The following is a 144,179-nucleotide window of genomic DNA, read 5'->3' on the forward strand; positions in this document are numbered from 1 at the left end:
AGCTAAATATAATAGTGTAGGCTTTAGAGCTATACATATTGATCTTTTTTAAATATCATGCTTATTATCTTTTTTACTTTAGTAGGTCTCTTAACTTTTATGAAGTTCAGTTACATAAGAAACTGAGAGCACTTATCAGAACATTGCTTATCTCACATAATTTTTAAAAGGTAATAAAAGCAACAAATATGTGTGTGTGTGCGTGTGTGAAACTACTTTCCTTTCCTTCTCCTAAGAATTATTACTGTATTAGGAAATATGCAGTACGACTTTCTATGAAAATACAGCTACTATAAATCCAGAATTGCTTGCAAACAATCACCTACTTTATTTCCATTATGCAAGTAGGTCTCACAATAAAATGGCATCAATTAGAAAGATTACAGCTACTCTGTGTAATATGTGGGTATTAGCAATTACGGGGAGGTGTTATAAAAACAGTGATTTGAAGTCAGTTCCATCAGCAATGGCTAAAAACCTAAAGTGTACTTCAATAATGTCTGGGACTCAAGGGGTTTGTAGAAAAAAGAGATAAAATGACAGAAGATAACATGAAAGGGTGAAAGAGGCACTGTCGTTAGAGCCCTGGAACAGCATGAGAAATAGTGGAGTTGTCCAATCAGCAACTCACATCCTATTATCACACAGTAACTCTGGTGTGCAGAACAAGTTCCATGATCAGAACTGTACTAGTTCAAACTCTAGGCCTATCACTTATCAGTTGTATGTGAAGTTAATTAATCTGTTTTTCATCTGCAAATATGACCAGTGAGAGTCAGCATCACACAGGATGGTAATGGACATGCAGTGAGTATATTATGCAAAATTTAGTTTAGAGCAGCACTAGGATACAGTAAGTGCCAATTTATTTCCACCTGGCTTCCAGAATACCCTTTCTTGCTTTTCTGTTTCTCTGATTACTCCTTACTCTCCTCTGCTGATGCTTCTTCCCTTGTGGATCCCTAAATGCTGGATAGTCTCAAATCCCAGTTCTTAGTCATTTCTACTGATAATAGCTCTCTTAGATTGTCTTTAAATGTGGCTTTAAATATCATCAAGGTGAGCGTGTTGTGTTATATCAGGTTAAGCTGGTGTTTGGGACACCTGTATCCCATACAGGAGTACCAGTTTGAGTCCCAGCTACTCTGTTGCCAATCCAGCTTTCTGCTAATGCACCTAGAAAGGCTGCAAATAATGGCTCAAGTACTTGGGTCTGTGCCATCCATGTGCGAGACCCCGATGGAGTTTGACTCCTGGTTTTGACCTAGCACAGCTCTGGCTTTTGCAGAGGTTAGGGGAGTGAACCAGCAGATGAAAGATCTCTCTCGGGGCCAGCTCTGCTGTGGCATAGTGAGTTAAGCCACTGCCTATAGTGCAGCATTCTGATTCAGCTCCCTGCTACTACGGCTGAGAAAGCAGTAGAAGATGGCCCAAGTGCGTGGGAACCTGCTATCTACATGGGAGACCTGGAAGAAACTCTTGGCTCCTGGGTTCAGCCTGCCCCAGCCCCAGCCATTGTGGCCCTTTGGGAAGTGAATGAGCAGATAGAAGAATTCTCAGTCTCTTCCGCTTTCTCTCTATATTTCCGACCCTCAAATAAATATTTAAAAACAAAATAAAAAAATCCTCTCTCTCTGGCTTTCAAGTAAGTCAGTAAGTAAATAAACAAAACTTTAAAAAATATCTTCCAGGAGTAGCTAGTATACTTTGGTAAATAACTATAAAAGCTGGTATGTGTACACACACATAGACATATAACCACACAGTTTTGCCTGAACTGGACAGTAAACAGGGGACGCTATAACCTTTGAAAGAAGGCAAGCAAATGAAGAGAGCCTGGATTTTATGTGATGACCCTTTCCAAATTTTGGCATAGGGAAACGAAGCCCAAGCAGAGAGTTGGGGGCTACTAAGACATAACAGCTTCAGAGAAGAGCTCTAAAATCATAATGCTGGAGTGAAGCTGGAGACTGGCTCAGCCAGAGTGGAGATACTTTATCACCCTTGGCATTAAGCTTCCAGAAAAAACAAAAAACAAAACAAAAAAAACCATGTTAGGAATAACAACAACACTCTAGGATTAAGAGACAGGCATAAAAAGCCTCTAGGAATAACAACAAAACTGAAATAGATCATCTCTAACAAAGCCTAGACCCAAGTCTTGACAAGATCAAGGTAATTTTCAGCTATTTAAACTTTAGAGAATGCTTTGATAACATATTTCTAGAATGTAATTAAAATTATTAGATGTGCAAAGAATTATTAGATGTGCAAAGAAGGAGATAGTGATCAATAATCAAGAGTTAAAATAGTGAATAAAAGAAAACAAAAGTGAGTAAGTATTTCAAAACAAGTATGAATGGCCAAGATGGAATATTTTGAGTTATCATCTGAAAAAGGAAACAGACATTTTGGAATTGCAAAATTCAATGTCTTAAATCTAGAATTATCAAATGGTTTTAAAGCAGACCAAACATGTTAATCCTGTATCTCTATCAGATAGGATTAGTAAATGCAAAAAAAGGCTAATAGGTAATACATGAGTTGAAGCACAAAGAGGAGAAAATAAATGGACAAAAAAAAGAAGGGCTGAAGAAAGATATGAGACACAGCTTTAGGTCTAACAGTATGTGTAATTGCAGTGACAGAAGATGATGGGAGAAAAGGAAATACCAGTATTTGAAGAAATGGTTGACAACTTTCCAACTATATTTAGACACTGACCAACATTTCAGGAACTCAGAAAAGCTTACATAGGATAAGAGATTCATACCTTAAAAATCACAGGCCTACGGGGGCAGCTATTTGGCACAGCAGTTAAGCTGCCCATTTGGATACCCAAATTGTAGTATCTGGGTTTGAGTCCCAGCTCCACTCTGGATTCCAGCTTCCAGCTAATGCACACCCTGGAAGCTAGCAGGTGACAGCTCCAAGAAGCTGGGTCCCTGACCCCAGTGTGCAAGACCAAGATTGAGTTTTGAGCTCCTGGGCTCAGACTGGCCCAGCCCCAGCCATCACAGGCATTTGAGGAATGAACCAGCAGATAGGAAAGCTGCCTGTCTCTCTTTGCCTTTCGCATAAACAAAAAGGCCTGTAAAGAAATTATAGGCAAATGGCTAAAAACCAAAGATAAACATCTTAAAAGTAGGTTTCACATGATCCAACCTTCCATTACCTCCCTGACCTAATCTCTTACAACTCTAACTTAACCACTCCTACAGCCTTGCTTTGGAGGCCTCACAATAGCTGTTTCCTCTATCTGGAACATTCTTTTCCATTTTCAACCTTCTGGGTTTTGTGTAAATGCCATTTTCTCACTAGACACCTTCTTCAAAAGCCATGTCCTTTTCCCCACCCTTTTGTTCCCCCCTACCCCAGCCTATACATGCCTTCAGACTCTCAATCATCCCACCATGCCTTAATCATCCCATAGTACTTTTCATCTTTTAACTAGATAGCTCTTTTTGGGTTTATTGCCTACTGTCTGCCTCCATCCATAAAAAGTGGTTTCTTGTGGCCATAGACCTTCATTTTGTTCATTGTTGTACCCCAAGTATTTTGAATAGTGCAGTACACACAAAGATGGCTCAGTGATTATTTCTTGGATGAGTAAATACTGTTATCATGACTCTTAACTTTTCCAGCCTTTTTTTTTTTTATTTTTTTGACAGGCAGATTGGACAGTGAGAGAGAGAGTGACAGAGAGAAAGGTCTTCCTTTTACTGTTGGTTCACCCTCCAATGGCCGCTGCAGCTGGCGCGCTGCAGCCGGCGCACCGCGCTGATCCAAAGCCAGGAGCCAGGTGCTTCTGCTGGTCTCCCATGCGGGTGCAAGGCCCAAGCACTTGGGCCATCCTCCTCTGCACTCCCAGGCCACAGCAGAGAGCTGGCCTGGAAGAGGGGCAACCGGGACACAATCCGGCGCCCCGACCAGGACTAGAACCTGGTGTGCCGGTGCCGCTAGGCGGAGCATTAGCCTATTGAGCCGCAGCACCGGCCTCCAGCCTTTTTAGTCACCAAATAAACAGCCATGCAATGCCCTCCATCTTACAGCTTTTTCAATTTACCTTTACAAAGGCCTTTGACATGGGATGCAGTGATAGCATAATATATCATGAATCTAAACCCTGGTTCTGTCACTAACCAGCTTTATAGGTACTCGTTAATCTCTGTGGTTTCCACTTCCATAAGGCTGACAAAGGTTGCAGTATGTTAACATGCAAAATGCTTAGAATCTACAAGAGCACAACACAACTGATATTACTGCTACCATGTGATTGATAGTGATTTAACATCTAGCTAGCTAACCTTAATTCTTTTGCAGAATGCACACAAACAGCCTTTAAAACGGTAAGTCTTATCACAACCATATTCAGGCAGGACTTTCTACTTGTCAGTGAAGTAAATCTTTCCAAAAATCTCTCTGCAGGTTCCCCTCAGATTATTGCTACTCCGGGTTGCAAGAAAAGCTGTAAGAGGAAATTATAAAGGGATTCTCTATTCTGGAGACTAGCAAGAGCAGATGGGAATGGGAATGGCTCTGTACCATATGCAACTAATTGTAGTTGTTGCAGTTGATGATTAAAATCACCTGAGAAGTTGGGGAAAAAATTTCTGGGCTACAATCCAGAACAAATGATTCACAAGATCCCAGAAATAAATATTCTGAGGAGCTCCACATATGATTTTTATAGTCAGAATTTTGGAACTTCCATAATATAGTAATATTTAAGATTAGGTGATGCATGGCCAGCGCCACGGCTCACTAGGCTAATCCTCCACCTGTGGCGCCAGCACCCTGGGTTCTAGTCCCGGTTGCTCCTCTTCCAGTCCAGCTCTCTATTGTGGACCGGGAAGGCAGTGGAGGATGGCCTAAGTGCTTGAGGCCTCCACCCGCTTGGGAGACCAGGAGGAAGCACATGGCTCCCGGCTTCGGATCAGCGCAGCGCACTGGCCATGGCGGCCCTTTGAGGGGTGAACCAACGGAAGGAAGACCTTTCTCTCTGTCTCTCTCTCTCTCACTAACTCTGCCTGTCAAAAAAATAAATAAATAAATAAAAGATTAGGTGATGCAGTTCTGAAATCCTACCAAATATCAAGATGCAACAAACATTACATTAAGCTAATTAGTATAAATATATATTTATACTAAAAAACAAAACTTCATCTCATTGATATGACTTTAAAAAAAAAAGTTAAAGGTGGGCATTGTGGCTCAGTGGCTTAAGCCACCACTTGGGACACCCATATCCCATATCAGAGTCCCTAGTTCAAGTTCCAGGTACTCAATACTTCTGATTCAGTTTCCTGTTAACGTGCACACGGGAAGCAGCCAATAATTTGGGTCTCTATCACCCATGTGAGAGACCTAGGTGGAGTTCCTGGCTCCTGGTTTTGGATAGACACAACCCTAACTGGTGCATGCATTTGAGGAGTGAACCAGTGGGTGGAAGATGTCTCTCTCTTTTTCTCTTGACCTTCAAACAAATGAAAATAAATAAGTGAATATTACAAAAATAGTTTATAAATAAAAAAGGGCAATTCCTAAAGAAATATATAGGAACTAAGCAATCAAGTCTGTTTATAAAACAACCTTTCTTAACACTAAAGAAGGAAATAAAGCTATTAGTATACTTGTAAGTCATGAGGTGATACTCTTTGTTAAAATTTTCTCTTGGTAATCTGAAGAACTGTAACAACACATTCACATGGGAAACAAATTTATATTAGATTTCTTTTTAACCAGAGAGAGAGAGAGATTAAAAGAGAGCTCCCATTCCCAAACACCCACTGCAATGGCCAGGACTGGGCTAGGTTGAAGCTGGAAGCTGGGAAGTTATTCTAGGTTTCATGTGAGTGGCAGAGACGGAACCACTTGAAATATCACTAAGTGTCTCCTAAAGTATGCATTAGCAAGAAGCTGGGATTGGAAGCACAGCCAAGACTCAAACCTAGGCACTCTAATATGGAATGTGAGTAATCTTAACTGCAAGGCCAAATGCCAAGTTGGCTTCTTAATCACAAAATTAAACAGTCCAGAAAATAAATTTACATGCAAAAAGAGGCCACATAAATTTATGTAGGAAATTTCCTTTCAGATTATAAGCTTAGAATATTGAGATTTCTATATCACTAACATGGTATCTCTCCGCATTTATGTTAGTCTCCATTTTCATTAACACCTTGAATAAAATTTCATATATTTGTAAACAGTTCTTAGATACTTTTATTAAAAAGACTTATTTAAAGACAAAGTGAGAGAGAAAAAGGGAGAGGGAGGGAGAAGGGACAGGCAGGCAGAAAGCTTCTATCCTTGGGTTCACTCCCCAAATGGCCTCAACAGCCAGGGCTAGGCCAGGCTGAAGCTGGGAGCCAGGAACTCCTTTCTGGTTTCCCACATAGATGGCAGGAACCCAAGTACTTGGACTACCATCCATCATCTCCCAAGTGCATTAGCAGGAAACTGGATCAAATCCAGGCTTCTCCAATATGGGATGTGCAGGCAGCGTATCCTGCTGCACCACAGCCCCTCCCCCCCTTTTTCTTTTATTTGAAAGCAGAATAACAGAGAGGAGATAGAAATCTTCCATCCACTGGTTCACTCCCCAAATGGCCACAACAGCCAAGGCTGAGCCAGGCCAAAGTCAGGAGTCAGGAGCTTCCTCCAGGTCTTCCATGTGGTTGCAGGTGTCCAAGTATGCTGGACATCCTCCACTGCCTGTCCAGGCCATTAGCAGGGAGCTGGATAAATCCAGGAAGTAGAGCGGCAAGGACTTGAACCAGCACCCATATGGGATATGCTAAGCCATGATGCCTGTCCTACTTTGCGTACGTTTTGATTATTCCTAGGCAACATATTTTTATGTTAATAAAATGTTTTGTATATCATCACTTTTTATGTTGAATTATTTTAAAGTAAACTGACATTACACCCACAAATAATTCAGTATGGGGTCTGGTTGTTGTGGCACAGCAGGTACCTACCAGCTGCAATGTTGGCAAAGAATATAACTGCTGGTTGGAGTCCCAACTGCTCCACTTCCAATCCAGTTCCCTACTAATTAACCTAGGAAAGCACCAGAAGATGGCCCAAGTACTTAGCCCCTGCCACCCACGTAGGAGAACCGGATAGAGTTTCAGACTTCTAGCTTCAACCTTGTCCATCCCCAGTGGTTGCAGACATTTGGGGGAGTAAACTAAAAAACAAAAAATCTCTCTCTGTCCCTGTATATCTGTAAATGTTTCAAATAAATAAATAAATCCTTTAAAAATAATTCAGTATACATTTCTAAAGTAACATTACTAGAGCTAATAAAAATCATTTCCTAGTATTATCTATTAACCAATTTATGTTTCTCTGATTACTAATACACTAAAGCCAAATACAAAAAGGGGCTTTAGTGTATTAGTAATCAGAGAAACATAAATTAGTAAGAGATCATTGCACAAACTCAAATTGTAAAAATCTAGAAGTCTGTTGTCAAGTGTTAGAAAGGATGCAGAGCACGGAAACTGGAATATATTGTTGTGGGAAAGGGGATAACGGCCTCTCTGGAAAAACAGTTCCACATTAGATAGTAAAACTGAAGATGCATGTACATGATTCCTTCTACCACTGCTAGAAAAACTCACAACAGAAATGTGTATATGTAACAATGTTTACACCACTATTGTTTGTTACAGAAAAACTTGAAACAACTCAAATATCTTTTTTTTTTTTTTTTTTTTTGACAGGCAGAGTGGATAGTGAGAGAGAGAGAGAAAAAGGTCTTTCTTTGCCGTTGGTTCACCCTCCAATGGCTGCCGCGGCCGGCGTGTTGCAGCTGGCGCACCGCGCTGATCCAATGGCAGGAGCCAGGTACTTCTCCTGGTCTCCCATGGGGTGCAGGGCCCAAGCACTTGGGCCATCCTCCACTGCACTCCCTGGCCACAGCAGAGAGCTGGCCTGGAAGAGGGGCAACCGGGACAGAATCCGGCGCCCCGACCGGGACTAGAACTCGGTGTGCCGGCGCTGCAAGGTGGAGGATTAGCCTAGTGAGCCGCGGCGCCAGCCACAACTCAAATATCTTTGAACATTACAAAAGATAAACAAACTATAATATATTAATGCACAGAATAATACACAGCAGGGAAAAATCAATTGTAGCTCTTTTAACAACATGGATCCATCTCAAAAATTCTGTAACAATGAAAACAAGAACAGATACAAAATAATTTACACGGTTTAAGTGTTCAAAATTATTGCTGTTTATTTTCAAGTGATTCAGTAAATTAAATCACACACACCCATATAAGCCGAAATATAAAGAAAATGCGGTAAAATGTTATACTGTTTAGGTATAAACACAGGGAGTAGAGTAGATAAAGGAAACAGAAACAAAGTTCAGGATAGTGCCCAGCATGGGAATCAGATGAACCTGACACAGAAAGAGCTTCCCAGGGGGCTGCTGGTCCTGGTAGTTTCCTCATCTGAGTGTAAAGATATGAACTTTCCTTTACAAATATTCATTAAACGATACATACAAACTCTAGGGATCTTTTTCTGTATGTATCTTTCACAAGAGGTAAAGATAACAAATAATATGGTAAAATATATAAAAATACTTTACCGGAAAAATTTGGATACATTTGTTAAACAACGTTTTTAAAGATTTATTTATTTATTTGAAAGGCAGAGGAGTTAGAGAGAGAGGGACAGAAAGAGAGAGAGGGGGAGAGAGAGAGATCTTCCATCTGTTCATTCACTCCCCAGATAGCCACAACTTTGGGTCAGGGTTGGGATAAGCCAAAGCCAGGAGTCAAGCACTTCATCCGCATCTCCCACATGGTGGCCAGGGCCCAAACACTTGGGCCATCTTCCACTGCTTTTCCCAGGTCATTAGCACGGAGATGAATTGGAAGTGCAGCAGCCGGGACACAAACTGGCACCCATATGGGATGTTGGTGTTGCAGGTGACAGCTTCACCCATTATGCCACAAGGCTGTCCCTGTTAGACACTTTTATGGAAACATAAAATGCTTAGCTTTGTAACAAGCAAATGTCATGGGTTTTTGCTATGTGGGCCATTTACATGAGATCAGTCTATCAACAGGTACTTAGCCCAGAACCATTTTTGAGGCCAATAATATAATGTCATCTCATTTTTCATAATAGTTCTTATACAGTCATCAATTCTAAATATTGTTTAATTCTTTATTAGGAAATATATTCTCCAAAATAATTCCCATGAATTGCATCATGATACTCCAATTCTTACTGCAGTAGATATTGTAGTATATTCAATTTAATAATTTATTATGAGAAAACTCTCAAAGTTTTACAATTATTCAAATATCATATACAACTTACACTGTTCATGTACAAATTCTATTTCCTACAACTTTTTCTGACTTACTCATTAAGACTTCAAAGCATCTTTTGTGAAACTAACAAAGTCAAAAGCTAGTCAGAATCTCATGTTCTCAAAGACTAACTTTTAATGTAGTTCCATTAATCAACTGGGTTGTTAATCTTCTGTGTCATCTAAATCAAGATCAAAATCTAAATCATCATCGCTTTCTTCATTTCTTCTGCAGTTTCCTCTACAGTTGGAACTTAGATTACTGTCAATATTTTCAGACTTTTCAGGTTCTTTGTTAAACCTAAAGATAGAAGAAAAAAATAATTATTTCCCAGGCATTCATTATCTATACAGATTCAAAAGACATTTATCACTACATTTCATTATTAATAGAAGCCTCATGAAAGTCAGCATAGACAAAAAGATCCCTGAAGACTAACTTAACTCAAGATCCAACCAACTATAACATTATTTTAACTGAAGTAGATGCAAAGAAATTAATACATGATACATGTTGCTGAAATGCTGTTATAATCCCTTTGTAATGAATGTGAATCTCCTAGAAAATATTTTATCACCTTAAAATATACTTTTATTTTTATTGCAATGATAGAAACTTTTTGAATAATTATGATGTTTTTTCCTTTCAAGTGGAAAAAAGTCAACATTAGTGTGATATAATGCTACTTAAGACTAGGAATTGTTGAATGTCTCATTAAAAGAAAATTCATCTATCAATTATTAAGAGTAAAATTGAAATATGAGTGGAAATACTCACGGAATAACAATGTCTTCTTTCTTTCCACATTTTGCACAAACTTCAAGTTCATAGGCACAAAGTCTACACATTATGTGATAAGAATCTTTCACTGTCTTTTGTAAACACTTAACACTAAAAGTGAAAAAGAAAACCAATTATTAATTTTTACCAATTACTTAAGATTAACTTGATGAAAACAGGAGTTTGGCTAAATGCACAGGTTGAAAAACCTAAAATCAAAACTCATAGATTTCAATCTCAGATATTTTATCTTATCTCACTTTAAATTCATCATATAGCACAATGAAGTGCAAAATAATAATATCTGATAATTATCTTCTTAGAATTAAAAAATCATTAAAACACATGAAAATAAGATCAATATACAAAAATCAACTGTATTTCTATATACTTATCAACAAGCCAAACAAGAATAAAATACTTGGGAATATATTCAACAAAAGAAGTACAAGACCAATACACTAAAAACTATAAAACGTGGTTGAAAGAAACTAGATATAATGCATGGAAAAACATCCTATGTGAATGAAGACAGTATGGATAAGATGGCAATATTCCTCAAATTGATCTACAGATCATTGCAACTTCTACTAAAATTACAATGAACTTTTTTCTGCAAAAACTGGCAAGTTAACCCTAAAGTTTATACAGAAATTCCAGCAACAAGGATAGACAAAACAGTCTTAAGAATGAGAGGATGAAATGAGATGACGAAAATGCTCAAAACTCATTTGCTGTGATGGCTGCACACCTGCATAACACGCTAAAAACCACTGAATTGTTCATTGATATGTATTAGCTATAGCTTCCAACTTTTCTCCATTCAAAAGGATGCTGGTCATGGGTTTGTCATAAATTACATTCATTATGTTGAGCAATGTTCCTTCTATACCCAATTCGCTTAAGGTTTTCATCATGAAAGGATGCTGTATTCTTTTTTTTTTTTTTTTTTAAAGATTTATTTATTTGAAAGAGTTACACAGAGAGAGGAGAGGCAGAGAGAAAGAGAGAGAGGTCCTCCCCCGCTGGTTCACTCCCCAATTGACCACAATGGCTGTTCCAAAGCCAGGAGTGTCTTCCGGGTTTCCCATGAGGGTGCAGGGGCCCAAGAACTTGAGCCATCTTCCACTGCTTTCCCAGGCCATAGTAGACAGTTGGATCAGAAGTGGAGCAGCCAGGACTGGAACCAGCACCCTCATGTGATGCCGGAACTGCAAGTGGCAGCTTTACAAGCTACGCCGCAGCGCCTGTCCCAGAATGCTGAATTCTATCAAATGCTTTCTCTGCATCTATTGAGATAATCATATGATTTTTGTTCTTAAGTTTGTTAATGTGATGTATCACATCAACTGATTTGCAAATGTTGAAACATCCCTGTATACCAGGGATAAATCCTACTTGGTCCAGGTGAATGATCTTTCTGAGGTGTTGTTAGATTCAATGAGCTAATATTTAGTTGAGGATTTTTGCATCTATGCTCATCAGAGAAATTGGTCTGTAGTTCTCTTTCTCTGCTGTATCTTTTTCAGGTTTAGGAATTAAGGTCATGCTGGCCTCATAAAAGGAATTTGGGAGGATTCTTTCCCTTTCAAATGTTTTCAATAGCTTGAAAAGAATTGGAGCTCTTCTTTAGAAGTTTGGCAATATTCAGCAGTGAAACTGGCCCTGGACTTTTCTTTCTTAGGAAGTCTTAGTACTGATTCAACTTCCATCTTGGTTATTAGTCTATGTCTTCATAGCTCAATTTAGGTAGGTTGTATGTGTCCAGGAATCTATCCAGTTCTTCTAGGTTTCCGGATTTGTTGGCATACAACTCTTTGCAGTAATTCCTGATGATTCTTTTTATTTCCATGGTATCTATCATTATGTTCCCTTTTTCTTCTCTAATTTTATTGATTTGGGTCTTCTCCCTCTTTTATTTGTTAGTTGTGAAAATGGTGCATCAGTTTTGTTTATTTTTTTTGAAAAACCAGCTGTTAATTTCACTTATCTTTTGTATTGTTCTTTTGGTTTCAATTTTGTTTATTTATTCTCTAATTTTAATTATTTCTTTTCTCTTACTAGTTTTGGGTTTGGTTTGCTGTTTTTTTCTAGGTCCTTGTGATATACTGATAGCTCATTTATTTGGTGCCTTTCCAATTTCTTGATGTAGGCACCAACTAATAAAAACTTTTCTCTTAACACTGCTTTTGCTGTATCCCTTAAGTTGATATGTCATATTGTCATCTTCATTTGTTTCCAGAAATTTTTTGACTTCTTCTAATGTTGCTCAATCTGCGTATATTTGCATATGTTCTAGAGATCAAATTCTATATTCCAAAAGGTTCTGAGCACCCACGAAGGGAAAAATGCCACAGCAAAATAAACATAAATCACTCAAAGATACATCACATTTGATTTGCTAACGAAGAAAGAAAAAAGAAAAAATCTTGAAGGCAGCCAGAGAAAAGAGACACTTTTTATAAGAGGAACAAAGGTAAGAACTACAAGAAGCCTGAAGCTAGAGACATGGCAAAGGTGGTTAGGCCACCACCTGTGAGGTAACTCCCATGGGTGCTGGTTCACATCCTGGCTGCTCCACTTCTGACCCAGCTCACTGCTGATGGCCTTGGAAGGGTGGCAGAAGATGGCTCAAGTGTTTGGACCCTTGCTACCCATAGGGGAGACCCAGAAGATGTTCCTGGCTTCTGGCTTCAGCCTGGCCATCGCAGCCATTTGGGAAGTGACTAGCAGATGAAAATCTCTCTTTCTCCCTCTGTCTCTCCCTCTCCTTGTCTAGTTGACACTTAGAGAACACTCCACTGTTGCAGGTCAGAAAACAATATCCCCAGCCAGCGCCGAGGCTCACTTGGTTAATACTCCACCTGCGGCTCCAGAATCCCATGTGGGCACCAGTTCTAGTCCCGGTTGCTCCTCTTCCAGTCCAGCTCTCTGCTGTGGCCCGGGAGGGCAGTGGAGGATGGCCCAAATGCTTGGGCCCTGCACCCTCATAGGAGACCAGGGAGAAGCACCTGGCTCCTGGCTTCAGATCAGCACAGTGCTGATCGTAGTGGCCATTTGGGGAGTGAACCTTCGGAAGGAAGACTTTCTCTCTCTCTCTCTCTCTCTCTCTCTCTCTATATATATATAACTCTAACCCTACCTGTCAAATAAATAATAATAATAATAAAAAAGAAAACAATATCCCAAACTGTGCTTTAGTATGTTGAGTACTTTGAACTAAAAGAGACTGGAAGGACTCTCACTGATCTTCTGTTCCAGGCTGTGTTTCTTCATCAAAAGTAACTAACATAAACTCGAATTCCTCTTCCTCAAGCAAGTCATAGAAACTACTAGCATTACTGTGAGCTTTCCCATATTTCTGCATTAAAGCTAGCCATACAGAACTTCTTTGACCTACTCTGTCATTCCAGAGGAGTCTTGCTCCATACTTTGGAGGAAGAAAAACACAGAGATGCCAAGAACAATCTGAACAGATGGGTGTTAATCCCCTTCGTCCATTCTATCAGTCTGTTACCATTAGATCATATTCTTTTGTCCATTCACATTTCTACATGGCTTCCATTCTGTATTGAACCTAAGCATAAAACAGTTTTCCCTGGGTCTTGAGCCTTGATTTCTCATGTCACTAAAACTTGGAATAAACATGTTTTCCTCTTATTAACCTGTTTTTTTTTTTTAACAGCAAAGTTGGTCTTAACCTTTATGATAAGCAGAAAAGATGCCCCACCTTTCTGTCCCCCACAGTACACAAGAGCAATACATCCTCTTCAAGTACACATGGAACATACTCCAAGTCAGAGCATACTCTATGTCATAAAAACAAGCTCAACAAAATTTTAAAAACCTGAAATGTATGTGAGTATATACCCTTGGTGCAATAAGATCAACCAGAAATCAATAACAGAAGGATATCTGAGAAAAGCCCAACTATTTAGAAATTCAACAAAATATTTTTTTTTTTTTTTTTTGACAGGCAGAGTGGACAGAGAGAGAGAGACAGAGAGAAAGGTCTTCCTTTTTGCCGTTGGTTCACCCTCCAATGGCTGCTGCAGCTGGCGCACCACGCTAATCCGAAGGCAGGAGCCAGGTGCTTTTCCTGGTCTCCCATGGGGTACAGGGCCCAAGTACTTGGGCCATCCTCCACTGCACTCCTGGGCCACAGCAGAGAGCTGGCCTGGAAGAGGGGCAACCAGGACAGAATCCGGCGCCCCAACCGGGACTAGAACCCAGTGTGCCGGCGCCACTAGGCGGAGGATTAGCCTAGTGAGCCGCGGCGCCACCCCTCAACAAAAGATTTCTAAATAACCCATAGGTAAAAGAGAAGTCAGAAGGAAAAATGAGAACATATTTCAACTGAATGACAATAAAAATGACATCAAAATTTAAGAAATGGAGCTAAAGAAGTTCTTGCAAATTTATATAATCAAATATTATGTTAACATGATCAAGAATTACCCAAACTTTTACCATAAGCAGCAGGAATAAGTTAAACTCAAAATTAACAAAAATGAATAACCAACAATAATATGAGGACAGAAACCAATGATACTGAAAACAGAAAAATAGAGAAAAATCAGTGAAATCAAAAGCAGGCACTTTGAAAAGATCAATATAATTCAAAAACATGTAGCCAGGCTGATCAAAATAAAAGGAGCAGGTATAGGGGCCGGCACTGTGGTGTCATAGGCTAAGCCTCCACCTGTGGTGCCAGCATCCCATACAGGCACTGATTCAAGTCCTGGCTGCTCCACTTCTGATCCAGCTCCCTGGAAAAGCATTAGAAGGTGGCCCAAGCGCTTGGGCCCCTGCACCCGCGTGGTAGACTCAGAAGAAGCTCCCGGCTCCTGGCTTCAGATTGGCCCAGATCCATTTGGATGTGAACCAGCAGATGAAAGATCTTTCTCTCTGTCTCTCTCTCTCTCTCTGTCTATAACTACTTCTCAAATACACGAATAAATATTTTAAAAAAAAGAAGATATAAATTAACACTATCAAGAATGAAGGGGCAGGGGCCAGGGCTGTGGCACAGTGGGTTAACGCCCTGGCCTAAAGCACCGGCATCCCATATGGACGCCAGTTCGAGACCCGTCTACTCCACTTCCAATCCAGCTCTCTGCTATGGCTTGGGAAAGCAGTACAAGATGGCCCAAGTCCCTGGGCCCCTGCACCCAAGTGGGAGACCTGAAAGAAGCTCTGGGCTCCTGGCTTCAGATCAGCACAGCTCCGGCCGTTGCAGCCAATTGGAGAGTGAACCATCGGATGGAAGACCTCTCTCTCTCTCTCTCTGCCTCTCCTCTCTCTGTGTAACTGACTTTCAAATAAATAAATAAATCTTTAAAAAAAAAGAAAAAATGAATGAAGGGGCAGGCATTGTAGAGCTGTGGATTAAGATGCAGTTTAGGATGCCCGTTTCCAGTATCTGCCTAATTTGAGTCCTAGATACTGAACTTCTGATTCAGCTTCCTGCTAATGGGTCTAAGAAGGCAGCAAATAATGGTTGAAGTACCTGAGTCTCTGCCACTCATGTAAGAGACCTGGATGGGGTTCCTGGCTCCTGACTTTGGCATGGCCCAGCCCCAGCTGTTATAAGCATTTGAGAGTGAACCACTGGATGGAAGCTCTCTGTCTACTCTCTCAAATTAATATACTTAAAAATTCTTATGGTACACAAATTCTTTCAGGAAACAAAATAGGGAAGAACACTTTTAAAATGGTATTTATTTACTTACTTGAGAAGCAGAAAGAGTGAGTTCCATCTGCTGGTTCACTTCCCAATGTCTACAATGATTGGGGCTAGGACAGGTGGGAGCCAGAAATTGGAAATTCAATCTAAGTCTCTCATGTGGGTGGCAGGAAGTCAATTGCTTAAGCTTCCTTGGGTCTGCCTGAGCTGGAAGCTGAAGTCAGGGGTCAGAATCAGGTATCAAGCCAAGGCAGTTCTATTTGGGAAGCAGGTATCTTAACCAGCATCTTAACTTTTAGGTTAACTGCCCACCACAGGAATCCTTTCCGACTCATTTGATGAGACCCTCTAATATTAAGATATGAAAACTGCAGTCCAATATTTCAAATGAACACATGTAAAAATCTATGACAAAGTGTTAGCAAGTCAGTAACATAAACATCTCAGCCAAGTGGGCTTTATCTTGGGAATACAAAGCTGATTTAATATTCTAACCCCCCAACCTCCACAAAGTAGTTCATCAAAGCAGGAAAAGAAAAGAAAAACCATATTCAGATCTTAATGGATGAAGACAAAGCTCACTTAACAAAATTTAACAACTATTTATAATAACACCTCTCAGCAAACTATAAATCGAAGGAACCATCTTGATCTTGATAAAAAGGTATCTACAAAGAACACACAGTTAACACTACACTTAATGACAAGAGACTGAATACCTTCCCCAAATGATCTGGGACATGACAAGAAAACTCGTTCCTACCACTCCCTTTCAGCATCATATTGAAGGTCCCAGACAGTACAATAAAGCCAGAAAAAGAAATAGAGGTCATACAGATGAGAAAGAAAAAATAAAACTCTATTTAGAAAAAAACACAATGAGGGCGGGTGCTATGGCATAGAAGGTTAAGCCCCAGCATACCATGTAGGCTCTGGTTTGAGTCCTGATTGCTCCAATTTTAATCCAGCTCCCTGCTTGTGGCCTAGGAAAGCGGCAGAAGACGGCCCAAGTGCTTGGGCCCCTGCACTCACTGGCTTCAATATGGTGCAGCTCTGACCATTGTGGTCATCTGAGGAGTGAACCAGTGGATGGAAGATCTCTCTCTCCCTGCCTCTGCCTCTCCCTCAGTAACTCTTTCAAATAAATGAATAAGCCGGCGCCGCGGCTCAATAGGCTAATCCTCCGCCTTGCAGCACCGGCACACCGGGTTCTAGTCCTGGTCGGGGCGCCAGATTGTGTCCCGGTTGCCCCTCTTCCAGGCCAGCCCTCTGCTGTGGCCAGGGAGTGCAGTGGAGGATGGCCCAAGTACTTGGGCCCTGCACCCCATGGCAGACCAGGATAAGTACTTGGCTCCTGCCATCGGATCAGCGCGGTGTGCCGGCCGCAGCACGCCAGCCGCGGCGGCCATTGGAGAGTGAACCAACGGCAAAGGAAGGCCTTTCTCTCTCTCTCTTCACTGTCCACTCTGTCAAAAAAAAAAAAAAAATAAATGAATAAACTTTTACAACACACACACACACAATCCTCTGTCTACATAGAAAATCCTAAAGAACCTACAAAAAAGGTACTAGAAATTAAGATAGTTTAGTAGTAAACTCACAAAATAAAGAGCCATTAAACAGAAATAAGCTTTATTTCTTTGCTGGCAATGTCTAATGACATTTCTGAAGAAACTTGCAAGCTGATTCTCTATAAGAAAAAGCAAAGAAATGGTAATAGCCAGAATGATTTTGAAAAAGGAAAACAAGGTTATAGGACTCTTGATATGTTCTTTTGTTTTTCCTTTAAGATTTATTTATTTATTTACTTATTTGAAAGGCAGAGGGAGAGGAAGAGAGAGAGATCTTTCATCCACCTGTTCACTTTCCATTAAATGGACACAACAGCTGGAGCTGAAACGATCCACGTGGGTGCCAGGACCCAAGTACTTGGGCCATTTTCCTCTGCTTTTCCAGGCTATAGCAGAGAGCTGGATTGGAAGTAGACCAGCCAGGACTCAAACCAGTGCCTATCCCACAGCACCAGCCCCTCATTATGCACTTTCAAGCCTTACCATAAAACTGCAAGAATCAAGGTAGTACGGTACCAATGAAAGGACAGATATACGGATAAATGGAACAAAATACAATCAAGAAACAGACTCACATACATGGACCCAAATAACGTGAAACACAGTAGAAAGGCAAGTGAATGAAGAAAGGACAATGTTTTTAACAAATGATGTTGAAAAACTGAATAGCCCTTGGGGCCAGGACTGCAGGTAAAGCCACTGTCTTCAGTGCCAGCATCCTATATGGGCACCGGTTCATGTCCCTGGCTGCTCTTCTTCTGATCCAGCTCTCTGCTATGGCCTGGGAAAGCAGTAGAAGATGGCCCAAGTCCTTGGACCCCTACACCTGTGTAGGAGACCTTGCAGAAGCTCCTGGCTCCTGGCTCCAGCCATTGCAGCCAACTGGGGAGTGAACCAGTGGATGGAAGACCTCTCTCTCTCTCTCTCTCTCTGTCTCTCCTTCTCTCTGTGTAACTCTAACTTTCAAGTAAATAAATAAAACTTTAAAAAAAAACCTGAATAGCCTTAAAATCATGAAAAGGATCATAAACTCAAATATAAAATCAAAAATCATACAAATTTCAAGAAGAAAACATAGTTTAACACAAAGTCATGATCCATAAATCATGATTTACTAGATGCATCTTCCTCAAAATAAAAGTTTTTTCTCTTCAGCAAACACTACTAGAAGAATGAAAAAAAAAAGCCAAATGCTGATTTAAAAAAAATCTGTAAAACACAGACCTCCTTTGTAGTATACAATATAAAGAACTTCCAACATTCAGTTATAAGAAAACAAAGCACAAAAGCATGAGCTAAAGATCTGAAAAGATCTCTCCATCTCACTAAAAAAGAAAGCTGCAAAATGAGCAAATGAAAATGGTATTAGTAGCACCACTGGTCATCAGAAAAATACAAATTAAAATCATGAGATACAGGTACTGATGTATTCCTAAAACAGAACAAAACTTGAAAATAAAAACCAAAACTTGACAATCCTGAATGTTGAGGAGGCCGACATCTAGAATTTCCATACACTGCTGGTGCAAAGGGCAGAAAGTTCAGCTACTTTGGAAAATAGCTTGGAAGTTTCCTTTAAAAACATGGCCTTAACATACAACCCAGCAATCGCACTATTGTATATTTATTCCCAAAAAATAAAAATACACATTCACATGTAAAAACTGTTTAAAATGGGATCTCTTGTTTTGGAAACTGGAGTCAAAAGGTTGTGATTCCAGATTCCAAATTGTTAATCTAGTACTAAGAAACAGTTTGTCTTTAAGAATCAAATACTAGCACAGCTTAATGCAGATCCCTGGGATCCATGCATTATTTACATAACCAGAATTTTGGTAGATGGGTCCCAAGAATCTGTTAAACTCTACGAAATCCATATACATATAACCACACTGTTGACCTACATCAAAATAATACTTCCTGGATATTCAAGTAAGGGTTTTCCATGGTTCCTAATGCTAGTTAAGAAGATAACGCCAAATTCAGAGAACAGAATGAATGCTATTGCTGAAAAGTAATTATACTCTTTTAAAATTTAAACTTTTTCTGAAAATCAACTAAGTTTTGCTAGAACTGTACCTCTGGATATAAACATACCTATCTTATGGCAACAAGGATACATGCATACACTTAAAATGGTATTTTTCCTTTATATAAAGGTGAAATATATTTGTAAAAATGTGAATTATAAAGCTTTTGAACCTTACAACCTTCCTGTTCCTGTTAAAAATGTGGACCTTTAGTATGCCTTCTCTTTCAAAACTCTTAAACCAGGCTTTATGCCCTCATGGGGAGAAGAACAAGAGGAGGTCTGAAAGTAAGAGTCTCTGCATTTTTTTTAACATTAGTACTAAATTTACCAATCCAAAGAATCTTGATATAAGCATGAGAATGGCTTATGTAATATTTTATGAGACATGCATTCCAAGTTGTTATAAAACCTGTTAAGTATTTTAAAACAATTCTAAAAATAAAGTATGTAATGACTCCAGGGTGTTTTTTTAATAAAATTCATGGTAAGAAAAAAAAAACTTTAAATTCACTAAAATATCAATTTATCTAATTTCCCTTGAAAATGGCTATATTTTGAATATTTTGTGAACTCACTAGTAGGAAAACATCAGAAATGTTAAAATGATAGTTTCACCTTCTTTTCTTTTCTCTATGGGATGTAACTCCCAGAAACAATATACCCATGCATATACCACAACTAGTCCTTTTAGTATAGAAATGGCCAAATAAAAACACAGATCATCCCTAAAAAACATGTTTACGACAAAGGAGATTGCAACACTTTCTAAAAATGTTTGCAATTTTTTTTATTAAAAAACACAAAAGGTAGGAAAATTAATTAAAAGGTAATGAATGTATGCTCTAAGGATGAAAACCAGAAACAGAATCTGAAGTTTTCAATGGACTACTATAACTATGGAAGTTATTATTTTGAAAACAAAAATTAATAGGGAAAAAACTGTGTTTTGGGGGAAAGAAACCTAGACTCTAGCACAGTTTTGGTATGTCCTTGTCAAATGATCTTTCCAAGTCCCATAAACTTCTTTGAGTCTCACTCTTCATAAGCATTAACATAAAGTGCTGAACAAAGTCAGTGGTACTAGGTTATACCATAATCACTGTATTCATCACCTCTACAGTCTCACAGCTGAAAAACAAATACTTTCTGATATCAATATGAGAGTAACAAAATTTTTTATATTACGTATTTAAACATACCAACACCTCAAAGATCTGTGTAGAGAGAGGTAAAATTTCTCCTCCAGCTTCTTAGGATCTCTTACATAAAACAGATTAATGTTTGCTAGAAATAAAATTTACTCTGCTACAACTTTTCAGGCCTAGTTTTCATTTCCTGGTTATTGTTATTTAACCTTTACCATAATTGGGCTCCATTGTACATAGGTGAGGAGTAGGCAGGTGCTTTTGTAAACAGTGAACTGTGTTACTCCACCCTTGGTGTATAAATAACAGAAACTCAGCATTGATAGTTTCATGAGGTCACATTTCCTGCAGTGACTTTTACATAACCTGGACTCAACAGAAGATTCTAAAGCCATAGTAGAGGATTACATCATATGCTATTAATAAAATGCTTTTAAAGAGAGAATATCTTCAAATTCCAAGATATTAAGTAGGAGAAATTACAATTCACTTCCTTGTTTCTCTAGATATATTTGAAAGTAAATGGAGCTATTATACTACTTCTTGCAGTAATACACTGGATTACAGTAATTCTTGAAAGAGTACAAAATATTTACTTCTGACCAAGAATAGTTTAGAAAAAAAGAGAAAAGAAATTATTCAATACTTTAGGGCAGGTGATTTAAAATTAAAGCTTGCTGCACCAATCAATGTCAATCAACAGTCTTCATGTACAGATGAGCAACCACTGAAAGTAACAACATTTGTCAACCTTTAACCTTTAGAATTAAGACCCAAGATTGTGGGCAAGGAAAAAAAAAAAAAACAGGCATTAAAGTCACTACTAAACTGTACTCCCAAACACTTTAATACTCCTGGAATTTGGTGACACAACTTCCATATCACTGATTAACCTTAAAGCATTAGTCTATTATAAGAAATACAGGAAATGAAAAATACAACCAATGAGGCCATTCTATATGGCCCTACATTGGTACACACAATAGGACAAAAGGGTAGTATCCAACAAAAGAACAAAATATCCTAGCTGTGTTTTCTAATAAGGCTAGAAACCCAGCTACTAAACCAAAATTCCGAGTCTTGTTTTCCCTTTATTTAATGTATATTCAAAGCAGACCAAAACTTCCTTTTGACAGGCAACTTAGATTACCATTTATGGAACACCAAGGTTACATATAAAGAGGAAAGAAAACTGTGAAAGGCAAATTAATATATGACAATTTTTGAGGAACCAAAAGACAAGAGATATAAGAACTTGTGATTATCTGTACTGTGTATGAAAGGGAAATGGGGAGTCTTGTCCATTTTCCCTCTATTTTCTGGTGCTTCCTCACAGAGTTTCCTATAAACACTGTTTACACAAACATTCTTCGACCTATATTTATGTCTTGTGTAGACCACTCCCATTTGTTCACTCCGTTATTCCTCTGTAGCCTCACCTGGTATCCTCTCGGTCTCTTTCCCTTTTAGTTAAATCCAACACTTTTAGCAACCTGCCACAGAGTTATGCATGGACTTATTGTGGGCATTGCTATATTAATCTTACTCCAGGCTCTTGTCCTACACAAATATAAGATTTCTATGTGCAGGCATGTATAAGGTGCACAAAGAGATAACAAAATTTATTCAAAAGATGAAAGTGAACACACACATATATATGAGCATGGGCTGCCCCATGGAGAATGGGCAGTGGGTCAGAGAATTGCCTGAAGGGAAAAGGGGTAGAGGAGAGACTACCTGTATAGCACCTCCAGTTGTGCTCTGTGGCAAAACAGAGGGCCCTCTTTCATGGGGTGGGGTGATGCCTCTACACATATGAAATTACTTGGGAATTTTATGATAGCTCTACAAGCTCCACATGGAGCTTAATACCCATATTTCATGGTGTCCCTACTTAGGTCCTGGATGATACAGGTGCATCCCAGGAAAAAGAGCATTTTGATAGGTAGAGGGATAGCATTACATTGTGGGTTTGCAGGGACTTCTAGCTCATACAGCCCTAAAATAGCTACATACTTACACCACACCAGACTCATCTCCCAGACAAGACTGTAAATTGCTTGGTGTCAGAGAGTCATCTTGGTATCTTCTATAAATTATAGCACAGAGTCTTGCACATTCAACATGCTACTTAAAATAATTGCAGATTAAACCCAGTTTCCTGTCAGTCATCCCTAATAATCTTTTATTTTGCTCAGAAATTCAGAGCTATATCTGGGGTAATATCCCTCATCATTATCCTAGACTCTTCCTAGAGACAATTTCACTCTAAATTAAAGGGGGAGTATTTTAGTAAATTACCTTTAAAACTCAGCTTAGTTTCTTGGTTCTTGAAAGTTAAGGAAAACCTGGTTACATAAGGCAAGGTGTTTCTAACAGGTATATTTTCATTCTATAGGGGAAAATTCTGTTTTGGTTAACATAAGATATAGGAATGTTTAAAGTCATCACAAGTGACTTTGTGTCAAACCTTAGGGATCTGACATTAAAATGAAAGTCAGGAATTAGAAATCTCAAGGGGGAAAAAAAAAACCTCTGTATTCTAATTTTGAATCTACTGCTCACTACCTGTAAGTCACCAAATTTTTCAAAAGCTAGACATAGCCAAATGTCACCTAAGGAACAAAAATCTTCCCCAACTCCCTTTACCAAGTAAGAACCAATGAGATAGAGGACTTACAGGTCCACTTGTAAGATGAGACCCAAAACTGTTTGTGGCTTGTTGTTTCTCCCTTCTCTTCTATGTTAATGTTAGACATCAGCTAGCTAAGGTAGTATTATCTCCAACTGTTGTTAATACATAGAAAGGGAAAAGAAGTAGGCTAGAGATATTAACATAATGTGTTTTTTTACCACATGTCTACATTAATAGAGGCAAAAGATTGCTTGGTTACCTTAAACAAAAGGCAGAAAGGAGTTTCTAGATACCAGAGTAGGCATTTCAGGATCTGATAACAAGACATAATTGTTTTTCCGCAGATAAAAGTATTTACAGAAGCAATGCAGGTTAGCACTCAGCAGTAACAATTTCCATAAACAAGATAGAAGACATTTGTAAAAATTAATAGAGTGAGGCCAGCACTGTGACATAGCGGGAAAGCCACTGCCTGCAGTGACGGCATCCCATATGGGCGCTGGTTCATGTCCTGGCTGCTCTTCTTCCGATCCAGCTCTCTACTATGGCCTGGGAAAGCAGTGGAAGATGGCCCAAGTTCTTGGGCCCTTGCACCCATGTGGGAGACTAGGAGGAAGCTCCCGGATCCCGGATTCGGATCGGTGTGGCTCTGACCCTTGTAGCCATCTTGGAGTGTGAGCCAGCAGACGGAAGACCTCTTTCATTCTCTCTTATTCTCTCTTTCTCTCTCAACCTCTCTGTAACTCTGCCTTTCAAATAAATAATTAAAGCTTTAAAAAAAATTAATAGAGCAATAGGCTCAGGTGAAGAGAGAAGTAGAACTTTTGGAATGAATAAATACAATAGTGAGAGATCACTGTGAGAAAGTAGAATACAATTTGCATTTGAATCTTAAATCCATCTGCTTTACTTTTGTCTTGAGTAAAACCTTTAATCCCTCTGAGCCCAGAATAAAGAACTCATTTCACTTCTGGCCTTGCATTCCCTGAGGAAGGGGACAAAACCTTTTAACCATTTATGTTTCTACTGCCAGGAAAAAAAAAAAGCCTATAAATGGACCTTATGTATTTAAATGTCAAGATTACTTTCTTGTTTAAGAATCACACACATTACTTTATAAGATATCTTGCTTTTCCAATAATTCAACTCCATATTCAAGGTTATTTATAATGTTCATGAATGACTTGAAGTTCACCAAAAATGGTAATAAATGGTTTTAATCTATCTTTTGGTTTCATTTTCAAAAGCCAAAAACAAGGCACTTGGAAAAATAAGGTTTGATACAAAAGACTTACATTTGTCCTGAACCACATTCTTACATATATTAATGATCTTAATAGTCTGAACCTTCTTATTCAAGCCTATATTGATTTTTCCCAGCACTACAGTGGCCCTCTCCTAGGGAGTAGCAGGTAATGCCCTTAAGATCAAAAGACATGAGCCAAAATAGGTGGAGAATCCTAGTACAGATTGTGTGATCCCAGATTCAGTGTCATTGGCCGGTCCTAGAGCTTTTATCACCACAAGCCTTTCACTTTATTTCTATAAAAACCTAAAGCTTTGAGTATCAGACTCTTAATATTAAAAGGTAGTATCTGTTCTTATCAGTTTAAAAGGTAATACCAGTAACACATTGTTTAAGCATCACTAATAGGTAACATGCTCTTTAAAAAATATTTGTTTATTTATTTGAAAAGCAGAGTAACAGAGAGAAAGGGAGAGGAAGAGGGATCTATTTTCTGGTTCACTTTCCAAATGGCCGTAACAGCCAGGTTTGGGCCAGCCTGAAACAGGAACTAGGATTCCATCTTGGTCTCCTTATGTAGGTGGTATGGACTCAAGTACTTGAGCCATTATCTGCTGCTTCTGGAGCACATTAGCAAGGAGCTAAATATTAGGCTTTCCCCTGTACCTACAATGTCATGTGCTCTGGACAATCTGAAATCCACGATGCTTTAGGCCAGGCAAATGACCCTCTTAAGTAAATAACATATTCAGACTAATGGGGTTCAGAACATGCTACCCCAAAATATAGTCAGGCATACTGAATATTTTAAGTTTAAATGATGTGAGAAACAGCAGATACCAGAAAAACTGTGTGACCTTTCCCTGAAGTAGGCCATGAGACCCCCCACGTAAGAGATGTTTTCCCTGGAAGACAGAAGCAGTCTTATTTCTGAAGGTGTCTGGACAGTGAGAGAAATCCAAATGAATAGGCCCAGCAAAACATTTTATTTTCCCTTTTCTACAAGATCTTGCTAGTAGTTTCTTAGGATCTCATGAATTATGATTTGTTTTCATTAGTTGGGGCTTTTTATTCCTGGAGATCAATATTTAGGTTGTAATACCTTGTTATCTAGATTTCGGTATTTCTACACATTATATTTCCTTCATTTTGTATTGTGAGCTAGCATATGGAGAACTACATCTATCTCAGTGTGATGTATAAGAGCATCTCAAGAGGTACTTTTTAGCCACCATCTCCTTGATGGAATGGACGTCTTTGGAAGACTTCTCAGTCATTCTACTGACAAGGCAGTGGAACACCACCACAAACTGCCTTAATCCCAGGGACTTCAATAACTCCAGGATAAGACACAATTGCTGACAATCAGGTTTGTGTATTCACAATCAACTATTCTCAAAAGTTGTTCTAAGTTTTTGGGGAAAAAAAATTTGCTATTAATACTGCTTCCTTTTGCTTTGAACTGAGACTTAATGTTCTTCTGAATAAAGGATATTCTAGTTCTTCAAGATTTAAAGTATGCAAATTCTTCTGGAGTCATAAAAATATAAAGACCATAAGAAATACACAAAAAGAGACAAAATCCAAGAGCTATCTATAATAAATAACCTCAGAAATTCTAAATCTAAATATACCATCTGGAAAATTTCTAATAGTTAATATTACTGTTTATATACTCTCATATTCATAAATGAAGGTAAACATATACTACATAGAAAAGAGTTTTAAAAACAGAAAATTGATAAGGCAGAGGCGGTTTTAAATGATTTCTTATTATATAACACTAGCTTTTTATTATTTTTATTAATACAAATAGAATAGATCTTATACATTCATAGGCAAAATTGCAAGAAGGAAACTACATTTCCCTCACTCCCCTGCTTACCCTAATCTTCCTCCCACCCTCCCCTCATTTCATCACTTTTTGCAAGGCAATAATTTTAATCCATTCTATATTCACAGGATTAATTCACCATTAATCATAGTATTCAACAAGTAAAAAGTAGAAAGACCACAGTTCCACAGGAGTATAAACAATGGCTAAAAATGACAATCATATCCCAAAATGACAATTTAAGTCCTTTACATTATTTGGTATTCTATATGAACTGCCACATATCAAATAAAATACATGATATTTATCTTTTGGAGACTAGCTTATTTCACCAAGCATAATGGTTTCTAGTTGTATTCATTTTGTAGCAAAAGACAGTATTTCATTCATTTTTATATACACCATGTTTTTTTTATCCAGTCAAAAGTTTATAGACATCAGGTTGATTTCATATCCTAGCTATCATGAATTGAACTGCAATGAACATAGGAGTATAAATAACTCATTCATATGCTGATTTCATTTCATTTGGGTAAATTCCAAGGAATCGGATGGCTGGGTCAATATGGAAGATCTATTTTCAGATCTCTGAGGAATCTCCATACTATCTTCCATAATAGTTGTATTTGTTCACATTCCCACCAACTGTAGATTAGGGTACCTCTTACCCACATCCTCACCAGATTTATTGTTTTTTGAGTTTTGGATGACAGCCATTCCAACTGGAGGGAGGAGAAGCCTCATCTGATTTTTATTTGTATGTCCCTAATGGCTAATGATCTTGAGCATTTTTTCATATGTCTGTTGGTCATTTGTATTTCATCTTTTCAAAATTTCCTATACATGTCCACTGCCAATTTCTTAATTAGACTGTTTTATTGCTGAGCTTCTTGAGCTCTTTGTAGATACTGAATATTAATCACTTATCAGTTACATAGCTTGCAAATATTTTTTCCCATCCTATTCACTGTCTCTCCATTTTGTTGAGAAGCTTCTTAGCTGGATGTAATCTAATTTATCTAGTTTTGTCTTTACTGTCTTGTGCTTCGGGGGTCTTATCCAAGAAATCATTGCCTGTGCCAATGCCTTGCAGAGTTTCCTGAGATTTTCCTCTAGTAATTTGATGGTTTCAGGTCACAGATTTAGGTCTTTGATCATTCTGAGCTGATTTTTATATAAGGTATAAGATATGAAACTTGTTTCACACTTCTGCATGTGTACATACAACTTTCCAAGCACATTTTGTTAAAGAGACTGTCTTTTATCCAGGGATGGATTTCAGCTCATACGTCAAAGATTAGTTGGTTGTAGATGTGTGGACTAATTTCTGGGGTTTTTATTTTGTTCCATTGGTCTACATGCCTATTTTTGTGCCAGTAGCAGGCTGGTTTGATTATAATGGCCCTGCAGTAGATCTTGAAGTCTGGTATTGTGATGTGTCCAGCTTTGTTTTTGCTATTTAAGATTGTGTTAGCTTTTTGGGGTCTCTTATATTTCCACATGCATTTTAGCATCTTTGTTCTAGATCTGAGAAGAATGTTGTTGGCATTTTGACTGGGACTGCCATGAATCTGTCTTCCTGTGTTTTCATATTTTCTATAGTTTCTTCCAGCTTCATTCAATTGCCATCAGAAAAGATACATGGCATGATTTCAAATTTTTTTGAATTTTTTGAGACTCATTTTATGGCCTAGCATATGATCTATCCTATAGAAAGCTGCTCCATGTACTGATAAAAAGAGTGTGTATTCTGCAACTGTGGGATGAAATGTACTGTAGATATTAATTAGGTCCATCTGCTCCATCATGTAGATTAGCTCTGTAGTGTCTTTGTTGATTTTATGTCTAGTTGACTTGTCCAGTGAAGAAAGTGGAGTATATAAGTCCCCCATTATTATTGTACTGGAGTCCTATATTCCCCTTTAGATCCATTAACATTTCTTTTAAATAGCCAGGTGCCCTGTAATTAGGTGTATGTATGTGTATTAATCTTTCTGTTGAATTGTTAAATCAACAACGGGAGTCACTGTGCACATGCTCCCCACGTAGGATCTCTGTCCTTAATGTGTTTTACTATGAGAATTAAAGATAACACTACTAGTCAAACAGTACTCTATATCTTGTGCAGTTGTGTGGGTGCAGTCTGCTGAAATCTTTGCTTAGTATATACTAAGTTGATCTTCTGTATATAAAGATAATTGAAAAAAATGAAACTTGATGAAGAGTAGGATGGGAGAGGGAGTGGGAGATGGGATGGCTGCAGGTGGGAGGAAGGTTATGGGGGAAAAAGCCACAACAATGCAAGTTGCACTTTGTAAATTTACATTTATTAAATAAAAAAAATCTTCCTATTGAATTGATCCCCTAATAATTACATAATGCCTTTCTTGGTCTCTTTTAATTTTTTTTATGTTAAAGACTATTTTGTCAGATATTAATATGGCTAAATATGTTCATTTTTGCTTTCCATCACATGGAATATCTTTTTCCATCCTTTCACTTTCTGTGAGTAGCTTTGTTGGTAAGATGTGTTTCTTGTAGGCAGCAAAAAGATGGGTCTCATTCTTTAATCCATTCGGCCAATCTGTATCTTTTAATTGGAGAATTTAGGCCATGATAACTAATGACTCGGTACTACCACTGCTTCATAAATATTCCTACTTTTTGCTTTGAATTTCCTTTGTACTTTTACTAGGAGATTTTCTGCCATTTTCTTCTAGCCTGTAGGGAAAGTTTCTGATTAGAAATCATCTGTTAGTCTAATTGGGTATCCTCTGAAAGTAATCTGGCATTTCTCTTGTGCATATTTTAGAATCTTTTTGTTTTTACTGTTAAAACTTTGACTATAATGTGTCATCATGAAGATCTCTTCTGATTATGTCTATTTGGAGTCCTTTGTGCTTCCTTTACTGGGATATGCCTTTCTTTCTCCAAGTTAAGGAAGTTTTCTGTTATTATTTCACTGAATGGGCCTTCTAATCCATTCTCTCTTTTCATGCCTTCATTACTTTTAGTTTTTCTAATTTCTTCTTTTTATTTTTCTTTTTGCTTTTTGTCTGACTGAGATATTTCCAAAGATTCATCTTCTAGCTTGGATATTCTTTCTTCTGCCTCACCAAGTCTGTTGTTGAGGCTTTCCACTGTATTTTCTATTTGCATATTGAATCCTTCATTTCTACTATTTCAGTTTGATTTCTCTTCAAAATCTCTATCTATTGGCAAAATATTTTATCCATATTATGTATGGATTTCTTTATCTCATGAATTTGTTTCTCTATGTTTCTGGCTAATTTTATGATCACTCTTTTGAATTCATTTTCAGGCATTTTATCAATCTCTTCATCTTCATATTCTAATATTGAAGTGTTGCTGTGTTCCTTATGGGGAGTCATGTTGTCTTCTTTGTTCTTGTTTCTTGTACTCCTGCATTTATTTTTAGGCATTTGTGGAAACACTTGTCAGTGTTCTTCCTGATGGCTTTTACCTTTGAACTATGCCCCTGTGGCCTAGTGGAGTATCTGCTCCTTCAGTGGATATCCAGAGGCATGTGCTGTGTGAGGCCAGGGAGCTCTGATCATTGCTCAGGGTGTGGTGAGAGTCCAGGGTGACACTCAATTTGGGTGGAGTAGATCTCCTATATTGTCAGCAGGAGGGAACATATGAACACTTCCGCTGGCTTAATTACAGCCTCACCTCTCTTCCAATGAGATCAATGACCAGTGTTAGCCCACAGTGGCTACAACCTCCACCCACACAGGTGCATGAACCACACAAAAGATCTGTGTGGGCATGAACTGCACAAAGGATCTGTGTGGTCCTCAGTGTGAACATGGAATCTTCTGCAATGACCCACTCCAAGAAATCAGACAGCTCTGAGCCTCTGAAGCCAGACATGGTGATTGCCTAGGGACCCAGCTACACCCCATGCCCTATCATGCAGTTGCAGAATTTCCACAGTGATAATGTGCAAGGCTCCCACAGTCACAGGGCACAAAGAATCCACTCTCAGCTCCATCAGCCTGCCCCATCCACAGGAAGTGCAGAGGCATTCCCAGAGGCAGCTGGCTGTAGGTGCTCTGCCTTGGCAGTTTGAGCTCCAGAGCCTGTGATAGGGTAGGGGGGATGGGAGCACGTCACAATCTTAAGTGGGTTCCCAGCCCCCTACTAACCCTCCAGAGGACCAGACTCATAGTCAGTGAGGAATCTGGATTTGTTCTTCTGATAAAATCCCCAAGTCACATGCCTGTATTAGAGCCATTGTAGCCTCTACTGGTGTTAAGATGGTTCTTTCTCCCTGCTGGTGACTGGGCACCCTTTTGGGATATGGGGAAAAAGAAATGTGCTTCTCGTTCACCAGGGAACTTGTCCCTGGCTAGGGCTCCAGGCTGGACTCAAAGTCAGTGTGGTCTATAAAGCTCTCCCTCAGGCAATATCATCAATGACATGGGCTTCCACAGTCTGCTCTCACCTCACTCTCAGCAGCTGGTGTGTCCTCTAGCCCCCAGCTATGAGAGTCACTAGTGCTATTCCCACTCATTGTTGAGTGTTTGTAATATCCACAGTGCTCCAAAGCATCTCCTTTCTGTAGAATTTCCACTGTAAACTTCTCTCCAGTTCTCCCCTGGGAATGCACTTCCTCCACTTTTCTTCTATTATCTTCCCTTGGTCAAAATCAGCATATCTTTTCACTACTCAGCCATCTTTGAATCGCTTGAGACATCAATCTTCCATCCACTGACTTATTTCCCAAATGCCTGCAACCGTTAGGTCTATGTGAAGGTAATGCCAGGAGAGTAGAATTCATTCAGAGTCTTCCTTATGGGTGTCAGGGACTCAAGTATTTGAGCCATCATCTGTTGCCTCTCAGGGTGTACAATAATAGGAAACTGGATTGGAAATGGAGCTGAGACTCAAACTCAGGCACTGCAATATGGGATGTGGGTGCTCCATGCAGCATCCTAAGATACAGCAAGCAATTGTCCTATAAAGTTCAATTTTTTTAAAAGATTACCAAGAAAAGATGAATATTGGAAATGCAATCTTAAATAACTTTGTAGGAAAAAAAGACGTTGAAAATATTCAGACAGCTATAAATCTGATATTTAGGTCTATTAACCAAAAGAACATGATTTATTGCCCAACCAGCACCTAAAATTATAGTAGAAGATACAGTTAATTCATTCATGGAAACTTAAAATTCAATACTGTAAACAGCTGCCAAATTTCCCTACTGCTAATTTGGGCCAATGAGCATAAAACCTACCAACTGTGTTTTCTTTTGGTAGAAAATGCTGGAAAATAACAAAAAACTCAGAAAGAGAGACTTGAAGTTTTTACCTCTATGTATTAAAAAGCAGGATTGTAGGCAGCACAAATCACCCAAATTGTAACACTAAAAGCTATCAAATATTCTCAAGAAAACAATAATCCTATAGCTTGAACTTTAGATTTGCAAAAAATTTGACATCATTTTCCAACAGACAGACACCACAGGTTATAGTATCATTATTTTTTAGACTAACCTTCCGAACTTCAAGTAAAATTTCCTCCCATAAAAGAAGGAATAAATACCTGCTCAATAACTTAAAGAAAAATAAAGCAACAAACTTATCACATTCTAAATAGTTACCAAATAGATTTCCAAACTAAAACTCATAAAGCACAAAGGACATGCTTACTTTTATATATAAAGCAATCACATCTGTTTGACACAGCAATGACCCTCCTATACTATCCTTGCTCAGGTGCGCTGAAGGATGGAAGGGGGCACACAAGATGTATACACGCATGATATAAGAGAATCCCAGTAGTATACAGAGTTAGGGACAGAGAGGTGAGAAACAAAATCTAGGATTTTTCAAAAAATTTAAACCAAATCTTCAAACATATGAAATAATAAACTAATAACCTAGTGATTTATTTATATGAATGACAATCTGTCATTTCAGTAATTATCAGGGATTGAATTAGACGGTTAGATCTCTTTTAAGAATGACCCAGCCGTTCCATTTCTGGGAATTTACCCACAGGATATGAAATCAGCATATGGAAGAATTAACTCTACCCCCATGTTTGCAGCAGCTCAATTCATAATAGTTAAGTTGTCCATCAACTGATGACTGGGTAAGGAAAATGTGGCATACATATATATATACATAAACATGATGGAATATTACTCAGCCATATAAAAATGGACTCCTGTCTTTTACAACAAAACGGATGCAACTGGAGACCACTATGCTTAATGAAACAAAAAAATTCCCAAAAGATAAATACTATGTGTTTTCTATATGCAGCAGCTAGTACAGAGTATAAAAAAACTATACATGAGTGAAATTTACATATTGAGGTTTGATTACTGATTATAGCCCTTATCTATAATCCTGAGGAACAGTTTTTCTACTTCATAAAAAAATTATAAATACAACTATAGTAAATATTATCTCTTCAGACCGAGATAGAATTTTGCAAAACAAACTTTCTACTCTTTGCCCTAACCCACCTTTTATAAAAGCAGTGCATTATTTATTTATGAAAGAATAGGACAGGGAGTGATGAATCTATTCTCCTTAATCTGTCTCCCGTGGTAAACGAAGAATCAGTAAGCAAATTCTACTTGAGACAAGGGAATTTTTTCTTTCTTTATCTTAATACTTAGTTGGATACAATTTTGAAAATTAAGAAACTAAACAGTAAGCTGTAATAAATAAATAAATATACATATATATATAAAAATATCACTGCTAAGGTAATTAAGAAATTTAACTCACCATTTTTTAGGTTTCGATAATGGTTTGTATTTGCTGTATTTTACCCGCCATTCAAGAACTTCTTTACAGCGCTGACACACTCCCTCATGAAGTTTTGCATTAATTCTCTTAAAAATAAATAGAAAAACAAATTGAGATTTTTCACTCATGAGCCTAAATGACAAATCCTATAAAAAGGCATATGAGAAACGTTAAGTTTTTAAGAAATAATAACAAAATTTAATCTGTATAACATTCTGAAGCACTGTGCATTTTTACATACACTATTCAGTTTGGTTCTTTACAAAGGCAATGGATCTTAACAGGGTGTAGTGCAGAATCATCTAGAAATTTCTTAACATCCTGGCAGGTATATATTGAGCAAGTCCCCCCCATTCACCCTGATATTTATGTTATTAACACTCAAGACTATACAGTGAAGACATGCGCATTTTATGACATATAAATTATGCCTCAGCAAAAATGCAATAAAATGAATCCTAACTCCTATCTTAAAGACTACTATTTTAACAATACAAGTCCTACCAGTGAGTTGGAATTAAACTGAGAAATCAGTCCTGAATTGTCCGCTGGCAGGGGGAGAGCAGAGACCATATAAGTTGAACAAGGACTGCCAGGGAGAAGCAGCTGGAAGCAAGAAAGCATTTATTTCATTACTCAATTTTATCCTCTTGTATTCTCATGTTAGGAAAAATACTTTAGAAAATTTCCCCTGCTAATATGGTATCTTCAAAACAGAAAACAAGTACATGCACGTGAATATCCTGGTGAAGAAAGGGCTTGAAGAGGGGAAAAAGTGTTTTTAATTTTCTTTTCAAAAGAAAGTTGAGAAAAGAGAAGGATAAAAAAATGTAAATGGTCATGTATTCTTTTTAACAGTTTTAAATTCTGTAACATACCAATTTGAATCAGGATTTAGACTACCTATTTTCTCTGAGTACTCTGAGAATTGTCTACTTTGTTTTGGCTGTGGAAGCTTGGTCTTTGCCCATTGTTGGAATAATGAATAGAGGACATTTTAAATTTTCTTTGCTCCTTTTGTTTCTTTTTAAAAATTTCTCAGGGGAGAAAGAAACACATCACAAAGACACAGATTATTTGAAATGCTGTTGGTCAGTGAGTTAAAAGCATAATGTATACTCTAAATCATCTGAAATAAAGCACATCTTTTGAACAGTGTTGATACTATAAGTTCTATACAAAAAGAAAATAATTTGACAAAACACTTATTCAAAGAAAATATTTCAAGGATATTTTCAAATACATAAATTAATCTGTGAATAAATTATGTTCGAGTTTAACTCTATCGTGAAAAATATATTCTGCTATCTATGAATTATGTATCGGTGCATTCCTTTCTTCCTGACAGAGACGCAGAGTCCTGGGGAAACCAATTGCTGAATGTCATTATCTCCCCTCTTGCCCTTGATCCACTAGCTTACCAGAAAGAAAATTTGTCTACACTCCAAATACTCTGCCCTGCAACCTCAGCCCTTTATTATCACAAACCAGGCTGGCTAAGAAACATGCAGAAATGGAGTTCACATTTCATCAATTGTTCTCATTGTTCTCTTTTGCTTACAAAATCTCACTGAAAGCAGTGACTTTTGTTTCCTTAATTCTAACAATAAGAGGAATGAGCTAATGACTTGGAACTATGATTACAATATGAATGTCACAGAAGCTTTCCAAAAGGAATATTCTTAGAATACAGACCATCTTATTACCTGCAGTTTTACTACTTTTAATACTTTGCGCTTGTTAATTAGGAGGCATTATTTGGTTTCTTGTTTGTTTCTGTGTCCAATTTCGGACTAGTTCATCTTGATTTACAAAGCTGTGCATAGTTCGGAAACTGGTTTCTTTAGGGTGGATCAACAGTAGAACAAAACAGGTCTTTGTGGGAACTTGTCCTGTGAGTGATGTGTGAAGCAGTATAAATGGAGATGTTGTACAGAGTTCACATGACTGACAGACACTACTGCAAATTTTAACTTGATTTTTATGTGTTAAGAAATGAATAAGGGTAAGACTTTGAATGAATAGTACTTAAAAACAGGTACAAAACAAAAGAAAAGGATACACCTTGTTTGACCATATTTGGTAAACTACAAGAAAATTCCAGAGATGTGAGCGCAGAAAGCTGAATCCTAGGTCTAGGAATCATTTCCCTGGAGCAAAGGAGACGAATCTTACCTCACTCACAACTACCTCAGTTTGGCAATTAATATTAATGTATCCCTCACTCTGGGAGATCTTAAGTTATTAAGGTTAAGATTTAAGTGTGCTCAAATATAAAATATAAAATCAAAACTTAGTTTTACAAATACAAAAGCCTCTCAGGATAATTTAGTTCAACAATGAACTTTCCAGATTTTTAAAGGAGGACCAAAAAAAGAGACAAAAAACAAAAATATTTCAGTGGAAAATCCCACCAAACTTAGTAATCAGCTAAAGAAGAAACCACATATATTAAATGAATTTTTTAAGTTAGAATAAACGTAAAGCACATCAAAAAACACTCCTACTTTTATATATAATATCTTAGTCATCATTAATTCATGTACATATTTTAGCATGCTAGCCTGCTCCATGCCTTTTGCTGTCAGGTAATATGGTAAAGTCATATAACAATTTCAAAAAGAGACTGGTTGATTGATTGCAACTTCCAAGAAGGTAGCAAGAACAAACTATAAATATAACATTGGATCAAAGTGCTGATGCTAAAGAAGTGTTTTTTATTTAATGGACAGAAGATATATACTATAAGAGAAAGGAATTTGGATACCATTCGAAAGTGAGTAATGTAATTTTTCATTAGGCACATTTTTATCTTACTGAATTACATTTAAAAGTATCTATTAAGTTTTCTAGAAATTTTCCCTTTTCCTAAATTTGGCTATAAGATATAGGATCCCTGGACTGGAAGCAAGAACTTAAATGACTGACAATAACATGAAAACCAGGGCTAGCACTGTGATATAGCAGGTAAGGCCCCGCCTACAGTGCCAGCATCCGATATGGGTGCTGGATCAAGTCCCAGATGCTCCACTTCTCATCCAGCTCCCTGCTAATGCACCCAGGAAAGCAATGGGAGATGACTCAAGTGCTTGGGCCCCTGCACCCAGTGTGAGACCTGGAAAAAGCTCCTGGCTTTGGATCAGCCCAGATCCAGCCATTGAGGCTACTTGGGGAGTAAACCAGTAGATGGATGATCTCTCTATCTCTCCCCCTCTCTCTCTGTAACTCTGCCTTTCAAATAAATAAATAAGTCTTTTAAAAAAAATCTCAAAAAAAAAGAGAAAACCTGTCATTTAGATTTTAACTTTCTTATAGTAAACTACATTATTTCAATTTCTTTTAATACCATTAGAACATTGTTGCACACAAAGTATCTTACAAAATAAATACAACCAAAAAACAGAGGAAGGAATCAGAATAACGGGAAAAATAAGGGCAGGCAGGAAAAATAAGAAAATGGTAAGGAACAGCTGGGAAGTGCACCTGCTAAAGCTTGCCTAAAAGTGAGATCTGAGCTTTTCAGCAGCATAACATAACTGGATATCTGTAACACCAAAAACCCAGTTTCTCAAAGGCAACACAATTATTCTTGTTATTAAAATGCAAAGTTTCATCTTTCCCAAAGAACACCACGTGATATAGTAAGCAAAGTTCTCAAAAAACATCCCCACAACACAGAGCACTTTAAGCACTTTACAGAAATGCTTCTGTCTCAGTTCTCAATGTAGGCCAATGTTACAGTGCCCAGCAGAGTGGTTAAAAAAAAAAAAAAAAAGCTATTCCTAGGAATGCAGTGATCTGAAAGAATGCACTTCATATTAGAAGGCCATCTTCAAAAATACTCTCAACTGAGTTCTGAAAACATCGCTTGACCCCCAATCCCACTTTGGCGCCAGCACTATGGCACAGCCAGTTAAGACATTGCCTGCAGTGCCAGCATCCCATACAGGCTCCAGTTCCAGTTCCAGGTGTTCCACTTCCAATCCAGCTCCCCGCTAATGCACCTGGGAAAGTGGTGGAAGATGGCCCAAATTCCTGGGAACCCCTTACCCACAGAGGAGACGGGGTAAAGCTCCTGGCTCTTGGCTTCAGCCTGTCCCAGCCCTGGTAACTGCACCCATTTGGGGAGTGATGGAAGATCTCTGTCTCTCCTTCTCTATAACTCAGCCTTTCAAATAAATAAATAAATAAATATTTAAAAAACATTCCCCTCTATTATGAAAAATGTCAAACTTGCAGGGAAAAAGGTAAAGTAGTATAAATACATAGCTACAATCATTAAACTTTTACCCATCTGCTTTTTGTGGGGTAGGGACTACACTTAAGTCACTAACAAGACACTTTACCTCTTAAAACTCATACTGGAAATAGACTTCCTTCTACTTAATAATACTTCCCATACCCTGAAAATAAAGACTTTCTCCCATGTAACAATTCTGTTGCTATACCTCAAAACAATGAAAAGTAACTTCCTAATATCACTGAATGTAGCCAGTCTATATTGAAATTTTCTTTGAGCTATTTTTTCCCCTCAAAATCATAATCAAATCAGTATTTAGGCACTGTTAAGCTGTCATCTTTCTTTTGACCTAGCACTGTACCCTCAGCACGGCACCTTTTATGCCCTATTACATGGATGTTTTTGAAAATATCCAGCAAGTTGTCTTAGAGAATATTCCACATCTCAGATTTATCTAATTGTTTTCTAATACTGTAATTTAATTCATTGCTTTATCTCTTACATTTCCTCTAAAGTACATCCAGGTGAGGTATTCTTTGATTGGAATAGCTCTTAGGTACTGCTGTTGCTGCATACTTTTTATTATTGAAAGTCAGGAGGGACATAATACATACTTCTCCCTTGGTCAGCATTGTTAAATTTGGTCACTTGCTTAAGGTGGTGACACAGATCTACTCAAATTATAAAGATCAGCAAACTCCAAAGAAGTCAATGTCAATATACCATTCCATAACATTCTATTTCATGGTTTTAGCATTCATCCATGATCCTTGATAGAAGCAATCATTTTACTAAAGGATGTAGAATGTTAACTTTAATTCTATTCTTTCTACAATAATTGAATAAAAGAACATAGATTAAGTCAGTTTTAAAAATACGTAAAGTAAAATTCACCCATTTTAGGTATGCAGTACTAAGAATCTGACAACCAAAATACACATTTCAATCACTCTGTGAAGCTCCCTCATGTCTATGGTTGCAATCCCACCTATGATGTCTCCCTTAGATCAATTTTAAGTTTTCTCCCGTAGTGTTGGTTTTTTGTTGTTGTTGTTGTTGTTAAGATTTACTTATTTACTTGAAAGGCAGGATGACAGAGAGAGGGAGCAATGGAGGAGGAGAGAGGCAGTCCAAGAGAAAGAAGTATCATCCATTAGCTGGCACACTTCCAAATGGCCAGGCCTGGGAACCTAGGACTCCATCTGGATCTCCCATGTAAAGTGGCAGTTTTTTTGAAAGTTCAGTAATTTTAGATTTATTATTTAGTCTATAATCCATTTTGAGTGCATTTGTGTATTGGTAAAGAATCCTGGTAGAGACTCTTTCAAAATTATACAAAATGTCCAAATGTTCCCATACCATTGAATTGATTTTGTATCTTTGTCAAAAATGAAGTATGTATGGGTCTATTTCTGGACTCAATATTCTGTTACATTGGTCTACAGGTCTAATCTTTCACTGACATCACCTTGTTTCAATCACAGTAGCTTTATGGTAGGTTCTTAAAATCAGTGAGTTTTCTAAATGTGATCTTTTTCCAAATTGTTCAGCTGTTTCAATTTCTTTTTTTTTCTGTATAAATTTTTGAGTCTATTTACTGATTCCAACAAAAAAAAAATCTGCTCTAATTCTGATTAGGATTACACTGAAATTATCAATCATCTCCGGGGAGAACTGACAATTTAACAATATTGATTCTTCCAAACCACACTTGGGTTCAAGTCCCAGCTGTTTACAAACCCATTCCATTCCTAGGATAAAATCCCACTTAGTTGTGATGCACTTTTCTTTTTATTTACTGGAAAGTCCAGTATGTTAATATTTTATTGAGGACTTCTTGTCTATGTTCATGAGGAATACTGGTCCAAAACTATTTGTTTTTTTTTTTTTTTTTTTTTTTTTTTGCTAATAATGTCTTACTGTGGCATCTAGCTCAGTGGATAGAAAATTCACATACAAGTGTTAGAAGAACTTAAAATAGAAAATTTTATAATTGGAAGACTTACTAGAGCATTAAAAAAATCTTGTATAATGAGCTCAAATCCATATTTTAATGTTTCTAAGTACAGTGAGCTTTTCTTACATACACACATGCACACAATCTAAGAAGTTAAGCTCAATTTCTCATATTATAGCTATCCTGCTGACTTGATCATGTTTCCAAGAAGACTTTTAGGAGTCAATTTTACAGGTAGACAAACATGAGTGGAGGGGTCACTGCTGTGGCACAGTGGGTTAATCCTCAGCCTGTGGTGCTGGCATCCCATATGGGCGCTGGTTCGAGTCCTGGCTATTCCACTTCCCATTCAGCTTTCTGCTGTGGCCTGGGAAAGCAGTAGAAGACGGCCCAAGTGCTTAGGCCCCCACACCCGAGTGGGAGACACGGAGGAGGTTCCTGGCTCCTGGCTTTGGATCGGCATAGCTCCAGCCATTGGTGGCCGATTGGGGAGTGAACTAGCAGATGGAGGACCTTTCTCTCTCTCTCCCTTTCAATATCTGCAAATCTATCTCTCCGGTAAATCAATAAAATCTTTAAAAAACTTAAAAAAAAAAAAAAAGTGGGGCAGAGGAGAAGACAACATTCAAACTTCACATGGAAATTTCTTTCAGAGGCAGGTGGCTAGCCTAGCAGTTAAGATGCTGGTTAAGGCACATGCATCCTGTTAACAGAGTACTTGGGTTCAATGCCCAGGTCCAGCTCCTGAGTCCAGCTTTCTGTAACGCAAACCCCAGGAGCAACAGTGATGGCTCAAGTATTGGGTTCTCTGCTTTCCAGAAACAGGCTGCAGAAACATGCTTTGGCCCAGATGTTGCAGAAAATGTGGGAACTGAACTAGCAGAAGGAAGTTTTCTCTGTTTCTCTCTCAAATAAATAAAAATCGAAAAAAAAATCTCCTTCATATTCTGTCCAGTTATCTATAAATAGTTAATCTGCCTACTGCTTGGTTTTGCAACTAGTTCTGCCACTTAACATGCATTTTTACTATGTATTACCAATGGTATATGACATTAAAAGATTAATAATTTCTTTTTGTATACAAAAATAACTATATTGTTAACACATTTAAAACAATGTTATAGCGAGCCGGCATTGTGGCACAGTAGGATAAGCTTCTGCCTTTGCCACTAACATCCCATACGGACACTGGTTCAAGTCCCTGCTACTCTTCTTCCAATACAGCTCTCTTCTATGGCCTGGGAAAGCAGTGGAAGATGGCTCAAGCACTTGGGTCCCTGTACCCACTGGAAGAAGCTCCAGGCTCCTGGCTTCGGTTCAGCCACCTCCGGCCATTGACGCCATTTGGGGAGTGAACCTGCGGATGCAAGATCTTTCTCTTTGTCTCTCCCTCTCTCTGTCTGTAATTCTCTCAAATAAATAAATTGGTTTTTTAAAATGTTACATGTAACATAAAATGTATAAAACAATGTACATATATTCATATTATATAAATTTTATAAAATCACGCATGAAGAAAAAAATGACAATTCTCATCACTCCAAAATTCTACACTTTCCAGAATTTCAAGCATATACATATGTGTGTAAAAATTTTGTTTTTTTTCTGTAGATGTTGTTTTATAACTTTTAATCATAATTTTTCATATTTCTATATATATTTAAAGCATGTTTATGTTAGCTGCACTATTGTCTCTGACTTAATATATCATTTGCATACTTAACCTACTTCCTACTTGACAATATGATTATTTCCAACATTTTAAAAAAATTTTTTTCTAATTTTGAAAAACGCATTAGGTTATAAATATCAATAAACTTCTAATGACATTGCAAATTCTCATCATATTTTATTTATAGGTAACTAATTATGGTTCCAATTAAAAAAGGAATTTTAGAGGCTGGCATTGTGGCACAGAGAGTTAAGCTGCTGCCTGCAACACCAACATCCCATATGAGCTCCAGTTTGAGTCTTGTTCCATTTCTGATCCAGTTCTCTGCTAATTCACCTGGGAAGGAAGCAGAAGATGGCCAAGGGCTTGAGCCACTGCCACTCACGTGTGAGAACCAGTTGAAGTTCTTACCACTCATCAGGCTTTGGCTTGTCCCAGTCCTAGTCATTACAGCCATTTGGGGAGTGAGCCAACAGATGGAAGAAAGATGTTTCTCTCTCACTCTCTGTCTCTCTCTCTCTCCCCCCCCCACCCCCCATCCTCTGTAACTCTGCCTTTAAATATACAAGTAAAATGTTTTTTAAAAAGGAATTTTATCAGATGTAAACACTCATAGTAAAAAAAAAAAAAAATAGCAGTCCCTTTCACCAGTCAGGCACATACTACTCTTATGTTGTTTCACCAGTTTACATCTATGAACAAAACAAAAGTTCATATCCTTGCTTTAACTGCCAATCTACAACCACAGACGTAATTATAGAAATGATCACTAATACTTACACACATTTATATTACCATTATACAAAAGTTCAAGGGGCCGGCGCCGTGGCTCACTTGGTTAATACTCCACCTGCAGCACCAGCATCCCATATGTGCGCTGAGTTCTGGTCCCGGTTGCTCCTCTTCCAGTCCAGCTCTCTGCTGTGGCCCGGGAGGGCAGTGGAGGATGGCCCAAGTGCTTGGGCCCTGCATTGCATGGGAGACCAGGAGGAAGCACCTGGCTGCTGGCTTCGGATCAGTGCAGCTCCAGCCATGGTGGCCATTTGGGGTGTGAACCGACGGAGGGAAGAACTTTCTCTCTGTCTCTCGCTCTCACTGTCTAACTCTATCTGTCAAAAAAAAAAAAAAAAGTTCAAAATATGTGCACATTGCTCAAGTCAACTGAGTTGTATTAAAACAAGAGTGACTGAATTTACAAGGAGTGCACATAATTATATGGATATTGAAGCAAATGTCTCCTGTGTCATCTGAAAAATTTGTTTTGCTTTTTGACCCTGGCAGTCAAGATTTATCTGAATTTGTTACTGAATTTTATCATTTTTATGTGTTCTATTATTCACAAAATGAGCTAGTCATATAAATAGCCCAGAAATACTTTTGAAATGAGTTATAGTAGTTTCATTGTCTCAAATGAAAAATGTAAAATCGAAGTCAGTATAGGTTTCCCTCTTTTTAAACTACATTTGTTCAATATAGCTAATTAGAGATTAGCTGTCAACACAAGAATTTTAAAAAAATTTCAGCCCATCTCTTCCAAGCAAAATATAAACTTAGTGTTCTAATACATATATATACATACACACTTAGATCAAAAACAAATATTTGGTTTTTTTAATACGTAAAACATTAAAAGATACCTAAGGCATAATGTGAGGTATATCTACACTGTGAAATAAAATAATTTTCTTCCCTGTAGTCCATCTTCCTCCCATTCATTCTAAACTAATCACAAGTCTTTAAGACACCAATAACTGCAAGAAGTGAAAATATATGCTAGAAATACTCAAAATGCCCCTCTTGTCCAACTACTTACAACATAAGCTTTTTCTAGTTAAGAAATAGTATCTGATTCCCTCCTCCCACTTTCCTTGTCACTGCTGAAATCTTTAACAAACAACATCTGCAAAAATAAACAATCGCATTTTCATCCAAAGGCTGAATACAAAATGAGTTTTGATCATCCTGAACAGAAGACTATTCTCTCAATCAGTAAGTAGAAACTATCAGTTGCTAGTATACAGACAGGATCTATCTATAAACTACCTACAGATACGTTCCAGCAGACAAGCAAACTGCCCGGATTTTCATGGACACTTAAACAGTCACACCTGCCTGCAGGCAGAAACATGCTGAGGAAATACCTCCTTCTGGCAGGGGAGGAAACCTTTATTAAGTCAATTTTACTTTCCAAAGTATATTTTACTTAATTTTTTTCTTGACTTTACTTACTTTTAAGGAAAAATTAAATTAAATTGATGCTATATATGTTAATAAGTTAGTATTTCTGAAGTATTCTAATAAACACTGCACTGATAAATCTCTTGAAACTTTAAAAGACGTAGTCAGAGTTTGAACAAAGAACTCTGGTATTAAAATTTTAATTTTGTGTTATGAATACTGGAAAATATTTAAGAAAGAACCACAATGTACAACACACACAAAAAATTCTCAGCAGAAGGAATATTTGTTTTCTATGTGCCTTAAAAGTTTTCTGTTTCTCATCACTCTCTTCCTTAACATTTGAGTTTTTTGGTTGTAAAATGTTTAAATCCTTTCTTATTTCCTTTTGTGTATATTCTACATCTCTTATTTGTAATTAACATGAAGGTTGCATTTAACAACCTGAATTTATAACGCCCTAATACCAGCTTAATTTCAACACCATGGGCCTAGTGTTGTGGCACAGCAGGTTAATCCACAGCCTGCAACACTAGCAACCATATGGGCACCATGTTAAGTCTCAGCTGATCCACTTCAGTCCAACTCCCTATTAATATGCCTGAGAAAGCAACAGAAGATGGCCCAAGTACATGGGCCCCTGCACCCATGTGGGAGACCCAGAAGAAGCTCCTGGCTCCTGGCTTCAGATCAGCACAGCTCTGGCTATTGCAGTCATTTGGGAAGTAAACCAGCAAATGGAAGATCTGTCTCTCTCCCTCTCCCTCTCTGTAACTCTTCCTTTCTAATAAATAAATCTTTTTCAAAAATTTCAATAATAGGGGCCAATGTCGTGGCTCACTTGGCTAATCCTCTGCCTGAGGCACCGGCATCCCATATGGGCGCTGGGTTCTAGTCCTGGTTGCTCCTCTTCCAGTCCAGCTCTCTGCTGTGGCCCAGGAAGGCAGTGGAAGATGGCCCAATGGCCCAAGTGCTTGGGTGCCTGCACCCGCGTGGGAGACCAGGAAGAAGCACCTGGCTCCTGGCTTCAGATCGGCGCAGAACCAGCCATAGAGGCCATTTGCAGGGTGAACCAACGGAAGGAAGACCTTTCTCTCTCTCTCACTGTCTATCCCTATAAAGAAAAAATTAAAAAAATTTTTCAATAATATATATTTTTTTAAAATGCTCCTTTAAGCTACCTCCTCACCCCTTTCCATTGCTGTCAGAAAATTTCTGATTCATGCATTGTGCATCCAAAAACATAAACCACTCTTTTAAATGCATTCCTTAAATTATGCAGAAAGCAAAACATAGGGTTACAAACCAAACTTATAATACTAGCTTTCAGACTGTTTTTTAAATGTACTAGTCTCCTAAATCATATAGAAAAAAAGTAGAATTACATAGTTATTACAATACTAGGTTTTATAATTGCCCACTACTTTACTGAGATATTCATTTTTTCATATAGCTTTGAATTATTGTCTAGTGTCCTTTCAACCTTAACTTCCAGGACTCTTAAGCATTTCTCGGACAGCAGGTCTAGTGGCAATGAACATGCACAACTTAGGTTTATCTGAGAAGGTCTAACTTATCCCTTACTTTTGACGAACAGTTTTACCAGATTTAGGATTTCTGGTTGACAGCTTTCTTTTACATTTGGAATATATCAGTTCGTAGTCATCTGTCCTCCAAAGTTGTGATGAGAAATCTGATCATCTTAAAGAGTTCCTTGTATATAATAAGTCACTTCTTTCTAATGTGTTTTTCATTTCAGTTATTGTATTTTGCAGTTCCAGAATTCCTTTCTGGTTTCATTTTAGGTTTTCTATGTTGTTATTCTTGTTTTCATCTTTTATTTAATAACAAAAACTTATTTATTTGAAGGGCACAGTAACAGAAAAGAGGAGAAATAGAGAGAAATAGTCTATCCATTGGTTTACTCCCCAAATTACTCTAATAGCCAGGGCTGGACCAGGCTGAAGTCAAAAACCTGAAACTCCATCTAGGTCTCCCACATGGGTAAAGCACACAATTGCTTGGGCAATCTTCTGCCACTCTCCCATCTTCCCTGCTGCATTAGCAGGGAGCTGGTTTGGAAACAGAGTAGCCAAGACTCAAGCAGAGGCCACACAGGATAGGAGAGTCACAGGAGACTACTTAACTCACTGTGCCACAATGCTGGCCCCAGGTTTCCACCTTGGTCATACGTTTTCTTTACGTTCTCCACAACCTTTTGGATACTTTCAGATCTCTTCAAGAGACGATTTTACTTTTTTTTCCTCTGAATCGGCTGTTTTTTCCTCGTTTTTTGTATGCCTTGTGATTTTCACTGAGAACTGCACATTTGAATCTAACAATGTGGCAACAACTCAAAAATCAAATTCTCCCCTCCCTCAGGGTTTGCTGTTTTGTTTTTTCTTTCTATTATTGTGGACTATCTCTGTACCAACAATCAGCCTTCTCAACTCTTTTCTGAGCACACACCTCTCCCTAGGTATATGTAGTGTCTTTCCAATTTCCCCCATATATGAGATTTTTAAAATAATTATCTTCGGGGGCCAGCACTGTGGCGTAATGGGTAAAGCTGCCACCTGCAGTGCCGGCATCCCATATGGGCACTGGTTCTAGTCCAAGCAGTTCCACTCCTGATCCAGCTCTCTGCTATGGCTTGGGAAGGCAGTGGAAGACCACCCAAATTCTTAGGCCCCCATACCTGCATGTCACACCCAGAAAAAGCTCCTGGCTCCTGGCTTCAGATGGTCACAGCTCCAAACATTGCAGCCATCTGGGGAGTGAACCAATGGATAGAAGACCTCTCTCTCTCTGACTCTCAAATAAATAAATAAATATTTTTAAAAAATTATTATTTTCAAATTTTATTTGAAATCCAGAGAGACAGAGAAACACAGAGATTCCATGTGCTGGTTCATTCTCCAAATGCCCTTAGCAGCTGGGGCTGGACCAGGCGCACGAGACTCAATCAGGGCTTTCCAAGCAAGTGGCAGTGGCAGAGAGCCAAGTACTTGAGTTATCACCTACAAAGCTGTATATTAGCAGGAATCTGGATTAGAGCCAGGAGTTGAACCATGCACTCTAATACAGGATGTAGACTTTCTAAGTGGCAGCTTAAGCCACTGCACCAAATGCTTACCCTGAAGTTATTTCTAAATGTCACAGACTTCAATGTCTGGCTTCCAAATGGAGAAAAAAGAAAAATGAAAGGAAGAAGAGGAAGAGAGCTAGTTCTTAAAATTATCTGGAAGTCACTGCATCCAGAGAGAAAGGGGCTTGCAATAATGGGGTGGAGGGTGTACAACAGTGGCCACTAGCCTTTTTGCACCTCTAATATCAGAAGTAATAATCAGTCAATAACCAGTGAAAACATTCCATTATTTGGAAGACAGGATCCTTTTTGCCCACTCTGTCCTCTGCAAGCTGAGTATAAGCTGCTCCTGGAACACATATATGGCCGCAGCTGATACTAATCAAAATTTACTGTCCAAACCTTCCCCCTAGAAATTCCAAGATTCTGAAGCTTCAGAGTTTCAAAACAGTTCCATCAGACAGACTCTGCCAGTGCAATTGTTGTCTGGCTGGGAAAACCAATTCCTGGTACTATCTACTCTGTCACTATCTCAAAATCCATTATCCCACCATTACCTTTTGAGAGGAAACTGTTATATTCCCTTTTTGGTTATATATATATATATACTTAAAAGCATTCCTCAGACTGATTTTCAGAGCTCTCCACAACTTGATCTCTACTTTCCTTTCTGGTTCTACTATTTTTCCTTTCCCAAGTAAAATAGGTCTGGTAGTGCAGAATCACACTCTGCTTTCTCTTAAATTCTTTGTACATCAGATTTCTAGACCCCACCTCCTGAGACTGTAATTCTGTACTTCAGGACTTTCTGTTGTACAGAACATACTTTGATAACCTGTAATTAAGAAAAGGGGAATTCTCTACAGCAAGATATGATTAATGTTAAGGAGTTCAGACATGGTAAGCTTCTATGATAACAACCACTGTCTTCTATTCCCACCCACACCCTCCCAAGGTAGACCTAAATGCATAAACTAAGAGGGACTGATCTTCACAAAGCTACTCATGTAGACTAGAGTATCAGATCTGAGTATCACATACAGGAAAAGGTAATTACCAGGAGTAGTTTCATGTGCGGTATGAGGACCAGGTACATCAGCATCACCCTCCAGGCTTGTTAAGAATGATGACTCCTAGACTTAACTCCAAGATTTATTGACTGAGAATTTCTGGCAGCTGGGATTCTGCATTTTAAAGAAGCTTGCAAGACCATTCTTCAGCATGCCAAATTTAAAAAACACTGCCCTAGGCAGGTGAAACAAGTTAGCATTTCTAGAAGCATATGCTTCCCACTACACCTCTGGTACCGAGAATATGACTACTAAGGAGGTGATATATCTTCCTTTAGAAAATTATTATTATTATTATTATTATTATTATAGTGGCACTAAAAACACTGGTTAATATAGGTTAAACACAATACAAATAAAAATAGCTGATAAATATAACTACCACCAAGCTATACTTACCATTGATCACACATAGAAATCTATCTTTACAGTTAATTTTATCATTTCCTTACAACTACTCTGATGGACAAATAGTATTATTCCGATTTAATAAAGAAACTAATCCAGATAGATGTAATAATCTAAGATTACACAAAGTGTTACAATGAAGACTCAAAACCCTCTAACTCCAAATCCATTATTTTGTCCCTTATTCCACATGCCCCTTTTTCAGAAACTAGATTTCATGTTTTTAGTTTCATCACTGAAAGTATCAGTTATTTGTGAAGATGAATTTTGAGTTCCAAGCAAGCGACTAAAGGAAATTTAAACATACAGTATTTATAAACTAGACTGATTGTATGCTATGGTAATTATGTTAAATATCTAAAGGACTCCAGAAAAACCTCAGAACTGACCAGAAAATCTCTACTAACAATTTATGTCAGGGATCTGGAAGAGCTATTATTTAAGAAACTTTTCTAAATTTTTATATCAAAAGACATCATCCCTATATTCTCACTCTGTTTGTATAAAATTCCTTAAGTCAGACATGTTTGACACTGGTATAGCATGCTATAGAAGCCATCTGTATTCTGTACTATTTCCTCAGAAAAACAACATAATTCATAATTAATTTCCATCCTTTATTCCTATTCCTGAAATTTAGACTAGTCTAAAAACATCAAAGAGTAGGAAACTACTGCTTCTTCAAGTTCCCCAATCTCTTAACGATTCCTCAGTGATAAAATCAAATGTCAGACAAAATCTCAGGTAATCCAAAATTAGGAAGAAGCTAGGAAATGTGGGTATTTTTATATCAATGAAACTTTTCTATCTGCCTCCACTGTTCACACACCCATATCCTCATCACACACAGAAAATGATATATCTCAATTAATAGGAAAATAATGAACATTTGAGGAAAAGATAAAGAGAAATCCTGATACATTATTTCCCAACAAGTGATAGCAATAGCTTTGTGTGTCTGTGTGTGTGTGTTCCGCTCTTTTTAAGGAAACTTCTACTATCCTTATGACTTAACTCCCTGCTTACTTGTTTATGTTTCTGGTCAATGTTCTGTTGCTTAGTCAAGTCCTTCTGTGACTTTACATGCATGGAACACAACTGTACTCTAGTCAACTATCTAGAAAAAAACCACTCCTAAGGAAGAATTATTTACACATTATTAAATATGCTTCTTTGTGTTTATTATAAAAACAGTAACAAGTGAAATAATTTGTACACAAATACTATAAACTACATGCCTAGTCCTTTACAAAAATTCTCCCTGCTATTTTTACAACATTCCTGTGGCTACAGGCAGGCATAATTATCCTCATCTTGTGGATGAGAAACCTGAGGCCTGGAAAATTAAGAGATTTGCTTGAGGATACAAAATTAATCAAGAACAGCAGAGGCAGAGTCAATAAAAAGATAGCTTTTGGTACAGAGGCACTAGTAAGTCATAAGTGGAAAATGTTCCCCTATGGCTTTCAAGGTCTTCTAAATATTAAGAGATAAAAGAGAAACATATCACAATTGTGCAGCATATACATCACCATCTGTATAGTGTTTTGACTTAGATTCTAACACTGGTATTTTACTGCTTTATAAACAGGGCCAAATCTGCTGACTCATTCCTAGGGAAACAACGCAGTACATAGTACTATGTGGTTAGTTTAAGAAGCACAAAACAGAACTCCAAAGGTAGAAAAATTGATTTAAAGAAGAAAAAATTATCTATGTTATACACTGAGAGGGAGATTAACTATTCTACTACATTTTCAGATTCTCAACTTTTTGAGGGTGTTGAGGGTAACTAAATCATGAGCAATATGGGCCAACCCATGTACATTTCCAAATGGAATGTAAAAGGCCCTACTCAGACAGCAATTGTACAGTAGCAGGAAGCAGCACATGTTTTTTATAAGCACTCATTAAAAGTTAGTCACAATATGAGATCCTGTCCAACCAGTACGGTATGCCCCAAGTCAGTGATCTTAGAAGAGACAAACTACTGACTATTGTTTAACATGCATCAGATGAAAAGAAATAATTATTTTTTCCTCCTAATAACATATTTTAAGAATTTATGGAATTAACTTTTTCAAGAATAACTAGTAACATCCACAAATCATTTTATTATTTAAAATAAATCAACATTTTAAGTCCATTTTTTTTTTTTTATTTGACAGATAGACTTAAGACAGTGAGAGAGAGAGAGAAAGGTCTTCCTTCCGTTGGTTCACCCTGCAAATGGCCGCTACAGTCGGAGCTATGCTGATCCAAAGCCAGGAGCCAGGTGCACGCGCCCAAGCACTTGGGCCATCCTCCACTGCCTTCCCGAGCCACAGTAGAGAACTGGACTGGAAGAAGTGCAACCAGGACTAGAACCCAGCACCCATATGGGATGCCGGCACCGCAGGCGAAGGATTAACCAAGTGAGCCATGGCGCTGGCCCCAGTCCATGGTTTTAGCAGGTATAAGAGAGCAATTATCACAAAGCTAGTTAACTTTTTTTAAAAAAAGATTTATTTATTTATTTGAAAGTCAGTGTTACACAGAGAGAAAGGTCTTCCATCCTATGGTTCACTCCCTAATTGGGCACAACAGCCAGAGCTGAGCCGATCCAAAGCCAGGAGCCAGGAGCTTCTTCTGGGTCTCCCACATGGGTGCAGGAGCCCAAGGACTTGGGCCATCTTCTGCTATTTTCCTAGGCCACAGCAGATAACTGGATGGGAAGTGGAGCAGCCAGGTCTTGAACCAGCACCCATATGGGATGCTGCTGTACCACGGTGTCGGCCCCAAAGCTAGTTAACTTCTTCACAGATAGTTTCTTTGCTCTGGTCATATTAATATGGCATGTGAATTATCTATTGACATTGAGGATGGATTCAGGTGTCAAAATACATGAAGAAAAAATTAGGTTTGTACCATGATTTCTTTAGCTCAAAGTTCAATACTCATATACCTTACCTAACTTCAGAGCATTTCTTACCTAACATGACAGCATGACAAAAATATGTATTTGATTTATTTATATATTTGAGAAAAGAGAAAGAGCTTCCATCCACTGGTTTACTACCTAAGTTCCTGTAGCATGCAGAACTGTGCTAGGGCTGAAGCTGGGAACTGGGAACACAATCCAAGTCTCCAAAGTGGGTTGCAGAAACTTGGTTACTTGAGCCATCATCACCTGCTGCCTTCCAAGGTCTGCATTAGCAGGAAACTGGAGTTAAGAGCCACAGCCAGGAACAGAATACAGGTACTCCAGGGTGGAGCACAGGTATCTTAATCACTAAGTGATCCCCCTGCCCACAAACATGTTTTTGGTGACAAAAATATAAAAAGCTAAGGGATAAGATTAAAACATATTTTGAATGAAGAACACAAACCACCTCTAACATAATACAGTACTACTGCATTTTATTTCTACAGTTTTTTCTAAAATCTGAATTTGTCCTATAATTCATCTTGCTTTATTCTCAAGTTATCCATTTGCGGAATTCTAGTATAAGTGGTATTGCTATTTATTGTTATTCTAACTTATACATAGTTGATGTAACACATCCAAGTTTATAAAAAGAGTGACTCAACAACACTAGGAGTCAGAGAATTCTACTGGTGTCACTCAGACTCTAGGTTCAGGACTCCTTCCAACATATCAAACTATAAAATGAGTCATGGGTTAGACTTAACCACAATATGTATGATGACAATCTCTTCATTGTCTAAAGACTACTCAAGAAAGTATGAGTTAGTATGTACTTAGTACTATATTAGGCATCTAAGAGATTCAGAAGATTTACAATGCACAGTCCCTTACTCAGGGTGCTCAAAGTCTAGTTGGAGAGACAAAAGTAATGGAGAAAAATAAAACTAAGGACCAGACAATATATTTTTAGAGTAGAAGACATATTCAAAATAAGGTTTCAGGGCAGACATTTGGCACAGCAATTAAGATGCTACTTGGGGGGCCCGTGCTATGGCGAAGTAGATTAATCCTCCACCTGAGGCGCCGGCATCCCATATGAGTGCCGGTTCTAGTCCCGGCTGTTCCTCTTCCATTCCAGCTCTCTGCTGTGGCCAGGGAAAGCCATAAAAGATGGCCCAAGTCCTTGGGCCCCTGCACCCACATGGGAGAACAAGATGAAGCATCTGGCTCCTGGCTTTGGATAGGCCCAGCTCTGGCCGTTGCGGCCTCATTGAGGAGTGAACAAACGGAAGGAAGATCTTTCTTCTCTCCCTCTCATTGTCTGTAACTCTACCTCTCAAATAAATCTAAAAAAAAAAGATGCTACTTGGGACACGTGCCTTCCACATTAGAATACCTGTATTCAAGTCTCAGCTCCAGTTCCAATTCCAGCTAACAGGCATCTTGAGAGGCAGCAGGTGATAGCTCAAGTGCTTAGATCTCTGTCACTCATGTGGGAGACCCAGACTGAGCTCCAGGTTCTTGGCTTCAACGAGGCTCAGGTCAAGCCACTGCAGGTGTTTGGGAATTGAAAGAGTTGATGGGATATTTGTCTGCTGTTTCTCTTTTCCTTTTTTTTTTTTTTTTTTTTAAGAGTTTGAGGTTTAATGTTTGGTAATTTTCATCATAAAGATCTTTGACATCCCTGGTTAAATTTACTCCAAGCTATTTAATTCTTTTTGGAGCCATTGTGAAAGGGATTTTAAAAAAAAATTTATTTATTTATTTATTTATATATTATTTGAAAGGCAGAGTTACAAAGAGGCAGAGAGAGAAACAAAGAGAAAGGTCTTCCATCCACTGGTTCACTTCCCAAATGGCCACAACGGATGGAGCTGGGTGATTCCAAAGCCAGGAGCTTGTTCTGTGTCTCCTACGTGGGTGCAGAGGCCCAAGGACTTGTGCCATCTTTTACTACTTTCCCAGGCCATAGCAGAGAACTGGATCAGAAGTAAGGCAGCCAGGACTCAAACTGGCAGCTGTATGGAATGCCGGCACTGTAGGCAGCAGCTTTACAAACTACACCTCAGAGCTTGACCACAGGGTTAATCTTAAAAGTTCTTTCTCAGCCATGGCATTGTCTGTATATACTAAGGCTATTGATTTTTGTGTGTTGATTTTATATCCTGCTACTTTACTAAACTCTTTTATAGGTTCCAATAATCTTCTCTGGGTCCCCTATACACAAAATCATATCATCTGCAAATAAAGATAGTTTGATTTTTTCCTTTCTAATTTGTATCCCTATGATTTTCTTTTCTTGCTCAATGGCTCCGCTAAAACTTCTAGGACTATATTAAATAGCAAAGGTGAGAGTGGGCATCCTTGTCTGGTTCTGGATCTTAGGGGGAATACTTCTGCTTTTCCTCATTCAATAGAACTCTGGCCATGGGTCTGTCATAAATTGCCATGATTGTGTTGAGAAAAAAATCCTTCTATACCCAATTTGCTTAAGTTTTCATCATGGAAAGGATGTTGTATTTTATTAAATGCTTTCTCTTCATCTATTAAGATAACTATATGGTTTTTGTTCTTCAGTTTCTTTCTTTTTTTTTTTTTTTTGAGAGGCGGAGTGGATTGTGAGAGAGAGAGACAGAGAGAAAGGTCTTCCTTTTGCCATTGGTTCACCCTCCAATGGCCGCCGTGGCCAGCGCACTGTGCTGATCCGATGGCAGGAGCCAGGTGCTTCCCCTGGTCTCCCATGGGGTGCAGGGCCCAAGCACCTGGGCCATCCTCCACTGCACTCCCGGGCCACAGCAGAGAGCTGGACTGGAAAAGGGGCAACCGGGAAAGAATCTGGCGCCCCGACCGGGACTAGAACCCGGTGTGCTGGCACTGCTAGGTGGAGGATTAGCCTATTGAGCCACGACGACGGCTTCTTCAGTTTCTTAATGTGACTTCTCACATTGATTGATTTGCGCACATTGAACCATCTCTGCATACCAAGGATAAATCCCACTTGATCTGGGTGAATGATCTTTCTGATGTGTTGTTGTATTCAAGAAACAGAAGAAGAAATTAAATAATGTAAAAATATTCCATGTTCATGGATTGAAAGAATCAACATCATCAAAATGTCCATACTACAAAAAGCAATTTATAGATTCAATGGGATGCCAATCAAAATACAATGGCATTCTTCACAGATCTAGAAAAAATGATGCTAAAGTCCATATGGAAACATAAGAGACCCCAAATAGCTAAAGCAATCCTATACAACAAAAACAAAGCCAGAGTCATCACAATAACTGATTTTAAGACATACTACAGGGCAGTTAAAATCAAAGCAGCCTGGCACCGTCACAAAAGTAGACATGTAGACCAATGGAACAGCATAGAAACTGCAGAACTCAATCCACACATCTACAACAATCTTACCTTTGACAAAGGAGCTAAAATCAATCCCTGGAACAAGGACAGTCTCTTCAACAAATGGTGCTGGGAAAATCAGATTGCCACATGCGGAAGTATGAAACAAGATTACTACTTTACACTTTATATGAAAACCCACTCAAAATGGATCAAAGACCTAAATCTATGACCAGATACCATCAAGTTACTAGAGAATATTGGGGAAGCCCTACAAGACATTGGCATAAGCAAAGACTTCTTAGAAAAGACCCAAGAGGCACAATCAAAGCCAAAACTGACAAATGGGATTACATCAAGCTGAGAAGCTTCTGTACTACAAAAAAAAAAAAAAAAAAAAAAAAAAAACACTCAGCAAAGTTAAGAGGCAACTGACAGAATGGGAGGAAATATTTGCAAACTACACAATGGGTAAAGGGTTAACATCCAGAATCTATAAAGTGCTCAAGAAACTCAACAACAACAAAACAAACAACACAGTTAAGAAATGGGCAAAGGACTTGAACAGGCATTTTTCAAGAGAGATAATTCAAATGGCCAACAGATACTTGAATAAATGCTCAGGATCACTAGCCGTCCAAGAAATGCAATCAAAACCACAATGAGGTTTCACCTCACTCCAGTTAAAATGGCTCTCATACAGAAATCAACAAACAACAAATGCTGGTGAGGATGTGGGAGAAAAGGTACCCTAATCTACTGTTGGTGGGAATGTAAACTGGTGCAGCTACTGTGGAAGACAGTATAGAGATACCTCAGAAATTTGAATACAGACCTACCATATGATCCAGCCATCGACTCCTGGGAATTTACCCAAACCAAAAGAAATCAGCAGGTGAAAGAGTTATCTGTACCCCCATATTCACTGCAGCATGATTCACAATAGCTAAGATATGGAATCAACTCAGACGTCTATAAACTGTCGACTGGATAAAGAAATTACAGTATATATACACTATGGAGTACTATTTAGCTGTAAAAAAAATAGGAGATGGGTGTTTAGTCTATCAATACCCCACATTGGACTTATTTGGATTCCATTTCTGGCTCTAGCTTCTGTCTCCTTCTTCCTGACAATGTAGACCCTGGGAGATAGCAGTGACAGCTCAAGTAACTGGGTTCCTGCCACACATGTGAGAAAGGCCTGGGTTGTACACCTAGTTCCTGGCTTCAGCCCAGACCAGCCCCAGCAAGTAGATGGGATATCTCTCTCTCTCTCTAACAAATAAAAAACAGTAAAGTTACATACATGTAAAGACTGCTATTAATAGAAAGACAGACTCCTAGCTTAGGTAGACAAGGACCAAGCGGAGATTAGTCTAAGAGGACCTGAGAGAAATCAGTTAGCTTCTGTGGAGGATGCTAAGGTCAGCTCTAGTCCTTGTAATCAGATAGGTTTTTCTGTGCTGTTGTAACAGATGAAGGTAACGAGAATTCTATACACCTTGGAGTAAAGTTTCTGTTGTCTTTGAGTCTCGACTGAAACTTTCATCCAATTAACCAATCAAAACTGTCCCTCTCCCAGACCAATCATGAGACTTGCCCCTTTTTATAGCCTATAATTCCTAGACAATCAGCCCTCAAAGAGTGTCTCCTACAGAGACTTCTCTCAACAGTGCCAGGAGATTTTTTTCTTTATTTTTTACTTTAACTTCACTATTTTCTTCAAATAAATCACTTCTGGTTAACAGATTCTTCGTTTTCCATGTTCCTCATTCTTCTTGGACATGAGACATGAATCCAGCAGAGAAAAAGAACTGTAATAACCACAGACTCCTGCAACAGTGTGACAAACTATTAAATTGTTTCCCAAAAAGTAATTAAATAAGATAAACAATCAACTGGATGGTGTCTTCAAACTAGGCTTTCAGAAGGATCTGGATTGATAGGAACCCACTGCAGATCCAGGCTGACCGATTGCCTTGCAAATTCAACACAATGGGACTAAGTGCCAGATAATGTATCTCTGACAAATCAGAGAATGGAAAAAGGCAGTTTATGTTTTCCATGACTATTGTTAATGTTAAGTAAAGTAGGTCTTCAAAAGGTTTCAGTTCAAAGTCCACAGTGAGGCACAGGCTTAATTTAAAATTTTTCTTCCTTCCTATCTTCCTTGACCCTTTACCAATCAGATATTAAAACGGGAAGTAAGGTTTAACTACAAGAACCAGGAAATATAATATGGAAAATGTACAGAAAGTTACACAGCCATCACGTTTCAGCCTTTCCTGAAATGCATGTGACTTGATAACGGACAGAGAATAAGATGGTTCAGATAGCTTCTTTTACAAAGAGCAGAAATTCCATGCTTTTAATGATATTGTATATGAATAATACTGTAGTGCAACTTTTTACCTTATTAATTCAACTAAAAATTCATTTTAAATCCTTAACTGTTATTTTTAATCATAAGCTTTTTATGTAAGAACATCTTAGTAAAACGACTAGCTGGCTCACTACTGTTTCATATACACCAGGGTCTTATCTACCCAACTAGACAAATAACATCATGAAAGCTAAAATGAGGTCTCCTATCATTTCTATATTGCCTACCAGCACAAGTATCAAATAAATACGAGACACTCAGACTTTAAAATTGTAATGGTAACACATTTTTCTTCTTTATGGCTTCTTTACCACCTCCAAACAAGACCTTCAGCTTGTATTTAATCCCAAAATTTGGTTAAAATATGTAACTATGGGTCTAGATTTTTCTTCTGAAGACTGTACATCTTTTATTTATGATTCAACATAAAAACAATATTACATTTTTATCACATAATATCATCCATTATTTAAAATTAACTGCACTAGGTTCATAGGAGATCACTTTTTTCTTCTACCACATGTCATATATTCTGTAGTACATCCTGAAGTATATACACATTTTTTGACAAATTTTTAGTCTGGATGATTCTTTTGCTTGGGTATCAGAGCCATAATTTAGCTGTTTAAGGAATTCTAAATTCAAAATACTTCTTATAGGCACTTTGTATACCTTATCCATTTTTTTTTTGTTTTTTTTTTTAAGGTTTATTTATTTATTTGGAAGGTAGAATTACAGAGAGAGAAGGCGAAAGAGAGAGAAAGAGAAAGAGATATCTTCCATCTGCTGGTTCACTCCCCAAATGGCCACAAAGACCACGCTGGGCCAAGATGAAGCCAGAAACCAGGAGCGTCATCTGGGTCTTCCAGAAGGGTGAAGGAGCCGAAGCACTTGAGCCATCATCTGCTGCTTTCCCAGATACATTGCAGGGAGCTGATTCAGAAGTAAAGGAGTTAGGACTCAAACTAGTGCCCATATGGGATGTTGGCGCTGCAGGCCATGGATTTAAGCCACTGCACCAGAGCACCAGCCCTCTTGTCCTGTGTTCTACAGGAAGCAGGTGAGAAATTTGATGTCTCAGGATTATGGCTGCTTTAAGGGTACTCTTTTTTTTCCCCACCTCTCTGTGAAAGCTGGAAGGAATTTCTATCATTACAATGCAAAAACAGCATCATGATATGTTCAAGTAACGTCTTCCTATAATACCTGAGAGACCCCTTCTATCTGAAGATCTAAGATTTTCACAGAAAATATTTTTCTTCTTTATACTTTTTATTATTTGTATCTCACCTTCCTTGCTTTCTTGACTTCCTTTAGACAGTAGTTTTCTTAGCTTTATCACCTGTATCTCAATTTCATTTCACATTTTTTTTTTTTTATCACTTTGGCTGTTTAGATGTTTTAGATATCTCTGAAATCACTAATTTAGTCTTTTTGCTTTATCTTTGGTACTATTCAGTCACCCTTAATATACTAAGATGTTGACTTTAAAGTTTTTTCAAAAATTTTTTTCTTTTTTTTTGACAGGCAGAGTTAGACAGTGAGAGAGAGAGACAGAGAGAAAGGCCTTCCTTCCATTGGTTCAGCCCCCAAATGGCTGCTACGGCCAGTGCGCTGCGTTGATCCGAAGCCAGGAGCCAGGTGCTTCCTCCTGGTCTCCCATGCGGGTGCAGGCCCAAGGACTTGGGCCATCCTCCACTGCCTTCCTGGGCCACAGCAGAAAGCTGGACTGGAAGAGGAGCAACCGGGACAGAATCTGGCGACCCAACCAGGACTAGAACCTGGGGTGCCAGCGCCGCAGGCAGAGGATAAGCCTAGTGAACCGCGGCGCCAGCCTGACTTTACATTTTTACAACCACCACTATAGTTTTTAAGAATCAACATGGAGGTGCTGGCGCCGCGGCTCACTTGGCTAATCCTCCGCCTGAGGCACCGGCATCCCATATGGGCACTGGGTTCTAGTCCCAGTTGCTCCTCTTCCAGTCCAGCTCTCTGCTGTGGCCCAGGAGGGCAATGGAGGATGGCCCAAGTGCTTCGGTGCCTGCACCCGTGTGGGAAACCAAGAGGAAGCACCTGGCTCCTAGCTTCGGATCGGCATAGCTCCAGCCATAGCAGCCATTTGGGGGGTGAACCAACGGAAGGAAGACCTTTCTCTCTGTCTCTCTTTCTCTCTGTCACTAACTCTGTCAAAAAAAAAAAAAAAAAAAAAAAAAAAGAATCAACATAGAACTCTTCTTTAATAAGTCTATTTTGTTTTATACATTTTGAGAGACTTTTTAGCTTTTAAGGCTATCAATTACATTTTTCTTTTTTAAAAAGAAAACTTTATTTATTTATTTATTTGAAAGGCAAAGTTACAAAGAGATAGGGAAGAGAAAGTGGACTGAGGGAAGGCGGGGGTGGGGGTAGGGGGGTGGGGGTGGATCTTCCATCTGCTGGTTAACTCCCAAAATGAAAACATAGCCAGGTCTGGGCTAGAATGAAGCAAGGAGGCAGGAATTCCTTCTGGGTCTTCTCCTTGGGTGGCAAGGACCTATGTACTTCTGCTACTTTCCAAGGCACATTAGCAGGGAGCTGGATCAGAAGTAAAGCAGCCAAGTCTTGAACCAGCGCCATATGGGGTGCCAGCATTTCTACAGTACAAGTCCCTGTTTATACTTTTCAAAAGTTCTCTTCTATGTCTTATATTACCTTTCTTAACTGAACATAGTATGTATGGTTTCCAATCATGCACTTTATATAAGGTTTCATATAAAGTTCAGTACTGCTTAGCACTCTGCCCCTACTTAAGAGTGACAGCCTAAATCTACACTAGCTAATATAAAAGCCACTACCCATACGGAGGTTCTAAAATTGAATTAAAATTCAATTACTTAATTGCATTGGTCACATTCATTTTAAGTACTTAGTAGGTACACATGGTTGGTGGCTACCATATCGGACAACAGTGATTGTCGCTCCCCGTCTTCGTGGAGGAACGACACAGGATCCTGCGCTGTTCTTTCGTCTGCTCGGCCCTCCCCGGGTTTGCTGCTGGTTCTTCCCGGGTTGGCTACTGTCCCTTCCACCTCCGTGGAAGGGCGGTTCCCCCTGGCCACATTCCCCACTTCCGCAGGGGAGCAGCACACCGCCGGCCGGCTCTCTCGGGGGCTGCACAGGCGTTCCCCTTAGATGTTCCCCTTAGATGTTCCCGGTGCATGCCGTCTCTCTCCTCCTTTATAGTCCTCCTCCGCCAATCCCAACTCGGCTGCCCACACGCCGAGTACGCTGCTCTCCAATCAGGAGCAAGTCCTACAGTTAATTGGTTGAACTGGAGGCAGCTGTGCGGAAGCTGTTTACTCCTCTCCCAGCGCCATATTGTGGGAGAGCAGATGCATAGAATAAGTCTTAATTTCAGTAACTTAGTCCAGTCCGGATTGCTCCCCACAAGTGATATAAAATATTTCTATCAATACAGAAAGGGCTAGTACTAGTATATATTAATCAGCATTAGATAGAGAATGGGTTACCAAGGCAGAATTGAAAATCATTAACCTTCCACTTACAACAACAGCATCCCATATCAGAGTGCCTGTTCGAGTCCTGGCTGCTTCATTTCTGATCCAGTCCCTTTTACTGTGTCTAGGAAAGCAGTGGATGATGACACAAGTATTTGGGCCCCTGCCACCCACATGGGAGACCTGACTGGAGTTCCTGGATCCTGGCTTCAACCTGGCCCAGATCTCATCATTGTGGCCATTTGGGGAGTGATTCATTCGACAATCTTTCTGTCTCTCCCACTCTCTCTGCCAACTCTGCCTTTCAAATAAATCAATAGATATTAAAGAAAAAAAGAAAATCATTATTGCCTAGGAACTGAATTCAGGTATTAATTAAACAAGGGATCCTCAAAAAGTCCATTAAAAATAGAATTAAAAGATATTTTGCATGGCACAAAAATTGAAATTCATATATAGTTTTTTTCATAATATGCATTTTCCATTTTTTTAAATTTATTTGTATTTTCCATATACTTTTTGAAGATCTCATATATAATCCCTGGCTCTGCTTGACAAGATAAAAAGTAACAGCTTATAGCTTTTGCTTTAGTATCCACAGGAAGCATGTTCACTTCCAAGTATAAGACTTCTATTAAGCACTAAGACCAAAAATGATCAGGAATACTGCTTTGTATTTTCATGGCACCTTCCCATTTTAGGTAGTTATTTTTCTGACTTTGTGTTGGCATTATTCTAAAGTTTTACTGAAAAAAACCTTGACTTCCATCTGCATTGTATTACAGACTCATATGTTGTTCACTTGTATCAGTCTAGTCCTGTCTACTTCTTTCTTAAATTTCTGTGACTTTTTAAATTATTTTAGTCTTACTTTAACCACTTAATGTATTTGCTAAAAGAGTCTCTATATGCAGAAATATAAAGAACAGCTTGTTTATTTCTTCTAAATGACCTGATTTTTTTGTCAGAATCCACACCTAGATTAAAAAGCACCCTTCAGGTATATTCCCATTCTCAGAATTCCACTTCCTTCTCATGTTTCTCCCTAAGACAGGGTCTGAGTATACAAAGATTTCACTGTCTCTTCAGGCCTCAGAGCAGTGGCCTGTCCTTGTGCTGCTCTCCTGAATGTTCTGCTACCAGCACTATTTTCAATTTTCTAATATCATAGTTTTATTTTTTCTTATATCTTTTCAATGAAATTTGGGGAGTAATGAGAGATAACGGTGTACAACTTTATTCAACCATTTTCAATTAGAAGCCGCAGTAAAACTGACTGACATCTCACTAGAGAGCAAAAAGAAGGCCTTAATAAACACATCCCCAGAGAAGCATTCAAATTAGTTAGCTATCATGGTAGACAAGGACTTTTTTTCTTTAAATATAGTAGGAAACAATTGGCCTTGTAGTCATCATGTGTGGGTCAATGAACACCCATGGTTCAATAATAATGAGTTTAAATTCAAGAAACAACATTATATATATAAAAATAAGCATAATCTTCTTTCATATAGATAATAGATGATAATACCCACATGACTATTCTCTTTATTAAAAACTGGATCTAGCTTCATTATGTCATTCAAGCTTACAGGAAACATGATATCATTTTACTAGAGTGTCTTGTGATAAGGGCTAATGATAGGATACTGAACACATATTAGTATATACCATGATGTCAAATACATTACTCAAATTGATGACTCCAGTGACATAAGTAATTACAAAACAAACAAGTCAGCCACCTGGTAGGAAAGGGCTAAGCATTTAATAATATATAAATCTCCACAGAACAAAGCATTTAAAATAATCCCTAGCTTAGCTTTGCATTTCATATCCATGGTGTTGTGAAAGAGCTTCAAAACTGGACTTGATTTAACATAAACTTACAATAAATTCTATTGCTGATAGACCATCACTTTAAAATTATTCCACATATACAGACAGCAAGAAATACTTCCTTGTTAATGTCACATGACTGCTGAAATAAATACAAAAAGAAAATGTCTCAGACAACTCAATTCCAAAAGCAGAGTTTGAATAAGTATATTAACTTCAGAATGTAAACCTAAATATTCTAAACAGAAATAGACTAGATAAAATATCAAAGAGAATGTCTGCCATTCAGTTCAAAAAAGGTCATTCAACCTCATGAATAAGCAGATAAATTGGATAAGAATTACGACTAAGGTTAATATAATCAGCTCCAAAGCTATGGGAAAGCCCAAGTTTACTCTTGATATTTTTAGAAGCCAACAATCCTACAGAGACCAAATCAATCATTGTTGGAAAATCAAATTACACTGATTTATATGAATTACCTGAAGTAGTAGTGTTTATATAACCCTTAATATGAACCATCAGGATGCTTTTCCATAGCCACTAAAACTATTTCTGGAAAGACAGACTCAGACTGGTCATCCAAGTACTTGAATCTCCCTTTTCCTTTATACCCAAAAGCTGTGACTTAATTATATTCTGAAATACTTCCTTTTCCTCAGGATAATGGTGACATTTGAGAAAGGTAGAGTTACAGAGGCGGGGCGGGGTGGGGGAGGGGGTCTTCCATCCACTGGTTCACTCCCCAGATGACCGCAACAGCCAGAGGTGGGTCAATCTGAAGCCAGAAGCCTGGAGCTGCTTCCAGTTCTCCCAAGTGGATGGAGGGCCCCAAGCACTTGGGCCATCTTCTACTGCTTTCCCAGGCCACAGCAGAGTGCTGGATTGGAAGTGTAGCATCTGGGACGTGTACCGGCACCCATATGGGACGCCAGCACTGCAGGCGGTGGCTTTACATGCTACACCACAGTACCAGCCCCTGGTAACATTTTCTTGATCTGGATGATGGGTACAAAAACTCAATGTATCATGACCAATGCACATTTCTGTACAGAAGTCAAACTTGAAAGTTTATTAAATGCAAATGCTCCATATTTACCTTCTTTCTACTTTTAAAATTAGTTACCAGGTTGAGATTCTTAAATAAAGACTTCAAGGATCAGTACTTGGTACATAACAGGGGTTCAATTAAGACATGTGAACTGGGGTGGGCGTTTAGCCTAGCTCAAGACCCCAACTGGGAAGTCTATATCCCATACTGGTGTCTGGGTCCAAGTCCCAGCTCTGCTCCTGATTCCAGCTTCCTTTTAATGTACATCCTGGAAGGCAACAGATGATAGCTCAAGAAGTTGTGACCTTGCCATCCAGGTGGGAGACCCAGGAGGAGTTCTGGGTGCCTGTCTGTCCTAGCCTAGCCCTAGCTATTGTAGGAATTTGGGGAAGTAAGTCAGCTGATGGAGTACTCTCGCTCTCCCTCTCACACACTCTCTCTCTCTCAAAATAGAGAAAACAAGGTGAATTAACACATATCAGCAATCAATCATATGATGTCAATAAAAAACTACTTAATTTCTGTTCTTTCTGGCTATCTCACAGGATTGCTGCTACAGGGTGTATACCGTGAGTAGTACAAAAACATTTTAGTCCCTATATCTGAGTGATAAATAGCATATGTGTATGTGTGTGACATAGAGAAAGAAGCAAAGACTTGTACACTAATAACTAAACACACATATGTTTGATGAGAGTAATAAATGCCACAGTAAAGGATAGGGACATTCCAGACAGGATTAACTAGGAAAGGTATCACCAAGAGGGTAGCATATGAGCATAATGGACAGGTTAGCAAAATCAAGGGACAGATGGACTATCATTGTTAAAACACCACGTGCACATGTTCATAAAATTTAACCCTTAAGCGCTGCCTAAGACTCTGGCATCCCAAGTGGGCACCAGTTCAAGTCTTAGCTGCTCCACTTCAAATCCAGCTCCCTACTAATATGTCTGAGAAAGCAGCAGAGAATGACCCAAGTGCTTGGGCGCCAGCCGCCCACAAAAGTGAGCCAGAAGAAACTCCAGACTCCTAGCCTTATTCCAACTCAGCACCAGTCATTGCAGCCATCTAGGGATCACACCAACAGATGGAAGATCTCTCTCTCTCTCTTTCCCTCTTGCTCTCTATAAATCTCCCTTCCAAATAAATATATAAATTTTTTTTAAAAAGAAAACTTTCGGGGCCAGTGCCATGGCTCACTTGGTTAATTCTCCGCCTGCGGCACCAGTATCCCATATGGGTGCCAGGTTCTAGTCCCAGTTGTTCCTCTTCCAGTCCAGCTCTCTGCTGTGGCCCAGGAGGGCAGTGGAAGATGGCCCGAGTGCTCGGGCCCCTGCACCCACATGGGAGACCAGGAGGAAGCACCTGGCTCCTAGCTTCGGATCGGCATAGCTCCAGCTGTAGCAGCCATTTGCGGGGGGTGAACCAACGGAAGGAAGACCTTTCTCTCTGTCTCTCTCTCTCTATCTGTCAAATAAAAAAATAAATAAATAAAAATTTAAAAAATGTACTTAACACTTACAATATAGCAAAATTAACTAAGAGCCCGAGAGACTGAGTAATTTGTTCAAGATCACACAGCCAGTAAGTAGCAAAGAGTTTGACCTAAATCTTTTGATTCCAAGATGAATGTCTTTCAAAGACACATATTGTCACTGTAGATATGGTCTTGAACAACAGCTTGATACTTTCGGCCAAAAATTCCAGAAACTTGCAAAGAAAATCTGACAGAGAATTTTTCCCTATTGAATAAATACACATCAAAATGTTCTCATTCTTCAAAAAAATCAGAGTGGTACCTTTCTGACTATTAATGAACTTACATTGACAGATTATTATCACTCAAAAGAACTAAGCATTAACCAAGGACAACACAAAGATCAATGACCTTGACAAAAAATGAATTTAGTACAATGGTGAGTATTTAAAAACTATATGAACAGGGATAGAAATAGTGGAAGGGGATGAAGAAGCAAGAGTTTTCAATAAAGATGTAGAGAGACAGGGCAGTAATTAGAAAAGAACACGGCTTCTAGAGTTTTTAAAGAAATTGTAATAACCCAGTAGAAATGAAGACTGAAGATGAAAGAGGGCATGGACAATAAGGAGTCTTCTGCCAGTTAAGTCCTTAGGTAAGCAAGGGAGGATGAGCTCCAGGGTCAAAGTGGAGGGGCTAATGAATATACACATACAGATACACACACATACAGTTGGGTAGATGTGCTGGGGGAATAATAAAAAGCTAGATCTAAGCAAGGTTAGAAGTCTGTCAGTCAAGTACTACAGAGGGATAAAAGGACAAGAGAGCTGAGATATGTGCAAAAGAGCAATTATATAGATGGAATCTAGACTCTGAACTAGATAAGGAAATAAGGACATGAATGAGGTTAGCCAAAGTAAAAGGTTTAAAGGACAGGAGTATCTAACGGGATTTTTAAAAGTGGGGCATGCATTCTGACACAGCAGGTTAAGTTCCAGCTTGAAACACCTGCATACCCAAGTCCCAGCTAATCTGCTTCTGAACCAGCTTCCTGCTAATGTGCCTGAGAAGGTAGCAGATGATGGCTCAAGTACTGGATCCCTGCCATCATAGAGATGGAGTTCCAGGCTCCTGGTTTCAGCCTGGAGTAGCCGTAACTGTCGCAGAATTTGAGAAGTAAATCAGTAGATAGAAAATAGCTCTCTCATGCGTGCTCTCAGTCTTACTGTCCCTCAGCCTTTGAAATAAATAAATAATCTTTTTTTAAGTTACCTGAGGAATTTTTTAAGTTACCTGAGGAAGGCATATAAGTCGATGATGATCAGTTTTATTTTATTTTTTTAAAGTTCACATGTACAGTAGCTAGAACCAATAAAAAAGTTTAGGATTTGACTATAGGAATAGATTTCCAAGGTGGCAGTTCTAAAAACTGAGAGGTCAGGTGTTATACGAATTATCCATGTGCAGGTAGCAATTAATAAGTATGATAACAGGATCTGTGGAAAGGCAGAGAGCCAGGTACTAATAAGGATTAATTAGAAGGTTAGTAGAGATCTAGAGGAGATAGTCTAACAGCATGTGTTTCAGAAGAACTAGAGTTTTTCAGTGAGGAGAAAATGAACTAAAACATCAAATGGGAAAAGGGTTCTACATGAGGATGGGGTAAGGGCAGCATCAGTGAAGACGTGGGATGAAAATACACCATCACCTAAGAAGACTACAGGGAAACAGCGTCGTAAGAAATGTCAGGTAGGGCAACAGAGTGAAAGAAACTGTATTTTCAACACTTTTATGTATCTCTACTTAATAATACAGAACTATTAATTCCAACAGGTAAAGCAAAAGGACTTAGAGAGGGAGCACTGAAAGGTTGGGAGATTACCATCAGGTTAGGAAATATAAACCGGAAATGGGGAAGTGATTGCCTAGTAATGACGGCTGACATCAAACACTACAAACCCAGCCAAAACCAACAAAAAACAAAAACAAATTCTCCATATAAGCTGCATGAAAGTTCCTCAATATCTTTCCAATAAATTCCTTTTCTGCTTAAGTTACCAAGGAAAGAAAGAAACTTAATGATAAATACCTGCATGTACAGGGCCTTATATAAATCCCATGAGTTCAGAAAAGCAATATTTATTTAATTCACTCAAAACATTTAAACAGAGGCCAGCACTGTAGCATAGCAGGTAAAGCAGCTGCCTGCAATGTCAGCATCCCATATGGGTGCTGGTTTGTGTCCTGGCTGCTCCACTTCCATCCAGCTCCCTGCTAATGGCCTGGGAAAAGCAACAGAAGATGGCCCAAGTTGGGCCCAGGCTACCCACATGGGAGACCCAGAAGAAGCACCTGCTTCCTGGCTTTAGACTGGCCTGGCTGTTGCGGCCATCTGGGGAGAAAATCAGCAAATGGAAGACGAGCTCTGTGTTTCTCTTGTTCTAATTTTTTTTAAATAAGTAAATCTTAAACAACAACAATAACAACAACAACAACAACAACAACAAAAAAAAACAAAACATTTAAATACTATTTGGCCTGGAGTGATAAGGAAAATCTAAGAAAGAGATATTAGGCACGTTAGCTATTCCTTTTTCCACTTCTTATTTCATTTCTCCCTTTCACAAAGTCAATGAGGAGAAAAAGAACACAAATGATTGGGAGTGAAGTGAGCTGGCAGCAAGGGTGTTCTGACAACAAGTAGGACTCTCCATACACCGGCCTGTGACTTCACAATACTACTACCGTGGGTGCAGAAGGAGTACTCTGGCTTAAAATAACAAATGCCACAACCTGTAACTCTTTGCCCTGTGGTTCTCTGTCAAATTTTGTCACTCTCTTTTTTTTTTTTTTTGACAGGCAGAGTGGATAGTGAGAGAGAGAGAGACAGAGAGAAAGGTCTTCCTTTGCCGTTGGTTCACCCTCCAATGGCTGCCGCGGCCGGCGCACCGCGCTGATCCGAAGGCAGCAGCCAGGTGCTTATCTTGGTCTCCCAAGGGGTGCAGGGCCCAAGCACTTGGGCCATCCTCCACTGCACTCCCTGGCCACAGCAGAGAGCTGGCCTGGAAGAGGGGCAACCGGGACAGAATCCGGCGTCCTGACCGGGACTAGAACCCGGTATGCCGGCGCTGCAAGGTGGAGGATTAGCCTAGTGAACCACGGCGCCGGCCTAAATTTTGTCACTCTAAACTACAGTTTCTGTAATCGAAAACAACCCATTTCAGGGAGAATTCTTTTAAATTATGTCCTTCTCTTTCTCCAGAGAACTAATTTATCTGGATGAAGAACTTTGAGGATACTTTGTGTCTAATACCATAATATTTAATGTTATGTAGGAACAAGTGCTGACAATAAATTATAAAATTTCATAAATTATCCAATAAGATGGTACTATTCCCTATAATAGATCAAATCAAAACAAATTAATTTCAGTTGTCGTTCATTATAAATAAAATGAAATGTCTAAAATACATGATTAAGGCAAAAACACCAGCATCAAAATTAAGAAGCATTTGGAATTGCTTTACTGGCTTCAAGTAGTAGCAACTTGGGAATCCAAGCACAGGGCATGTCTCCTAGTCATAAATGAAGTTATTTTGTGTGAAAAGGAGGTGAGGGGCCGGCATCCCTTCGGCGCCAGTTCCTGATCCAGCTGCTCTATTTCAGATTCAGTTCCCTGCAAATGGCCTCAGAAAAGCGGCAAAAGATGGCCCAAGTGCTTAGGACACTGCCACCCAAGTGGGAGATCTGGATGGAATTCCTGGCTCCTGGCTTTGGCCTGGTCGAGTGCTGGCCATTGCAGACATCTGGCGAGTGAACCAGCTGATGGAAGATTTTTCTCTCTCTCTCTGTCTCTCCCTTTGTAACTAACTCTCACTTTCCAATAAATAAATAAATGAGGGGGGAGAGAGAAAGAAACAGAGGAGAGGAGGAGGAGAAGGAGGAGGAGGATATAAAGGCAATAGCACAAAGGGGCCAGCATTGTGATGCAGCAGGTCGGGCCATCACCTGAGATGTCACCATCCTTTACAGGTGCTGATTTGAGGCCTGGCTGCTCCATTTCTGATCCAGCTCCTGGAAAAGCAGCAGAGGACAGCCCAAGTACTTATGCATCTGCCATCCACCTAGATGGAGTTCCAAGCTCCTAACTTTGGCATGGCACAGCTCTGGGAAGTGAACCAGCAGACAGAAGATCTTTCCTGGTCTCTCCTTCTAACTCTGCCTTTCAAATAAATAAATCAATTTTTTTTTAAAAATATAGAAGTCAACACTTAAAATATTGGAAAAGGCATGAGGGAAGAGTAAAGAGCTTCACTCATTGTGACGTTTATTAGGTAGAATATTCTTATGCATATCACAATGCCTGATACACTGAAAAAGTATGCTGAATTTAGTAACAAATCAATGGGGGGGAGGGGTGATTCCTTTAACACAAATTCATTTAATGGACAGCACCCAGTTTGGAAAAAGATCAAAGAAATGATTTCTGTATCACTTGAATTACCTCTAGATTGTCAGGGATGATCACCGTGAAACAACTAAGGCAGATTCTATATCTGCCCAACTGCTTGGCTCAAGGAACTACCCACCTGCTGAAATCTCTAATTGCTGACACCGCTGGTAGAGAAATAACATTCTTTCCATGACTGGCACTTCATAACTCATACTGAAATTATTCACACAAGCAATTACTTGGACCAACCTGGGACTGTTGCCTAAAGCTCAACATTTCTGAGCAGGGAGAGATAGGACAAAAATCCCATAATATCTGATTATAAGCTACCTGGACAAAATGAGCCTTACCAATGGCAAATGAGGTTTTCCATAGTTAAGTCTTATTCATTTATTTTATAGTGTCAGGCGTCATGGCCAACTAACTTAAGATAATGGCTCTATTCTGAAGTGAAACCAGGAAAAAGCAGTATCCAGCCTCAGTAACTTAAGCACAAAATGTACTTTGTAATGGCCATCTATATGACTCTTTACAGAGCAACAAACTCAATGTTATGACTAGAGTTTGTAGATGAAGGCTCACTTTGGAAAAGATTTAAAGACTATTATTAGAATTATAGCTACTTGTGGTTAGCTACGATTTTTTTTTTAATATTTAATTATCTATTTGAAAGGCAGAGTTACAGAGAGGGAGAGGCAGAGACAGAGAAATTTCCCTTCTGCTGGTTCACTCCCCAAATGGCCAAGAGCTGGGCCAGGCCAAAGCCAGGAGCTTCATCTAGTCTCCCACACGAGTTGCAGGAGTTCAAATACGTGGGCCATCTTTGACTTATTCCAAGGCACATCAGCAGGGAACTGAATAGAAAATGCAGCAACCAGGACTTGAACTAGTGCCATATGGGATGCCAGCATTGCTCTAGGTGGCTTGCTTAACCCACTATACCACAAGGCTGGCCCAGCTAAGATATTCTGTATCTGTTAGACTGTTAAGCTATTTTTATTTCTGGAGAATAACAGTTTTCATTTTTAAAAGGACTAATACAGATAATGTCCCTATAACTTTCCCAAAACAAAAAGCAAACAAACAAAAATAAAACTTCATGACATCAGAGGGGGTTAATCTTTTGTTGTACTATTTACTTTTACTGGAGACAAAATTTACATCAATGGTATGTACAATGAGATCTGATACATGTATTCATTCTTCTGATCCTCACTGTTTCCATCAACCCAGAAAGTTTCCTCCTACCCACTCTGGTACATCCTCCTACCATACAAGGCAAACACGGTTCTTAACCACACACAGAATCACACATGCTCTTTTGTTTCTAGTGCCTTTCCCTCCATGTTTTTGAGATTCATGCACACTATCTGCTAGTTTCACTATTTCATTTTTGTTTGTTTTTTTAATTTGAACAGCAGAGTGACAGAGAAAGAGTGAGAGTGGGAGAGAGAGAGGGAGGGAGGGAGAGAGAGAGGATATATCCATTTACTCCCCAAAAGCTTCCAACAGCTGGGGGTTGGACCAGGCTGAAGCCAGGAAGCCAAAACTCCCATGTGGGTGACAGGGATGCAAGCACTTGAATTATCATCTGTTGCCTCCCAGGCACCACTGATGGAACAAGGACATAAGCCTCAAACATTTTAGATTCTTGTTACTCCTGCTTTCTTTCAAGAGACCAGTTAAGTCACACCCTGCATTCTTCCCCAGGTTTGAAGCCAGTGGGCCAAACCTGAAGAACCAGTATGGAGAAGCTCACCTCCACCTACTGCCCCTCACCCCCAACCCCTACCTCTCACCCCTACCCTAGCCCACCTAAGATATAAAAAGGACCAGCCTGCTAGGGTCTGGGCCTCTGACAGGTGTCCAGTCTGTGTGCACACTGGTCAACCTCTGCTAGTTTATTTTCTCTGAATAAATTCGGTCTGGTCGCAAGTTTGTATTCTGTCTCCTCTCTATTCTGTGCTTCTTTGCTTATATTTGGTGCCCCGGTGAGGAGGCACTAACCTGTGCCCCTTTTTCTTATACCTTAGCAGGGAGGAGGTTCGCAAACCAGCCAGGACAGAAACCAACACTTTAATACAGGATGAGGGCATCACAAGTGGCAGTCTAAATCACTGAGCCATAATGTCTGCCCCAAGTTTTTAAAATAGTAACATTCCATTGTATGCACCTGCCACAATCCACTTAATTCTCCTACTGATTAATATATCTGTTTTCTCCCTATTTTTGATTATTGAAAGTAAAGATCCTTATAAACACAGAATCCTGTTCTTTTATATATATAAATCAAATCATATTTAGCTTTAATGTAAGAAACATTCTGCCTATATCAGTTGCTAGAAACAAGACTGAATTAGTATCTACTTTCACATTACGTGAGCAGGATATACCCTATACTATCCATATTTGTGACAAGTGACACTCCAGGCATCATACCTCACAAGGACAGACTTTCCTTAAAATATTTCAAGCAGGCAGTATTTAGAGTCAGAGGTAATAAAACTCATTCTTCTCTGTTCTGACCCTAATTTGGAATCAAATTGCTTCTGTTACATACAAAAATATAACATTTTTTAAAGATATAAACAATGGAGGACTTTTGGCTTGCCAGTCTTTTGTGGTCTCCTAAAACAGAGCCCCCCACCTAATCAGCTGAGAGTCATGTGCTAATTATGTAACCATGGGCATGTCATTCAATGCTAAGCCCTAATTTCTTGGTACATAAAATGAGATAGTTACAGCATATCTTTTAGAGTTATTTTGAAGATAAAAATCATGTGCATCATGCATTCATGGTGCCTAACATACACTTAAGTACAATATTAGCTATTATTAATAAAACTATTTTCAAAATAGCCAGACTTTCATCTTCCTTCTCCATACAAAGGTGAAGATGGAGTTTCCCAAAATAACTGTGTCCCACAAAGTATTAGCTCAATAGGTATTAGATAACCCAAAGCGTTCTGGAATCAAGTAGGTTTCAGTTAAATACATTTTTAAAGTACAAAGCATTATTGTCAATGTGCACTATGATTCCCTAAGAATGAGATCTAGAATGCAGTATTTCCAAAATGATTTGAACATGAAATTTACTCCTGCACCTTCAGGAATATTAAAAAAACAAAAAAACAAAAAAAAAAACAAACTTGAGGATTCTAAGAAACAGAATTTAGGGCGCTGGTGCTGTGGCATAGTGAGTAAAGCCACACCTGCAATGCTGGCAACGTATATGGACACAGGTTCATATCCCAGCTGCTCTACTCCCAATCCAGCTCACTGCTATAACAGCCTGGGAAAAGCAGCAGAAAGCGATCCAAATACTTGGGCCCCTGCCCCCACTTAAGAGTCCTGGAAGAAGCTCCTGGCTTCAGCCTGCCCCAGTCTCTGCTGCTGCAGCCATCTGGAAAATAAACTAGTGGATGGAAGATCTCTCTGTCTTTCCCTCTCTCTCTACAACTCCTTCAAATAAATTAAAAAAAAAAAAATAGAATTTAGGAAATGTTAGTAAAAACAATACTAACTGTAAATATAAAACAAACAGCAATCTCAACAGGATGATGTATGCTCTCATTCCTTGTGGTTACCCATCCTTCGATTCTCAGGGAAGCATTTAACCACCCCCAAAATTTAATAAAAACCTCCTGCTAGATATTCTCCCAACTCCCTAGACCCTTTTTTCATGACTCTTCATGCTGTTGCCATACATGTGTGAGAACCAGTTGAAGTTGCCACCACCCAACAGGCTTTGACCTGGCCCAGCCTCAGTCATTACAGCCATTTGGGGAGTGAGCCAATAGATGGAAGAACAATTCTCTCTCTCTCTCTCTCTCTCTCCCCCATCCTCTGTAACTCTGCCTTTAAATATACAAGTAAAATCTTTTTTAAAAAGGAATTTTATCAGATGTAAACACTCATAGTATAAAAAAAAAAAAAAGCAGTCCCTTTCACCAGTCAGGCACATACTACTCTGTTTACTTTCACCAGTTTACATTTATAAACAAACAAAAGTTCACATTCTTACTTTAACTGCCAATCTGCAACCACGGACATAATTATAAAATGATTACTAATACTTTATCTTATACACATTTATATTGCCATTTTAGAAATGTTCAAGGGGCTGGCCCCGTGGCTCACTTGGTTAATCCTCCGCCTGCGGTGTCAGCATCCCATATGGGAGCTGGTTCTAGTCCCAGCTGCCCCTCTTCCAATCCAACTCTCTGCTGTGGCCTGGGAAAGCAGTGGAGGATGGCCCAAGTGCTTAGGCCTCTGCACCCACATGTGAGACCAGGAAGAGGCACCTGGCTTCTGGCTTCAGATCGGCACAACTCTGGCCATTGTGGCCATCTCGGGATGAACCAACAGAAGGAAGACCTTTCTCTCTGTCTCTCCCTCTCACTGTCTGTGACTCTACCTCTGATATAAATAAATAAGTAAAAAGTCTTAATAAAAAAAAAAGATTGAGGGTCCAGCACTGTGGCATAGTGGATAAAGTCACTGCCTGAAGTGCCAGCATTCCATTTGGGTGCTGGTTTGAGTCCTGGCTGCTCCACTTCCAATGCAGCTCTCTGTTAATGGCCTGGGAAAAACAGAGGAAAATGGCCCAAGACCTTTGTCCCTGCACCCATATGGGAGACCTGGAGGAAGCTCCTGGCTCCTTGCTTTGGCCTAGCACAGCCCTGGTTGTCACAGCCATTTGGGGAGTAAACCACCACGTAGAGGATCTCTCTCGCTCTCTCTCTCCCTTTCCCCTCTACTCTGCCTTTCAAAGAAATTTTTTTTTAAAATCCTTTAAAAAATTATTTGATTAATGCCTGTCACTTCTCCCACTGAGCTTCAATTAAGGTTGTAACTTTGCATATATACATATATATTAATGTTTTTTATAATTTATTTGAAAGGCAGACGTACAGAGAGAGGGAGAGACACATCTGCTGGTTCACTCCCCAAATGGCCACAATGGACAAAGCTGGGTCAAGCCAAAAACAGGAACTTGGAACTCAATCTGGGTCTCCCACGTAGGTGCAGGGGTCCAATGACTGGGGCCTTCTTTCACTGCTTTCCCAGGTGCATTACCAGGAAGCTGGATCAGAAGTAGAGCAGCAGGGACTCAAAAAACACCTGCCAGTCAGGTGGCAGCACAACACACTGTGCCACAATGGAGGTCCCGAATTCCACTTATCCATGAACTTAATGAAGTATCTTTCAAATATTCAAGTATACAAAGACCACTATCACCTGTACTCTTTTTCAAATGGGTTCTTTATCTAGACACTCATTAAATATTTGTAAAGTAGAAGGAGAGGGGAAGAGGAACGTAAAAGAAAGGAGATCACAAGTTACCCATAAACAGATTACTTCATTTTCTTAATCCATGTTGGCAAATTAATCACTTGTTAAGCACCTATTATGATCCCGATATTTATTCATCTAGTTTAGTATCCCAACTCTGCCAGGTTCTCATCTGACTCTAAAGTAAGATGCAGAGAAATTAAATATTAAACTATTCACTCAAGACACATACCTAGTAAATTTGAACTCCAGTTTATATGAATATGAGGTTTACCTCATGTGAGACTGGCCCTCAACCTTCCCTTGTTATCAATTACCACATATGAGGGCAGGAAGAGAGAATGACAGCAATTAATAAGTATACACAACGCCTAGTCCACTGGGTTTCGAGAGAGTCCGAATTTTCTCCCAGTTTACAGAAATCTTCGTGAAGAAATGAAGTACAGTGCAAAATACAGATTTTTTTTACATTAATCAAACAACTGGATCTTCAAAACAATCTTACAAAAGAGAAAATGCAGCTACGTTGGTAGTAACATCAAGGCTAGAAGCACTCAATCATTCACATTCTTACAGACCTATCGGGTTGGGGTTTTCCAAAGAGAAATAACGCCTCATAAACCTGGCGCAAAATTCGAAGGAGATGATCGTACCACCACCCCGGTTTTCCTACTGCAGACCCGTGTTTCAGACGCGAGCGTTAGCCAAGACTAACCCTGGGCTCCAGTCCACACCACCCGCGCCAGCTCCTGTCATTTCCTCTCCGCCCCCTCCAATGAACCACGCTTCCTGCAGGCAGGCGGTACAACAGGCAGGTTCCTACCTTGGTCTGAGCACTCTTATCGAATCTGTCATTCTTGAAGCTAAACATGTTCTGGTACTTCTGAGGCCTGGAACGAGCCACGTTGCCTTTCTGGGAGCTCATCGCCGAAACCACACCGCCTCAGACCGGGTTCTGAACAAGACGCAGGGAAGCCCCGCGCACCCACCCCCGCGGCGCTGCCGCTTCCGCCGCTGACCCGGAAGGAACTTATCCTCCCGGCCCCCGCCCCCGGCCTGCCCACGTGACGCGCTGCAGCGGCTAAAAGACAGCCTCTCGCCCTCCCTCTTCTTCGTCGGGGCCGTTCCACACGGCCTAGATTCGATCGCCCTGTCTCCACACAGCCTCTTTCTCAAACCCGGCAAACAAATCCCGCTTCCTTCGAAATGAGAATCCCCCCATTGGTCCGAACGTGGCAGTCCATCAAGGCGGAGGGGCGGGGAGCCTTTCCTCCTATTGGCTACCCTTTTGCGCAATCCCCGCCTCCTGCCGTGTCGGCTTAGCCTTTCCCGGAGTCCCGAGGGCTACCAACTCTGCTGCGCGGCCCTCGATTGGTGGACTCCGGGCGAGTCGGGGCTCAGTCCCTCCTCCCCGCCTGCTCGCCGGCTGGAGCCCGGGTCAGCCTTGGCACCTTCCACCAGTCAGTGACCAACTCCTGGCTTAGTGAGGACTTCTCTCGCCCCCCTCGGCTATCCTCCAGTCTCTGTCCCGCTGCGGGAGCGAGCCTCGCGCCTGGCAGGCTGCGGAGGAGCGCAGAGAGGATCAGAAAGAAGAAAGACCTGGCTGGGACTGGGTGGCGGTGTCTGAGGTGCCAGAAAGGGAGGTGGCGGCGGCTGCGACCACGGCCGCGCGGGACGTGAGGCCCGAGAGCAGGCGGCGACGGCCGCCCCAGCGCCTCACGCCGGGGCCGTTAGTCAGCAGAACTCGAGCTCGTGTGGAGGAGCAGGGCCGGCGCGAGGCGAGACTCGAGAGCACCAGCCGGGCCCCCTCGGGCGCCGCCGGGGACTGCAGCCCTCGCCCCACCTCGGCCGAGCCCGTCCGCGAGCGGGGAGAGTCCTCCGGCGGCGGCGGCGGCGGCGGCGGCGGGAGTGCGGGGCGCGCTTTGTCGAGGACACCGCGTCGGCAGAGCTTTCCCACCGACCCTTTGGCTCGGCGCCCCGGCCGCGGCCGCTCCGGTGCAGGTGCGTGGGGCTGCGGTCCGGCCCGGGGAGGGGGCGCCGGGCCGGGAGCCGCAGCGCGGGAGGCACGAGCTGAGGCCGGGCGGGGGGAGGGGAGCGGGAGGCGTCTTTGTTGTTGGTGACCGGGATCCCTGTCCGCGCTGGGGAAAGACGGAGAAGCCACTCCCGTCTGATCTGGATCTCCGGAGAGAGTTCTCCGGGAGGCTCCGCGACGGGCGGCGGGAAGGGGTCCCTGCGGTGTGGGAGGCTGCGGGAGTCGAGGGGCGGGGGCGGGCCCGGCACGCCGGCAGCCGTCTGGGGCTCTCCTGGCGGAGAAGGGTCTCGTTTCACTTCCTTCGCTGTCCTCCCCGTGGACGGAAAGATGGGGTCAGGTTCCCATTCCCCGTCCCTGGCTCCCTGAGAGCCTCGCGGGTGCCTCGGAGCTTTCTCCTCAGTGTCCTCGTCCCTGCCAGCTTTGATTTGAGATGGGATCTGCACCGGGCTGAGCGATTTGTGGATTCTGGTCAGGCGGTCCCAGGGCTCTGTTTCTTAGGATGGTTGAAGTAGTGGCTTACCTGTTTTGGAACTGTAGGATGGGCTCATTGGGTATCGGTTTTAAACTGGGAAATTAGAGAGTTTTTGTTCAGAATTTTATTTAACCTTGGAACAAAGTTGTGTAAGATTTCGTAAAGGAGAGATGTAAAGGAAGAGTTTAATTTCGGCTGCCTTTGTGTGTGTGTGTGTGTGGTCGGGATTTTGATCCAAGGTGAGATGCCTGCTAACGGCAACACAGGATTTTTTTTTTTTAAACGATACTGTGATACAGGTCAGTACGAGAGATTTGGTAGGCAAAGGATGCATAACGGAATACAGAGAAGGTGACCTTTAAATCTTGGCTGTTAGTTTATGAAAGGTACTCCTATTTAATATTGTAATGTATAATGCTTGATCCATAAGATAATTCATTGATTTTTTTAAAGCTTCCAATAAATAAGAAGAATTTTGGACATTTTATGTCCGCGTTTGAAACTACCCAACGAGTGTCAATAGGAAGTCAGGTACATGTTGTGATGACATTGATCTGTTTACATTAACGGGGGGGGGGGGGTTGTTTACATTAAAACGAACTTTTCTTTATAGGTTGTCTTTATGTTTATAGAATAAGCTCAAATGGATAACATGTCTAATCATAGACAATACAGTATTTTGACACTTGCCTTGATTCTCATTGTTCTCTCTTGGGACTGCCAACTTCTTGCTCTTGGGGAAATTTTTATTTTGTGCACAAGGGCAGTGTCATTACTTAAAGAAAAGAAGTGAAGATGATCATGTTACAACTTATAAAAGACACGAAATCTTTATTGTGCCTTATTTGAGATTCAGCAAGAAATGAATAGCACCCTCACTCATATTTTGACCTCCTCTTTTCTCCCACTCTAGCATTAATAAGGTCAATTGGCAAGGATAGGATTAGATTTTTAGCAGGCTAGGCAGTTTTAATTTTGTCCCTTGTTGTTATGTAGCTTGCTTCTTTGAGTACCTTTGCCCATTTTGAAATGCTTATGAAATGACAACTGACAGAAATTTCTGTTTCCTGGGACAAAATCCCATTACAGCATCATGGTAAAATAATGTTTTCAGTAGCTTAATGAACACAGAAGAAATAAGCAAGTAGTGTCTGTCTGAGATTCTGTCACTGAATTGGTCTACAACTCCGGGCACGCTTTCCTGCATCTGAGTCAGTTTCTCCATCTGTAATATAGGGCTAATAAAATGTTCCACCTGCTAGCTTTATAGAAAAGGAAGTAAGAACCATATAAGCAATGGTTACCCTGCTTATGTGATATTAATATGAGAATACTTTTTAATGTAATACTCTTAATTTGTTTTGCTATTATGAATTTCAATTCTTTGGTGAGGAATTAGCATAAAGAAACAATATATTAGGGAGAATACCTGTCCTTATGCCATTATTTAAGAATCAATGAGTAATTGCATTCATATTAAGATTGGTGTTACAATATCATAATCAGTGATAAAATCAAATTTATTGACTTGGTTGGCTTATTCACTAGTAGATTTTATTTCTAACCAATGTTTTGCTCTTTATTCTGAAAATAACTCCTATATTTCTACCCTGTTGAGAATGTCTCACATACATTGCCCCATTTGCCTCTCAAATACAGCCTTGTGAATTAGAGAGGAAAGGAGATCTTATGACCATTTTGCAGCTGAAGTAAAATCCCCAAAAGTTAATTATGTAAATTACTTAAATGAAACAGTTAACCTAGGTTCAAGCAGAACTGAGACTTGAAACTAAGCATTTTTGACTTGTAGTCCTGAATCCTTTGTTGTGGAGTTGCATATCCCAAAACATCTGTCTATGTGGAACAGTTTTTGGTCAATCCAGAGAAAGAGAAATAATATAACAGTATAAGTATTGGCAGTATACAATATAGTGAATATCCATCTGTCCATCACCCAATTAAAGAAAGAAAACTACAAATCAGCATGAAGCTTTCTCTTTTCTTTGTAAATCTCTTAAGTGCTTTCCCCTACTTCTAACCTTAAACTGGAAGTTGACTTGCATCCTTCCTGTTTATATTTAATCACATATTTTTATATCCCTGCACATTATATAGCTTTGTTTTGATTGTTTTTAGCTTCCTGTAGCTTGCTTGCTTGACTCAACTTGGCCAAGATTTATCTATATTTATGCAGCTCTGATTTACTTATTTTTAGTGCTATACAGTATATGCTCCATTATGTGACTAGATCAGGTTTCTGTTGATGATAGCTTTAGTTGTTTCCAAGCAGTGCTTTAGGGAATATTCTTAGATGCAGTCATTTAGTGCATAACAATTCAGCCAATGACAGGCTGCATATACAGTGATGGCCTCCTAAGATTGTACTGTCTATGTCACAGTCACCTTAGTTTAAACACACTGTATGACATTTGCACATTGACAAAATTGCCTAATAATACATGGCTATTAGGATACATGTGCACAACTTCACCAGCAATGTGGGTTTTTGACCTTACATCCCATTTTTAGTGGAAATATTTTACAATTTTTGCAATACTATTGTAAAATGAAATTTTTTAAAAGATTCATTTATTTTATTCAAAAGGCAGAGTTACAGAGAGAGAGAGAGAGAGAGAGAGGTCTTCCATCTGCTGGTTCACTCCCAAAATGGCCAAAACAGCTAGAGCTGGGCAACTCAGGAGCCAGGAGCTTCTTCCAGGTCTCCCACGTGGATGCAGAGGCCCATGTGCTTGGGCCATTAGCAGAGAGCTGGATTGGACGTGGAAGAGCTGGGACTTGAACTGGCACCCTTATGGAATGCTGGCACCACAGACAGAGGCTTAACCTTCTACACCACAGCACCAGCCCCATAAAATGAAATTAACAGTAAACATAGTCATATTTTAAGGGAGACTATGCCCTTCCCAAAATAGAATAAATAATTTATAATGAAGTAGTATGCATTTTTTTGTGTATATGCTTGTGTTCCACTGCTCTCAAGTCTTGCTATCAGGTGTTATGCTAGACCAGCAACGTCAAAATCATCTGAGAGCTTGTTAGAAATGCAGAACTCAGACCCTACCCCATTAACTCAAATACTATAGTTTAAAAATATTTCCAGGTGACTTGTGTACACATTAAAGTCTAAGAAGCACTGTTAGAAGAAATAGTGGGCCGGCGCCGTGGCTCACTAGGCTAATCCTCCGCCTTGCAGCACCGGCACACTGGGTTCTAGTCCCGGTCGGGGCGCCGGATTCTGTCCCGGTTGCCCCTCTTCCAGGCCAGCTCTCTGCTGTGGCCAAGGAGTGCAGTGGAGGATGGCCCAAGTGCTTGGTCCCTGCACCCCATGGGAGACCAGGAGAAGCACCTGGCTCCTGCCATCGGATCAGCGCGGTGAACCAACGGCAAAGGAAGACCTTCCTCTCTGTCTCTCTCTCTCACTGTCCACTCTGCCTGTCAAAAAAAAAAAAAAAAAAAGAAAGAAAAAAATAGTGATCAGATGCTTTGCCCCAGTACGTATAATCACTGTCAACTCCTACAGTGACTAGTGCAGATTTAAAGAAGTATGTTGAATTAGCCATTCAGCCACCAATAGCATCATTGTTGTTGGTGAAAAATTATTTTCTGGAATAGCAAGCTATTCTCAGTAAAGTTTGAACAGAAAAAAAATTGCAGTCTTCCCTTTTTACATAGTGGCTGTATTATTTATAGTCTTTGTGTTACAACAAAGCAAATAAACCAGAGTACTCAGAAGTCATTGGCCATTGGACATCTTAATCTTTATGCAGGAAGAGTTCTTGGTGGACCCAGTCTTTAGTTGTGCCTCCTATAAGTTGTAACAGCTTTCAAAAAAATCATTAAAGAAAATCATGAGCTTCTTCAAATTTACTAGATAACTGTTAGTTTTCTCTCAATTTGATTGTACAAATAATGTATGAATTGATCTGTTTTTCCACATTTCAGAGCCTTTAGACCTCATTTTGCTGCTCTAAGGAGTATGAAATGGTGCCTTATTGTGGTTTTAATTTACATATTCCGATTGCTTATGTGATTGAGAATACTCTCATTTATCGGCCCTCATCCTTTGCCTGTGATTTTCCTGCTTAGTTTTGGAATATCTTTTGTTGATTAGTAAATAATTTTGTTACATTCTGGATAACAGTATTTGGTGGGCTTTAAAAATGTCTTCTTAGCATGCCTTTTTATTTTAAATGACTAGAAGTCTTACACTTTAATGTCATATTTATTCTCATGATTTGTGTTCTTTCTAAAGAAACCCTTAAAAGTTTTACTTTTCTCATATAGATCTTAAATTTGCATATAACTATTTTTGTGTGATGAGGTATTTTTGAATCTAAACATATTCAATAAAAATACCTACCCATTTTGCTGAAATCACTATTTTTTTAAGATTTTTTTTATTTATTTGAAAGGCAGAGATAGAAGGAGAGAGAAAGATCTTCCATCTGCTGGTTCACTCTCCAAATGGCTTCAGTGGCTTGCACTGGGCCAGGCCAGAGGCAAGAGCCAGGAGCTTCTTCCTGGTCTCCCATGTGGGTGCAGGGACTCAAGTCCTTGGCCACCCTCCACTGCTTTCCCAGGCACACTAGCAGGAAGCTGGAACAGAAGTGGAACAGCTAGGACTCAAATCAGCACTCATATGGGATGCCAGCACTGCAAATGAAGGCTTAACCTTAAGCCTCCTACGCCACAGCGCAGGCCTCTCAACTTTTTTTTTTTAAACTGGCTTTTGAAATCCATAAAGTCTGGGAATTGTCACTTTAGAATACAAGTTCCTTCCTAAAAGCTGCAATGTTTAAAATATTTTGAGCAACGATTGCAATTTTTGTTGCTCAGCTGGTAGTCTGTGGAAATATTCCCCAAAATCTGTAAGATTTAGGATAGTAGGGGCCAGCACTGTGGTGTGGTGGGTGAAGCCGCCGCCTGCAGTGCTGGCATCCCATATGGACTCCAGTTCGAGTCTTGGCTACTCCACTTCCAGTCCAGCTCTCTGCTATGGCCTGGGAAAGCAGTGGAAGATGGCCCAAGTCTTTGGGCCCCTGCACCCATGTGGGAGACCCAGAAGAAGCTCTTGACTCTTGGCTTCAGATCAGCATAGCTCCAGCCATTGCGGTCATCTGAGGATTGAACCAGCAGATGGAAGACCTCTCTTTCTCTCTGCCTCTGCTCTCAGTAACTCTGCCTTTCAAATAAAATAAATAAATCTTAAAAAAAAAAAAAAAAGATGGTGAGCATTTCAGGGATACTCAACCTGCACTCTGATTCTTATGATTCATCTGTGCCTCATGTACTCTCAAGAGTCATAGCATGAGTAGGCACTCTTCAGTCCTTAACGTTTGTCATCATCACTTTGCCATGGTCCACAGTTTGTTTTACATGTCTTTTCATTGCTTTTAAAATGATACTTAGGATTTCACAACCTAAATTTTTTTAACAATTTCAGAGTAAATGTAGGTATTTGAATGTAATTTAGGTCTGATACAGGGTCTATTTTGTTTTCTCAAAAATTAAAAGTGAAAATGATAGACAAGTTATTGCATATAGCTGAAAATGAAAAGTGGGAAAGAAGAGACAGGCTTTTAACCTAATTGTTAAAGACATCCAGGTCACACCTCAGGGTGTCTCAATTTGATACATGGCTCTGGCTACAGGCTCTTGCTTCCTGCTACTGCAGACTCTGAGAGGAAGTAGATAATGTCTTAAGTAGTTGGGTTCTTGACAAATACATTCTGGGGACATTTGGGGAATGAACCAGCTGTTGAAAGCCCTCTGTGTGTGTGTGTGTGTTTCTGGTTCTCAAAGAATTAATAGCAAGAAAGGAAAAATCAACCAGTGTTTGCTGTGTATGTATCAGTGTTCTAGGTGATTTTTCTTTGCAGGGAGAGGGATTGGTAGATGGTGGTCTTCTTCATCTGTAAGCAAAACAAAGCAAAGTCTCCAAACTTTCCTAGCACTTACCCCCTACTTAGAAATCATGGATAATATGCATCACAAATGAAATGCTTAAAATGTTGAGAGGCAGGCCAGCTTTGTGTCATAGCAGGTAAAGCCACCACCTTCAGTGCCAGTATCCCATGTGGGTGCTGGTTTGTATCCTGGCTGATCTACTTCGGATCTAGCTCCTTGCTAATACTGGGAAATCCAATGGAATACAGCCCAAGTGTTTGGGCCTCTGCCACCTAACTGGGGGACCTGGATGAAGCTCCTGGCTTCTGCCTGGCCCAGCACTGAGCTTTGTGGCTATCTGGAGAATGAACCAGGGAATTGAAGACTTCTCTGTCACTCCCTCTCTCTGTAACCCTGCCTTTCAAAATAAATAAATAAAACTTTTTTTTTTTTTTTTTTACAAAAAAAGGTGATAAATATTTTGGAATAAAAGAAAAAATAGAGGGGCCTGCGCTGGTGACTTAGCAGGTAAAGCTGCCACCTGCTGTGCTGGCATCCCATATGGGTGCTGATTCGAGTCCCAGCTGCTTCACTTCAAATCCTGCTCTCTGCTAAGGCCTGGGAAAGCAGTATAAAATGGCCCAAATCCTTGGGCCCCTGTACCCGCTTGGGAGACCTGGAAGAAGTTCCCGGCTTTGGATTGGCGCAACTCTGGCCGTTGTGGCCAACTGGGGAGTGAACCAGCAAATGGAAGACACACTCTCTCTCTGCGCCTCTCTGCCTCTCTGCCTCTCCTTCTCTATGTAAATTTTAAAAAGGAAATAAAAAATGGAAGTAAAGGGGATTAAAGGAGGCAGTGAAACCTATTAAATAAGGTTAAGCTTTAGCAAGTAGGGCAAAAAGGATAGAGATGTACAGTCACTAAGGCCGTTAGCTGTACAGAACTAGCAAAATCACGGAAGACTGAACCAAATTTAGTTTTGCAGTTAAACATATGTTTCTGGACCTCCTACTAAAAGTTAAATGAACTTAGTCAAGTTAAATTGATTTAACCTGAAGTCATGATTTCCTTATGTGTAAAAGACTGATAACCTAAGAAAAGTATGAAAACAGTTAGTAAAAGCAGCTACATCCTGTCCCTCCTTCTCATATGGTGTTGTTGCTTTATTTTCCCAGTATTCTTCACAATTTATAATTATCTGTGTCATTACTTGATATGTTTATCCCTCCCATTCTAAAACATTGATGGAAAGAACGAGACAATAAAGTGATACACTTTATTAATACATGTCATTTGAAGACAACTTCTAAACCTTTTCTCATTTGAAAATCATGCAGATTTTTTTAGGTATTTTGTATTTATAGAATGTCTTTATACTAGAATTTCAGATTGTATTGTAGTTAGTTCATTATTAGTCAACACACATCATCTTTGATGAAGCCAATGATTAGGTATCATCTTGTACTTGAAGGAATTGAGGTTGCTAAGACACATAAAGTGTCACAGAAAAAGCAAATTTGGATCAAACCTGATTTTTTGATTGGTGGCATTTTCCCCGTGTTGAATTTTTATTTCTCCAATATTGCTAAAAATTGACTCTTTACAAAAACAATTTATTGTTAGCTCACAGACTTTGGAAAGTCATTAGGATACAAACAGTCATTCTAGTTACAACTTTTTCATTCTCCTCGATGGTGCTTCTGTCAGTTTCTTGAGGGTGTGTTTTTAGAATTGGTTATCGAGTTAGAGGTCTTGTCTCTTAAAACTACTACATGCAGCTTAAAAAATTATTTGTTGTGGCTCTCTTCCAGTATCTGAAATTTATCTTGAGGATATGACATTAAAAAATACGATTAAGAAACTAAGTACAGTTTATGTTTAATATAAGTCAAGATAAGGAAGGAGATTGGAATATCCTCTTTAAGTTGCTGTGAGCAAGTCTTCATACCAAGTCCAATAAACCTAAAATAAGGTACCTCCAGGAACAAAAATAAAGACTTTATCGGTATGTCAGTTCTATCAAACTTGTTTTCCTCCTGAATTTAGTTGTTTTAAAAATTGAAATAATTCATGTAAGAAATTTTCCCAAAATGCCATCTGCAGATTGTAACCTAGGTATTTTGGTTTTGATTAAGTATCCTTAGTGTATTAATAATTTTTCTCTAGGTAGCTCTGCCATCCCCACCCCCAAAAGTAACAGTTATTCTTTGTACATCAGCTATTAGCAAAGAAACTACTGTCATTTAGGAACTTGTGTTTGGCAACTTTATATCTGAAACGCTTAAAGTTACATTTTGTTCAAAGCCTTCTAACAGACTTCAGTCTCACTTTTATTAATTAGGTAAAGATTTAGGATATTAAGGTAATAGCCGTGAGAAGCACTTTTTATACATAAAGGACACTTTAGTACAAAACCCTAGAATATGGTCTTTTATGTTTTTCATATATAAGAATTCATAAGAAAGACATTTTGCTTCATAATCTAATACTTGCATATGCATATACAAAAAGCAAAAAGTTTTAATAAGATAGTGTAAATCAGGCAGCGTGGGCATGGTTTAGGAGAGATTTTTTTCCTTCTTAAAGAAGGATAATTTAAGTAATGACTTTTAAATATTGAATGTTGGTTTATATAAAGAGGGAAAGGTAGGCTGGGAAGGATTTTACCAACAGAGAAGGAAACAAATGTACAAAGTCACAGAAGCAAAAAAGAGCATGTCTCTTATCCAGGAACAGTATGTGTACTGGAGTAAATGAATAGGAAAGTGCTTAGAAATAAGACTAGAAACTAGGAAGTGAGGAGGATGGGGGGTGGGGAATCAACTAGGGCATACTAAAAAATTTAGACTTATTTAAGAGGGCTTGTAAGACCCATGGAAAGATTTTAAATAGTAAAGTGACATCACTTGGCAGCAGTGTACATCATAGACTCAATGGGTGTGAGATATTAGTGATTTTATAACATTTAATGAAGAGAGAAATACATAGGAAATAGGCCTTTCATAGAATAGAGGAATAGAGAGGAAGGAGGGGAGGAAGAAAATACAAATGAAGATATTCAGGGTCTAGAATTTAAGGAAAAGATCTGAAATCTTGGGGATTTAGATATTTAAATTCAGGCTTTAATAGAGGAAGACTAATCTTAAAGCAAAAAGAAAACAACTGTTGAAGAGACTGTCAGAGAAACCAAGGTTAGTTTCACAAAGTTGAATACCTAAGTTGAATACCTACCACAAAGTAGTTGTGTCAAAATTATAACAGGCTTTCAGTGATCGTAAATAATATAAGGGAATTCCAAAGCCTTTGTGGAAGCCACAATTAAAAGTTACATTTATTTGGGTGCAAAAATTTTTTAAAATAATGCATAGCAGTAGATAACAAGTTGTAAGATATTAGATTGCATTTTGAGTATGATAATGCTAGCAGTTAATGGATCCCTCAGAAACATGTGGAGGGATTGGTCATGAGGAGCTGAGACTTCTCAGTAATGAAAAACCAATCAGAAGTTGATTGATTTCTAGGGTCTAGGAAGACATTGTTGATTACATGTCTGCCTCTTCTAAGTACACATCTTTTTCTGCATCTAGTAGGCCAGAATTTAAATGTTGCCTCATTTCTTCTTCCCAGAAATTTTGCAGAGTTTACAGATGAGAAAATTGAGGCTCAGAAAAACATTTTATCTAAAACCACACAACTAGAAGATAACTAAGCTGATTTGAATGCCTTTATGTCTAGTTCCAAACTCCATTAGTTCTAAAACTTGATTTTTTTGTGCCAGTTAAATTTTTTAAAAGAAGAAGGCCATTAAAATCACTTAAATGAAACCTACTATCAGTTACCATTGTTTAATTTTTTATAAAAGTTTTCATTTTTCACACAAAAAATTTAACATTAGAAAAGTAGGAATATCTGAATAGAAGTTACACATTTAAATTAAATGCACTACATTTGCTCATACCTTTTCTCACTTTGCCAAAGAATGGTTAAAAACTTTATCATAGATAGTACTAGTCCTCAAACCACCATTGCCAAGAAATGCTCATAAAATGACTACTTTATATAAAAAACTATAGTATATTTTTTAAACAAATTCCAGTTATGGATTAATATTTGTGTTTGGAAAAACACTTAATAGTTTTGCTGCAAGTTGATTTCTGCTGCTTTTGAGAAAATGCTAAGAAAGTAATAAATTGAAGCAATTCTGAGAAATACATAGCTTTATTCATGAACTCTTCTTACCTGTTAATTTAGATACCTCTGGGTTTTGTTTCTTATGACCTAAGAAATTGCTGAACAATATTGTGAATCTGTGTTTTCAGGTATAGACAATTAGATTGTTGAAACAGTAGTTTTGTACCAGTGCATACTGCCCTACCCTGTTTCTGCTTGTGAATATTACCCTATATACATCAATTTATTTGCTTATAAAAATGTAAATACTTGAATTGTTTAACCATAGCAGGACATCTTATAATCTATATGTGTAATTCATTATTTTTAGGGTTCCAGAGTGAGGAAGTGAGCAAGGCTGAAGTATGAAATTATTCTTCTGCCCATGATGGTGCTGTAAAGTGAAAGGAAGAGAGGAAAAAAAAAATCAATGTTCAGGGGCTTATGGCCATCTTTATTGCCAACAGTTGCATCCTGTAAGTCCTAAAGAGCGTGGAAATGGTTAGCAGAGCATGTGCTAGTATTCCCTGATATTGCTACTGAAAGTGGAAAAGGAAAGGAAGAACTTGGGTTCTTGATGAATATCCTGGCCACTGTTTGAATTAGGATAGTCTATATGAGCTGAGGTTATTGGCAGCTTCAGTTGACCACCCCAAACAGATGGCAAAGCAAGGCTTTTTTTTTTTTTTTTTTTTTTTTTTTGACAGGCAGAGTGGACAGTGAGAGAGAGAGACAGAGAGAAAGGTCTTCCTTTGCCGTTGGTTCACCCTCCAATGGCCGCCACGGCTGGAGCGCTGCGGCCAGCGCACCGTGCTGATCCGATGGCAGGAGCCAGGTACTTATCCTGGTCTCCCATGGGATGCAGGGCCCAAGCACTTGGGCCATCGTCCACTGCACTCCCGGGCCACAGCAGAGAGCTGGCCTGGAAGAGGGGCAACTGGGACAGAATCCGGCGCCCCGACCAGGACTAGAACCCAGTGTGCCGGCACCGCAAGGCGGAGGATTAGCCCAGGGAGCCACGGCGCCGGCAAAGCAAGGCATTTTTAAAGGTAAAAATTCTGCTTTTATGTTGAGGGCTGAAATTCATACCTGCCATTTAGGTAAGATCGATGTCCACAAACTCAAAAGGCTTCCATAGCCTTGGCAACCCATGACAAGAGCCTAGGGAGATTACTGACGCCATAAACAAGAGTGTCAATTTGTTAAGTCAACAACAGGAGTCACTCTGTACTTACTCCTCATATGGGATCTCTGTCCTTAATGTGTTGTACAATGTGAATTAATGCTATAACTAGTACTCAAATAGTATTTTACACTTTGTGTTTCTGTGTGGGTGCACACTGTTGAAATCTTTACTGAATATATACTAAATTGATCTTCTGTATATAAAGATAATTGAAAATGAATCTTGATGTGATTGGAATGGGAGAGGGAGCGGGAGTTGGGAGGGTTGCGGGTGGGAGGGAAGTTATGGGGGGGGGAGCTATTGTAATCCAAAAGCTGCACTTTGGAAATTTATATTTACTAAATAAAAGTTTAAAAAGAGTCAAAGGGATCACATAAACAAGACTAGTGTCTGCTAATACTAACTGATAGAATTAAAAAGGAGAGAACAATCCAACATGGAAAGTGGGATACACAGCTGACTCGTAGAATGGCAGATGTCCTAAACAGCACTCTGGCCTCAGAATCAGCCCTTAAGGCATTCAGATCCGGCTGAAAAACCTATGAGAGTATTTCAGGCATGGAAAGCTAAGACACTCTGGCAAAAAAAAAAAAAAACCTAAATGAAAGATCTCTGCGAGATCCCAGTGGAAAGAACGGGGCCATCAAAGAAGGAGGTACCTTTCTCTGAAGGGAGGAGAGAACTTCCACTTTGACTATGACCTTGTCTAAATATGATCAGAGTTGGCAAACTCAAAAGGCTTCCATAGCCTTGGCAACCCATGACAAGAGCCTCGGGTGATTACTGATGCCATAAACAAGAGTGTCAAATTGTTAAGTCAACAACAGGAGTCACTCTGTACTTCTCATATGGGATCTCTGTCCTTAATGTGTTGTACAATGTGAATTAATGCTATAACTAGTACTCAAATAGTATTTTACACTTTGTGTTTCTGTGTGGGTACAAACTGTTGAAATCTTTACTTAACATATACTAAACTGATCTTCTGTATATAAAGATAATTGAAAATGAATCTTGATGTGAATGGAATGGGAGAAGGAGTGGGAAATGGGAGGGTTATGGGTGGGTGGGAAGTTATGGGGGGGAAAAATCCACTGTAATCCAAAAGCTGCACTTTGGAAATTTATATTTATTAAATAAAAGTGGAAAAAAAATACCTGCCATTTAGGTACACTTGGTATACCGGGGGTAAAAAAAAAAAAAAAAAAGAAATCAGTGTTTGTTTCAAGGATGATAAATCTTTTCCATTAGCATACATTTCAAGAAGCATATTGCATCATCAAAAAGCAACCCCAAAAACCTCAGTTGAACAAGAGAGAATGTTCAGTTTTGCCGATACAAAATTTAAATTATTCTTCAAAATAGTTCATGGGTACCTGACTCTCTAGTGGCCTTTCAGATTTATCAGTTGAGGAACATGTCACTTTTGCCCTTCACTGTCCAAATGATCTTTTTTTTTTTTTTTTTTTAAGATTTCATTTTATTTATTTGAGAGGCAGAGTTACAGACAGAGGGGGAGAGAGATCTTCCATGCAGTGGTTCACTTCCTAGATGGCTGCAACAGCCGGAGCTGAGCCAACCCAAAGCCAGGAGCCAGGAGATTCTTCTGGGTCTCCCATGTGGATGCAGGAACCCAAGCACTTGGGCCATCTGCCGCTTCCCCACACGCATTAGCAGGGAGCTGGATCGGAAGTGGAGCAGCCAGGACATGAACCAGCTCCTATATGGGATACTGGCACTGCAGACCAGGGCTTTAACACGCTGCACCACAGTGCCGGCCCACCAAACAATCTTTTAAAAACAGGATTTTCCAGCCTTGTCAGGGAACGCTCATTCATAACTTGGTATGTAAAAAACATAGTCTGACTTGTATTCAGGGCACTGATATGTTGCAGTTAATGAACTTATTACAAGGTAAAACATTTCTCCATTTAAAGAATTAGTCGTACATGTGATAATTACTCTCAATTAAATAAGCTGTTTATTTAACTGCCTTTCTTTCAGAATTTAAGTATATCCAAAGGTAGGTTTTTCTAATGCATCAAGTGTAATGTAAATAAAAAGTTGGTAGATTATCATTATTTCCAGAGTCAAGCTATAAGTTACATTAGTTCTGTGAATTCTGGTTCTAATCAACAAGACAAAAAAAACCTTCTATTTTTATTTTAGTTAGCACTATCATAGTTCATATTCTGTCAAGTCTTGAATTATATCTACAGGTTCTTATTTTCTTCACTCTTCTCTATTAATAGGTTATTATTGATCAGATATTGCCTATATAGTGGTAAAGAAAACATGGTCACTAACCACAGAGACATAAATCTAGTAAAGATATTGGGCATTAATCAGATAAATTCTACAGGTGAAATACATGGCAGGGATCATGTTTTTCAGCTATAACCAGGAAAAACTCGGTGCTGTTAGAGTAATTTAATTTTCATTTGGGGTTTAGAAGATCTCTGAAAAAAAGTGGTACTTGAGACTAGAATACTAAGGTAGAGAGGAAGCAAAACATATATGCAAACTAATGTGGAAACAGGTTTGTGTTTTCAAAGTGCTGACAGACAGACTAAAGCAGTGATAGAAGGAAAGTGTCAAGGATAGGTTGAAGAAATAGGCGAAGGCCAGTTTGTGCAGAGCTTTTAAGGACCTGTAGGAAAGTTTGGTTTTATTACAAGTATAGAGGGAAGCCATCAGGGAGTTCTTAAGCAGTAGATCACGTAGAAGACTATCTAGAAAAGAAATTATAGGTTAGGAGAACATATGAATGGGAGAAATTCACCTTTACTCTCGAATATTCTTCCATTTGTTTACTCACACATTTGACTTTTTCCTTCTGTTGCCTAATTACACATAATCTTGATCATTTCATTTTTCAAAGTCATAAATGCTACAAAGTGTAAAAAATAATTTCAATAAATGTAAAGAATATGTCCTCTCGTCTGTGACAAAAGATAAAAATTGAGTGACTTTCTACTTGAACTATCATTTTTTGGTTATAGGATTTTAAGATATTAAGGTCAGTGAAAATTTCTTGCCTATGTAATACTGTTTTGATTTGTTTTTAATAGCACTCCCAAATGGTTTACACTTTTCTCCTTTATAAAGATCAATAAGGGAATGTGGAATCTTTTCATTTTTCTGCGAAACAGCTATATCTACTTATATAAAAATAGTGATGGGTGTTTTATTACTATTATTTAGAAAGCAGACATATCTTCCATGCATTAAATCATTCCCCCAAATGCCCACAAACAACCAGAGCTTGGCTAGGACAAAACCAGGAGCCCAGAACTCCATCCAGGTCTGCCCCATGAGTGGCAGGGACTCAAGCACCTGAACCATCACATGCTGCTTTGCAGACTGTACATTAACAGGAAACTGGAAAAAAAAAAAGCAAAGCTGAGACTTGAACTCAGGCACTTTGATCTGAGATGTGAACATCCCAAATAATGTCTTAGCCAAATACCTGTCACAAATAACAATGTAAAATAGGATAAGATGCCCCAGGAAACCTAGGTATGCAGAGGACAGAGAAGATTTAGTATATCCATTGTGAAAAAGCTGTACATCTCATAGTTCAGTGTTTTCACATTAAGATTGAGGAAGTTGAAGGCATAATAGCTCATCTAAACAGAATACCTAGAACGTGGGTTTCAGAATTCCTGGGCCCCTGCTGTTTACATTCTTCCTTTATTTATAAAAATGAGATATTGTGAAACAAGATTTCAAAAGGTAGAAATTTTGTGTGACAGGTAAAGAATCATTAAATGAATTTAAGATTTATTTTGTAATTATACATGTCTATGGCATTCATGCCTAAAGTAGTACATGAAATGTTTAGTAACCCAATGGATGACTTGGAAGTATGAATGGACCAACCATCTTTTTTTTTTTTTTTTAAGATTTATTTTATTTATTTGAAAGAGTTACAGAGGGAGGTAGAGACAGAGAGAGAGGTCTTCCATCCGCCTGTTCACTCCCCAGATGACCGCAATGGATGGAGCTGGGCCAGTCCAAAGACAGGAGTCAGAAGCTTCTTCCAGGTCTCCCACGTGGGTGTAAGGGCCCAAGGCCTAGGGCCATCTTCTACTGCTTTCCCAGGCCATAGCAGAGAGCTGGATCAGAAGAGGAGCAGCCGGGACTAGAACCAGCGCCTATATGGGATGCCGGTGCTTCAGGCCAGGGCTTTAACCCACTGTGCCACAGTGCTGGCCCCCACCAACCAACCATCTTTTTTTTTTTTTTTTTAAAGATTCATTTATTTATTTGAAAGCCAGAGTTAGAGAGAGAAGGAGAGGTAGAGCGAGAGAGAGAGAGTTCCATCCGCTGCTTCACACCCCATTCGGCCACAACAGCTGGAGCTCTGCCGATCTGAAGCCAGGAGCTTCTGGGTCTCCCATGTGGATGCAGGGGCCCAAGGACTTGGGCCATCTCTTACTGCTTTTCACAGGCCATAGCTGAGAGCTGGATCAGAAGTGGAGCAGCCAGGACTTGAACCGGTGCCCATAAGGGATACCAGCACTGCAGGTGGCGGCTTTACCTGCTATGCCACAGCGCCGGCCCCAACCACCCATCTTAAAATGCTTTCTTCCTCAGCCCAAGTTTTTACATTAGAAATACACTAGATATGTAAACTACCAGAAACTTAAAGACCCAAGCTATGAAATTCATCTCAAGAAAAGGTTTTGCCTCAACCATTTTTACAAATCTATTTCTCTTCATCATATGTAGTAGAGTTATATTTGTTACTGTTTTGGAGAATTTGGGAACTTGGAGAAACAGTTTTAAATGTAGCCAAGCACTGATTCTATTTATTTGTTTATTTTTAGTATTTATTTATTTGAAAGAGAAGGAGAGACAGAGATCTTCCATTTGCTGGTTCATTCCTCCAAAACCCTACAACAGCTGGCACTGGGCCTGGCAGAATCCACGAACTTCATCCGGGTCTTCCATGTGGGTAGCAGGGGCCCAAGTACTTGGGCTATTTTCCACTGCATTTCCCAGGCATATTAGCTGGGAGCCTGAGCTTGAACTAGTGCTCATATGGTATGCCAGCATTGCAGGCTGAAATGTAACCCTCTGGACCACAATGCCACCCCCAAGTATTTTAAACTAAAGGATGTGGTTTCTATGTTTTGCAATATAAAGGAAATGAAGACCATTTATTTTGTTTCCTAATACTATGTATTTTACACTGCTTCATTGTACCAAGTTGAAATGTGTCAGGTTCCTTTTTCAGAAATCTTAGATATATAAGATTCTTCAGCACTATGTGAATTACAAAGTTGTGTGCTCTGTTTAACTCATCAGTACTATCAAATTCTGATGTAAAAGTCCACATTGACTTATATGCAGTAGCTTACATCATTGCAGCATTCTGTCCCATGCCTAAAGAATGGTTTTCTGTGTGTTGACAGACATTTGTTTTCAAGTTTTCTCACGTATGTAATCCCACCCTTTCCCATTTTTTCTTTCTACTTAGGCACACTGCTTTAGTTCTTTCTTGCTCTCATGATTTACAAGTATTCTTATTATTTTGCTAACCTGCAGGACTTTTCTCTGTTTCAAGAAATTATTACTATCTAATTCTAAAATTTTAGCTCTTTCATAGAATCTTTCCTAGATATTGATCTCTACCTTCTTCTGATTTCTGAAGCAACCTCGTGTTACCTAGAACTTAACTTTTTGTAAAATAAAAAATATTCTTCTTTATAACAATGTTATTAATTACTGTTATATGCTTAAAATATTGTCAATTTAAAAAGGAGCATGTAGATTTAGGACTTCAAAAAGAGACGTTAGTGAACATTAGACCAATTACCTTTTGTATTCAAATGAGGAAACAGAAAGTGATTACATGATTTATCCAAGGTCTTGAAAAATTAACTGTCTCCTCCCAATCTATTAAATATCTTATCCCTGTTTTCTTTAATTAGGCATTGAGATTGTTCTTTGAAATATTATTCCAGCTCTTATAATACATTGCTGAAGAAAATATATACAGAAGGCAAATTTTCCATGTTTGGAGAAACATTAGTAAAATGTTGGCTTGTTGGGGCCAGGAAGGATATCAGAGTATTGAGCACAAACGGTAAATGTTGGTTTCATATCTTCAAAGAGTGGTATTGCTTCAGACCTTTAGTACAGATGAGTAAGATTAAAGGAAAGCTGCTGACAGCCAGAAGAAAAGGAAGTGGTAGAGATGGCAGTTTATATAGTTAGCTGAACTGTACCACATTAGTAAGGATTAACTGATAGGTCACAGCATCTGTGTAGAGAGCTAAAGAATATTATACTTATATTGAGACTGTATAAATTCCATAATCCCTCCATATCTGTACTATAAAGGTGTGTGTGTGTTTGGAAAGGGGATTGATGGATAAGAGAAATATAATTAGCAAACAATTTCTTCTTTGCAAGGTGACTTCATGTCTCATATACAACAGGGTTTAGTTGAAGCTTCCTGAACCCAGCTGTTATTAATTTTACTTCAAGGAGAAATTGTAGTATTTTGTGAATTAATCTTAAGAAGGGGACATATAAACAAAGATTTTCTTACTGTTTTCTACTTATTTCTGGAAGCCTACCAAATAAGATTTCCATATAGTCAGCCCCAAGGCTGCTTGGACAGAAGAGATATGACCTTTCCTAATCTAGTTCAGCTTTTTGCATTAACATAAAAATGGGACTTAATCAACTTTATATTTATCTTATTTTTCTTTTTTATCCTGTCATTTGCCTTTTAAAAAGTAAGAAGAAGGTTAGTCCTATGTACTAAAGAAGTTTGTCCTTGGGTTTTGGAGAAAGAGAAATGTGCCTATCGCATTTCTTAGATGGACAATGTATTAATAACCTTACTGCTATTTAAACAGATCTTCCTCTGGGAAAAGAAGGCTGGGAGCCCAACTCTAAAAATCTGGCATCTCCTTTATACACAGACTGAAATTCTAACTTCATCCTTCCCTGGTACCTGTTAAGTATACCTCCAGAAAAGGAATCAAGATATTTTTTAAAGTGTCATGTGTTGGCCGAGTTCTCCGAAGCCTCCACAGGTGACAGAGCTAGGGACATTCCTTAATGGCTATACGAAAATATGCCTCCAGGCCAAGTATTCAAAGTCTACTACCGAGGTCAGCAATGTGGCATAACTGGTAAAGCCATCACCTGTAGTGCCAGCATCCCATATGGGTGCTGGTTTGAGTCCCAGCTGATCCACTTTTGATCTGACTCTGCTATGGCCTGTGAAAAGCAGTAGAAAATGGCCCAAGTCTCCCACTTGGGAGACTTGAAGGAAGCCTCTGGCTTCTGGCTTCAGATTGACCCAGCTCTGGCCATTGTGGCCATTTGAGAGTGAACAGCAGATAAAAGACCTCTCTCTCTCTCTCTCTCTCTCTCTCTCTCTCTCTCTGCCTCTGCATAACTCTGTCTTCCAAATAAATAAATACATCTTTTTAAAAAAAAATAAAAAAAGTCTGCTACCAGAACTATAATCTGGGTATGTGCACTGCCAAATGGAAAAAAAAAGAATGGAAGTCAGGGATACAAACTAGAAATTCCTGTCCAGAGCTGAGAATAGTGGAAATATAGAAGGGGGTGGGGGGCAAGTATTGTGGTAAAACCAGTTAAGCCACTGCTTGGCATGCCTGCATCCCATATCACAGTGCCAGTTCAAATCAAGTCTCTGTGCTTCCAATGCAGCACTTCTGCTGATGCATCTGGGAAGGCAGCAGGTGACAGCCCAAGTACTGTGTACCTGCCGCCCATTTGGAGACTCAGCCTGGAGTGAACCAGCAGATGGAAGATCTCTCCCTCTTTGTCACTCTGCCTTTCAATTTTTTTTTTTTTTTTTTTTTTTTTGACATTTGGGACAGAATTGAGATGTGAGTAGACTAAGATCATCAGTTTGATTTTCTTTTTTTTTTTTTTTTTTTTTTTTTTTGGTAACAGAAATGCCTCAGTGCAGCACTGGTAATACCCATCTTTACCACAGATCAAACAATAGGAGAGGATTCCTTAGCTTTCTAGATACATCTAAAAATTTAGGTGATGTAACTGTTAAGTATTAAGCCTCAAGAAGCCTAAAATGACCTTACTAGTGTTGTTGCTGACTTTAATTTTCAGACTTGACCCAAAGATGTTGGCATATTAACTGATTTTCCATGGAGTTGATTAAATAATACCTATTTCAGAGTCACCCAGATAAGAGTTTTCCAAAGTCAGATCTGAGAGCAATATACAAAGTTATCCTGAACTATTTTTGAGTAGGGGATATTCATAATAAATGGTTTATTAAGCATTAAAATACTGACAGGGTGACATTACTGATGCTGAGAAGCTTGTTGCATTCTTCTACTTGCCCTGTGTAACCTTCTGTACCTCAAAGATCTGTAAAGGGAATACCCTACTTCATCCACCTCTAAGTTCAATTTCATTAATACCCAAACTACTCAAAGAGGCAGGTTGCGTAGCGATGGAAACGCCTCCTAAATTGTTCTATGATTAAAATTGGTGGTGCTGAAGATTGCCACAGTGATACTCTACTAAAGGCAGACGAGTCTTGAGAGTAAGATGCAATGATAGATAATTGGTAATAGAAATGTACACGTTTGGCCAAGACATAAGCCTCAGGCATGTAAGTACTGGTCTAGTCACAGTCCTTAAGGATTTATAATAAAGTCTTGACTTTCAGATCTAACAGCTACCTGATGGCAACCTGCGAAACCATAAATACACTGTTGATGTCAAATAGAGAGAGGGCATAAAACCATCAAGCCGTGTGTAACCAAGGGAGTGATTATTTCTGCTTAGACAACCCCAGAACTCTCTAAAAGACAGTGAGGGGAGCAGGGTAAATGCCTTTCAAGCAAATCAATCTTTAAAAAATAAAAATGTTAATTTTATAGCAGGAGAGAGTAATGGTCACAAGAGATTATGAAGGGTAAGAGGGAAAGAAGATAGGAGAGACATTGGATATAGTTGGATAGAGATAAGTTTTAATGTTCTGCAGCAGAGGCCAGTATTGGCATAGTGGACAATGCCACTGCCTATTTTTGATGCTGGCATCCCATATAGGGGCTGGTTTGAGTCCCAGCTGCACCACTTCTGATCCAGCTCCCTGGTAATGTGCCTGGGAACTGGGATTAAGCCCCTGCACCCATGTGGGAGACCCAGATGAAGCTGCTGTCTCCTGGCTTCAGCCAGGCCTAGCTGTTTTGGTTATTTGGGGGAGTGAACCAGTAGATGGATGCTCATGTTTTCTCTCTCCCTCTCTCTCTCTCTCTATCTCATGTGTGTGTGTGTGTGTAACTCTACATTTGAATAAATTTGTTTCTGCAACTGTCTTATCTTGAATTTCAGACTTGGTTAGGTCTTGCTTATTTCACTTAGTGCTTTTTTTTGAAAAAATTTATTTGAGAGGTAGAATGAAAGGCAAAGACTTATGTACTTATTTAGTTATTTATTTGAAAGGTGCAGAGAGAGAGAAAGAGAAACCTTTTAGTTCACACTCTAAATTTCCTGCAGTGGCTGGGATAGTATCAAGCTGAAGCCAGGAGCCAGGAACTCTATCCACATCTCCCATGTGGGTGGCAGGGGTCCAAGCACTTGGACTATCATCCACTGTCTTCCCAGGTACATTAACAGGAAGCTGGATCGGAAACACAGCATCTAAGTCACAAACCAATGTGGAATGTGTGTGGTAATTCAATATAGGATGCTAGCATCCCAAGCAAGGTTTTAACCTCATGTGCCACAATGCCCAGCCCCCAAATGTAACACTTTTGAAAATTTCCCCTATGGGCTGGTGCTGTGGTGTAGTAGGCTAAGCCTCCACCTGTGGTGTCGGCATCTCATGTGGGTGCCAGTTCATGTCCTGGCTGCTCCACTTCGGATCCAGCTCTCTGTTTATGGCCTGGGAAAGCAGTGGAAAATGGCCCAAGTGCTTGGACCCCTGCACCCACGTGGCAGACCCAGAAGACGCTCCTGGCTTCGGATTGGCCTGGTCGAAGCTTCAACTGTTGCAGCTATTTGAGGAGTGAACTAGCGGATGAAAGACCTTTCTCTCTATCTCTCCCTCTCAGTCTGTAACTCTACCTCTCAAATAAATAAACCTTAAAAATACTGACCGATACATTTAAAAAAATTTCCGCTAAATTTGGGTTTCCATTTTAATGGAGCACAGTCCATATCCTCAAGCAGAGTTGAATTTTCCCAGCAAAATCACCTGAATTTCATGTCCTATGATCTCAAGTATTTTGGATGCTCCATTTTTACTGAAAAAAAGAGCATTTTGTCAAACTTCACAGTGAATATACAGCTTCTATGTAATGCACCAAACTCTACTTCATCTAGGACTCTCTAAAGACCATAATGTTATTTCACATGTGAGTATACTTTGTTAAATGCTACTCTAATTACATACTAGGTCTTAGGGTGACAGTGCCTAACTCATAAGGGATCCTCAGAGAATACTGAAGTGAATTTAATTTTCCTTGTTTCAATATTAATAGGCTACTGAACTGTTATACAAAGGTATAGCAAAAGGATTGTGGAAAATGAAATCCAATGATGTTTATTTTGGGGACAGGCTTTGTGCTGCAGCAGGTTAAGCCTCTTCTTGGGACACCTACATCCCATATCAGAGTGCCAATTCAAGTACTGAGTGCTCTACGCTTCTGATCCAGCTCCCTGCTAATGCACCTGGGAAGCAGCAGATGATGGCTCAAGTACCTGCCACCTACATGAGACACCATAATGGAGTACCTGGCTCCTGGCTTTCACCTGGCCCAGCCAAGGCTGCAGTGGGCATTTGTAGAGAGAACTAGTAGATGGAAGATCTTTCTCTGTGCTTCTATCTCTCTGTCACTCTGACTTTCAAATAAGTACATAAATAAATCTCTTTAAAATACTTTAAAAGATATTTATTTTAATACAAAAATGTGAAATCCATGCTTACAAAGGATATTTATAAAGTTCATGGGAAATGCATATTATGACAAAACTATGGAAGAATTTTAATTTTCTTTGCACCAAAATCAGTTTTAACTTTTAATTAATTTTTTCCATGAACTTTTTTAAGTGTCCCCACATAAATCACTCACTGCCTTTGTTATTTGTTAGTAATATTGTGGTGATATGTCTTGAGTCAGTCTGCTGAGCTCTTGCCCCTCTTATATAGCGCTAACCTACATTCTAGAGCCCCCCTCCACCCCACTTTTTCACAGTTGAATGTCTTTGCTGTCACTTTATTATATTATGATCTTTTCCATGTCTCTCTGTTAATCATCAAACTTCTACCCCATGTGTCTGTTTGTGGTGTTAAGAGGCTCTGATATAAATCGAATTTTAACTTTTCTTATTTATTTTGGTTTCTTCTAACAGTTCATCTAAAACATTAGGCTTAGGGCAAGCATTTGGCCTAGCGATTACAATGGCAGTTGGGAAACGCACATCCCACACTGGGGGGCCTGGATTCCAGTCCCTGCTCTGCTGATTCCAGCCTTCTGCTAATGTATAACCCACAAGGAATCAGGAGATGGCTCAGATGGTTGAGTCCCTGCTGCCCACACATCCCTTAGCCATTCCGGGCATTCAGGCATTTGGAGAGTGGAACCAGTAGATGGAAGCTCGCTTTCTTTCTGTGTCTCAAATAAAAAAATAATAATTTTTGAAGTTTCAAAAAGCTTTAACAACGAAAGGTAACCATCAGAAGTGTGTTTTTTTTTGCTTCTGGTGGTTGCAAATAGACCACTCTTTACATTTTATGCAGTCTTACTGTTTCCAATTATTTTTCTCTGAATACTCAGGTTTGTGTATAGCTTAAAAAAATAAATCAGGGAAATATTACTGACAGTCTGGATCATTGTGACTTCCAGAAGCCTAGTTACTAAATAGAGTGGCCGAGGCCGGCACTGTGGCGCAGTAGGTTAATCCTCCGCCTGAGGCACTGGCATCCCATAAGGACACCGGTTCTAGTCCCGGCTGCTTCTTTTCCAATCCAGCTCTTTGCTGTGGCCTAGGTAAGCAGTAGAAGATGGCCCAGGTGCTTGGGCTCCTGCACCCACATGGGAGGCCGGGAATAGGCTCCTGGCTCCTGGCTTCGGATCAGCACAGCTCCAGCCGTTGCAGCCATTTGGGGACTGAACCAAAGGAAGGAAGACCTTTCTCTCTGTCTCTTCCTCTGACTGTCTGTAACTCCATCTCTCAGATAAATAAATAAAAATCTTTAAAAAAAAAAAAAAAAAGAGTGGCCTATAACTGACCAGAAGTAGTTTCAGATTCCGTAAGTGACATGATAAATCAGAAACCATGCAGTTTATATATATAGATATCTATATATATAACTAGATAAATACATGGGGCGGGGGGCTGTTGTGGTACAGTGGATTAAGCTGCCACTTGTGACACCCACATCAAGTCACTGTGATTCAAGTCTCAGCTGCCACACTTCTGACCCAGCTCCCTGCTGAAGCTCCTGGCTTTGGCCTGACCCGATCCCTTCCTTGCCATCCTCTTCATCAGATTCTTAGCCCTCGGAGAAGGATAGTGAATTTGTAGCTGAGTTCTGTAGTAGACATTGCTAAATCATCACATTGTTTGCCTCCTCAGCCTTGTGCATGTCCTCAAAATTCTCATCACACTTGAGGGAGCCAGTTAAAGTTAGCACTAGTTGTCATTTCTGTTTTCATTCTTATTCCAACAAGACCTTAATCAGACTGTGTTTGTTTTGAAGCTGAAAAGGAATAAAGGCAGAATAGCAATTTAAAGTGTTTCTCAATATCCAAAATATTTTTCTACCCCTCCCTTATTCAGCTTTTAAAGCCTTTGATGTCATACTTCTCCATTTTTCCCTCTTTTAAGCTGTTTTGCTGCTTCTTTATACTTAACTAATTTGCACTGGAAAATTAACACCTATGTATTGAACATTGTAGAACAAGTTTTGATTCATTAGTGGAAGGGGCATTCATTTCTTTTCAGATTTTTACACAACACATTAGTCACTTCTCTGAGGGGATTTCCACCCACTTTGGTATGAGGATATACATTTTTTCTTCTTACCCTGGAATTTAGGTATTTTGGAGAAAATTAACTGCCTCCAAACCTATGGAAAGTGTTTGTTTTGAGTACCTTCTTCCTAGAACTAAGCAATGGTCTGTCTCTGCTAAAAAGAAAAAAGGATAGAAAGAAGTCCTGATAAAGAAAACAAGTATTTGTTTTTTGTCCCTGAGATTGTAGGAGAAAGTTAATAGGGAACAGTCCTTTGGCTCCAGTAGTTAGGTTTTTGCCACTCGCCTGAGATACCCAAATTGAATTCCAGCTCCTGGCTTCGGCATGCCCAACAGCATCTGTTGCAGGCCTTTGGGAAGTGAACCAGCTGATGAAGATTGATGTCACCTGCTCGATCTCTCCTCCCCCACCCCTTCCCTGCCTTTCAGATAAATTTAAAAAGTAAGTTATTGATGGGAAAAGATATAGAGAAAATGGATCACTCTTGAGTGTGCCATCTGTATGGCTGTCCCTGTATTATATATTTTCTCTGCATCATCATACTTAATCTTCATAGCCACTCTGTTGAGTGTTGGTATTGGCCTATACTTATGAGGTAAATGAAGTCAAAGAGGTAAAATGCCCAAGGACACACAGCTACCCAGTGGTAGGGTTAGGATTTCACCCCAGCTCTCTTGCTAAGAACCTTGTACTCTTTCTTATCCAAACATTATTTCCTATAGGAAATTTTATTTTACAGCTTTTTTAAGTTTGGGTAATAATTGTGTACATACAAATACTTTTTTGTGAGTTTTGGGAGCCACTGATACTGTGGCTAAAATGAAAGAATTCTGAAACAAATAGTATTCTAAGCCACTAAGGCAGTATAGCCTGCTGATGTACTCTAGTGACTAAATCAGGGTTACTTTGAGGATTAAACAGATAGTATGCAAAGAACACTTCACCCAATGCCTGACTAGTGGTAACTGCTTCATAAATGCTGTATTAACATTCTCATTAAATCCCTAGCTTCTCCATGGGATTCTGAAAATTTTCATGGCGTTATACAGAAATTGCAAACTACATTAAAGATAATTTGATGGAATTGTTTGGTGCAGAGGTGAAGACTGGCTTGAAACATCAGAGTTCCAAGCATCCCATATCAGAGTATCTGGGTTCAAGTCCCACCTACATTTCCAATCCAGCTTCCTGCTGTTGTATACCCTGGAAGGCAGCTGGTGATAGCTCAAGTGCTTGATTCACTGCCACCATCACTGGGTTGATTTCCAAGCTCCTGGTTTCAACCTGGCTCAGCCTTGGCTGCTGCAAGTATTTGGGGAGTGAAAGTAGCAGATAGAAGATTCGTGTCTGTGTGTGTGAGTGTATACTATCTCACTGCCTTTCAAATAAATATAAATAAATAAATTCATAACTCCTATGCTATTTATCTTTCACATTTTTGTTAAATGAGTTAATAATACAGTACTATTTGAAGTCTGTTTGGAATCTGTCTGCTGATCTGGAATATTTGCTTCACCCAGGGTTGAAAATATTTCTAAAAAGATGCCAAAAATCTATTTGATAGGATACTTAAAACAATAGTTTTAAACATTGACCAGCAATATTTACCATGTCTTTGTTTTAACCTTCTATTGTGTGGGAATGCAAAATCCACATTCAATTATCAAAACATTCGCTATTCCTTTTCTTTTCCAGAAGATGAATAATCTTTCATTTAGTGAACTATGTTGCCTCTTCTGCTGTCCACCTTGCCCAGGGAAAATTGCTTCAAAATTAGCATTTTTGCCACCTGATCCAACCTACACACTGATGTGCGATGAAAGTGGAAGCCGCTGGACTTTACACCTCTCTGAACGTGCAGACTGGCAGTACTCTTCTAGAGAAAAGGATGCTATTGAGTGTTTCATGACTAGAACCAGTAAAGGCAACAGAATTGCCTGTATGTTTGTGCGTTGCTCACCCAATGCCAAATACACTTTACTCTTCTCACATGGAAATGCTGTTGATCTTGGTCAGATGAGCAGCTTTTACATAGGACTGGGATCACGAATTAATTGTAATATATTCTCATATGATTATTCTGGATATGGTGCAAGTTCTGGGAAGCCAACAGAGAAGAACCTTTATGCGGACATTGAAGCTGCTTGGCTTGCTCTTAGGACAAGGTAAACTGTGACTGGACATTACTTTTACACTTAAAATGGTTTAAGTTTTCCTATAAAAGTACAATAAAAGCTATTTTTATTTACATATGCCTTAAAATGCTACTTAGATTATATTTACCAATATATACTTAAGAATAGTTCAACTTTCAGATTGTAATTTTTAATTTCATGCAATAGCAAAAGTTTTTTAAGACAGTTCAGGTTTGTGTTCTGTGTCAATGCATGTATATATGTATATTTTAGAGACAAATGTTTGATTTTTATAAACTTTCTTTGTGCTATGTGATATGTAAACATTCAGAATTTCAGTTTCAAAGGAATGGTGAAAAGTTAATTTATTTGATCTATCATTGTTTAAGAAGCTGAGTTACTTTTGATTAAAATAAGCATAGTATATAATTTATTGTTTTGCATTATTTTGTGGAAAATGCAACTTAAAATACCTTATTACAACTATCTGTAATACAATCCATAAAAATAAAATGTTGTTTTTTCACTCTGGACTGCTAAACTTGATGATGTCAAGTTGGTTTTTTTTTTTTTTAATTATTAGGATAAATTATTAATTTTCTTATTATGTCCATTATCCTATGGTTATTACAGTACATTTCAGGAACCTAGTTTAATTGCATAAGCCATTTTCTTAAGATTTATTTTATTTATTTAAAAGACACAGTGACAGAGAGAGGGGAAAGACAGACAGAAAGAAATCTGCCAGGGCTGGGAGAGGCCAAAGCCAAGAGCCTAGAACTGTATCCAGGTCTCCCACATGGGTGGCAGAGGCCCAAGTACTTGGACCATCTTCTATCGCTTTCTCAGGCTCATTTACCTCATTTAAGAAGCTAGACTGTAAGCAGAGCAGCCAGAACTCAAAAATCAGTACTCTGAAATGCGATGCCACTGTTGCTGGCAGCAGCTTAACCTATTGTACCACAGTGCTGGCCCCAATTGCATTAATGCTTTGTAGTCAACAAGATACTTAAAAACTTCTTGAAAAATATATTAACTTTGCTGACTTTTTCTCATCCATAGATCAGTGTACCAAACATATTAGCTTAAGTTATTCCTCATAGTCTACATTGATAAACTGCCTGACTTTTTTTTTTTTTTGAAGATGTATTTGTTTATTTGAAAGGGAAAGAGAGAGCTCTTCCATCTGCTTGTTCAGTCACCAAATGGCTGCAACAGCCAGGGCTGGGCCAGGCTGAAGCCAGGAGCCAGGAGCTTCCTCTAAGTCTACCACACGGATGGCAGAGGGCCAAGGCCATCTTCCACTGTTTTCCCAGCCTCATTAGTAAGGAGCTGGATCAGAAGTGGAGCAATCGGGACTTGAAATGGCATTCTTATGGGATGCCAGCATTCAGCTGGCAGCTTAGCCTTCTACACCACAGGATTGGCCCCAAGCTGTCTGACTTCTAGAGTTAATTTATACTAGATCTAGTGGACTTAAAGAAAACTCACTGTTTTTGTTAACATTTTCATATTAATTGGTTTTCAGTTAGGGAGAACCTGTTTTATTAATAGGCATAATATCTTTTTAGAAAATATCTTTTAAAATACTTCCCCCTCCAAGAAGAGTACATAGAAAAATTCCATATAAAGTGAATTCTTTAGGTAATTAAATTATATGAAAACTTAACTTTGAAGACCAAGGACAAAATGGATGGATGTAGGTTTTAAAAAAAAGTAGTAGTAGGTAGAGTTCACAGGGTTGGGGGAGGGGGGTGGATAAAGCCACTGCCTTCAGTGCTGGCATCCCCTATGGGCGCCAGTTTGAGTGCTGGCTGCTCCACTTCCAATCGAGCTTTCTGCTGTGGCCTGGGAAAGCAGTAAAAGATGGCCCAATGGTCGGCGCCGCGGCTCACTAGGCTAATCCGCCGCCTTGCGGCGCCGGCACACCGGGTTCTAGTCCCGGTCGGGGCACCGGATTCTGTCCCGGTTGCCCCTCTTCCAGGCCAGCTCTCTGCTGTGGCCCGGGAGTGCAGTGGACGATGGCCCGAGTACTTGGGCCCTGCACCCCATGGGAGACCAGGATAAGTACCTGGCTCCTGCCATCAGATCAGCGCGGTGCGCCGGCCGCAGCACGCCAGCCGCGGTGGCCATTGGAGGGTGAACCAACGGCAAAGGAAGACCTTTCTCTCTGTCTCTCTCTCTCACTGTCCACTCTGCCTGACAAAAAAAAAAAAAATGGCCCAAGTGCTTGGGCCCCTGCACCCATATGGGAGACCCAGAAGAAACTCCTGGCCCCTGGGGTCGGATCGGTGTAGCTCCGACCATTTTGGCCAATTGGAGAATGAACCAGTGGATGGAAGACCCTCCCCGCCCCAGCCTCTCCTCTCCCATGTAACTCTGACTTTCAAATAAATAAATTTAGAAAAAAAAAAAGTTCATGGGAAAATGATAAAAATGATTGTTTATGGACAGAATTTGTTGTACTGGTTAAAATGCCACTTGGAATGCCCTCATCCCATATCATAGTACCTGAGTTTGCATCCTAGTTCCATCTCCTAACTTCAGCTTCTTGCTAATGCAGATGCTGGGAGGCATTAGGAGATGCTGAGGTAGCTGGGTAGCTCCCAGTTTTAGCCTGGCCCAGCTCTGGCCACTGTGGCTATTTGGAGAATGAGCCAGCAGATAGGAGGTTCTCTCCCTGCCCCTCCCTCTCTCCCTTCTCCTCTCTCTTTTTCTCTTTGTCATCTAAATAAATGAAAGAATTTAAATCTTAAGGATAAATTGTTTCCAAACTATCCCTTCACTTCCTAAAATCTCTTTTAGAAAATACTAATTGATAAAATTTAAAACTGCTTTAAGGTCAGACATTTGACCTTGTGGTTAAAACCATGGGTAAGCTGATCAGCTGTTAAGATTACAGAGTACAGGCTGGCGCCGCGGCTCACTAGGCTAATCCTCCGCCTTGCGGTGCCGGCACACCGGGTTCTAGTCCCGGTCAGGGCGCCGGATTCTGTCCCAGTTGCCCCTCTTCCAGGCCAACTCTCTGCTGTGGCCCGGGAGTGCAGTGGAGGATGGCCCAAGTGCTTGGGCTCTGCACCCCATGGGAGACCAGGATAAGTACCTGGCTCCTGCCATCGGATCAGCGCGGTGCGCCAGCCGCGGTGGCCATTGGAGGGTGAACCAACGGCCAAGGAAGACCTTTCTCTCTGTCTCTCTCTCTCACTGTCCACTCTGCCTGTCAAAAAAAATAAATAAATAAAAAAAGATTACAGAGTACTTGGGTTTGAACTCTGGTTCTAACTCCCAGCTTCCTGCTGATAGAGACCCTACTGGAGGTAGCAAATGACGGCTTAAGTAGTTGCATCCCTGCCACCTAAGTGGTAGACCTGGATTCAGTTCCCAGCTCCCAGCTTCAGCCTGACCCAGCCCTAGCCATTGTGGGCATTTGGGAAGTGAACCAGCAAATGGGGCTCTGTTCTTAGATGTCTCTGTCTCTCATTGTTTTTCCTTGCCTCTCAAATAATAAAAAATTAAAAATAAGTAACTATAGCTTCAGCTATGCTGATATCAAGTCTATCAGACCTTAAAGCAGGCACACAAACCAAAAAACGAGTTACTCACTTTCCAGAATCAACCAAATGTAACTCAGGAGCATTGTAATACTTTTTAAATATTAGCTTTATTAAGGTACAGTTTGTATACCATAAAGTTGATATTCATAAGCTTAATTTAAATAATAAAAGGCCGGCTACGCGGCTCACTAGGCTAATCCTCTGCCTGCAGCGCCGGCACACCGGGTTCTAGTCCCAGTTGGGGCGCCGGATTCTGTCCCGGTTGCCCCTCTTCCAGGCCAGCTCTCTGCTGTGGCCAGGGAGTACAGTGGAGGATGGCCCAAGTGCTTGGGCCCTGCACCCCATGGGAGACCAGGAAAAGCACCTGGCTCCTGGCTCCTGCCATTGGATCAGCGCGGTGCGCCGGCCGCAGCAGCCATTGGAGGGTGAACCAACGGCAAAAGGAAGACCTTTCTCTCTGTCTCTCTCTCTCACTGTCCACTCTGCCTGTCAAAAAAAAAAAAAAAAAAAAATTTTAAATAATATAGCTCCAAGGGTACGAAGATAAGAGTCTATTGTTAGTGTTTCCTAGTAATACAGAAATATAACTGTATTCAACTAAAACATCAATATTCAGGCCAGAGCCATGGTGCAGTAGGTTAATCCTCTACCTGTGGTGCCGGCATCCCATATGAATGCCAGTTCTAGTCCCAGCTGCTCCTCTTCCAGTTCAGCTCTGTGCTATGTGGCCTGGGAAAGCAGTAGAAGATGGCCTAAGTCCTTGGGCTCCTGCACCTGCATGGGAGACGAGGAAGAGGCTCCTGGTTTCTGGCTTTGGATCGGCATAGCTCTGGCCGTTGCGGCCATTTGAGGAGTGAACCAATAGAACGAAGACCTTTCTCTTTGTCTGTCCTCTCACTGTCTGTAACTCTACCTCTCAAATAAACAGATAAAATCTTTTTTAAAAAATCAATATTCAATTCAGTGTTCTACATCTGTGTAAAATAATTCCCTCTTATAGGTGGTCAGTTTTCCTACTTCTGCGTTTATCTTCTCAGATTTCAATTTTAATGAAACTTTCCAGAATTATTTTCTGCTTGGTTGATTTTTTTAAACACATTTGATGGGCTGTATCAATGAGGAACAAAGGCAGAGTAGACAAATTCCTAAATAATCCTCCTCATACTGTTTTAGCACTTATATTTTAGAATTTTAAACTTGGTTTTCTCTCATGTTAAGCCCTAGATACAATAAGCATAAGAAGTCTAGGGAAATTTATTTAGGTTTTCTGAGCCTCTGTCTCGTAAAGAGGTTGAGTTAAATGATCTCCAGAGTCCTTTCCAGTTTTGGAATTCTGTCATTTACTAAAATATGTGTAACTGGGGTACATGCCTTCTACTTCATTTACCTGATAAAAGTTAGCACTTCAGTAATGAAAGGGAGAAATAAATGATCATCTTAAGTATCATTTGATCTATTTTGTAGGAAAACTGTCTCTAATAAACTCAGTTTCTGAGCCTTTTTAAATGTTTTCATTTATTTTCATTTCATTTGAAAGAAAGAGATGGATATCTTGGATCCACTGGTTCATTCCCCCCAAATACCCACAATAACCAGGTCTTGGCCAGGCCAAAGCCAGGAAGCCAGGACTCCATTCAACTTTCCTGTATGGATGACAAAGACTCAAGTACTTGAGCCGTCATCTGCTGCCTCCCAAGGTAGGCAATTGCAGGAAGTAGGAATTGGAAGCACACTAGCTGGGACTGGAACTAGATACTTTGCAGGTATATCAAGCAGCAACTTAAACCACTGTGCCAAATGCCTGCCCCAGTTTCTGACCTTCCAATGGGCCAGCAGAAAATAACAAGCGTCTGGTGTTCACTATCCAGCCTTCCCCCACAGTCCTTGAGCTCTTTATCTGTGTTCTATAATGAAGAGAGTGCTGTGCTAGGAGACAGTATACCTGGGTTCTAATTATATATGTCTGTCATTAACTTACTGTGGCTTTGAACATCTGCTCATTAAGCACTCAACTAGATTAGATGGTCTCTAAAGTCCTTTTTAACTTAGGCTCTTCTGAAATTATTACTGCCTTGAGTCCTCTGATGCTTTAGTGGCAGCTGCTGCTGCTGCTCTAGAGCCTTGTCTTTGCTGGTTTATCCCAAAACCCATAGTTGACACCAACAAAGTTGATACCTAGCTAACAGCAGTCATGCAGCATGAAGAGTTATGCTGATACTACAAATGTCCATTCTCCAAATTTCCTCATGCCTATGAAGTATGTACAGTTTGATCTGTTAAAAAGGCTGGGACAGGCATGCAGTGCAGTTGGGTCATCTACATCCTTTATTCCAGTACCTGTTTGCCAGTCCTAGCTATTCTGCTTCCTGCTTACGCTGGCTCTAGAAGGTAGCAGGTGATGGCTCAAGTGCTCGGGAACCTGCCATCCACATAGGAGATCCTGGATGAGTTCTGGGGTCCTGGTTTTATTTGGCCCACCCCTTGCTGTTGTGTGTTGTGTGTACTTGAGGAGTGAATAAGCAGATGGGAGATAGTTTATGTGCTCTCTGTCTTTCAAATAAATATACTAGGTTGAATTATTGTAACATAACAAATTACTTAATAAATTTATTTCTTAAGATTGAAATTTTAAAAGACCTGAGCAATTATTTTTCAAGAAGTTGAAAGTGAAAGAGATTTAAAAAAATCTGAGAATAGGGATTATTTTTTAGCATTGAAAATGATGGTAACAGTTCAGAAACTTAAATTTTTAAATGTAAATTCACTGACATTATCTTAAATCATTTTTTAACTTCTAAATTTTGTAGGTATGGCATTCGCCCTGAAAATGTGATTATATATGGCCAAAGTATAGGGACAGTACCATCTGTGGATCTTGCTGCTCGGTATGAGAGTGCTGCTGTTATTCTTCATTCTCCTTTGACCTCAGGAATGCGGGTTGCTTTTCCTGATACCAAGAAGACCTACTGTTTTGATGCATTCCCAAAGTAAGTAGCAATACTCAAAGCAGTTTACTTGTAGGCAGAATTTTTTTTTCCTATCACTTAAGGTATTTTTAAAACTGTCTCAGCCATGAGCTTCTATTTTATATATATTATCCTCTAGAAATTGTGAAAAGTTAATTTTAAGAAAGTGTTGACAGGTGACCAGTCAAAAGGCTGAAATGTTTATGTAATAGTAATTCAGATGGAAAATACTAAGGGCCTGTATTACAGGCAATGGTACCACTATTGGAAACAAGGGAATGAATTTGAGAAATAAAATAGGCAGAACTTGTGTCAGTCTGGATGTGAGGTGCCAAAGAGAAGAACTTGAATATAACTCCTGGGTTTCTGCCTTGAGCTGCTAATGGATGATGATAGTGTTCAATGACACATAATACTGGGGGAGAGGAACAAGAAGAAAACTTCATAAATGATATCTAGTTCATGATTTCTAATTTACAAAAGAAGTGCATTGCAAAATGAGTTTGTATTGCCACAGTAAAGTCTACAGACATACAATATTAGATAGATTAGAAAGAAGGACAGCTACTGCTCCTCATACTTCTCAAGGTAAAAGGTAATTCCCACCTGCTCTTCTTCATAGTTGGAAAAACTTGATGGCCCATTTTTCTCAAAGAAAGAACATGGCAAATTTCAGCCGTCCTTTTCCCCAGTCTCAGCAATACAAAGATTTTTTTGTGAATGACAAGACAAAAGCGATGACATCAGTTGGGTCTTTATAAGAATAGCAAGACTCTTTGTTATGGGGTGGCAGGTTCAGGTTCTTGTCAACCATGCAAGAATAAATTCAAATAAAAGATGTGCATAAAGTTGGCCAGCGCTGCAGCTCACTTGGCTAATCTTCCGCGTGCAGCACCGGCACCACGGGTTCTAGTCCCGATTGGGATGCCAGATTCTGTCCCAGTTGCTCCTCTTCCAGTCCAGCTCTCTACTGTGGCCCGGGAAGGCAGTAGAGGATGGCCCAAGTGCTTGGGCCCTGCACCTGCATGGGAGACCAGGAGGAAGCACCTGGCTCCTGGCTTTGGATCAGCGCAGTGCACCAGGCATGGTGGCCATTTGGGGGCTGAACCAACAGAAGGAAGACCTTTCTCTCTGTCTCTCTCTCTCTCACTGTCTAACTCTGCCTGCCCAAAAAAAAAGGTACATAAAGTCAGCAGAAAAGTAAGATTAGACATAGGTATTGGTGATTGGTGCCTGGAATTAGGCATAATTAAAAAAGGGGCGACACTTGAGTACTGCCTATTTCTTTGCCCCTTTTTGGAAGTCTCAGTGTCCATTGCATCAGGAGCAACAGGGACATTGGTGTGTGGGCCAAAATTTTATTACAGTGACATAGTAAACTAAAAATCATCACAGGGATACAGTCATATTGTGTGATTTTAGCTGCACCAGTTCCAAGCAGTGTAACCATGGAAGCTGCAGTTTCCCACTGAATGGAAATAAGGGGCTTGGGCAATGCAGGTGAGGCTGCACAGCAAGGTCCTGGGAAATCTGATCTCTTCCTTGATAGCTACTTCCCTAGCTACATCATTTTAAAAAAAGAAAAAAAAGGTTTTCATCACTAGCCAGTAGAGGAGGAAGTTTGGAGAAGTTCCTGGGAGTATATGATCATATCACTAGAATCAGCTATGGGTTTATTTTTGTTTCATGTGGTAATAGCCATATTTAAGTTTCAATTCCTCTGCTTTGAACATCTTTCTGACAAACAATACAATGTAGTATATTGCCTAACAAAATACAGACTTAAATTAGTATTTTACTGATTGATTTTCATTTTATTCTCATTTTATAGTTGTTACGTCGCATCCTCTAAGAATTTTTTTCTTAAAGAGTCGTTTTGTATGATTTCATCTGGGTAGCTTCTGTCTCCTCCAAGTTACTGTTTTAAAGATTGTGTTTATGGAATGTGGGGTGTAGCTTAGTGGCCAAGACACCCAAGTTAACAGATAATACCTGGGTTCATGTCCTGGCTATGGTTTCCTATTCCAGCTTCCTATTAATGCAGGCCCTGGGAGGCAGCAGGTGATGGCTCAAGTTCCTGCCACTCACATGGGAGACCTGGACTGAGTTTCCAACTCCCAGATTTCCCATTGCTAGCATTTCACAAACGAACCAGAAGATGGGAACTCTGTCTGCCTCTCAAATAATTTTTTAAAGTAATTTTTAAAATGTTTTAATTTGCTTTATCTGTATTTTATATTTGAAGTGTTCTACTCTGATGATAATAATTTTTTTGTAGAGATTTTAGTTATCTCTTTGAGAGAGTTACAGATAGAGAGAGGGAGAGACAGAGAGAAATCTTCCAACCACTGGTTCACTCCCCAAATGGCCACAATGGCTGGAGCTGGGCCAATCTGAATCCAGGAGTCAAGAGTTTCTTCCAGATCTCCCATGTGGGTGCAGAGGCCTAAGCACTTGGGCCATCTTCCACTGCTTTCCCAGGCCATGAGTAGAGAGTTGGATCAGAAGAGGAGCAGCCAGGACACAAACCAGTGCCCATATGGGATGCCGGCACTGCAGGTGGAGGCTTAGCTTGCAATGCCACAGTGCCAGTCCTGTGGTAATAATTCTTGGTTGTCTACTCATATGATATGTATGAGTGGAGAACTAAAGAGCTGATCTAACACAAGGAAGGCTCTTTTTAAAGCTCTCCATTAAGGAGGATGAAGGCAGTTAGCCCAGCTTCTTGGTAGCTAAGTCAGAAAATGTATTCATAGTAGCCAATATGTGTTTCCTAGATCTCTGTGTTTCCTATGCCCAAACTACTGTCTGAATCCACAGAACCCAAAGTTTTGGAGGAAGGCATTTACTGAGCTGCATAAGGAGACAGAAGGTACCTAGGGAAGAATGCCCTATTTCTTAAAAAGAACAAATCCCATATGTTTCAGTCACCGGCCTACATCCCTAGGGAATTCTTTGGCCTTCTAGGGTATTCTGTGGTATAAATTGCATTGGTTTTTCAGTTTGCTTTCTATCTGCTTAAAATTGTGTTTTTTCCTATCATTTTAATCAGCTCCACATTTCATTTGCTTTCCAGCCTCAAAATTTTATCTTTTATTACATTCTTCAGTTGTGGTGAGTTTATACCCTCCGTAACCACCACCAACCCCCCCAAAAAATCTTTTTGCTGTCATTTTCGTTAAGATGAAGAGGAGAAATAGAAAGTGAAGGAGTCAGCATGGATTTGAAATGGTTCTTAGTTTCCACCTCTCCTTGAAGCTATGTTCTCTGTGCTAAGAATCAACATTATTGAAAGGTGCATGGTGGCATTGAGTGATTATATCCAAGACAGAAATGCCTGAAGGTAACTATCTTAGACAGCCTTAGTGATAAAACATATGTAAGAAGCAATTTTTGAATCTTGAAATCCAAGAGACACCCATCCTTTCTAAACTGATTCACACAGTTCTGTTTGACTTTTCTGCCCAGTATAGCACACAAGAAAATGTGTTTTATGTAATTAATGTATTGATTCCTGTTTTCCCTTTCACTTTCCCGACAGCATTGACAAAATCTCTAAGATAACCTCTCCAGTATTAATAATTCATGGGACTGAAGATGAAGTCATTGACTTTTCACATGGCCTCGCATTGTTTGAGCGTTGCCAAAGACCTGTGGAGCCTCTGTGGGTTGAAGGTGCAGGTCACAATGATGTGGAACTTTACGGACAGTACCTTGAAAGGTTGAAACAGTTTGTGTCACAGGAACTGGTAAATTTGTAAAATACTCTGTAAATTTGCATACTGGTTTTTCTTTTCATGCTGAACTGCACTCTTTGGTAAATGAAGTAAAACCTGAAGGTTTTGTTTGCAAATCATGTCAGTTGCCTTTATAAATGTACAGGTAATGATTTGTTAACACACTTAATGAAGGTTTTAATTACCAAACTAGAAACTGGAAATAACAGTATCATGCAGTCAGGCTATAATTTATATTTTTTCTGTGAATTTTTTTTTAAACATCAGGATGAGTACTGTATGAAATTTTAATTAATTCTATAAAATTAAATGCTGTAAAAGTATTGCCAAATGCTTTTGCATATCAGAAACAAATTTATAAATATTTTTAAGACATCTCAATGTACTAAATCTTATCCTGGTATACAAATGTAATATTCTTTCAAAAAGAAAAAACCTATGTCAAGTAATTCAAGTACAAGTACTCAGAATAGAATAAAGTATAAAAAAAAAAGAAAACATGCAAGTTAAATAGAGTTGACCTAAACCCTGTTGTACAGGGATACAGGTATAAATGGTTATTTTATTGTAAAATACATTGAATTTTCTGTATTCTCTGGTTCCAATCATACATTTATCCTTTAAAAAATGATGTAAGTCTTAATTTTTATTCCAGCTGTTAATTTACCAATTAGTTACCTTGTAAATGAGAAGTCAAAATAGCACCAAATTTTAACTAGTTTTGATTTATAAGTTTGGTACTATGAAGCAACTACTTAAAAATTGTCATTTTCATTTTCGAAGGCATTTAGAGCTTCAAGAATGATTTTGTATGCAATGTTGTTTTAAAGTTTAACTAACCTTGTAGAATTGTAGTACTGTTCATTATGTGAAAACCTGGAAGCCCTTTAGTTGTTCTTAAAGACCACAAACAGACTGGTTTTGGTCCCTTTTCACTTTGGCTATTTCTAAGACTAGGGCCTACTGTTTTGAATTACCATGATTCACTCCTAGATGCAGGAGACAAGAAAATATTTAATTCATAACTTTTATATTAACCAGTATAGTAAAAAATAAAGCTCACACACAAAAACTAAGTTGCCTTCCCTTGAATGAATTCTGCCTGACTAAACTAATGAAAGAAAAATAAAAATAAAATTAACGGTATGTAGTCTAATCTGTAAATGAATGAATATTGAAATAATACACACTGTGGATATATTTTAAGGCCTTACGTAGTTTTAATTGTTCTGCTTGTTCTGTGGTTATGTCTAAGACTATAGTATATGATTTTCTTCAAAGTATATCAAGTATTGTGAATGCTTTGGTTCAGATGTGTCAAATTAACAGTAAAGCAACAAATATAACACTCAGTTCTGTTGTTTGCATTCTTGAACACTCCCCACTCCCTCACCAGAAAGAATGAAAAAATTACCAGTGATCTTTTTCCATAACTTCATCTGGAGAGGTTTCTCTTTCTCTAGATTGTCTTAGAATCTATCGTCTCTTCTTTATATGACATAGAACCAAGGTTTAGCTAAATGTTTTCTTTGATTACCTAGGGAAATCTCAGTACTCATCATACTACTTCAGTATTCATTAATTTGTTCAAATATTTATTGAATATCTGAATCATGCAAAACCCTGTGCTGGGTAAATATAGGCATAAACCATGGGCTCCTAGACTTCACAGTATCACTGCGGAGCAACACTGCACAAATATACTATTTTGAGGAGGGCTGAAGGAATGGGCAAAAAGTACTCTTGGACTGGGAATGTGGGGGAGTGAGGCAGGCAAGGAAAAGTCACACAAAGAAGTGGTGTTTGAACTGAGCCTTGAAAGAAGACTAAATTATCCAGATCTGTGTGGCCTAAGAAAAATATTCCTATCTGAGGGGAACAGAATATGAAAGCCTAGAGAAAGGAAAGTGCATTTGAAGTAGAAGACTGACCAAAGATCAAGGGGAAAAGATGCCACAGGGATGGACTTGGGTACAAGGCAGTTAGTGGCACAACCATAGATGGCATCCTGGAACCTGATCTTTATTCTAGAAACAATAGAAATCATTAATAGAATTATGAAACTGTCACAATAATAGATGAAAAAATTCTGTAGATATCTGCTTGCCGGAAACTACCTATTCTTAAGTTGTTGAAAATACATCACAAAAAAACAACGTGTGAAGTGTTAGACAAACCACATTTGCAAGATTAATTTTATCTCAGGATGCAATGAAAAGGTAGTCTCAAATTAGAGCAAACCCTGGGGCCAGTATTGTGGTGTGACGGGTTTAGGCTGTCACCTGCGATGCCAACATCCCAAATGAGCATTTCCAGTCTAACTCCTTCCTAATGTGCTTGGGAAAGTAGTGGAGGATGGCCTGAGTGCCACCCACATCAGAGACCCAGATGGTATTCCAGGCTCCTGGTTTTGGCCTGACCCAGCCCTGGCCCTTGTGGCCATTTGGGGAGTGAACCAGTGGAAGAAGATCTCTCTGTAACTCTGCATTTCAAATAAATAAGGTAATTTTTTTTGTTTTGTTTTTACCATATGGGAAAAGATTCATTGTGAATATTTAGTAAAATAAGATATGTACATCACATAGTATGTTGGTATACCATAGGATATTAATAAGTTCCCCAAGACTTGCCAGCTTGTGATACAGGTGATCTCATTAACAAAATAATCAACAAATACTTAAGCCTTTTCTTATTCTTTAGTAAAACATTTTCCATTAAGTGTTGTGAAAAATGTAAAGAAATATCAAACATAATCCTTAATTTCTACTGACCACTATGGCAGCTAATATCTAATTGGCATTAAATGTACACAAGGGACTGTTCTAAGTTCTAAAAAATTTTGGCAAATCCTGAAGTGTTTTAACAAGTTAGAGTCCCAAAAACTAAAACCTGAAGGATGTGACTCTGCATTGATAACTGCCTTCAAATATTTGAGAGGCATCTACAATTTACTCTTTTTGGTTCTCAGAGCAGGACTAGGAAAAAGTTAAAAAACGGCAGGTTATAGTTTAAGAAAGAACATTATGGTTATTTGTCCACCAAAGAAAGATTGCCTCCCAAGGATTTATGAGCATCTTATCACTAGAGAGAAGCAAAAACTGAGTGACACTTGTGATGCCTCAGAAGAAATTCTAGATCTAAATGGTTGTTGAACTAAATGTACTGTGTATGTAGGGCCTTTGTATTCCATTAAGATTTCTCCTACATAACTCCTCAGAACATTGCTTGCAATATGGTTTCTAGAAGACAGTGTGATACAGAATTGAACTTTCAATCAGAGCTGAACTTTCAGCTGACACTGACCCTGGACACGTCTCTGAATTTGTTTCCTCGCTAGAAATGAAGCGATTAGACTGAGTGATATACCTTACATGTCTAATATGTGAAAATCTCTGTCTTGTTCACTGTAATGGTTCATAAATTTTCAGCGTTGGCTATAGTAATACCAAGTGGCTTGTTTTGATGTTTTGATTTTTGTGCATACCAGTATGATATTTGGAATTTTTGGCTCCAGCCATCTCCTACAAACAAAAAAGCAAAATGGTCGGTAAGAACTATCTTTAACACACAGAGAGATCGATCTTCATCTTGTGGTTCACTCTCCCAGATGCCCGCAACAGCCAAGGCTAGGTCAGGCTGAAGCTAGGAACCTGGAAAAACATCCAAGTTGCCCATGTAGGTGACAGAAACTCAATTACTGGGCCTTCATCTGCTGCTTCCCAGGATGCATTAGCAGAAGTGGAACAACATGGACTTCAACTTGTGTTCCGATGTGGGCATCCCAATTGACACATCCCACTATGCTACAATACCTGCCCCTTTTCCAGACTTAAAGGCATATATGCCAGTTCTGTATTTTACTAAAAATTATCAAACATGGTAGATTGTATTTCTTGATAATTTCTATAAACATGTATAGGTGTTACTTTTAAGAGAGCCTAATGGGGTGAACATTTGGGGTAGAAATGACATAAGATGCCATTTATTTGAAAGAGTTACAGAGGGGCAGAGGAAGAGGGGGAGAGAGTGGATTTCCATCTGCTGGTTCACTCCCCAACTGGCCGCAATGGCCGTAGCTGGGCCAGGCCAAAGCCAGGAGCCTGAAGCTTCTTCCTGGCCTCCCACACAGGTGCAAAGGCCCAAGGACTTGGGCCATCTTCCTACTGCTTTCCCAGGCAATTGCTGAGAGCTGGATAGGAAGTGGACTCGAACTGGCACCTATAAGGGATGCCGGCACTGTAGCCGGCAGTTTTACCCACTACGCCACAGTACCGGCCCCATAAGATGCCATTTTGGATATCTGTGTCCTACAGTGGACTGTCTGGATTCAATCGTTGGCTCTGGTTCTTGATTCTTGCTTCCTGCTAGTGTGGACCTTAGGAGGCCACAGTGGTGGTTCAGGTGGTTGGGATCCTGCCACTCGCATAGGTGATCTGGATTGGGTTTCCAGCTTCAGCCTCCAACCATTGCTGACACTTGGGCAGAGGGCCATGGTGGGGGCTCTCTCTCCTATCTCTACCCCTCAGCTTAATTTTTAAAAGAAAAATTGATAAATGAAAGTGAATTTTAGAAATTATAAACTGATGGCAGTTGTCATGTAAGTAATATTCTTGATGTGCTTTGATAGTCTATATGATAAAAAAAAAAAAAAGAGGAACTTTGCATTAAAAGATCTATGTAGGGGCCAGTACTGTGGCATAGTGGTTAAAGCTGCTGCCTGTAGTGCCAGCATCTCATATGGGCACTGGTTCGAGTTCGGCTGCTCTACTTCCCATCTCTGCTATGGCCTGGGAAAGCAGTACAAGATGGCCCAAGTCTTTGGGCCCCAGTACCTGCATGGGAGACCCGGAAAAAGCTCCTGGGCTCCTGGCTTCGGATCGGCCCAGCTCTGGCCGTTGCAGCCATCTGGAGAGTGAACCAGCAGATGGAAGACCTCGCTTGCTTGCTTTCTCTCTCTCTCCCTCTCTCTTTCGCCACCTCTGCCTGTCTGTAACTCTGCCTTTCAAATTAATACATATTTTTTTAAAAAGATATTACGTAATGTTAGCTAATAAAATCATTTAAGATTTTAAAGATAATGTAAACTAATCTCATTTTACAGGTGCAGAAACAAGCCCAAAGGAGGGAAATGACTTTTCTAAATCTCCAGTTTTGTCAGTATTAGTGGATCCCATTATTTTGTTACATTTATCTAGAGTAATATACCAGTGATCCTTTTGAACTGTAATATAGCATATTTATTTTCTCTCCAGTGTTAGTCATTTTAATTGTATTAACAGTTCCTAGCTTATTCATCAGCTTGTTTTTCACTGAATAATAAAATGATAGGTTGTACTTTACACATCTCTAAAATTAGTGATTTGTGTATTTAAAGTTTAACACTAATTTTCCTAGGCACACTAACAGCTTTGAATATGTGTCAGAACCTAGTGAAGGTAGTAACCATGGGCACATGAATAAACTATCAAATGTTTACTTCAGCAATCCCTTTTGATTATAACATGCTGAGAATAAGTAATTACATTGAAAATAAAGTATCAAAGTACTTACTACTACTTTGCTTTTAGTTTGTTCCTTTGGCTTAAAACAGGCAATATATTCAAATAATATAGCATGTTACATTTTAATAAGAGTGAACACCATAAATGTCCAATAACCAAAATTAATTTATGCATATGCAGAGAAGGCACTCGTGTGCCACATCTCAGTGGATTGTGCCTCTTTCTGAATATTTGAATGAATAATACTAAGGAAGGAAGGAAACAGTTCCAGCCTGGAAATCTCTCACTAGATATCAGAGTTAAAAACAAAGCAGGAAGTAAAGAATAGAATCTTTGCAAATGCCAGTGAGCTGAAAGCTGTTATATGAAGCTAGGTGGACTTGAAATCGTTATAATCCCTCTCTCTTACTTCCTTGTGTAGGCCATGTCCTGGAAGTGGCTGATACAGTTACTGCACTTCTCGAAAAAAGTTTTAATATCGTGCTTTAAGAAATGAGATTCTTTTATAAGAAAAGTAGTGGAAAATGCCATTTTAAAATAATGTATGACTTTTTATCTGATGATAAAGGGCAAATTTCAGCTATTGTAGCACTTGATTAATTCAGAATTAAAATTTTCTTTCCAAGGTAAGTGCTTAAGGCAGGATATTGATTTTGAGGTAGGTAGGATAGTAGATTGGTTTATGGATATAGGGGTGTTAGGTAGGAAGTCACAAATGAGCTTATATGTGTATGACAAAGGCCTAAGGAGTTGACATCTAGGTCCAGCATCCACATCTCAAAGTCATCCCGATAACTTTCCAGGTGCAGCCCAATATCTGCACTTCAAATGCCCTGCCTCTTCTATCCCCCGCCCCACCATCGATAACCATCCTTCCTCTAACCGGGGCAACGCCTGCCAGGCTTCCCTCTGTCTGATAACTTCAGTGGGAAAACTCAGAAAGGAATTTTTCATATTTACATCCAAAAAGTCCTTTGTTCGGGAGGAGGAGAAGGAGAAGGGGAAGGGAAGGCAAGACCCATCCCCTTAAAAACCCCGGCCTCAACCGGACTGTGCGCTCAGCCCTCTGCCTCTCTGCTGAGCTGCCCGCCTGGCCTGCCCAGGTGTATTCTCTCCACTCAACCATGTAACCTCGCTCTCCCCAAGTCTGAACCACTCTCTCAGGTTCTGTCTGGAGAGGTGCCCATCCGTTCTTATGGATGTCCCTACCCTAATAAACCTTGCTATTTTGCTTTCCACTATTCTCTGTCTCACGCCTGAATTCTTTCTTGCGGGAAGACAAGAACCCTGCCTTCTCCAGTAACAGGGGCACCTGAATCAAAATGCTTTAATGTACTGTTCCTTTACAAACTACCTATTAAGTATAGATTTATAAAGTCTAAATCAAAACTTAAAATTTGCACTAAGAATTTTAAATGAAACTTGTGTTTGTGTGTAAGCACCTAGTCACTTGGGCAAAGTGAGAGGCCATATATATGATTTTAGCAAAGTAAGAGATTTTGATTGTTTTTTCAAGAAAGTCTGAGGATTGGGCTCCAAGCTTTCTAGGTCCACCAACAGAAAATAGAATGGGTAGGAAGGAGAGAAATGGCTCATATATATACCTGAATACCATCAAGAATAATTAAGCATTCTGAAATACCCTGTGTAATACTAAGCAAAAAAGTATATAAATGATTATGCCTCTTTAAAATGAAATGTGAATGCTTATGGAATAACACTAAAATGGAATGCTTAGAATGAGAAAATGGGTCATCAAGAGGATAGAATCATGGATGAGCACTTTCTTTTTATTACATTTGTGTTGCTGTGGCATTTTTTATTATTAAAAAATAAGTTTATAAAAGCAAAAACCTGGTTCTTCACTGGTTCCTGGTTTTTTTTTGTCAGGAACTGGTTTCCAGAATCTGGGACAGATAAAGGACAAGTAACTCTTAATGTATTTTTAGCCTGCCTTTCAGCAGCCAGTAAGAATAACCAATTCACTCTGAATAGCAAGTGAATTGTTTACTATCTGAAACTTACCCTCATGATACTACTTATTACACATTTATTAATGTTACAGATCCAACAATGCATCGTTATAATTATTACTTTACCCTCTATAGTTGATTCCTTAGGCTATTATAGCTTTGCTTGTAGGCACTTTATTTATGCTATTATTGGCAAAGATACTACATATCACATTTAAGTCCAACTATATGTATACTATTTTATGCAATTGCCTTTTTTTTTTTTTTTTTTTTTTTTTTTTTTAACCATTGGTTCACCCTTCAGTGGCCACTGCTGCCGGCGCACCGCGCCGATCCGAAGCCAGGAGCCAGGTGCTTCTCCTGGTCTCCCATGCGGGGTGCAGGGCCCAAGGACTTGGGCCATCGTCCACTGCACTCCTAGGCCACAGCAGAGAGCTGGCCTGGAAGAGGGGCAACCGGGACAGAATCCGGCGCCCCGAAAGGGACTAGAACCTGGTGTGCCGGTGCCGCAGGCAGAGGATTAGCCTATTGAGCCGCAGCGCTATGCAATTGCTTTTTTAAATCAGTTAAGAAAAAAGAAAAATAAGCATTTATAGTTCCATAACTGCCTTAACAATATAATTTGTTCCTGTAGGTTTGTATTACCATGGGGGTCACTTGGTTTCAGCCTGAAGAGCTTCCTTCAGTAGTGTAACGCAGGTCTGCTAGCAACAATTTCTCTCAGTTTTTGTTTACCTGGGCATGTATTTGACCTTCAGTGTGAAAGACATCTTTGCTGGATATAAGATTCCCAGCTGCCAGTTTTTTCTTGGAGCACTTAGAATATGTTTTCCCACTGTCTCTGGCTTCAGCTGATTTTGACAAGAAGTAAGATGCCAAACTTACAAGGTTCCCTTTTTTATTATTTTATTTATTTATTTTTATAGATTTGATTTATTTATTTGAAAGTCAGAATTACAACAGAAAGAGAAGGAGAGGCAAAGAGAGAGGTCTTCCATCCGATGGTTCACTCCACAATTGGCCACAAAGGCCGGAGCTGCGCCGATCTGAGGCCAGGAGCTTCTTCCGGGTCTCTCATGCGGGTGCAGGGGGCCAAGGACTTGGGCCACCTTCTACTGTTTTGCCAGGCCACAGCAGAGAGCTGGATGAGAAGTGGAGCAGCCAGGACTTATATGGGATGCTGGCACTGCAGGCAGTGGCTTTCCACGCTAAGCCACAGCACCGGCCCCCAAGGTTCCCTTTTTAGTGACACTGTTTTCCTGTGCTAATTTCAAGATTTCTCTTTGTCTTTGACTTTCAGCATTTATACTATTGGATGACTATGTGTTTCTTTGCATTCATCCTTGGAGTTGAGCTTCCTGGATATATAGTTTTTTGTTTTCAATAAATTTGGGGTTTCCTGCCTTTGCTTCTTCAAATGTATTTTTTTTTTTCCTCTGCTGGTACTCTCAGCTCAGGCACCTCACCTAAGGATTACATCCACTTTTATGTTAATGGATCCTGACTGGTTTGCTTTTTAGATTCTTTTGTTTGCTTCCCAGTTTCCCTTATTGCCTTTACACACTGTTAACTGTCACTACTTGCTACTGTTTGATTCTTCCTTGACTTGCTGTTTCTGTGTTTCTACTTAGATGATCTAAGAAACCACATAGTTGAACTCATTAAAGCATGTCTAAATTAAGAGAAAAACACTTCTGCATAAGGCCCTGAAAGTCTTAAGAGCTACAGCCAGACAGGCACAACCAAGGCTGCCCCCACCCTGAGGTAAGAATTAGTTACCGGCTACCCAACTGATTGGGTTATATTCAGCAGATTTAGAATTCTAGGATTGGGTGCTAAGAGCCTGCTTCAATGGCAGATGTTCCTGTCATTATATTGCTTTTAAAAGGAAAAAAAATATGAATTTTCAAGATAAACAACAAGATACCATTCCCAAGTTTTGCCAATGTTGAAAGTGGTTTCTCAAAAACTTGTCAGGGGGTGGCTCTATGGCATAGTGGGTAAAGCCGCCACCAGCAGTGCCAGCATCCCATAAGGGCACTGATTCAAGTCCTAGCTGCTCCACTTCCAATCCAGCTCCCTGCTAATGTATCTGGGAATGCAGGAGAGGATGACCCAATTGCTTAGACCAGTGCCTGCATGCATGTGGGAGACCTGGAAGAAACTCCAGGCTCCTGGCTTCGGATTGGCCCACCCTCCGAGTGAGCCAGTGCGTGGAAGATATCTCTCCCTTTTTCTCTCTCTCTCCCTTTCTATAACTCTGCCTTTCCAATTAGAAAAAAAAAAAAAAAAAGTCAGCTCTGTATGTAGAAAAGTGGGAAATATACGGGAGAAGGGATAAATTAAAGTTGGATAATAGGTACCAAAACACAGAAAGACAGAAGGAAAAAGATATGGTGTTTGACAGCACAGTGAGGTTCACTACAACCTGTTGTGTATTCTATGAACAAATAGAATAGCTCAATGACTCCAAAGTCATGACAGGGAGAAGGAAGCACTACTATGATTTGTTCAGTATGCACTGTGTAGAAACATATTGTACCCCATAAAAATGTGTTAAGACTTTAAAAGTTCTTCTGATATTTAAGTTGTGGGTCATTAGCCTAGCCATGAAAACACCCTCATGCCATATTCAGAATTCCTGTATCCAATATCTACCTCCGGCTCCGGAGTCTAGCTTCCTGTTAATGCAGACCCTGGGAGACAATGATGGTCAAGTAATTGGGTTCCTGCCACCCACATCAGAGGCCAGAATTGAGTTTCCAACTGCTGGCTTCTACCCTGGTCCAGCTGCAGCCAGCCTTTGCAGGCATTTGAGACTTAACCAGCAGATGGGAGTTCACTCTGTCATTGTCTGTCTCTCTACCACTGAAATTTTTTTTTAATTTTTAATTTTAAGATAGAGGGACAAACATTGTGGCACAGAGGGTTAAGTAAGTGACTTCTTGAATGCCTGCATCCCATTTCATAGTGCCAGTTCACACCCCAACTACTCCATGCTCCCAATCTACCTTTCTACCAATGGGCCTGGGAGACAGGGGGTGATGGTCCAAATACTTGGATCCCTGCTACCCACATGGAAGATGTGATGAGCTTCAGCTGGCCTACCCCCTATATCCCCGGCTATGGCAGACATTTAGGGGAATTAATTCCAGCAGATGGAAGATTCTGTGTGTGTGTGTGTGTGTGTGTATGTGTGTGTGACTATTTTCAAATAGATGAAAACAAATAGGCATCTTAAATAAATAAAAGCTATCACTAACTGTGATGATGGATTTGAAAGTGTTTACTTCAGGATCAGTGATGCAATTGAGCAGGTGTAAACATCAGAGAGTATGGAATACAGTTTAGAGTGATCTTGTGATCTGGAAAATGATTCTTGTTCAAGAATACAAGAAAGAATAGGAAGACACAAGACAGTATGTTTTAGGTCTAAAAATTCCCCCAAACAAATACACATAATCAGGAGAAAGGCAAAGGTGTAAATAATCCCAAACACCCAACTGAGGAACATTCAGTATAAAAAAAATTGGGGGTTAATAGTTAATTTGAGTATATCGTATTTTGGAATGCTGGAAATGGGCTGTATTGGCATAGATGTGAATAGGTATTAATATTGCCTCTTCCCAGCTCTCTGCTGTGGCCAGGGAGTGCAGTGGAGGATGGCCTAAATGCTTGGGCCCTGCACCCCATGGGAGCCAGGGTAAGCACCTGGCTCCTGCCTTCATATCAGCGTGGTGCGCCAGCCGCAGCACACCGGCCATGGCGGCCATTGGAGGGTGAACCAATGGCAAAGGAAGACCTTTCTCTCTCTCTCTCTCACTGTCCACTCTGCCTGTCAAAAAAAAAAAAAAAAAAAAAGATATTGCCTCTTCAACACTATTTAAGCCCTTATTTTAATTACGTTTGTACTTTGCTTTTTTCTTCTTAATCATCTTTTAAATTTTAATTTTGGAGGATTTTTTTCCCATTTATTTATATGAGACAAAAACAGTGCTACCATCTGCTAGTTCACTCCCCACGTGCCTGCAGCAGACAGCCACGTCAAAGCCAGGAGCTGGGAATTCAATCCAGGTCTGCGACATGAGTGACAGAGACCCAATTTCTTGAACCATTACTGCTGGCCCCCAGGGTGTGCATTGGCAGGAAGCTGGAATTTGGAGCAGAGCCAGGACAGAAACCCAAGCACTCCAGTAAAGATTGTGGGCCTCTCAATCAGCATCTTAAACCACCGCACCAAATGCCTGCCCCTGAACTCTGTGTTTTTGTGTTTCAGACAAGTTCTGCCTAAGAGAAAAAAGCAAAGAACAATGATTGAAATAATATAAAGGACATGGAGAAAGCCTGACAGGTAGCTGTTGTAGCTGCACTAATCTTTAGATCACTAAGGCTGTACTCAGACTCTCAATCCAAGAAGGGAAGTATTAACTTTGCAGTGCCTCTTTCATCCTCCCAGTTCCAGATAGTTCTCTAAGCAACATAATGTTGTGAAGAAGGGCGATCCCTAGAGACACAGGCCCTTGAATGCTGTGGATCTGCCTGAGAAGCTATCTGCTACCTTCTTATCTATTAGACTGGAAATCTCTGAAGGGCACGGCATGTACCTTTCCTTTTTATCTCTTTTCCCTTCCCTTGGTAACTGACAGCTTTCTGGCAACTGAATTTATAGGAAAGAAAATGTTCCCAGGGCCAGCGCTGCAGCACAGCTGGTTAAAGCCCTGGCCTGCAGTGCCAGCATCCCATATGGATGCTGGTTAGAGTCCTGGCTGCTCTGCTTCTGATCTTGCTTCCTGTGGATGTGCCTCGGAAACTAGTAGATGATGGCCTCTGCCACCCCTGTAGGAGACCCAGGTGGAGTTCTGGGCTCCTGGCTTCAGGCTTGCCGAGTCCTGGCCATTGCAGCCGTTTGGGGAGTAGACCAGGGCATGAAAGATCACTCTTGATTTGTGTGTGTGGTGGGGGGTGGTGGGGGAGGGGGGAATTTCGCTCGCCTTTCAGATAAACCAAACAATAATAATAAATACTTCTTTTAAACATACACACACACACATACACAAGAGGTTATTTATGTTCTGTGTGTGGACATGTTCCTAGTAATGAAGAGTGCCAGGCCATGCATTACTTATAGATCATTGTAGGGAGTGTTTATTCTTAATAATGTTCCAGTTTACCAGTAAATGAGCAGAGAACACTCTGAGTCTGCGGAACTCTGCTTAAAGCTGGCCCATTTCTGACTTTGGCCGTAGGGTATGACTGGGAGAATCTGAAGCAACCAAAAGCTCCCCCTGTAGTGCCATAAAGTCGTGGTCCTCCAGGAAACTGGCACAGCTGGATGATGCACAGCAACCAAGAGCAAATGCTCTGTTTGTCTTGTTCAAAACTGCCTTGATCTCGTGACACTGACTCCAAATGTGCCCTATTGTCCCTAGACATGCTCTCTTTGTGTTCTTAGATTTGGGGGTTAAACTAGAAAGACGGGAGGCAACAAACAACACTGGGCCAGCTGAAAAGAGTGTTGTCATATGGTTTCAGAAAAGATTGAACCTGTAGTGGCAAAGCCTGAGTGCTCACTTCTCCTTAAAAAAAAAAATTCCTGAATGCATCGTTTCTATTATGCTGCTTCTCCACTGATGCAAGAATTATTCAAATTCAATCTATTAGAGGTTTGATGTTTAACTGGGAAAACTTAATAAATTATTGACATGGTCGTAGATAATAAAATTGCATATTTGCAGGAAGATTTAAAATGTAAACTTTAACTTCTTAATAGAGTTCTCTTGCAATAACACAAAAATAAGACCTACATGAAACTGTACACCCTGACCAAGCTCTTATAGTCTATGTTGTTTGTTTTCTCATTCCAGTGTGGTGACAGCAGAGTCACTTCTTTGCACTAACACAAAATTATTAGATTGAGATGAAAGAATTTTTTAAAATAGGATTTCAACCCATGGAAGATAGACCTTTTACAGCAATTGTCCAGGGAGAGTTACCATTCATTTACCTATCCTGAAACATAAGCTGATACAGAATCCCTACTTCTGCCTCCCGGAGTTCACCCATTACTTCTCAGAGACGGCGTCACTGAAATCAGTTCATTTCACCAGATCGTAGAGAAGGGGGAAATAAACATACTTTTATTTAAAATGATCCTTGTCTCAGGCTCTGCTTCTGGAGCAATCTCTAAAAAGATTCTGTCATTGCTCAAAACATATTTGTAATTCTCAGAGTCACTGTATCATGAAATATTCAGAACTGCATGGAAGGAACCTTAGACTCTCAGAATAATGGAAAGAGAGGCTTTGGAGCAAGAAAATACTTGGTTTCAGGTTCTGCCTCTACCACTTATGATGTGACGATCCAATCCTTTCTAAACCTTAATATCCTCATCTGTAAGTATTTACAGTGTAATTACCTACCCTACCTACTTTACCTACTGGGTCTTTACAAAGACCTGGTAAAATAATGCATATGAAAGAACATCAATACCTTGAGTGCTTAGATGGAGGGATGGATGGATAGAAAGATAGACAGATACTATTGTAACTATTGACTGAGCCAAGTTTCATGATACTAGTTGAAACTAGAATAACTGGAGAAGACATTCCAGGTCTAGGGCAGGTGGTGACTACATTTAAAATGAAGAATTTGTTTATAGAATGGGAGGAAGTAATGAGTAGTACTTTAAAATTTCTACAATTCCTTCCCTGACCTGAAGAGGGAGGTTCTATGTGATAAACCATGGAAGCCCTTATATGCCAAAGAGGAGGTACCTAGAGAAAAAGAGATATTAACTAAGAATGCATAGCAAGGGGACCAGAAGCAAAGCCTGTAAAGCAATGTGGACCATGAACCTCTGAAAGCATAAGCAAACAAACAGTGCAACTCACTATGGACTTTCATTTCTAGCTAAGAAGGAGTAAATGGTACAGAATCATCCTGTCACTGTAAATAGCTAGAAAACTGGACACCATATATGGGACCACAGTGTGTCCAAGATTTTGATTCCTAAGAGAAGAGAAACAATTGAAGTGAGCCCCCACAATTGGCCTTTCTACTTGAAGGTAAATAAAACACAGGACATTTAGTGAAATTTCAGATGTACAATGAATTTCAGATTATAATGCCTTTTTTTTTTTTTTTGTAAAACTGTGTATTTGAGGACAGGCATCTGACCTAGTGATTAAGATACCAGTTAGGATGCCCACATCCCATACTGGAATGCTTAGATTTGATACCCAGATCCAGCTTCCAATTCCAGCCTCCTGTTGTTGAACACTGTCAAGGACAGTGGTTATGGCTCAGATGACTGGAGCCATCCATATTGGAGAACTGGATTGAGCCTCTCCCAGCCCCATCTGGTGTGGGCATTTGGGGAGTGAACTAGTGCATGGGAGCTATCTCTCTCTCTCTCTCTCTCTGCCTCTCCAATAAAATAATACAATATTATTTTTATTTCCTAAATATGGCAGTCCTACCTGGAGACAATTTTTAGACTTACACAGGGAGAGGAAACCTAAATGTATATGCTAATTTCACTAGGATGAGGAGTCAGAAATTTGATGAAGCTGAGGTGGCTATACTTTGCAGGGCAGAACACTGTAGCAGAGCAAGCTACACAGGGAAGAGCTCCAGAAGGGTCCACAAGAACCTCTTGATTTCTTAGGTGAATACTATTCTGTGTCTATGTACAGTGAATATCCACAAGGCCATAAGGAAGAGAATGAAGACTGAAGAGGTGACACAGGATTTGGGGTCATTTGAATTCCACCCATCTAGGTCACAGAGACTTCTTCAAACATTTGAAGACGTCAGAGATCTGAGAAGATTCATGCCTTAGTCACATGGCTAATTGGTTCTAGAATAAAGCAACACCAGAACCAATGTAATTAAGCTTTTTTCCTTAAAGATTTATTTATTTACTTATTTATTTATTTATTTGAAAGGCAGAGTTACAGAGAGGCGGAGGCAGACAGAGAGAGAGAGGTCTTCCATCTGCTGGTTCACTCCCCAGTTGGCCACAATGGCAAGAGCTGTGCTGATCCAGAGCCAGGAGTTTCTTCTGAGTCTCCCAAATGGGTGCAGGAGTGAAGAATTTGGCCCATCTTTTACTGCTTTACCAGGACATAGCAGAGAGCTGGATAGAAAGTGGAGCAGCCAGGACTCGAACCATATGGGATTCCAGCACTTTAGCTGGCAGCTTAACCCACTATGCCACAGCGCTGGTCCCATAATTAAGCTTTAAAGCATGCCTCAGTGGTGGGCGCTGTGTATAGTAGGTTAAACCTCCACCTGCAGCGCTGTCACCCCATATGAGCACCGGTTCATGTCCCAGCTGCTCTTCTTCCAATCCAGCTCTCTGTTTATAGCCTTGGAAAGCAGTAGAAGATGGCTCAAGCGCTTGGGCCCTTGCATCCACATGGGAGACCTGGAAGAAGCTCCTGACTCCTGGCTCCTGGCTTTGGCTTATCTCAGCTCTGGCCTTTGTGGCCATTTGGGGAGTGAACCAATCGATGGAAGACCTTTTTCTGTGTCTCTTCCTCTCTGTCTATAATTCTGCCTCTCAAATAAATAAATAAAATCTTAAAAAAATAAAACTCAAAGGATGCAAGGTTATCTGTAAGTAACTGCCTATCAAAATAAATTTCAACTTCCTTTTAAAGAGGATGACAAAATGTCATCACTAAAAATGTAACATAAACTCCAGCATCCAAACAAAAATTATTGAACTTCAAAAAAAAAAAATAGCAAATGCTAACTCATAACCAGAGAAAAATAATAGGAACAGAGCCAAAAGTGATCAAAATGATAGAATTAGCTTTCAATAGTTATAAAAATATATTCAACTGTTAAAGGAAAACAACATGAGAAGAAAAAGGAAACTCACACAAAATGGACAAATGATTTACCTTCCTAATATCACTTCAGTTGTGGCTGACTTCGTGTATCATGACTGCCTGCCATCTAACAGCACACAAAAACAAGAAAAAATTGTCTGATTCATCACTTTCCATGGGACATACTGAGAAAAAGGTGAGAGTAATCTGAGAATATTGAATTTCTCCTAAAGCATTCAAAGATTTCATAACAAATAGTCAAAGATTTACTGTACATATCACAGAAAACATAGATATGAAATACATTTTTGCCGTAAATTACTCCATTTTAGAAGCTGAGACAGGTGGCTGCAGAACCTGGCTTATGTTGTGATTACAGAACAAATGAGGAGGAATGGTGTTTATACAGTTACGTTGTGGGCAGTTTCTTAAATGTTTTCCCCTTTATGTTGTATGCAAGAATATTGAGTTCTTTTAGATGTGGATTAATCGGCTATTTTACTTGAATGTTAACAAAGGATTGTGCTTTTGAATAAGAATAAAAAAGAATATTTTTTTTTTGCTGCTAAAGAAACTTAATTTGTATCCAGGAAGTTTTGGCGTAGGTTATATGTTGTTTGCTGTAGCTGTTTTCTCTTCTTTCCCTATGAAAAGATCTTTCTTTGCTTCTCATCTCTCCCTTTCTTCCTCCTCTTCCCTCTCCCCTCTTTGAATCCCATTCAAAATTGTCTCTGCTAAGTCAATAATAGACAATCTTAGCGAACTATTATATCTCATTCTAGCCTGGAAAATAAACAGCAACCACCAAGTAACCTATGCTTATTATCTGCTGGTGCAAAGTTAAATTTCTGCTATCAGGAAATAACTGATTTGTTGATTCATCATGAAACTAAACAGAGGCTGGCGCCGCAGCTCACTAGGCTAATCCTCCACCTTGCGGCGCCAGGAGAAGCACCTGGCTCCTGGCTTTGGATCAGCGCGGTGCGCCGGCCGCAGCGCGCCAGCCGCGGCGGCCATTGGAGGGTGAACCAACGGCAAAGGAAGACCTTTCTCTCTGTCTCTCTCTCTCTCACTGTCCATTCTGCCTGTAAAAAAAGAAAGAAAGAAAGAAAGGAAGGAAGGAAGGAAGGAAGGAAGGAAGGAAGGAAGGAAGGAAGGAAGGAAGGAAGGAAGGAAGGAAAGAAACTAAACAGAGTCCTGCTCAAACACAGCTGTATTGGGTGAGGTGGGGCCAGATTTTGTTTATTTAAATGAAGTGATTGCATTGCCCCGCCCCTCCCCACAGCATGTTCTAAGGAGCATGTGATAGGCACAGTGCCAAACATCAAGAGGGTTGGTGAGTGAACTAAGAGGGCATGCAAGGACATTCCCCTTTCATGAGCGTGTGCAATATGACATTGAGTTACATAAAAATTTTAATTCAAACACAGTTAGCCAACCCTAAGCCTTAGCATTTTAAAACACCACTTCAGAGAACTCAGCGATTCTGAAGAAGACCAAAAACATCAACTCAAATTCACATCAAAGTGTTTGCCACAGCTTTATCACATTCAGGTCACAGTGTCTTGGCAGAGACCAAAGCCTTTCTCAGACTGTCTTTTAATGAACAAGATGAGACACCAGCCCAGCCCCTGCCTTTTGCACATACCTGGAGGATTATAAGGACTGTTCTCAGAATTCCTGTAATCACGCGGGGTGTGGAACGGGGAGGGAGAACAGCAGGATAATACTAAATGGCAAAACTCATTTGGATGGGAGAGGAGTGTGGAAAGGAGAGGAAAAAATAAGAAGAAATAACTGTAACGGAGAAGATATGTTGATGTTTTTAATTCTCCAGTGAGGAGAGGTTCCTGGACTGATACATTCTTGCATAGGAGAACCTGGTTGAGTCCTTATGACTGGCTAGGGAAGGAGATGAGAACCTGGTTGGGTCATTATGACTGGCTAGGGAAGGAAATGAGGAGAAGATGCGCCCTCCATAGGGTCGGCGCCGCAGCTCACTAGGCTAATCCTCCACCTTGCAGCGCGGGCACACTGGGTTCTAGTCCTGGTCGGGGCACCAGATTCTTTCCCGGTTGTCCCTCTTCCAGGCCAGCTCTTTGCTGTGGCCAGGGAGTGCAGTGGAGGATGGCCCCAAGTGCTTGGGCCCTGCACCCCATGGGAGACCAGGAGAAGTACCTGGCCCCTGCCTTCGGATCAGCGCGGTGCGCCGGCTGCAGCGCACCAGCCGCACCAGCCGTGGCGGCCATTGGAGGGTGAACCAACGGCAAAAGGAAGACCTTTCTCTCTGTCTCTCTCTCTCTCACTGTCCACTCTGCCTGTCAAAAAAATAAAAGAGTCTTTTAAATATTTAAAAAAAAAAAAAAAAAAAAAAAAAAAAAGAAGATGGGCCCTCCAAGGAGGATTTGTAACAGCTGTGGAGACCCTTATTTGGAGTTTTTAGCTGTTCACCAAGCTTCTGGATGAAAGTATTTAGAGGTGTTCCAGATACTAAACTGAGAATCATATAATAATAATAATCACATAATTAACTTCTATAGTTTGGGGGAGAAAAAAATAAAGAACATTATCCAAAGGCTCAGAAAAACTCAAAGCTCTGATTGCTCAGATGAGGACAAAACTGATAACAGACTCAATATGCTAAAAAAAAAAAAAAAACCCTAGCAAATGTCTCGACTACATTCCCCTCAAGAATAGGGATCCTTCTTGTGGTGGGCACAGCAAAGTAGACACAGGTATTTGTTACAATGAGGGAAAACATTGAAGAAACGTAGTATTTACAGCCATTTATTAAACACTGAAGAGACGCAGTTCTGCCACAAGAATCCTTACTCTGGAGTGGGTATTGTGGCCCAGTGGGTTAACACCCTCATCCCATATCAGAGTGCCTGTTTGCAGCCCTGTCTACTCTGCTTCTGATTCAGCTCCCTGCCAATTAATGCCTCCTGGGAGGCAGTGGAAGATGGCTCAAGTGCTAGGGCCCCGGCCACACACGTGGGAGACCTGGATGGAGTTTGGGGCTCCTGGCTCTAGTTTGGTGCAGCGCTGGCTGTTGTGGACATTTGGAGACTGAATTGGCAAGGAAAAAATCAGTCTCTTCACTCCCCACCCCTGCTGCCACATCTATAGTGCTGTCAAGTAGGTGAAAATTAGCAAACATTTTTTAAAACAATATTTATTCTGGAACACTGTTCTCATTTATAGTCTGTGTCATTCAACAAGCTTTTTATTTTCATTAATTAAAGTTAAGTAAGATTTACCGTCATGATTTCATTGCTAAAATCTCAAAATAGGATGAAGTGAGGGTGCTTTCTGAGATAGCAACGTAAAAAGAATGGCAGCTTTGTGTCAGCCATGAGGCTGCTCCAGGTAGGAGGAATTCAGCTACAACCTTCATTTTGTGAATTTCTTCATTCTTTTTTTCATGACTCTTTTATTTATTTGAAAGGCAGAGTGAGAGAGAGAAGAGATCTTCCATCCACTGGTTTACTCCCCAAATGTCTACAGCAGCAGGGGCTGGGCCAAGCGGAAGCCAGGAGCCTGGAACTCCATCCCGATCTCCCATGCGTTCGGGCCATCTTCTGCTGCTTTTCCAGGTGCACTAGCATGGCGCTGGATCCGAAGCGGAACTGCTGGGACTGGAACCGGCGTTTTTCCAGCAGCTGCTTAACTTGCTGCACCACAGCACTGGCTCCTCAGACGAGGTATTTGCCATCATTTTACCTCCTAGCTCGTTGTGCTTTTCTCTGACCTCTGTGTTCGGTTATTGATCTCATTGATTGGATCTCTTATTCTGATTTTATTGTATGCTTCATTCTAAAATTGCCATCTGGTTTCTTTTTACATCTTCTACTTCTTTTCTGCAGTTTTTAGGTTTGTTTTTTCATTTGTTTCAAGGTTTATTTGTGTGTGTGTATGTGTGTGTATTTCTTATTGAAGGATTTTTTTTTTTTTTTTTGGACAGGCAGAGTGGACAGTGAGAGAGAGAGACAGAGAGAAAGGTCTTCCTTTTGCCGTTGGTTCACCCTCCAATGGCCGCCGTGGCCGGCGCGCTGTGGCCGGCGCACCACGCTGATCCGATGGCAGGAGCCAGGTACTTATCCTGGTCTCCCATCGGGTGCAGGGCCCAAGCACTTGGGCCCTCCTCCACTACACTCCCTGGCCTCAGCAGAGAGCTGGCCTGGAAGAGGGGCAACTGGGACAGAATCCGGTGCCCCAACCGGGACTAGAACCTGGTGTGCCGGCGCCTCAAGGTGGAGGATTAGCCTAGTGAGCCGCAGTGCCGGCAGGATTTTTTCTAAAGGTTTATTTATTTATTTGAAAGTCAGAGTTACTAAAGCAAAGAGTTTCCAAATGGCTGCAACAACCAGGGCTGGGCCAGGCCGAAGCCTAGAACTTCATCTGGGTCTCTTATGTGGGTGGCAGAGGCACAGTACTTGGGCCATCTTCTGGTGCTTTCAGAGTCGCATTAGCTGGTAGCTAGATGAAAGGTTCAGTATTGAACCATTTTCCCAATATGGGAAATTGTGTCACAGCGGTGGCTTAACCCACTTTGCCATAAAGTTGGCCCCTGAAGCAGTGTTGTCTTGTTTGTCTTTTAACGATAGCACTTTCAAATCCTTTAATCACAGCCTCTGCATCAATCTTGATGCTGCTGTCTGTTGGTTGTCTCTTTTCATTTGAGATTTTCCTGATTCATAATAGGAATGACTTTCAATTGTATCTTGAACATTTTTGCTCTTAGGTTACAAAGTTCTGGATCATATTTCAAGCTGCTTTAGCAGGCCTCTGTGACAACACATCAGTGGGGGAAGGAGGGTGAGAAGCCTTATTGTGGCAAGAGGTCTGTAAGTCTAGGTTTTCCTCCTTGGTCTCCAGTGAACCCTGAGGCAGGAGTGGGCACTAAGGCCCCACACGAAGACTCTGCTGACACTGCCTGGAGGTAGGAAGCCTACTTAGCACTGGAAGATTTGAAAGTCCTAGCTTCCCACTCAGCCCTTTCTAACACCACCCTGGCAGAGACAGGCTTTCATTGCTGCCTCTCTACATGGTCTTCACTGGCAGGCATAGGGGGCAGAAGTTTGGGGGAGGATGGTCTCCTTAGTGCCAGGTGAGGAGGAAAACTCCACTTCCCCACTTGGCCTTCCTCTAACATCCGGAGGTTCACGGGAATTGGCATTTTAGAGCTTAATTGGTATTTTATCTCTTGCAGTTGTGTTTTGGGATAAGAGAAGAAATCAATCACTTTTACGTATTCTCTAACAGCCAATGCAAGCTTTTCTTGCCTTTACATCTTTTCTGCTGGCTCACTTTTCCAACAGCAACTGGGGCTGCCACTTAAGGGAGTGCAGTTCGTGCATTGCACAAAAGCAGCCAATGGGACAAAAGAGAGCTAGGATTCAACCCAAGTTCTGCCTGCCCAATCGTGTACCCACAGGGCTGCAGCACTCAGAGGGGTGCCTTTTTCAAATCTGCACAAAGGCTCCCTATAAACGATCAGCTGAGCTCTGAACCTAACAATAGCAGTATTGCAGCATCTCAAAAGAAACACTCTCTTGTGTTCTATAAACTCATTATACTTGAATATTCAATTGATACTCATACATAATTTATATCATCACTTCAAAATAATTTATTTTCACATTTTCAGGCTGATTAAAATGAGCTCCAAGTCAATTTGACTTTTTAAAGGGATTTTTCCATTATCTCCCTGGACAACATCTTCCCAGCAGTAAGGGTTATTAATTACCAGGTGCTGGTAGACAACACAGGCTTTCTGATATGCATACTTCCCTGCCCCTTAGCTGGCAATACATCCCTTCTACCTCTCATTGATATGTTTCTCATCAGTATGTCTTTCCAAAGCAATAGGAAAAAATGCCATATGGGAATGTCTGCCTCACTGCATAAACCTGGACATGGATGTGTCATACAGGTAGCTAAATAGTTGTAAGCATATTTTCCTTGTCTACTTAAGCAATTATATCCAGTTAATGGATTTATGTCTCCTTAAAATAAGAGCTTGGGTCAAAGTGGTGTGTTGTAACTAGATAGTGAGTTTAGGTCTGAGTGAGAGGGAAGACCCTGCAAGCCCCCCAAGTAATGCTATCCCCCCACCTGTCGATCAAAACACCCCCTTTTCCAGGATGCACCTGTTTCATGAAAGTATGGGTATTAAGCTCCACATGCAATTTTATGGAGGTATCATGCATGTAGAGGCACCACCCCCTACCAATGATGGGAGAGAGCCCTCTCTCTCCACAGACCATAGTTGAAGCGACTATTCAGATAATCTCTCCCCACCTTTGGATACCGCTCTGGCCCACTCCTGATGGGTGTTTCTCCATGTGGGGCAGTTCATACTTGCATGTGAATGTATGTATGGTCACACTATTAAATAAGTCCTGTTGTTATTTGTGCACCTTTAAATGTCTCAACTTAGAATGCTTATCTTTGTGTCGGACAAGAATCTGGAATGAAGCTCAGAATATACCCAAATGCCCACAACAAAAGTAATTTTATAAAATAGACCATTGATTCCAGCGTTACTATAAACCAGGTGTAGATTTCCGTGTGACAGAGAGCTTCTTACCAAAAAAAAAAATTATTTGAAAAGCAGAGTTACAGAGAGAGAGGGAGAGAAACAAAGTATCTTCCATCCACTGGCTGGGAATTGGCCAGGCCAAAGCCAGGAGCCTGAAGCTCCATCTAAGTCTCCCACATGGATTGCAGAGGCCTAATTACTTGGTCCATCTTGCACTGCTTTCCAGGCACATAGCAGGGAGGTGGATCAGAAGCAGCCAGAACTCAAACTTGCACTCAGGGATGCCAGTGTCCCAGGTGGCTCAACCTGCTGTACCACAACACCGGTCCAGACAAAGACTCCGTTCACCAAACTTCAGTGAGGCTCCTCTGCATCCTCTGCCTAACTAGGTTCAATCTTGGGCTTCCTTCAGTCTTTGTAGAATCTAGTGCTAGCAAGATTCCTGCTAAATCACTTTATCAAATATCCACCACCCCTTGTATCAACCCACCCTTGATATCTTGTCACCCTGGGCTGCCTTCAGCAAGAATCCGGTCAAGTCAGTTCAGCCAAAAACCTATTATCCTTTATGTTTCCTGTTTGTTATTTTCCATCTACTGACCTCCATCCTGACCCCACTGTCCTTGGAGTCAGAGTGAAATCCTATCTGTTTCCCCTACTGCAATAATCCTTATACCTATCACCAAGCCCCCTCCTAAATGAAGTCTGCCTCACTGTCTTTAACAAGTATTTACATTATTTTTTCTTAAAGATTTACGTATTTGAGAGGCACAGTTACAGAGAGGGAGAGACAAAGAGAGAGAGGTCTTCCATCTGCTGGTCCACTCCCCAAATGGCTACAATGGCCAGAGCTGGGCCTATCGGAAGCTGAGAGCCAGGAGCTTCTTCTGAGTCCCCCATGTGCATGCAGGGCCATCTTCTGTTGCTTTCCCAGGACACAAGCAGAGAGCTGGATCAGAAGAGGAGCAGCCAGGACACAAACCAGCGCCTATAAGGCATGTTAGTGGCACAGGTGGAGGCTTAATCTACTAAGCCACAGCACCGGCCCTATATCATTTTTTAAACAGATATAAAACAGTTGGCTGATATCAAGGCAAATAAGAGAACACTAAAGTATATCATGGTCTTTTAAAAAAAAGATTATTTATTTGAAAGTCAGAGAGAGAAGGAAAGAGAGAGAGAGAGAGAGAGAGAGAGATCTTTCATCTGCTAGTTCATTCCACAAATGGCTACAGGACCAGGACTGGGCCAAGCCAAAGCCGGGAGCCAGGAGCCTCTTCTGTGTCTCCCACCTGGATACAGGGACTCAAGAACTTGAGTCATCCTAGGCACATTAGCAGGGAGCTGGACCAGAAGTGGAATAGCCAGGGCTTAAACCAGCATCCATATGGGATGCCAGTGCTGCAGGCTGTGGCTTAACCCATGACACCACAGTATCAGCCCCTATTGTGGTCTCTTAAAATACAACACAGACCTTTTATTTCCTGGCTTTCTCAAAATATGAAACTTAACATCAAGAATAATGATTATGATAAATTTGTCATGGTGAAAAAAAAAAAAAAAAAAAACACTGAACTAGGGTAGAGGAGTCTTGTGTTCCATTTCTCTCTCTGCCATGGCCAGGCGCTCAGTTCAACACTCGTGTACTCCAGGACCCATGTCTACTAGATGAGGAGTTTTAGCTGGCTCTAAAACACTAGTTTTTACACATTTCAAACAAATGCAAATACAGCTTGAGTGAGTTGTGTTTTTAATTTTTAAATGATTATTTTTGTTTTACTAATGTATTTAAGCCTTTTTTTCTCTTTCATGTTGAAATTGATCTCCCATCTACTAATTTCCACTTTCTTGAATATTATTATTTCTAACAGCAAAGACAGGAACTCCATAAATAGCCAAGAAGTTATGCCAAGAAGACTCTCCTGAAAATCCACTATAAATAAAGAGAAAATCAATTTTTGGAGACGTCATATAAATTTTCTTTTAGTAGTTAGACATGAAAAGAATAAATACTTTATTATCTTTTCACCTTGAGCTGGTGTTGTGGTATTACAGGTTAAGCTGCTGCCTACAATCCCATACCATAGGATTCCTGGATACCACACTTCCAACCCAGCTTTTGGATAATGTGCCTGGGAAGGGGCAGATGATGACTCAAGTACTTGGGTCCTTGCCATTGATATGGGAGACCTGGATGGAGTTCTAGGCTCCTGGCATTAGCCTGACTCAGCCCTGGCAGTTGCTATAATTTGGGGAGTGAACCAACATGTGGGAGTTCTCTCTTTGTCTCTCCCTCTCTGTCACTCTGCCTCTGAAAGGAAAGGAGGGAAAGGAGGGGGGAGGGGAGGAAGATAAAGAAGGAAGAAATTTAAAAATTTAAATTATAATATGTCTTAATATTGTCTAAGGAAAAGTTATTTTGAAAAGTAGTGAAATCACATAACTTGATTAATATGGCTCTCTAAATGCTCATTACAAGCCAACATTTCCATCTTACGAATGGACGTCCCCTATGAAAAGGGCTAGTTTTTAAGTGTCTGGTTTGGAAATATCCATCCAACATAAGGATCAAAACAAAACAGTGTGGGGAGCAACTCGGACTAGACTGTTACTGGAATTAAGACTTATTCTATGCATCTGCTCTCCCACAATATGGCGCTGAGAAGGGAGTAACAGCTTCTACACAGCTGCCTCCAGTTCAACCAATAAACAGCAGGACCTGCTCCTGATTGGAGGAGAGCAGCGTACTCGGCATATGGGTAGCAGAGTTGGGATTGGTGGAAGAGGACTATAAAGGAGGAGAGAGACAACATGCACCAAGAACACCTGAGGAACACCTGTGCAGCCCCCGAGAGAGCCGGCCGGCGGTGTGCCGCTTCCCCCGCGGAAGTGGGGAAAGTGGCGGGGGAACCGGAGGAAGGGTCAGTAGCCAACCCGGGAAGAACCAGCAGCAAACCCGGGGAGGGCCGAGCAGACAAAAGAACAGCGCAGGGTCCTGTGTCGTTCCTCCACGAAGACGGGGAGCGACATAATGGTGCCGTGACTCGGATAGGAAGCCTAGGCAGGGTTTAGTGTCATTCCTCCATGAAGAGGGGGAGCGACAAAACAGAATGCTTTAAAAGATCAAGTTCTGGTCCCTGATTCTGCTGCATGCCATGACATCTTGGCTAAGACACTTTCCCTGAAGATTTATTTCCACATCTGAACATAAAGAAACTAAATTAGATGTTCCATTAATTGGATGCTTATACTCTTATAATTCTATCTCAAATAGTTGTTGGATTATTCTTTACTTTTTTTTAAGATTAATTTATTTGCAAGGCAGAATGACAGGGAGAGAGATCTTTTATCCTCTGATTTGTTACCTAATGGCCATAACATCCAGGGCTAGGCTAGGTTGAAGTTAGGAGCAAGAAACTCCATCCAGGATTCCCACATGGGTGGCAGAAACCCAAGTACTTGGGCTGTTATTTGCTGTCTCCCAAGTGTATTGGCAGGAAGCAGATCAGAAGTACAGTGTAGGTGGATTTCCAATCTGGCCCTCCAATATGGGATGCAGATATCCCAAGCAGTCACTTAACCTACTCACCCACACTTAAGAATCACACTTGGGTGATTCTTAAGAAGTCCCATATCTTCATAACTGACAATGCCCAATTTGCAGATGAAGAAACTGGGAATAAAATCAAGTAAGTGACTTGCTCAAACTCACAAAGCTAAGTGGTAGACTGCCTGATCCCTTGCCCAGATCTGATTCCAAAGCCCATGATTTTTGTCGCTCCCCGTCTTCGTGGAGGAACGACACAGGACCCTGCGCTGTTCTTTTGTCTGCTCGGCCCTCCCTGGGTTTGCTGCTGGTTCTTCCCGGGTTGGCTGCCGTCCCTTCCACCTCCGTGGAAGGGCGGTTCCCCCTAGCCACTTTCCCCACTTCCGCAGGGGAGCGGCACACCGCCGGCCGGCTCTCTCGGGGGCTGCACAGGTGTTCCTTCAGATAGATGTTCCCCTTAGATGTTCCTGGTGCATGTTGTCTCTCTCCTCCTTTATAGTCCTCTTCCACCAATCCCAACTCTGCTACCCACACGCCGAGCATGCTGCTCTCCTCCAATCAGGAGCAGGTCCTACAGTTTATTGGTTGAACTGGAGGCAGCTGTGTAGAAGCTGTTACTCCCTTCTCAGCGCCATATTGTGGGAGAGCAGATGCATAGAATAAGTCTTAATTCCAGTAACTTAGTCTAGTCCGAGTTGCTCCCCACAGATTTTAGCTCTACCATCAAGGAAATCTTCCCCTTTCAGGAGGCCTGGGGAGAAGTCTTCCACATATACAGGTGTATATACAGCATCCTTAGCACTCATTGCAGACCCTAGACAAGAGCCCCTTGGAAAAGTGCTGGACTCCTGGACACTTGGCCTTAATTCACTAAGGCAGTGGTTCTCAAGGTGTGGTTCCCAGACCAGAAGCATCAGTAATACCTGGGGACTTGCTAGAAATGCCAGTCACAGGCCCCACCTCCTAGACACTGTATTAGAAAATGGGGATGGGGTCCAGCGAGCTCTATTTTAAGGAATCCTCCAGATTATTCTGAATCATGCCACAGTTCCAGAATCACTCAAGTAAGATGTGACCTTGAACAATGTGCTCAACTCTGAGCGCCACTTGCCAGCTCCAAACTCCTGATACTGCTATGACCTAACATCTGAATTATTAATAGGAGGAGAGATTTGATTCATGTCCCTGATTTTGAGAACAGAGGCCCAATGGAGTGAAGGGGAAAGCAGATGAGAAGAGGACACCCTTCCGCACAGCCCACAATTAATCAAAGCAGCAGATCTGTTTGTGATGATCTGTGGCTGTGATGCGTGTGACATCCCAAATTAGATCATCGTTTTTGCAGTCACTCTGAATGCAACGAGCTCCTTGATTCAAAGACAGAATCAATCAATCAAAAATTTGTGTTCTGGGGCTGACCAGCATGGTGGCAGGGCACATTAAACCACGGCTTGTGACACCAGCATCCCATATGGGAATGCTGGTTCAAGACCCAGATGCTCCCTGAGAATGCTCTCCCTGGGGGGCAGCAGATGATAGCCCAAATGCTTGGGCCTCTGCCACCATGTGGGAGACCCAGATATAGTTCCAGGTCCTGGCTTCAGCCTGGCCCATCCTCTGCAATTGTGGCCATTTGGGGGAGTGAATCAACGAGCGGAAGATCTCTCTCCGTCCCTCTCTCATTCTGCCTTTCAAATAAATAAATCAATAAATCTTTAAAAATTTATTCTATTTCCTTAGCCCTGCCCTAAGTCACTTGGGAGTGTTTCTGGGAATGGAGTCCAAAAGGCCCTTTTTGTAAACTGGAACAAAGTAATACCTCACTTCCCAGCATCTGAAACCCTTCCCTCTCCGCCGGCAAGAGGACATGACATAACCAGCCTTACAGGTAGCTTCAGGAACTCCTGTTTCCCCAGCTTTGCAGTGACTCAGTGGGTGGCAGGGAGTGTGAGTGGCCTTAAGTGCCCTGCTGCTGTCCACAGACTGTCATTTTTTATTAAGCATTTTAATTGCTCAGAGTCCAAGTGTCTGTAACTTCATTCTTGTGTAGCATATGGCTTGGGTCAGAAGTCTCTTCACTGGGTCCAGCTCTGAGATTATGAAAAGACACCATTTTTCATCTGTGATATTGAAGCTACTGAGCTATCTTCAAAATATCTGTGGCATAGTAACCATTCAATGACTATCTGTCAAATGAAATAATGAGCTAGCTAAAATAGTGCACAGACTTAACCAAATCTGGTTTGTAAATAACAATGATAGTTGTGCACCATTTTGAACATGTGCCTTTGCCTTTTTCTTTCATGACATGGAAGGAAATTAACATGTTCTGAGTACTTACTGTGTCCCAAGTACTTGGTGCCTATTTATCTCACTTAATCTTCACAGCAATCCTATAGGGAGTGTGACTCCCGTTTTGTAGTTAAGAAAACAGAGACCACTGGCGCCCCGGCTCAATAGGCTAATCCTCTGCCTGCGGCGTCGGCACCCTGGGTTCTAGTCCTGGTCGGGGGCCGGATTCTGTGCTGGTTGCTCCTCTTCCTGTCCAGCTCTCTGCTGTAGCCCGGGAGTGCAGTGGAGGATGGCCCAAGTGCTTGGGCCCTGCACCTGCATGGGAGACCAGGAGGAAGCACTTGGCTCCTGGCTTCAGATCGGCGTAGCTCGGGCCGTAGCCTACTATGTCACAGTGCCAGCCCCTGCAATTTGCATTTTAAAGTTAACATTATATTCCAGACAGTAATCCATTTTGTCTCATAGAGCTATGGTTCTTTTTTTTTTTTTTTTTTTTTTTTCTTTTCAAGATTTGTTTACTTTAAGGGCAGAGTTACAGAGACAGAGACCCAGAGTGACATCTGCCACCTGCTGGTTTACTTCCTAAATGGCTGCAGTGGCCAGGACTGGGCCATTCCAAAACCAGGGCCTGGAGCGCCACCCAGGTCTCCCACATGGGTGGCAGGGATCCAAGTACTTGGGCCATCTTCTAATGCTTTCCCAGGAATAATAGGGAACTGGATTGGAATTGAAGCAGCCAGAATTGGAACTGACACTCCTATGAGATGCTGCTGTTGCACACACAGCTTCCCAAGAGACGCTGTGTTTGAAAGCCCAGAAGTCAATGACAAAGTGCACGTGTGAGAAACCCACAGAAACTCCATGCAACCCGATGTTAAAGCTTTGAGCTTAAGGTTAGACAGCAATCAGCAACTGAAGCAAGTTCCAAGGAAGACTACGTTTTTAGTAATTTAAAAGATTTTTTAAAATTTATTTTTCTTTTTTTTAAAAGAACAACAGAAACAGAGAGAGATTGAGAGAGACCGTCCACCTGCTGGGTCCCTCTCCAAATGCCCATAATACTCACGGTTGGGCCACGCTGAAACCTCTGAAATCCAGAACTTGTTTCTCCTTTCGTTTATAGGTGGCGGGGACCCAGGTACTTCAGCTATCATCTGCTGCCTCCCAGGATGCTCATTTACAAGAAGCTGTATGGGAAGCTGTATAGGACTTGAGCCAGGCACTCTGATATGGCACACAGGTATCACAAGCAGCAGCTTAACAACAAAGCCCAATGCCTGCCCCACCTTTGAGTAATTTTAAGGTAGATGTTAAGAAGACATTCACATGACTCAACAATCTCTTGACCACATAAGGATCTAAAAAGGTAGGGAGACTGGACATAAAGGTAAGACTTCTAAGGAGATGATTTTTTGGGGGGAGAGCTGTTTTTCCAACTGCTTTGTTGCCATCCTTTTTACTTCAAGACAGGTGAGAGGGTTTCAGTGAGGAATTCGGGGGGCCATGGTGGACTGAGCTCCACTCACGCTTTAAAATTCTGCAGGCAAAATGCCCAGAGTCCTCACAGCTACAGATTCAGAAGAGGCCAGCAGTGGGAACGTGCTGTGGCATCCTGCTAGCCTATCAGCCAGAAAAGGACTTTAATCCTTTCTTTAGTTGCCCTCCTGTGGGCAGCAACTCGGACTAGACTGTTACTGGAATTAAGACTTATTCTATGCATCTGCTCTCCCACAATATGGCGCTGGGAGAGGAGTAACAACTTCTACGCAGCTGCCTCTCGCCAACTTGAGTGATGACCTGCAGGAGCTGATCCTGCTCCTGACTGGAGGAGAGCAGCGTACTCGGCGAGTGGGTAGCAGAGTTGGGATTGGTGGAAGAGGACTATAAAGGAGGAGAGAGACAACATGCACCGGAACATCTATCTGAAGGAACACCTGTGCAGCCCCCTAGAGAGCCGGCCGGCGGTGTGCCGCTCCCCCTCGGAAGTGGGGAAAGTGGCAGGGGGAACCGCCCTTCCACGGAGGTGGAAGGGTCGGTAGCCAACCCGGGAAGAACCAGCAGCAAACCCGGGGAGGGCCGAGCAGACAAAAGAACAGCGCAGGGTCCTGTGTCGTTCCTCCATGAAGAGGGGGAGCGACACCCTCCCTTCCTCGTGGATGGAGTCAGAACCTAGGATGAGCAAGGTGGAGGAGGGTGGGGAAAGTAGGAACACCAGGTGGGAGAAAAGCAACAAGGGCCAGAACCCAATCCCTCTCCTCTACAAGCTGCAAGCCCACATCGGGCCCCTGCTCAGGGAGGGACACAATTCAAGTTGATATCCTGTTTGATAGTTATATGGAACTAGATATTTTTAAAATATTGAGCTGAGAATGCACCTGCCATT

The 144,179-nt window shown here is 40.2% G+C and overlaps 2 protein-coding genes across 12 annotated transcripts; one reads left to right on the forward strand and one right to left on the reverse strand.

Annotated features, from left to right (window-relative positions):
• Positions 1-8,222: 8,222 nt before the first annotated feature.
• Positions 8,223-75,179, reverse strand: C1H9orf85 (chromosome 1 C9orf85 homolog). Of its 9 annotated transcripts, XR_016223285.1 has the most exons (6): positions 74,758-75,122; positions 33,566-33,667; positions 33,041-33,147; positions 16,730-17,273; positions 10,119-10,232; positions 9,168-9,641 (listed from the first exon to the last, which is right to left on the reverse strand). XR_016223285.1 is itself a non-coding variant. In XM_051858767.3 (5 exons), exons 2-5 carry the CDS (start codon positions 41,900-41,902, stop codon positions 9,506-9,508), a joined length of 534 nt encoding a protein of 177 aa, XP_051714727.1. In that variant the 5' UTR covers positions 41,903-42,039; positions 74,758-75,162; the 3' UTR covers positions 8,223-9,505. The 9 variants fall into 9 exon arrangements, 8 of the variants coding, with proteins under 8 accessions (XP_051714727.1, XP_089172457.1, XP_051714728.1 ...); XM_051858767.3 differs by lacking the exons at positions 16,730-17,273; positions 33,566-33,667 and adding an exon at positions 41,726-42,039 and having other exon boundaries at positions 8,223-9,641; positions 74,758-75,162; XM_089316331.1 differs by lacking the exons at positions 16,730-17,273; positions 33,566-33,667 and adding an exon at positions 41,781-42,035 and having other exon boundaries at positions 8,223-9,641; positions 74,758-75,128.
• A 186-nt stretch (positions 75,180-75,365) lies between these two features.
• ABHD17B (abhydrolase domain containing 17B, depalmitoylase) lies at positions 75,366-114,454 on the forward strand. 3 transcript variants are annotated; one of them, XM_051858763.3, is made up of 5 exons: positions 75,391-75,935; positions 101,021-101,151; positions 102,406-102,875; positions 109,207-109,386; positions 112,907-114,454. In XM_051858763.3, exons 3-5 carry the CDS (start codon positions 102,409-102,411, stop codon positions 113,124-113,126), a joined length of 867 nt encoding a protein of 288 aa, XP_051714723.1. In that variant the 5' UTR covers positions 75,391-75,935; positions 101,021-101,151; positions 102,406-102,408; the 3' UTR covers positions 113,127-114,454. The 3 variants fall into 3 exon arrangements, with proteins under 3 accessions (XP_002708250.1, XP_051714723.1, XP_069906870.1); XM_002708204.6 differs by lacking the exon at positions 101,021-101,151 and having other exon boundaries at positions 75,366-75,935; XM_070050769.2 differs by lacking the exons at positions 75,391-75,935; positions 101,021-101,151 and adding an exon at positions 86,854-86,992.
• The last annotated feature ends 29,725 nt before the right edge of the window (positions 114,455-144,179 follow it).

Source organism: Oryctolagus cuniculus, chromosome 1 (assembly GCF_051225735.1).
Source record: "Oryctolagus cuniculus isolate XC-2025 breed Fujian yellow rabbit chromosome 1, ASM5122573v1, whole genome shotgun sequence".
NCBI classification, from domain to species: domain Eukaryota; kingdom Metazoa; phylum Chordata; class Mammalia; order Lagomorpha; family Leporidae; genus Oryctolagus; species Oryctolagus cuniculus.

Excerpts from the sequence above, each read along its gene's own strand:
- C1H9orf85 (XM_008256371.5), bottom strand. The coding sequence starts at position 74,859 with ATGAGCTCCCAGAAAGGCAACGTGGCTCGTTCCAGGCCTCAGAAGTAC. Across the intron at positions 33,148-33,565 it reads AGTTTAATTCCAACTCACTG|AGAATTAATGCAAAACTTCA; the intron begins GTAGGACTTGTA and ends TTTATTTTTAAG. Across the intron at positions 9,642-10,118 it reads AAAGAAGACATTGTTATTCC|GTTTAACAAAGAACCTGAAA; the intron begins GTGAGTATTTCC and ends TTCTATCTTTAG.
- ABHD17B (XM_002708204.6), top strand. The coding sequence starts at position 102,409 with ATGAATAATCTTTCATTTAGTGAACTATGTTGCCTCTTCTGCTGTCCA. Across the intron at positions 102,876-109,206 it reads TGGCTTGCTCTTAGGACAAG|GTATGGCATTCGCCCTGAAA; the intron begins GTAAACTGTGAC and ends TAAATTTTGTAG. Across the intron at positions 109,387-112,906 it reads TGTTTTGATGCATTCCCAAA|CATTGACAAAATCTCTAAGA; the intron begins GTAAGTAGCAAT and ends CTTTCCCGACAG.